Source organism: Schistocerca americana, chromosome X (assembly GCF_021461395.2).
Source record: "Schistocerca americana isolate TAMUIC-IGC-003095 chromosome X, iqSchAmer2.1, whole genome shotgun sequence".
In the NCBI taxonomy this organism is placed as follows: domain Eukaryota; kingdom Metazoa; phylum Arthropoda; class Insecta; order Orthoptera; family Acrididae; genus Schistocerca; species Schistocerca americana.
Genome location: NC_060130.1, coordinates 29,784,894 through 29,929,072, shown reverse-complemented (window position 1 = coordinate 29,929,072; position 144,179 = coordinate 29,784,894).

Here is a 144,179-nt window from a genome sequence, read left to right as displayed (position 1 = left end):
CTTGTACTTAAGTCGGCAAAGTGTCTTTTGTATTTAATTCCGATGCTATTTTTGTGTTTCATCGTCAATAAGAAGGTCCAAGGGATACAGTAAACCTGGAGTGAAGCATCAGAATCTATAACTAGTGTCACAGGAATGGTTCAAACATAGTCAGTAAGAAGAGTCAGTCTTCTTGTACTTAAGTCGGCATTGTGCCTTTTGTATTTATTTCCGATGCAATTTCTGTGTTTCATCTTCAATAAGAAGGTCCAGGGGATACAGTAAACCTGAAGTGAGGCGACGGAATCAATAACTAGTGTCACGTGAATGGTTCAAATCATAGTCAGTAAGAAGAGTCAGTCTTCTTGTACTTAAGTTGCCATTGTGCCTTTTGTATTTAATTCCGATGCAATTTCTGTGTTTCATCGTCAATAAGAATTTCCAAGGGATACACCAAACCTGAAGTGTAGCATCAGAATCCATAACTAGTGTCACAGGAATGGTTCAAACATAGTCAGTAAGAAGAGTCAGTCTTCTTGTACTTAAGTTGCCATTGTGCCTTTTGTATTTATTTCCGATGCAATTTCTGTGTTTCATCTTCAATAAGAAGGTCCAAGGGATACAGTAAACCTGAAATGAGGTGACGGAATCAATAACTAGTGTCACATGAATGGTTCAAATCATAGTCAGTAAGAAGAGTCAGTCTTCTTGTACTTAAGTCAGCATTGTGCCTTTTGTATTTAATTCCGATGCAATTTCTGTGTTTCATCGTCAATAAGAAGGTCCAAGGCATACAGTAAACCTGGAGTGAAGCATCGGAATCTATAACTATTGTCACAGGAATGAATGAAAACATAGACAGTAGGAAGTGTCAGTCTTCTTGTACTTAAGTCGGCAATGTGCCTTTTTTATTTAATTCCGATGCAATTTCTGTGTTTCATCGTCAATAAGAAGGTCCAAGGGACACAGTAAACCTGGAGTTAAACATCGGAATCTATAACTAGTGTCACAGGGATGGATGAAAACCTAGACAGTAAGAAGAGTCAGTATTCTTGTACTTAAGTCGGCATTGTGCCTTTTGTATTTTTTTCCGATGCAATTTCTGTGTTTCATCTTCATTAAGAAGGTCCAAGGGATACAGTAAACCTGAAGTGAAGCACCGGAATCTATTACTAGTGTCACATGAATGGTTCAAATCATAGTCAGCAAGAAGAGTCAGTCTTCTTGTACTTAAGTCGCCATTGTGCCTTTTGTATTTAATTCCGATGCAATTTCTGTGTTTCATCGTCAATAAGTAGGTCCATGGGATATAGTAAACCATGTGTGAAGCATCGGAATCTGTCGCTAGTGTCACAGGAATGGTTCAATACATAGACAGTAAGTAGGGTCAGTCTTCTTGTACTTAAGTCGGAATTGTGCCCTTTTTATTTAATTCCGATGCAATTTCTGTGTTTCATCTTCAATATGAGGGTCCAAGGGATACAGTAAACCTGAAGTGAAGCATCAGGGTCTATAACTAGTGTCACAGGTATGGTTCAAAATATAGTCGGTAAGTAGGGTCAGTCTTCTTGTACTTAAGTCGGCATTGTGCCTTTTGTATTTAATTCCGATGCAATTTCTGTGTTTCATTGTCAATAAGAATGTCCAAGGGATACAGTAAACCTGAAGTGAAGCATCGGAATCTATAACTAGTGTAACAGGAATGGTTCAAAGCATAGACAGTGGGAGGAGTCAGTATTCTTGTACTTAAGTCAGCATTGTGCCTTTTGTATTTAATTCCGATGCAATTTCTGTGTTTTATCGTCAATAGGAAGGTCCAAGGGATACAGTAAACCTGAAGTGAAGCACCGGAATCTATAACTAGTGTTACAGGAATGGTTCAAAAGATAGACAGTAAGAAGAGTCAGTCTTCTTGTACTGTCGTCGGCATTGTGCCTTTTGCATTTAATTCCGATGCAATTTCTGTGATTCATCTTTAATAAGAAGGTCCAAAGGATACAGAAAACTTGAAGTGAAGCATCAGAGTCTATAACTAGTGTCACAGGAATGGATCAAAACATAGTCAGTAAGAAGAGTCAGTCTTCTTGTACATAAGTCGGCATTGTGCCTTTTGTATTTATTTCCGATGCAATTTTTGTGTTTCATCGTCAATAAGAAGGTCCAAGGGATACAGTAAACCTGAAGTGATGCATCGGAATCTATAACTAGTGTAACAGGAATGGTTCAAAGCATAGACAGTGGGAAGAGTCAGTCTTCTTGTACTTAAGTCGGCATTGTGCCTTTTGTATTTAATTCCGATGCAATTTCTGTGTTTCATCGTCAATAAGAAGATCCAAGGTATACAGTAAACCTGAAGTGAAGCACCGTAATCTATAACTCGTGTCACAGGAATAGTTCAAAGCATAGTCAGTAAGAAGAGTCAGTCTTCTTGTACTTAAGTCGACATTGTGCCCTTTGCATTTAATTCCGATGCAATTTCTGTGTTTCTTCGACAATAAGGAGGTCCAAGGGATACAGTAAACCTGGAGTGAAGCATCGGAATCTATAACTAGTGTCACAGGAATGGTTCAAATCATAGTCGGTAAGAAGAGTCAGTCTTCTTGTACTTAGGTCGGCATTGTGCCTTTTGTATTTAATTCCGATGCAATTTCTGTGTCTCATCGCCAATAAGAAGGTCCAAGGGATACAGTAATCCTGGAGTGAAGCATCGGAATCTATAACTAGTGTCACAGGAATGAATCAAAACATAGTCAGTAAGAAGAGTCAGTCTTCTTGTACTTAAGTCGGCATTGTTCCTTTTGTATTTAATTCCGATGCAATTTCTGTGTTTCATCGTCAATAAGAAGGTCCAAGGAATACAGTAAACATGGAGTTAAGCATTGGAATCTATAACTAGTGTCACAGGGATGGTTCAAAACATAGACAGTAAGAAGTGTCAGTATTCTTGTACTTAAGTCGGCATTGTGACTATTGTATTTAATTCTGATGCAATTTCTGTGTTTCATCTTCAATATGAAGGTCCAAGGGATACACTAAACCTGAAGTGTAGCATCAGAATCTATAACTAGTGTCACAGGAATGGTTCAAACATAGTCAGTAAGAAGAGTCAGTCTTCTTGTACTTAAGTCGGCATTGTGCCTTTTGTATTTATTTCCGATGCTATTTCTGTTATTCATCGTCAATAAGAAGGTCCAAGGGATACAGTAAACCTGAAGTGAGGCGACGGAATCAATAACTAGTGTCACATGAATGGTTCAAATCATGGTCAGTAAGAAGAGTCAGTCTTCTTGTACTTAAGTCGCCATTGTGCCTTTTGTATTTAATTCCGATGAAATTTCTGTGTTTCGTCGTCAACAAGAATTTCCAAGGGATACACCAAACGTGAAGTGTAGCATCAGAATCCATAACTAGTGTCACATGAATGGTTCAAATCATAGTCAGTAAGAAGAGTCAGTCTTCTTGTACTTAAGTCGGCATTGTGCCTTTTGTATTTAATTCCGATGCAATTTCTATGTTGCATCGTCAATAAGAATGTCAGAGGGATACAGTAAACCTGAAGTGAAGCATCGGAATCTGTAACTAGTGTTACAGGAATGGTTCAAAAGATAGACAGTAAGAAGAGTCAGTCTGCTTGAACTTAATTCGGCATTGTGCCTTTTGTATTCAATTCCGATGCAATTTCTGTGTTTCATCGTCAATAAGAAGGTCCAAGGGATACAGTATACCTGAAGTGAAGCACCGGAAACTATAACTAGTGTTACAGGAATGGATCAAAAGATAGACAGTAAGAAGAGTCAGTCTTCTTGTACTTTCGTCGGCATTGTGCCTTTTGCATTTAATTCCGATGCAATTTCTGTGTTTCATCTTCAATAAGGATGTCCAAAGGATACAGTAAACTTGAAGTGAAGCATCAGACTCTATAACTAGTGTCACAGGAATGGTTCAAAACATTGTCAGAAAGAAGTGTCAGTCTTCTTGTACATAAGTCGGCATTGTGCCTTTTGTATTTAATTCCGATGCAATTTTTGTGTTTCATCGTCAATAAGAAGTTCCAAGGGATACAGTAAACCTGAAGTGAGGCATCGGAATCTATAACTAGTGTAACAGGAATGGTTCAAAGCATAGTCATTCAGAAGAGTCAGTCTTCTTGTACTTAAGTCCGCATTGTGCCTTTTGCATTTAATGCCGATGCAATTTCTGTGTTTCATCGTCAATAAGAAGGTCCAAGGGATATAGTAAACCTGGAGTGAGGCATCGGAATCAATAACTAGTGTCACAGGAATGGATCAAAACATAGACAGTAAGTAGAGTCAGTCTTCTTGTACTTAAGTCGGCATTGTGCCTTTTGTATTTAGTTCCGATGCAATTTCTGTGTTTCATCGTCAATAAGAATGTCCGAGGGATACAGTAAACCTGGAGTGAAGCATCGGAATCTATAACTAGTGTCACAGGGATGGTTCAAATCATTGACAGTAAGAAGAGTCAGTATTCTTGTACCTAAGTCGGCATTGTGCCTTTTGTATTTAATTCCGACGCAATTTCTGTGTTTCATCTTCAATAAGAAGGTCCAAAGGATACAGTAAACTTGAAGTGAAGCATCAGACTCTATAACTAGTGTCACAGGAATGGTTCAAATCATTGTCAGAAAGAAGTGTCAGTCTTCTTGTACATAAGTCGGCATTGTGCCTTTTGTATTTAATTCCGATGCAATTTTTGTGTTTCATCGTCAATATGAAGTTCCAAGGGATACAGTAAACCTGAAGTGAGGCATCGGGATCTATAACTAGTGTAACAGGAATGGTTCAAAGCATTGACAGTGGGAAGAGTCAGTCTTCTTGTACTTATGTCGGCATTGTGCCTTTTGTATTTAATTCCGATGCAATTTCTGTGTTTCATCGTCAATAAGAAGGTCAGAGGGATACAGTAAACCTAAAGTGAAGCATCGGAATCAATAACTAGTGTCACAGGAACGGTTCAAAACATAGACAGTAGGAAGAGACAGTCTTCTTGTACTTAAGTCAGCATTGTGCCTTTTCTATTTAATTCCTATGCAATTTCTGTGTTTCATCGTCAATAAGAAGGTCATTGGAATATAGAAAAACCTGGAGTGAAGCATCAGAATCTATAGCTAGTGTCACAGGAATGGTTCAGAACATAGAGATTAAGTAGGGTCAGTCTTCTTGTACTTAAGTCGTCATTGTGCCTTTTTTATTTAATTCCGATGCAATTTCTGTGTTTCATCTTCTATATGAAGGTCCAAGGGATACAGTAAACCTGAAGTGAAGCATCAGAGTCTATACCTAGTGTCACAGGAATGGTTCAAAGCATAGTCAGTAAGAAGAGTCAGCCTTCGTGCACTTAAGTCGGCAATGTGCCTTTTGTATTTAATTCCGATGCAATTTCTATGTTTCATCGTCAATAAGAAGGTCCAAGGGATATAGTAACCCTGGAGTGAAGGATCGGAATCAATAACTACAGTCACATGAATGGTTCAAAACATAAACAGTGAGTTTGGTCAGTCTTCTTGTACTTAAGTCGGCATTGTGCCTTTTGTATTTAATTCCGATGTAATTTCTGTGTTTCATCGTCAATAAGAAGGTCCAAGGGATATAGTAAACCTGGAGTGAAGCATCGGAATCTATAACTAGTGGCACAGGAATGGTTCAAAACATAGACAGTAAGTAGGGTCAGTCTTCTTGTACCTAAGTCGGCATTGTGCCTTTTCTATTTAATTCCTATGCAATTTCTGTGTTTCATCGTCAATAAGAAGGTCCAAGGGATATAGTAAACCTGGAGTGAAGCATCGGAATCTATAACTAGTGGCACACGAATGGTTCAAACCATAGACAGTAAGTAGGGTCAGTCTTCTTGTACTTAAGTCGGCATTGTGCCTTTTTTATTTAATTGCGATGCAATTTCTGTGTTTCATCGTCAATAAGAAGGTCCAAGGGATACAGTAAACCTGAAGTGAAGCACCGGAATCTATAACTAGTGTCACAGGAATGGTTCAAAGCATAGTCAGTAAGATGAGTCAGTCTTCTTGTACTTAAGTCGGCATTGTGCCTTTTGTATTTAATTCCGATTCAATTTCTGTGTTTCTTCGTCAATAAGGAGGTCCAAGGGAGACAGTAAACCTGGAGTGAAGCATCGGAATCTATAACTAGTGTCACAGGAATGGTTCAAAACATAGTCAGTCAGAAGAGTCAGTCTTCTTGTACTTAAGTCCGCATTGTGCCTTTTGCATTTAATTCCGATGCAATTTCTGTGTTTCATCTTCAATAAGAAGGTCCAAAGGATACAGTAAACTTGAAGTGAAGCATCAGAGTCTGTAACTAGTGTCACAGAAATGGATCAAAACATAGTCAGTAAGAAGAGTCAGTCTTCTTGTACATAAGTCGGCATTGTGCCTTTTGTATTTAATTCCGATGCAATTTTTTTGTTTCATCGTCAATAAGAAGGTCCAAGGGATACAGTAAACCTGAAGTGATGCATCGGAATCTATAACTAGTGTAACAGGAATGGTTCAAAGCATAGACAGTGGGAAGAGTCAGTCTTCTTGTACTTAAGTCGGCATTGTGCCTTTTGAATTTAATTCCGATGCAATTTCTGTGTTTCATCGTCAATAAGAAGGTCAGAGGGATACAGTAAACCTGAAGTGAAGCATCGGAAACTATAACTAGTGTCACTGGAATGGTTCAAAACATAGACAGTAGGAAGAGAGAGTCTTCTTGTACTTAAATGGGCATTGTGCCTTTTCTATTTAATTCCTATGCAATTTCTGTGTTTCATCGTCAATAAGAAGGTCCATGGGATATAGTAAACCTGGAGTGAAGCATCGGAATCTGTCGCTAGTGTCACAGGAATGGTTCAATACATAGACAGTAAGTAGGGTCAGTCTTCTTGTACTTAAGTCGGCAATGAGCCCTTTTTATTTAATTCCGATGCAATTTCTGTGTTTCATCTTCAATATGAAGGTAAAAGGGATACAGTAAACCTGAAGTGAAGCATCAGAGTCTATAACTAATGTCACAGGTATGGTTCAAAACATAGTCAGTAAGTAGGGTCAGTCTTCTTGTACTTAAGTCGGCATTGTGCCTTTTGTATTTAATTCCGATGCAATTTCTGTGTTTCATCGTCAATAAGAATGTCCAAGGGATACAGCAAACCTGAATAGAAGCATCGGAATCTATAACTAGTGTAACAGGAATGGTTCAAAGCATAGGCAGTGGGAGGTGTCAGTATTCTTGTACTTAAGTCAGCATTGTGCCTTTTGTATTTAATTCCGATGCAATTTCTGTGTTTCATCGTCAATAAGAAGGTCCAAGGGAAACAGTAAACCTGAAGTGAAGCACCGGAATCTATAACTAGTGTTACAGGAATGGTTCAAAAGATAGACAGTAAGAAGAGTCAGTCTTCTTGTACTTTCGTCGGCATTGTGCCTTTTGCATTTAATTCCAATGCAATCTCTGTGTTTCATCTTCAATAAGAAGGTCCAAAGGATACAGTAAACTTGAAGTGAAGCATCAGAGTCTATAGCTAGTGTAACAGGAATGGTTCAAAGCATAGACTGTGGGAAGAGTCAGTTTTCTTGTACTTAAGTCGGCATTGTGCCTTTTGTATTTAATTTCGATGCAATTTCTATGTTTCATCGTCAATAACAAGGTAAGAGGGTTACAGTAAACCTGAAGTGAAGCATCGGAATCTATAACTAGTGTAACAGGAATGGTTCAAAGCATAGACAGTGGGAAGAGTCAGTCTTCTTGTACTTAAGTCGGCATTGTGCATTTTGTATTTAATTCCAATGCAATTTCTGTGTTTCATCGTCAATAAGAAGGAAGAGGGATACAGTAAACCTGAAGTGAAGCATCGGAATCTATAACTAGTGTCACAGGAATGGTTCAAAACATAGACAGTAGGAAGAGACTGTCTTCTTGTACTTAAGTCGGCCTTCTACCTTTTCTATATAATTCCTATGCAATTTCTGTGTTTCTTCGTCAATAAGAAGGTCCAATGGATATAGTAAACCTGGAGTGAAGCATCGGAATCTATAACTAGTGTCACAGGAATGGTTCAAAACATAGACAGTAAGTAGGGTCAGTCTTCGTGTACTTAAGTCGGCATTGTGCTTTTTTTATTTAATTATGATGCAATTTCTGTGTTTCATCGTCAATGAGAAGGTCCAAGGGATACAGTAAACCTGGAGTGAAGCATCGGAATCTATAACTACTGTCACAGGAATGGTTCAAAACATCGACAGTAAGAAGAGTCAGTCTTCCTGTACTTAATTCGGTATTGTGCCTTTTTAATTTAATTCCGACGCAATTTATGTGTTTCATCGTTAAAAAGAAGGTCAGAGGGATACAGTAAATCTGAAGTCAAGCATCGGAATCTATAACTAGTGTGACAGGAATGGTTCAAAACATAGTCAGTTAGAGGAGTCAGTCTTCTTGTACTTAAGTCGGCATTGTGCCTTTTGTATTTAATTCCGAAGCACGTTCTGTGTTTCATCGTCAACAAGAAGGTCCAAGGGATACAGTAAACCTGGAGTGAAGGATCGGAATTTATAACTAGTGACACAGGGATGGTTTATAACATAGACAGTAAGAAGAGTCAGTATTCTTGTACTTAAGTCGGCATTGTGCCTTTTGTATTTATTTCCGATGCAATTTCTGTATTTCATCTTCAATAAGAAGGTCCAGGGGATACAGTAAATCTGAAGTGAGGCGACGGAATCAATAACTAGTGTCACGTGAATGGTTCAAATCATAGTCAGTAAGAAGAGTCAGTCATCTTGTACTTAAGTTGCCATTGTGCCTTTTGTATTTAATTCCGATGCAATTTTTGTGTTTCATCGTCAATAAGAAGGTCCAAGGGGTACAGTAAACCTGGAGTGAAGCATCGGAATCTATAACTAGTGTCACAGGAATGAATCAAAATATAGTCAGTAAGAAGAGTCAGTCTTCTTGTACTTAAGTCGGCATTGTGCCTTTTGTATTTAATTCTGATGCAATTTCTGTGTTTCATCTTCAATATGAAGGTCCAAGGGATACACCAAACCTGAAGTGTAGCATCAGAATCCATAACTAGCGTCACAGGAATGGTTCAAACATAGTCAGTAAGAAGAGTCAGTCTTCTTGTACTTAAGTCGGCATTGTGCCTTTTGTATTTATTTCCGATGCAATTTCTGAGTTTCATCTTCAATAAGAAGGTCCAAGGGATACAGTAAACCTGAAGTGAGGCGACGGAATCAATAACTAGTGTCACATGAATGGTTCAAATCATAGTCAGTAAGAAGAGTCAGTCTTCTTGTACTTAAGTCCGCATTGTGCCTTTTGTATTTAATTCCGATGCAATTTTTTGTGTTTCATCGTCAATAAGAAGGTCCAAGGCATACAGTAAACCTGGAGTGAAGCATCGGAATCTATAACTATTGTCACAGGAATGAATGAAAACATAGACAGTAGGAAGTGTCAGTCTTCTTGTACTTAAGTCGGCAATGTGCCTTTTTTATTTAATTCCGATGCAATTTCTGTGTTTCATCGTCAATAAGAAGGTCCAAGGGACACAGTAAACCTGGAGTTGAACATCGGAATCTATAACTAGTGTCACTGGGATGGATGAAAGCCTAGACAGTAAGAAGAGTCAGTATTCTTGTACTTAAGTCGGCATTGTGCCTTTTGTATTTAATTCCGATGCAATTTCTATGTTTCATCTTCAATATGAAGGTCCAAGGGATACAGTAAACCTGAAGTGAAGCATCAGAGTCTATAACTACTGTCACAGGAACGGTTCAAAACATCGACAGCAAGAACAGTCATCTTCGTGTACTTAAGTCGGCATAGTGCCTTTTTTATTGAATTCCGATGCAATTTCTGTGTTTCATCGTCAATAAGAAGGTCCAAGGGATACAGTAAACCTGGAGTGAAGCATCGGAATCTATAACTACTGTCACAGGAATGGTGCAAAACATCGACAGCAAGAAGAGTCAGTCTTCTTGTACTTAAGTCGGCATTGTGCCTTTTGTATTTTTTTCCGATGCAATTTCTGTGTTTCATCTTCATTAAGAAGGTCCAAGGGATACAGTAAACCTGAAGTGAAGCACCGGAATCAATTACTAGTGTCACATGAATGGTTCAAATCATAGTCAGCAATAAAAGTCAGTCTTCTTGTACTTAAGTCGCCATTGTGCCTTTTGAATTTAATTCCGATGCAATTTCTGTGTTTCATCGTCAATAAGAAGGTCCATGGGATATAGTAAACCTGGAGTGAAGCATCGGAATCTGTCGCTAGTGACACAGGAATGGTTCAATACATAGACAGTAAGTAGGGTCAGTCTTCTTGTACTTAAGTCGGCATTGTGCCCTTTTTATTTAATTCCGATGCAATTTCTGTGTTTCATCTTCAATATGAGGGTCCAAGGGATACAGTAAACCTGAAGTGAAGCATCAGAGTCTATAACTAGTGTCACAGGTATGGTTCAAAATATAGTCGGTAAGTAGGGTCAGTCTTCTTGTACTTAGGTCGGCATTGTGCCTTTTGTATTTAATTCCGATGCAATTTCTGTGTTTCATCGTCAATAAGAATGTCCAAGGGATACAGTAAACCTGAAGTGAAGCATCGGAATCTATAACTAGTGTAACAGGAATGGTTCAAGGCATAGACAGTGGGAGGAGTCAGTATTCTTGTACTTAAGTCAGCATTGTGCCTTTTGTATTTAATTCCGATGCAATTTCTGTGTTTCATCGTCAATAGGAAGGTCCAAGGGATACAGTAAACCTGAAGTGAAGCACCGGAATCTATAACTAGTGTTACAGGAATGGTTCAAAAGATAGACAGTAAGAAGAGTGGGTCTTCTTGTACTGTCGTCGGCATTGTGCCTTTTGCATTTAATTCCGATGCCATTTCTGTGATTCATCTTTAATAAGAAGGTCCAAAGGATACAGTAAACTTGAAGTGAAGCATCAGAGTCTATAACTAGTGTCACAGGAATGGATCAAAACATAGTCAGTAAGAAGAGTCAGTCTTCTTGTACATAAGTCGGCATTGTGCCTTTTGTATTTATTTCCGATGCAATTTTTGTGTTTCATCGTCAATAAGAAGGTCCAAGGGATACAGTAAACCTGAAGTGATGCATCGGAATCTATAACTAGTGTAACAGGAATGGTTCAAAGGATAGACAGTAAGAAGAGTCAGTCTTCTTGTACTGTCGTCGGCATTGTGCCTTTTGCATTTAATTCCGATGCAATTTCTGTGATTCATCTTTAATAAGAAGGTCCAAATGATACAGAAAACTTGAAGGGAAGCATCAGAGTCTATAACTAGTGTCACAGGAATGGATCAAAACATAGTCAGTAAGAAGAGTCAGTCTTCTTGTACATAAGTCGGCATTGTGCCTTTTGTATTTATTTCCGATGCAATTTTTGTGTTTCATCGTCAATAAGAAGGTCCAAGGGATACAGTAAACCTGAAGTGATGCATCGGAATCTATAACTAGTGTAACAGGAATGGTTCAAAGGATAGACAGTGGGAAGAGTCAGTCTTCATGTACTTAAGTCGGCATTGTGCCTTTTGTATTTAATTCCGATGCAATTTCTGTGTTTCATCGTCAATAAGAAGGTCAGAGGGATACAGTAAACCTGAAGTGAAGCATCGGAATCTACAACTAGTGTCACAGGAATGGTTCAAAACATAGACAGTAGGAGGAGACATTGTTCTTTTACTTAAGTCGGCATTGTGCCTTTTCTATTTAATTCCTATGCAATTTCTATGTTTCATCGTCAATAAGAAGGTCCAAGGGATATAGTAAACCTGGAGTGAAGCATCGGAGTCAATAACTGGTGTCACAGGAATGGTTCAAAACATAGACAGTAAGTAGGGTCAGTCTTCTTGTACTTAAGTCGGCATTGTGCCTTTTGTATTTAATTCCGATGCAATTTCTGTGTTTCATCGTCAATAAGAAGGTTCAAGGGATACAGTAAACCTGAAGTGAAGCATCGGAATCTATAATTAGTGTAACAGGAATGGTTCAAAGCATAGACTGTGGGAAGAGTCAGTCTTCTTGTACATAAGTCGGCATTGTGCCTTTTGTATTTAATTCCGATGAAATTTCTATGTTTCATCGTCAATAAGATGGTAAAAGGGATACAGTAAACCTGAAGTGAAGCATCGGAATCTATAACTAGTGTAACAGGAATGGTTCAAAGCATAGACAGTGGGAAGAGTCAGTCTTCTTGTACTTAAGTCGGCATTGTGCATTTTGTATTTAATTCCAATGCAATTTCTGTGTTTCATCGTCAATAAGAAGGTCAGAGGGATACAGTAAACCAGAAGTGAAGCATCGGAATCTATAACTAGTGTCACAGGAATGGTTCAAAACATAGACAGTAGGAAGAGACTGTCTTCTTGTACTTAAGTCGGCCTTCTACCTTTTCTATATAATTCCTATGCAATTTCTGTGTTTCTTCGCCAATAAGAAGGTCCAATGGATATAGTAAATCTGGAGTGATGCATCGGAATCTATAACTAGTGTCACAGGAATGGTTCAAACATAGACAGTAAGTAGGGTCAGTCTTCGTGTACTGAAGTCGGCACTGTGCCTTTTTTATTTAATTCCGATGCAATTTCTGTGTTTTATCGTCAATGAGAAGGTCCAAGGGATACAGTAAACCTGGAGTGAAGCATCGGAATCTATAACTACTGTCACAGGAATGGTTCAAAACATCGACAGTAAGAAGAGTCAGTCTTCCTGTACTTAATTCGGTATTGTGCCTTTAGTATTTAATTCCGATGCAATTTATGTGTTTCATCGTTAAAAAGAAGGTCAGAGGGATACAGTAAATCTGAAGTCAAGCATCGGAATCTATAACTAGTGTGACAGGAATGGTTCAAAACATAGTCAGTAAGAGGAGTCAGTCTTCTTGTACTTAAGTCGGCATTGTGCCTTTTGTATTTAATTGCGATGCACGTTCTGTGTTTCATCGTCAACAAGAAGGTCCAAGGGATACAGTAAACCTGGAGTGAAGCATCGGAATCTATAACTAGTGACACAGGGATGGTTTAAAACATAGACAGTAAGAAGAGTCAGTATTCTTGTACATAAGTCGGCATTGTGCCTTTTGTATTTAATTCCGATGCAATTTCTGTGTTTCATCGTCAATAAGAAGGTCCAAGGTATACAGTAAACCTGAAGTGAAGCACCTTAATCTATAACTCGTGTCACAGGAATAGTTCAAAGCATAGTCAGTAAGGAGAGTCAGTCTTCTTGTACTTAAGTCGACATTGTGCCCTTTGCATTTAATTCCGATGCAATTTCTGTGTTTCTTCGACAATAAGGAGGTCCAAGGGATACAGTAAACCTGGAGTGAAGCATCGGAATCTATAACTAGTGTCACAGGAATGGTTCAAATCATAGTCGGTAAGAAGAGTCAGTCTTCTTGTACTTAGGTCGGCATTGTGCCTTTTGTATTTAATTCCGATGCAATTTCTGTGTCTCATCGCCAATAAGAAGGTCCAAGGGATACAGTAAACCTGGAGTGAAGCATCGGAATCTATAACTGGTGTCACAGGAATGAATCAAAACATAGTCAGTAAGAAGAGTCAGTCTTCTTGTACTTAAGTCGGCATTGTTCCTTTTGTATTTAATTCCGATGCAATTTCTGTGTTTCATCGTCAATAAGAAGGTCCAAGGAATACAGTAAACCTGGAGTTAAGCATTGGAATCTATAACTAGTGTCACAGGGATGGTTCAAAACATAGACAGTAAGAAGTGTCAGTATTCTTGTACTTAATTCGGCATTGTGACTTTTGTATTTAATTCTGATGCAATTTCTGTGTTTCATCTTCAATATGAGGGTCCAAGGGATACAGTAAACCTGAAGTGAAGCATCAGAGTCTATAACTAGTGTCACAGGTATGGTTCAAAATATAGTCGGTAAGTAGGGTCAGTCTTCTTGTACTTAGGTCGGCATTGTGCCTTTTGTATTTAATTCCGATGCAATTTCAGTGTTTCATCGTCAATAAGAATGTCCAAGGGATACAGTAAACCTGAAGTGAAGCATCGGAATCTATAACTAGTGTAACAGGAATGGTTCAAGGCATAGACAGTGGGAGGAGTCAGTATTCTTGTACTTAAGTCAGCATTGTGCCTTTTGTATTTAATTCCGATGCAATTTCTGTGTTTCATCGTCAATAGGAAGGTCCAAGGGATACAGTAAACCTGAAGTGAAGCACCGGAATCTATAACTAGTGTTACAGGAATGGTTCAAAAGATAGACAGTAAGAAGAGTGAGTCTTCTTGTACTGTCGTCGGCATTGTGCCTTTTGCATTTAATTCCGATGCAATTTCTGTGATTCATCTTTAATAAGAAGGTCCAAAGGATACAGTAAACTTGAAGTGAAGCATCAGAGTCTATAACTAGTGTCACAGGAATGGATCAAAACATAGTCAGTAAGAAGAGTCAGTCTTCTTGTACATAAGTCGGCATTGTGCCTTTTGTATTTATTTCCGATGCAATTTTTGTGTTTCATCGTCAATAAGAAGGTCCAAGGGATACAGTAAACCTGAAGTGATGCATCGGAATCTATAACTAGTGTAACAGGAATGGTTCAAAGGATAGACAGTAAGAAGAGTCAGTCTTCTTGTACTGTCGTCGGCATTGTGCCTTTTGTATTTAATTCCGATGCAATTTCTGTGATTCATCTTTAATAAGAAGGTCCAAATGATACAGAAAACTTGAAGTGAAGCATCAGAGTCTATAACTAGTGTCACAGGAATGGATCAAAACATAGTCAGTAAGAAGAGTCAGTCTTCTTGTACATAAGTCGGCATTGTGCCTTTTGTATTTATTTCCGATGCAATTTTTGTGTTTCATCGTCAATAAGAAGGTCCAAGGGATACAGTAAACCTGAAGTGATGCATCGGAATCTATAACTAGTGTAACAGGAATGGTTCAAAGGATAGACAGTGGGAAGAGTCAGTCTTCTTGTACTTAAGTCGGCATTGTGCCTTTTGTATTTAATTCCGATGCAATTTCTGTGTTTCATCGTCAATAAGAAGGTCAGAGGGATACAGTAAACCTGAAGTGAAGCATCGGAATCTACAACTAGTGTCACAGGAATGGTTCAAAACATAGACAGTAGGAGGAGACATTGTTCTTTTACTTAAGTCGGCATTGTGCCTTTTCTATTTAATTCCTATGCAATTTCTATGTTTCATCGTCAATAAGAAGGTCCAAGGGATATAGTAAACCTGGAGTGAAGCATCGGAATCAATAACTGGTGTCACAGGAATGGTTCAAAACATAGACAGTAAGTAGGGTCAGTCTTCTTGTACTTAAGTCGGCATTGTGCCTTTTGTATTTAATTCCGATGCAATTTCTGTGTTTCATCGTCAATAAGAAGGTTCAAGGGATACAGTAAACCTGAAGTGAAGCATCGGAATCTATAATTAGTGTAACAGGAATGGTTCAAAGCATAGACTGTGGGAAGAGTCAGTCTTCTTGTACATAAGTCGGCATTGTGCCTTTTGTATTTAATTCCGATGAAATTTCTATGTTTCATCGTCAATAAGATGGTAAAAGGGATACAGTAAACCTGAAGTGAAGCATCGGAATATATAACTAGTGTAACAGGAATGGTTCAAAGCATAGACAGTGGGAAGAGTCAGTCTTCTTGTACTTAAGTCGGCATTGTGCATTTTGTATTTAATTCCAATGCAATTTCTGTGTTTCATCGTCAATAAGAAGGTCAGAGGGATACAGTAAACCAGAAGTGAAGCATCGGAATCTATAACTAGTGTCACAGGAATGGTTCAAAACATAGACAGTAGGAAGAGACTGTCTTCTTGTACTTAAGTCGGCCTTCTACCTTTTCTATATAATTCCTATGCAATTTCTGTGTTTCTTCGCCAATAAGAAGGTCCAATGGATATAGTAAATCTGGAGTGATGCATCGGAATCTATAACTAGTGTCACAGGAATGGTTCAAACATAGACAGTAAGTAGGGTCAGTCTTCGTGTACTGTAGTCGGCACTGTGCCTTTTTTATTTAATTCCGATGCAATTTCTGTGTTTCATCGTCAATGAGAAGGTCCAAGGGATACAGTAAACCTGGAGTGAAGCATCGGAATCTATAACTACTGTCACAGGAATGGTTCAAAACATCGACAGTAAGAAGAGTCAGTCTTCCTGTACTTAATTCGGTATTGTGCCTTTAGTATTTAATTCCGATGCAATTTATGTGTTTCATCGTTAAAAAGAAGGTCAGAGGGATACAGTAAATCTGAAGTCAAGCATCGGAATCTATAACTAGTGTGACAGGAATGGTTCAAAACATAGTCAGTAAGAGGAGTCAGTCTTCTTGTACTTAAGTCGGCATTGTGCCTTTTGTATTTAATTGCGATGCACGTTCTGTGTTTCATCGTCAACAAGAAGGTCCAAGGGATACAGTAAACCTGGAGTGAAGCATCGGAATCTATAACTAGTGACACAGGGATGGTTTAAAACATAGACAGTAAGAAGAGTCAGTATTCTTGTACACAAGTCGGCATTGTGCCTTTTGTATTTAATTCCGAGGCAATTTCTGTGTTTCATCGTCAATAAGAAGGTCCAAGGTATACAGTAAACCTGAAGTGAAGCACCGTAATCTATAACTCGTGTCACAGGAATAGTTCAAAGCATAGTCAGTAAGAAGAGTCAGTCTTCTTGTACTTAAGTCGACATTGTGCCCTTTGCATTTAATTCCGATGCAATTTCTGTGTTTCTTCGACAATAAGGAGGTCCAAGGGATACAGTAAACCTGGAGTGAAGCATCGGAATCTATAACTAGTGTCACAGGAATGGTTCAAATCATAGTCGGTAAGAAGAATCAGTCTTCTTGTACTTAGGTCGGCATTGTGCCTTTTGTATTTAATTCCGATGCAATTTCTGTGTCTCATCGCCAATAAGAAGGTCCAAGGGATACAGTAAACCTGGAGTGAAGCATCGGAATCTATAACTAGTGTCACAGGAATGAATCAAAACATAGTCAGTAAGAGGAGTCAGTCTTCTTGTACTTAAGTCGGCATTGTTCCTTTTGTATTTAATTCCGATGCAATTTCTGTGTTTCATCGTCAATAAGAAGGTCCAAGGAATACAGTAAACCTGGAGTTAAGCATTGGAATCTATAACTAGTGTCACAGGGATGGTTCAAAACATAGACAGTAAGAAGTGTCAGTATTCTTGTACTTAAGTCGGCATTGTGACTTTTGTATTTAATTCTGATGCAATTTCTGTGTTTCATCTTCAATATGAAGGTCCAAGGGATACACTAAACCTTAAGTGTAGCATCAGAATCTATAACTAGTGTCACAGGAATGGTTCAAACATAGTCAGTAAGAAGAGTCAGTCTTCTTGTACTTAAGTCGGCATTGTGCCTTTTGTATTTATTTCCGATGCAATTTCTGTTATTCATCTTCAATAAGAAGGTCCAAGGGATACAGTAAACCTGAAGTGAGGCGACGGAATCAATAACTAGTGTCACATGAATGGTTCAAATCATGGTCAGTAAGAAGAGTCAGTCTTCTTGTACTTAAGTCGCCATTGTGCCTTTTGTATTTAATTCCGATGCAATTTCTGTGTTTCTTCATCAACAAGAATTTCCAAGGGATACACCAAACCTGAAGTGTAGCATCAGAATCCATAACTAGTGTCACATGAATGGTTCAAATCATAGTCAGTAAGAAGAGTCAGTCTTCTTGTACTTAAGTCGCCTATGTGCCTTTTGTATTTAATTCCGATTCAATTTCTGTGTTTCATCGTCAATAAGAAGGTCCAAGGGATACAGTAAACCTGGAGTGAAGCATCGGAATCTATAACTAGTGTCACATGAATGGTTCAAAACATAGACAGTAAGAAGAGTCAGTCTGCTTGTACTTAATTCGGCATTGTGCCTTTTGTATTTAATTCCGATGCAATTTCTATGTTGCATCGTCAATAAGAAGGTCAGAGGGATACAGTAAACCTGAAGTGAAGCATCGGAATCTATAACTAGTGTTACAGGAATGGTTCAAAAGATAGACAGTAAGAAGAGTCAGTCTGCTTGAACTTAATTCGGCATTGTGCCTTTTGTATTTAATTCCGATGCAATTTCTGTGTTTCATCGTCAATAAGAAGGTCCAAGGGATACAGTATACCTGAAGTGAAGCACCGGAAACTATAACTAGTGTTACAGGAATGGTTCAAAAGATAGACAGTAAGAAGAGTCAGTCTTCTTGTACTTTCGTCGGCATTGTGCCTTTTGCATTTAATTCCGATGCAATTTCTGTGTTTCATCTTCAATAAGGATGTCCAAAGGATACAGTAAACTTGAAGTGAAGCATCAGACTCTATAACTAGTGTCACAGGAATGGTTCAAAACATTGTCAGAAAGAAGTGTCAGTCTTCTTGTACATAAGTCGGCTTGTGCCTTTTGTATTTAATTCCGATGCAATTTTTGTGTTTCATCGTCAATAAGAAGTTCCAAGGGATACAGTTAACCTGAAGTGAGGCATCGGAATCTATAACTAGTGTAACAGGAATGGTTCAAAGCATAGTCAGTCAGAAGAGTCAGTCTTCTTGTACTTAAGTCCGCATTGTGCCTTTTGCATTTAATTCCGATGCAATTTCTGTGTTTCATCGTCAATAAGAAGGTCCAAGGGATATAGTAAACCTGGAGTGAAGCATCGGAATCAATAACTAGTGTCACAGGAATGGATCAAAACATAGACAGTAAGTAGAGTCAGTCTTCTTGTACTTAAGTCGGCATTGTGCCTTTTGTATTTAGTTCCGATGCAATTTCTGTGTTTCATCGTCAATATGAATGTCCGAGGGATACAGTAAACCTGGAGTGAAGCATCGGAATCTATAACTAGTGTCACAGGGATGGTTCAAATCATTGACAGTAAGAAGAGTCAGTATTCTTGTACCTAAGTCGGCATTGTGCCTTTTGTATTTAATTCCGACGCAATTTCTGTGTTTCATCTTCAATAAGAAGGTCCAAAGGATACAGTAAACTTGAAGTGAAGCATCAGACTCTATAACTAGTGTCACAGGAATGGTTCAAAACATTGTCAGGAAGAAGTGTCAGTCTTCTTGTACATAAGTCGGCATTGTGCCTTTTGTATTTAATTCCGATGCAATTTTTGTGTTTCATCGTCAATAAGAAGTTCCAAGGGATACAGGAAACCTGAAGTGAGGCATCGGGATCTATAACTAGTGTAACAGGAATGGTTCAAAGCATTGACAGTGGGAAGAGTCAGTCTTCTTGTACTTATGTCGGCATTGTGCCTTTTGTATTTAATTCCGATGCAATTTCTGTGTTTCATCGTCAATAAGAAGGTCAGAGGGATACAGTAAACCTAAGTGAAGCATCGGAATCTATAACTAGTGTCACAGGAACGGTTCAAAACATAGACAGTAGGAAGAGACAGTCTTCTTGTACTTAAGTCAGCATTGTGCCTTTTCTATTTAATTCCTATGCAATTTCTGTGTTTCATCGTCAATAAGAAGGTCATTGGAATATAGAAAAACCTGGAGTGAAGCATCAGAATCTATAGCTAGTGTCACAGGAATGGTTCAAAACATAGAGATTAAGTAGGGTCAGTCTTCTTGTACTTAAGTCGTCATTGTGCCTTTTTTATTTAATTCCGATGCACTTTCTGTGTTTCATCTTCTATATGAAGGTCCAAGGGATACAGTAAACCTGAAGTGAAGCATCAGAGTCTATACCTAGTGTCACAGGAATGGTTCAAAGCATAGTCAGTAAGAAGAGTCAGCCTTCGTGCACTTAAGTCGGCAATGTGCCTTTTGTATTTAATTCCGATGCAATTTCTATGTTTCATCGTCAATAAGAAGGTCCAAGGGATATAGTAACCCTGGAGTGAAGTATCGGAATCAATAACTAGAGTCACATGAATGGTTTAAAACATAAACAGTGAGTATGGTCAGTCTTCTTGTACTTAAGTCGGCATTGTGCCTTTTGTATTTAATTCCGATGTAATTTCTGTGTTTCATCGTCAATAAGAAGGTCCAAGGGATATAGTAAACCTGGAGTGAAGCATCGGAATCTATAACTAGTGTCACAGGAATGGATCAAAACATAGACAGTAAGTAGAGTCAGTCTTCTTGTACTTAAGTCGGCATTGTGCCTTTTGTATTTAGTTCCGATGCAATTTCTGTGTTTCATCGTCAATAAGAATGTCCGAGGGATACAGTAAACCTGGAGTGAAGCATCGGAATCTATAACTAGTGTCACAGGGATGGTTCAAATCATTGACAGTAAGAAGAGTCAGTATTCTTGTACCTAAGTCGGCATTGTGCCTTTTGTATTTAATTCCGACGCAATTTCTGTGTTTCATCTTCAATAAGAAGGTCCAAAGGATACAGTAAACTTGAAGTGAAGCATCAGACTCTATAACTAGTGTCACAGGAATGGTTCAAAACATTGTCAGGAAGAAGTGTCAGTCTTCTTGTACATAAGTCGGCATTGTGCCTTTTGTATTTAATTCCGATGCAATTTTTGTGTTTCATCGTCAATAAGAAGTTCCAAGGGATACAGTAAACCTGAAGTGAGGCATCGGGATCTATAACTAGTGTAACAGGATTGGTTCAAAGCACTGACAGTGGGAAGAGTCAGTCTTCTTGTACTTATGTCGGCATTGTGCCTTTTGTATTTAATTCCGATGCAATTTCTGTGTTTCATCGTCAATAAGAAGGTCAGAGGGATACAGTAAACCTAAAGTGAAGCATCGGAATCTATAACTAGTGTCACAGGAACGGTTCAAAACATAGCCAGTAGGAAGAGACAGTCTTCTTGTACTTAAGTCAGCATTGTGCCTTTTCTATTTAATTCCTAAGCAATTTCTGTGTTTCATCGTCAATAAGAAGGTCATTGGAATATAGAAAAACCTGGAGTGAAGCATCAGAATCTATAGCTAGTGTCACAGGAATGGTTCAAAACATAGAGATTAAGTAGGGTCAGTCTTCTTGTACTTAAGTCGTCATTGTGCCTTTTTTATTTAATTCCGATGCACTTTCTGTGTTTCATCTTCTATATGAAGGTCCAAGGGATACAGTAAACCTGAAGTGAAGCATCAGAGTCTATACCTAGTGTCACAGGAATGGTTCAAAGCATAGTCAGTAAGAAGAGTCAGCCTTCGTGCACTTAAGTCGGCAATGTGCCTTTTGTATTTAATTCCGATTCAATTTCTGTGTTTCATCGTCAATAAGAAGGTCCAACGGATACAGTAAACCTGGAGTGAAGCATCGGAATCTATAACTAGTGTCACATGAATGGTTCAAAACATAGACAGTAAGAAGAGTCAGTCTGCTTGTACTTAATTCGGCATTCTGCCTTTTGTATTTAATTCCGATGCAATTTCTATGTTGCATCGTCAATAAGAAGGTCAGAGGGATACAGTAAACCTGAAGTGAAGCATCGGAATCTATAACTAGTGTTACAGGAATGGTTCAAAAGATAGACAGTAAGAAGAGTCAGTCTGCTTGAACTTAATTCGGCATTGTGCCTTTTGTATTTAATTCCGATGCAATTTCTGTGTTTCATCGTCAATAAGAAGGTCCAAGGGATACAGTATACCTGAAGTGAAGCACCGGAAACTATAACTAGTGTTACAGGAATGGTTCAAAAGATAGACAGTAAGAAGAGTCAGTCTTCTTGTACTTTCGTCGGCATTGTGCCTTTTGCATTTAATTCCGATGCAATTTCTGTGTTTCATCTTCAATAAGGATGTCCAAAGGATACAGTAAACTTGAAGTGAAGAATCAGACTCTATAACTAATGTCACAGGAATGGTTCAAAACATTGTCAGAAAGAAGTGTCAGTCTTCTTGTACATAAGTCGGCTTGTGCCTTTTGTATTTAATTCCGATGCAATTTTTGTGTTTCATCGTCAATAAGAAGTTCCAAGGGATACAGTAAACCTGAAGTGAGGCATCGGAATCTATAACTAGTGTAACAGGAATGGTTCAAAGCATAGTCAGTCAGAAGAGTCAGTCTTCTTGTACTTAAGTCCGCATTGTGCCTTTTGCATTTAATTCCGATGCAATTTCTGTGTTTCATCGTCAATAAGAAGGTCCAAGGGATATAGTAAACCTGGAGTGAAGCATCGGAATCAATAACTAGTGTCACAGGAATGGATCAAAACATAGACAGTAAGTAGAGTCAGTCTTCTTGTACTTAAGTCGGCATTGTGCCTTTTGTATTTAGTTCCGATGCAATTTCTGTGTTTCATCGTCAATAAGAATGTCCGAGGGATACAGTAAACCTGGAGTGAAGCATCGGAATCTATAACTAGTGTCACAGGGATGGTTCAAATCATTGACAGTAAGAAGAGTCAGTATTCTTGTACCTAAGTCGGCATTGTGCCTTTTGTATTTAATTCCGACGCAATTTCTGTGTTTCATCTTCAATAAGAAGGTCCAAAGGATACAGTAAACTTGAAGTGAAGCATCAGACTCTATAACTAGTGTCACAGGAATGGTTCAAAACATTGTCAGGAAGAAGTGTCAGTCTTCTTGTACATAAGTCGGCATTGTGCCTTTTGTATTTAATTCCGATGCAATTTTTGTGTTTCATCGTCAATAAGAAGTTCCAAGGGATACAGTAAACCTGAAGTGAGACATCGGGATTTATAACTAGTGTAACAGGAATGGTTCAAAGCATTGACAGTGGGAAGAGTCAGTCTTCTTGTACTTATGTTGGCATTGTGCCTTTTGTATTTAATTCCGATGCAATTTCTGTGTTTCATCGTCAATAAGAAGGTCAGAGGGATACAGTAAACCTAAAGTGGAGCATCGGAATCTATAACTAGTGTCACAGGAACGGTTCAAAACATAGACAGTAGGAAGAGACAGTCTTCTTGTACTTAAGTCAGCATTGTGCCTTTTCTATTTAATTCCTATGCAATTTCTGTGTTTCATCGTCAATAAGAAGGTCATTTGAATATAGAAAAACCTGGAGTGAAGCATCAGAATCTATAACTAGTGGCACAGGAATGGTTCAAACCATAGACAGTAAGTAGGGTCAGTCTTCTTGTACTTAAGTCGGCATTGTGCCTTTTTTATTTAATTGCGATGCAATTTCTGTGTTTCATCATTTCAATAAGAAGGTCCAAGGGGTACAGTAAACCAGGACTGAAGCATCGGAATCTATAACTAGTGTCACAGCAATGGTTCAAAACATAGTCAGTAAGAAGACAAAGCCTTCTTGTACTTAAGTCGGCATTGTGGGTTTTTTATTTGATTCCGATGCAATTTCTGTGTTTCATCTTTAATAAGAAGGTCCAAGGGATACAGTAAACCTGAAGTGAAGCACCGGAATCTATAACTAGTGTCACAGGAATGGTTCAAAGCATAGTCAGTAAGATGAGTCAGTCTTCTTGTACTTAAGTCGGCATTGTGCCTTTTGTATTTAATTCCGATTCAATTTCTGTGTTTCTTCGTCAATAAGGAGGTCCAAGGGAGACAGTAAACCTGGAGTGAAGCATCGGAATCTATAACTAGTGTCACAGGAATGGTTCAAAACATAGTCAGTCAGAAGAGTCAGTCTACTTGTACTTAAGTCCGCATTGTGCCTTTTGCATTTAATTCCGATGCAATTTCTGTGTTTCATCTTCAATAAGAAGGTCCAAAGGATACAGTAAACTTGAAGTGAAGCATCAGAGTCTGTAACTAGTGTCACAGATATGGATCAAAACATAGTCAGTAAGAAGAGTCAGTCTTCTTGTACATAAGTCGGCATGGTGCCTTTTGTATTTACTTCCGATGCAATTTTTTTGTTTCATCGTCAATAAGAAGGTCCAAGGGATACAGTAAACCTGAAGTGATGCATCGGAATCTATAACTAGTGTAACAGGAATGGTTCAAAGCATAGACAGTGGGAAGAGTCAGTCTTCTTGTACTTAAGTCGGCATTGTGCCTTTTGAAGTTAATTCCGATGCAATTTCTGTGTTTCATCGTCAATAAGAAGGTCTGAGGGATACAGTAAACCTGAAGTGAAGCATCGGAAACTATAACTAGTGTCACAGGAATGGTTCAAAACATAGACAGTAGGAAGAGAGAGTCTTCTTGTACTTAAGTCGGCATTGTGCCTTTTCTATTTAATTCCTATGCAATTTCTGTGTTTCATCGTCAATAAGAAGGTCAATGGGATATAGTAAACGTGGAGTGAAGCATCGGAATCTGTCGCTAGTGTCACAGGAATGGTTCAAAACATAGACAGTAAGTAGGGTCAGTCTCCTTGTACTTAAGTCGGCAATGTGCCCTTTTTATTTAATTCCGAGGCAATTTCTGTGTTTCATCTTCAATATGAAGGTAAAAGGGATACAGTAAACCTGAAGTGAAGCATCAGAGTCTGTAACTAATGTCACAGGTGTGGTTCAAAACATAGTCAGTAAGTAGGGTCAGTCTTCTTGTACTTAAGTCGGCATTGTGCCTTTTGTATTTAATTCCGATGCAAAATCTGTGTTTCATCGTCAATAAGAATGTCCAAGGGATACAGCAAACCTGAAGTGAAGCATCGGAATCTATAACTAGTGTAACAGGAATGGTTCAAAGCATAGGCAGTGGGAGGAGTCAGTATTCTTGTACTTAAGTCAGCATTGTGCCTTTTGTATTTAATTCCGATGCAATTTCTGTGTTTCATCGTCAATAAGAAGGTCCAAGGGAGACAGTAAACCTGAAGTGAAGCACCGGAATCTATAACTAGTGTTACAGGAATGGTTCAAAAGATAGACAGTAAGAAGAGTCAGTCTTCTTGTACTTTCGTCGGCATTGTGCCTTTTGCATTTAATTCCAATGCAATTTCTGTGTTTCATCTTCAATAAGAAGGTCCAAAGGATACAATAAACTTGAAGTGAAGCATCAGAGTCTATAACTAGTGTAACAGGAATGGTTCAAAGCATAGACTGTGGGAAGAGTCAGTTTTCTTGTACTTAAGTCGGCATTGTGCCTTTTGTATTTAATTTCGATGCAATTTCTATGTTTCATCGTCAATAACAAGGTAAGAGGGTTACAGTAAACCTGAAGTGAAGCATCGGAATCTATAACTAGTGTAACAGGAATGGTTCAAAGCATAGACAGTGGGAAGAGTCAGTCTTCTTGTACTTAAGTCGGCATTGTGCATTTTGTATTTAATTCCAATGCAATTTCTGTGTTTCATCGTCAATAAGAAGGTCAGAGGGATACAGTAAACCTGAAGTGAAGCATCGGAATCTATAACTAGTGTCACAGGAATGGTTCAAAACATAGACAGTAGGAAGAGAATGTCTTCTTGTACTTAAGTCGGCCTTCTACCTTTTCTATATAATTCCTATGCAATTTCTGTGTTTCTTCGTCAATAAGAAGGTCCAATGGATATAGTAAACCTGGAGTGAAGCATCGGAATCTATAACTAGTGTCACAGGAATGGTTCAAAACATAGACAGTAAGTAGGGTCAGTCTTCGTGTACTTAAGTCGGCATTGTGCTTTTTTTATTTAATTATGATGCAATTTCTGTGTTTCATCGTCAATGAGAAGGTCCAAGGGATACAGTAAACCTGGAGTGAAGCATCGGAATCTATAACTACTGTCACAGGAATGGTTCAAAACATCGACAGTAAGAAGAGTCAGTCTTCCTGTACTTAATTCGGTATTGTGCCTTTTTAATTTAATTCCGACGCAATTTATGTGTTTCATCGTTAAAAAGAAGGTCAGAGGGATACAGTAAACCTGAAGTCAAGCATCGGAATCTATAACTAGTGTGACAGGAATGGTTCAAAACATAGTCAGTTAGAGGAGTCAGTCTTCTTGTACTTAAGTCGGCATTGTGCCTTTTGTATTTAATTCCGAAGCACGTTCTGTGTTTCATCGTCAACAAGAAGGTCCAAGGGATACAGTAAACCTGTAGTGAAGCATCGGAATTTATAACTAGTGACACAGGGATGGTTTAAAACATAGACAGTAAGAAGAGTCAGTATTCTTGTACTTAAGTCGGCATTGTGCCTTTTGTATTTATTTCCGATGCAATTTCTGTGTTTCATCTTCAATAAGAAGGTCCAGGGGATACAGTAAACCTGAAGTGAGGCGACGGAATCAATAACTAGTGTCACGTGAATGGTTCAAATCATCGTCAGTAAGAAGATTCAGTCTTCTTGTACTTAAGTTGCCATTGTGCCTTTTGTATTTAATTCCGATGCAATTTTTGTGTTTCATCGTCAATAAGAAGGTCCAAGGGATACAGTAAACCTGGAGTGAAGCATCGGAATCTGTAACTAGTGTCACAGGAATGAATCAAAACATAGTCAGTTAGAAGAGTCAGTCTTCTTGTACTTAAGTCGGCATTGTGCCTTTTGTATTTAATTCCGATGCTATTTCTGTGTTTCATCGTCAATAAGAAGGTCCAAGGGATACAGTAAACCTCGACTTAAGCATCGGAATCTATAACTAGTGTCACAGGGATGGTTCAAAAACATAGACAGTAAGAAGAGTCAGTATTCTTGTACTTAAGTCGGCATTGTGCCTTTTGTATTTAATTCTGATGCAATTTCTGTGTTTCATCTTCAATATGAAGGTCCAAGGGATACACCAAACCTGAAGTGTAGCATCAGAATCCATAACTAGTGTCACAGGAATGGTTCAAACATAGTCAGTAAGAAGAGTCAGTCTTCTTGTACTTAAGTCGGCATTGTGCCTTTTGTATTTATTTCCGATGCAATTTCTGTGTTTCATCTTCAATAAGAAGGTCCAAGGGATACAGTAAACCTGAAGTGAGGCGACGGAATCAATAACTAGTGTCACATGAATGGTTCAAATCATAGTCAGTAAGAAGAGTCAGTCTTCTTGTACTTAAGTCCGCATTGTGCCTTTTGTATTTAATTCCGATGCAATTTCTGTGTTTCATCGTCAATAAGAAGGTCCAAGGGATACAGTAAATCTGGAGTGAAGCATCGGAATCTATAACTATTGTCACAGGAATGAATGAAAACATAGACAGTAGGAAGTGTCAGTCTTCTTGTACTTAAGTCGGCAATGTGCCTTTTTTATTTAATTCCGATGCAATTTCTGTGTTTCATCGTCAATAAGAAGGTCCAAGGGACACAGTAAACCTGGAGTTAAACATCGGAATCTATAACTAGTGTCACAGGGGTGGATGAAAACCTAGACAGTAAGAAGAGTCAGTATTCTTGTACTTAAGTCGGCATTGTGCCTTTTGTATTTAATTCCGATGCAATTTCTATGTTTCATCTTCAATATGAAGGTCCAAGGGATACAGTAAACCTGAAGTGAAGCATCAGAGTCTATAACTACTGTCACAGGAACGGTTCAAAACATCGACAGCAAGAACAGTCATCTTCGAGTACTTAAGTCGGCATTGTGCCTTTTTTATTGAATTCCGATGCAATTTCTGTGTTTCATCGTCAATAAAAAGGTCCAAGGGATACAGTAAACCTGGAGTGAAGCATCGGAATCTATAACTACTGTCACAGGAATGGTGCAAAACATCGACAGCAAGAAGAGTCAGTCTTCTTGTACTTAAGTCGGCATTGTGCCTTTTGTATTTTTTTCCGATGCAATTTCTGTGTTTCATCTTCATTAAGAAGGTCCAAGGGATACAGTAAACCTGAAGTGAAGCACCGGAATCTATTACTAGTGTCACATGAATGGTTCAAATCATAGTCAGCAATAAGAGTCAGTCTTCTTGTACTTAAGTCGCCATTGTGCCTTTTGTATTTAATTCCGATGCAATTTCTGTGTTTCATCGTCAATAAGAAGGTCCATGGGATATAGTAAACCTGGAGTGAAGCATCGGAATCTGTCGCTAGTGACACAGGAATGGTTCAATACATAGACAGTAAGTAGGGTCAGTCTTCATGTACTTAAGCCGGCATTGTGCCCTTTTTATTTAATTCCGATGCAATTTCTGTGTTTCATCTTCAATATGAGGGTCCAAGGGATACAGTAAACCTGAAGTGAAGCATCAGAGTCTATAACTAGTGTCACAGGTATGGTTCAAAATATAGTCGGTAAGTAGGGTCAGTCTTCTTGTACTTAAGTCGGCATTGTGCCTTTTGTATTTAATTCCGATGCAATTTCTGTGTTTCATCGTCAATAGGAAGGTCCAAGGGATACAGTAAACCTGAAGTGAAGCACCGGAATCTATAACTAGTGTTACAGGAATGGTTCAAAAGATAGACAGTAAGAAGAGTCAGTCTTCTTGTACTGTCGTCGGCATTGTGCCTTTTGCATTTAATTCCGATGCAATTTCTGTGATTCATCTTTAATAAGAAGGTCCAAAGGATACAGTAAACTTGAAGTGAAGCATCAGAGTCTATAACTAGTGTCACAGGAATGGATCAAAACATAGTCAGTAAGAAGAGTCAGTCTTCTTGTACATAAGTCGGCTTTGTGCCTTTTGTATTTATTTCCGATGCAATTTTTGTGTTTCATCGTCAATAAGAAGGTCCAAGGGATACAGTAAACCTGAAGTGATGCATCGGAATCTATAACTAGTGTAACAGGAATGGTTCAAAGGATAGACAGTGGGAAGAGTCAGTCTTCTTGTACTTAAGTCGGCATTGTGCCTCTTGTATTTAATTCCGATACAATTTCTGTGCTTCATCGTCAATAACAAGGTCAGAGGGATACAGTAAACCTGAAGTGAAGCATCGGAATCTATAACTAGTGTCACAGGAATGGTTCAAAACATAGACAGTAGGAGGAGACATTGTTCTTTTACTTAAGTCGGCATTGTGCCTTTTCTATTTAATTCCTATGCAATTTCTATGTTTCATCGTCAATAAGAAGGTCCAAGGGATATAGTAAACCTGGAGTGAAGCATCGGAATCAATAACTGGTGTCACAGGAATGGTTCAAAACATAGACAGTAAGTAGGGTCAGTCTTCTTGTACTTAAGTCGGCATTGTGCCTTTTGTATTTAATTCCGATGCAATTTCTGTGTTTCATCGTCAATAAGAAGGTTCAAGGCATACAGTAAACCTGAAGTGAAGCATCGGAATCTATAACTAATGTAACAGGAATGGTTCAAAGCATAGACAGTGGGAAGAGTCAGTCTTCTTGTACTTAAGTCGGCATTGTGCATTTTGTATTTAATTCCACTGCAATTTCTGTGTTTCATCGTCAATAAGAAAGTCAGAGGGATACAGTAAACCTGAAGTGAAGCATCGGAATCTATAACTAGTGTCACAGGAATGGTTCAAAACATAGACAGTAGGAAGAGACTGTCTTCTTGTACTTAAGTCGGCCTTCTACCTTTTCTATATAATTCCTATGCAATTTCTGTGTTTCTTCGCCAATAAGAAGGTCCAATGGATATAGTAAATCTGGAGTGAAGCATCGGAATCTATAACTAGTGTCACAGGAATGGTTCAAACATAGACAGTAAGTAGGGTCAGTCTTCGTGTGCTGAAGTCGGCATTGTGCCTTTTTTATTTAATTCCGATGCAATTTCTGTGTTTCATCGTCAATGAGAAGGTCCAAGGGATACAGTAAACCTGGAGTGAAGCATCGGAATCTATAACTACTGTCACAGGAATGGTTCAAAACATCGACAGTAAGAAGAGTCAGTCTTCCTGTACTTAATTCGGTATTGTGCCTTTAGTATTTAATTCCGATGCAATTTATGTGTTTCATCGTTAAAAAGAAGGTCAGAGGGATACAGTAAATCTGAAGTCAAGCATCGGAATCTATAACTAGTGTGACAGGAATGGTTCAATACATAGTCAGTAAGAGGAGTCAGTCTTCTTGTACTTAAGTCGGCATTGTGCATTTTGTATTTAATGGCGATGCACGTTCTGTGTTTCATCGTCAACAAGAAGGTCCAAGGGATACAGTAAACCTGGAGTGAAGCATCGGAATCTATAACTAGTGACACAGGGATGGTTTAAAACATAGACAGCAAGAAGAGTCAGTATTCTTGTACATAAGTCGGCATTGTGCCTTTTGTATTTAATTCCGATGCAATTTCTGTGTTTCATCGTCAATAAGAAGGTCCAAGGTATACAGTAAACCTGAAGTGAAGCACCGTAATCTATAACTCGTGTCACAGGAATGGTTCAAAGCATAGTCAGTAAGAAGAGTCAGTCTTCTTGTACTTAAGTCGACATTGTGCCCTTTGCATTTAATTCCGATGCAATTTCTGTGTTTCTTCGACAATAAGGAGGTCCAAGGGATACAGTAAACCTGGAGTGAAGCATCGGAATCTATAACTAGTGTCACAGGAATGGTTCAAATCATAGTCGGTAAGAAGAGTCAGTCTTCTTGTACTTAGGTCGGCATTGTGCCTTATGTATTTAATTCCGATGCAATTTCTGTGTCTCATCGCCAATAAGAAGGTCCAAGGGATACAGTAAACCTGGAGTGAAGCATCGGAATCTATAACTAGTGTTACAGGAATGAATCAAAACATAGTCAGTAAGAAGAGTCAGTCTTCTTGTACTGAAGTCGGCATTGTTCCTTTTGTATTTAATTCCGATGCAATTTCTGTGTTTCATCGTCAATAAGAAGGTCCAAGGAATACAGTAAACCTGGAGTTAAGCATTGGAATCTATAACTAGTGTCACAGGGATGGTTCAAAACATAGACAGTAAGAAGTGTCAGTATTCTTGTACTTAAGTCGGCATTGTGACTTTTGTATTTAATTCTGATGCAACTTCTGTGTTTCATCTACAATATGAAGGTCCAAGGGATACACTAAACCTGAAGTGTAGCATCAGAATCTATAACTAGTGTCACAGGAATGGTTCAAACATAGTCAGTAAGAAGAGTCAGTCTTCTTGTACTTAAGTCGGCATTGTGCCTTTTGTATTTATTTCCGATGCAATTTCTGCTATTCATCTTCAATAAGAAGGTCCAAGGGATACAGTAAACCTGAAGTGAGGCGACGGAATCAATAACTAGTGTCACATGAATGGTTCAAATCATGGTCAGTAAGAAGAGTCAGTCTTCTTGTACTTAAGTCGCCTATGTGCCTTTTGTATTTAATTCCGATTCAATTTCTGTGTTTCATCGTCAATAAGACGGTCCAAGGGATACAGTAGACCTGGAGTGAAGCTTCGGAATCTGTCGCTAGTGACACAGGAATGGTTCAATACATAGACAGTAAGTAGGGTCAGTCTTCATGTACTTAAGCCGGCATTGTGCCCTTTTTATTTAATTCCGATGCAATTTCTGTGTTTCATCTTCAATATGAGGGTCCAAGGGATACAGTAAACCTGAAGTGAAGCATCAGAGTCTATAACTAGTGTCACAGGTATGGTTCAAAATATAGTCGGTAAGTAGGGTCAGTCTTCTTGTACTTAAGTCGGCATTGTGCCTTTTGTATTTAATTCCGATGCAATTTCTGTGTTTCATCGTCAATAGGAAGGTCCAAGGGATACAGTAAACCTGAAGTGAAGCACCGGAATCTATAACTAGTGTTACAGGAATGGTTCAAAAGATAGACAGTAAGAAGAGTCAGTCTTCTTGTACTGTCGTCGGCATTGTGCCTTTTGCATTTAATTCCGATGCAATTTCTGTGATTCATCTTTAATAAGAAGGTCCAAAGGATACAGTAAACTTGAAGTGAAGCATCAGAGTCTATAACTAGTGTCACAGGAATGGATCAAAACATAGTCAGTAAGAAGAGTCAGTCTTCTTGTACATAAGTCGGCTTTGTGCCTTTTGTATTTATTTCCGATGCAATTTTTGTGTTTCATCGTCAATAAGAAGGTCCAAGGGATACAGTAAACCTGAAGTGATGCATCGGAATCTATAACTAGTGTAACAGGAATGGTTCAAAGGATAGACAGTGGGAAGAGTCAGTCTTCTTGTACTTAAGTCGGCATTGTGCCTCTTGTATTTAATTCCGATACAATTTCTGTGCTTCATCGTCAATAACAAGGTCAGAGGGATACAGTAAACCTGAAGTGAAGCATCGGAATCTATAACTAGTGTCACAGGAATGGTTCAAAACATAGACAGTAGGAGGAGACATTGTTCTTTTACTTAAGTCGGCATTGTGAATTTTCTATTTAATTCCTATGCAATTTCTATGTTTCATCGTCAATAAGAAGGTCCAAGGGATATAGTAAACCTGGAGTGAAGCATCGGAATCAATAACTGGTGTCACAGGAATGGTTCAAAACATAGACAGTAAGTAGGGTCAGTCTTCTTGTACTTAAGTCGGCATTGTGCCTTTTGTATTTAATTCCGATGCAATTTCTGTGTTTCATCGTCAATAAGAAGGTTCAAGGCATACAGTAAACCTGAAGTGAAGCATCGGAATCTATAACTAATGTAACAGGAATGGTTCAAAGCATAGACAGTGGGAAGAGTCAGTCTTCTTGTACTTAAGTCGGCATTGTGCATTTTGTATTTAATTCCACTGCAATTTCTGTGTTTCATCGTCAATAAGAAAGTCAGAGGGATACAGTAAACCTGAAGTGAAGCATCGGAATCTATAACTAGTGTCACAGGAATGGTTCAAAACATAGACAGTAGGAAGAGACTGTCTTCTTGTACTTAAGTCGGCCTTCTACCTTTTCTATATAATTCCTATGCAATTTCTGTGTTTCTTCGCCAATAAGAAGGTCCAATGGATATAGTAAATCTGGAGTGAAGCATCGGAATCTATAACTAGTGTCACAGGAATGGTTCAAACATAGACAGTAAGTAGGGTCAGTCTTCGTGTGCTGAAGTCGGCATTGTGCCTTTTTTATTTAATTCCGATGCAATTTCTGTGTTTCATCGTCAATGAGAAGGTCCAAGGGATACAGTAAACCTGGAGTGAAGCATCGGAATCTATAACTACTGTCACAGGAATGGTTCAAAACATCGACAGTAAGAAGAGTCAGTCTTCCTGTACTTAATTCGGTATTGTGCCTTTAGTATTTAATTCCGATGCAATTTATGTGTTTCATCGTTAAAAAGAAGGTCAGAGGGATACAGTAAATCTGAAGTCAAGCATCGGAATCTATAACTAGTGTGACAGGAATGGTTCAATACATAGTCAGTAAGAGGAGTCAGTCTTCTTGTACTTAAGTCGGCATTGTGCATTTTGTATTTAATGGCGATGCACGTTCTGTGTTTCATCGTCAACAAGAAGGTCCAAGGGATACAGTAAACCTGGAGTGAAGCATCGGAATCTATAACTAGTGACACAGGGATGGTTTAAAACATAGACAGTAAGAAGAGTCAGTATTCTTGTACATAAGTCGGCATTGTGCCTTTTGTATTTAATTCCGATGCAATTTCTGTGTTTCATCGTCAATAAGAAGGTCCAAGGTATACAGTAAACCTGAAGTGAAGCACCGTAATCTATAACTCGTGTCACAGGAATGGTTCAAAGCATAGTCAGTAAGAAGAATCAGTCTTCTTGTACTTAAGTCGACATTGTGCCCTTTGCATTTAATTCCGATGCAATTTCTGTGTTTCTTCGACAATAAGGAGGTCCAAGGGATACAGTAAACCTGGAGTGAAGCATCGGAATCTATAACTAGTGTCACAGGAATGGTTCAAATCATAGTCGGTAAGAAGAGTCAGTCTTCTTGTACTTAGGTCGGCATTGTGCCTTATGTATTTAATTCCGATGCAATTTCTGTGTCTCATCGCCAATAAGAAGGTCCAAGGGATACAGTAAACCTGGAGTGAAGCATCGGAATCTATAACTAGTGTTACAGGAATGAATCAAAACATAGTCAGTAAGAAGAGTCAGTCTTCTTGTACTGAAGTCGGCATTGTTCCTTTTGTATTTAATTCCGATGCAATTTCTGTGTTTCATCGTCAATAAGAAGGTCCAAGGAATACAGTAAACCTGGAGTTAAGCATTGGAATCTATAACTAGTGTCACAGGGATGGTTCAAAACATAGACAGTAAGAAGTGTCAGTATTCTTGTACTTAAGTCGGCATTGTGACTTTTGTATTTAATTCTGATGCAACTTCTGTGTTTCATCTACAATATGAAGGTCCAAGGGATACACTAAACCTGAAGTGTAGCATCAGAATCTATAACTAGTGTCACAGGAATGGTTCAAACATAGTCAGTAAGAAGAGTCAGTCTTCTTGTACTTAAGTCGGCATTGTGCCTTTTGTATTTATTTCCGATGCAATTTCTGCTATTCATCTTCAATAAGAAGGTCCAAGGGATACAGTAAACCTGAAGTGAGGCGACGGAATCAATAACTAGTGTCACATGAATGGTTCAAATCATGGTCAGTAAGAAGAGTCAGTCTTCTTGTACTTAAGTCGCCTATGTGCCTTTTGTATTTAATTCCGATTCAATTTCTGTGTTTCATCGTCAATAAGACGGTCCAAGGGATACAGTAGACCTGGAGTGAAGCTTCGGAATCTATAACTAGTATCACATGAATGGTTCAAAACATAGACAGTAAGAAGAGTCAGTCTGCTTGTACTTAATTCGGCATTGTGCCTTTTGTATTTAATTCCGATGCAATTTCTATGTTGCATCGTCAATAAGAAGGTCGGAGGGATTCAGTAAACCTGAAGTGAAGCATCGGAATCTATAACTAGTGTTACATTAATGGTTCAAAAGATAGACCCTAAGAAGAGTCAGTCTGCTTGTACTTAATTCGGCATTGTGCCTTTTGTATTTAATTCCGATGCAATTTCTGTGTTTCATCGTCAATAAGAAGGTCCATGGGATACAGTATACCTGAAGTGAAGCACCGGAATCTATAACTAGTGTTACAGGAATGGTTCAAAAGATAGACAGTAAGAAGAGTCAGTCTTCTTGTACTTTCGTCGGCATTGTGCCTTTTGCATTTAATTCCGATGCAATTTCTGTGTTTCATCTTCAATAAGGATGTCCAAAGGATACAGTAAACTTGAAGTGAAGCATCAGAGTCTATAACTAGTGTCACAGGAATGGATTAAAACATAGTCAGTAAGAAGAGTCAGTCTTCTTGTACATAAGTCGGCATTGCGCCTTTTGTATTTAATTCCAATGCAATTTCTGTGTTTCATCGTCAATAAGAAGGTCAGAGGGATACAGTAAACCTGAAGTGAAGCATCGGAATCTATAACTAGTGTCACAGGAATGGTTCAAATCATAGTCGGTAAGAAGAGTCAGTCTTCTTGTACTTAAGTCGGCATTGTGCCTTTTGTATTTAATTCCGATGCAATTTCTGTGTTTCATCGTCAATAAGAAGGTCCAAGGGATACAGTATACCTGAAGTGAAGCACCGGAATCTATAACTAGTGTCACAGGAATGGTTCAAAGCATAGACAGTAAGTAGGGTCAGTCTTCGTGTACTTAAGTCGGCATTGTGCCTTTTTTATTTAATTCCGATGCAATTTCTGTGTTTCTTCGTCAATGAGAATGTCCAAGGGATACAGTAAACCTGGAGTGAAGCATCGGAATCTAATACTACTGTCACAGGAATTGTTCAAAACATCGACAGTAAGAAGAGTCAGTCTTCCTGTACTTAATTCGGTATTGTGCCTTTAGTATTTAATTCCGATGCAATTTATGTGTTTCATCGTTAAAAAGAAGGTCAGAGGGATACAGTAAATCTGAAGTCAAGCATCGGAAACTATAACTAGTGTGACAGAAATGGTTCAAAGCATAGTCAGTAAGAAGAGTCAGTCTTCTTGTACTTAAGTCGGCATTGTGTCCTTTGTATTTAATTCCGATGCCATTTCTGTGTTTCTTCGTCAATAAGGAGGTCCAAGGGATACAGTAAACCTGGAGTGAAGCATCGGAATCTATAACTAGTGTCACAGGAATGGTTCAAATCATAGTCGGTAAGAAGAGTCAGTCTTCTTGTACTTAAGTCGGCATTGTGCCTTTTGTATTCAATTCCGATGCAATTTCTGTGGTTCATCGTCAATAAGAAGGTCAGAGGGATACAGTAAACCTGGAGTGAAGCATCGGAATCTGTCGCTAGTGACACAGGAATGGTTCAATACATAGACAGTAAGTAGGGTCAGTCTTCTTGTACCTAAGTCGGCATTGTGCCCTTTTTATTTAATTCCGATGCAATTTCTGTGTTTCATCTTCAATATGAGGGTCCAAGGGATACAGTAAACCTGAAGTGAAGCATCAGAGTCTATAACTAGTGTCACAGGTATGGTTCAAAATATAGTCGGTAAGTAGGGTCAGTCTTCTTGTACTTAAGTCGGCATTGTGGCTTTTGTATTTAATTCCGATGCAATTTCTGTGTTTCATCGTCAATAGGAAGGGCCAAGGGATACAGTAAACCTGAAGTGAAGCACCGGAATCTATAACTAGTGTTACAGGAATGGTTCAAAAGATAGACAGTAAGAAGAGTCAGTCTTCTTGTACTGTCGTCGGCATTGTGCCTTTTGCATTTAATTCCGATGCAATTTCTGTGATTCATCTTTAATAAGAAGGTCCAAAGGATACAGTAAACTTGAAGTGAAGCATCAGAGTCTATAACTAGTGTCACAGGAATGGATCAAAACATAGTCAGTAAGAAGAGTCAGTCTTCTTGTACATAAGTCGGCATTGTGCCTTTTGTATTTATTTCCGATGCAATTTTTGTGTTTCATCGTCAATAAGAAGGTCCAAGGGATACAGTAAACCTGAAGTGATGCATCGGAATCTATAACTAGTGTAACAGGAATGCTTCAAAGGATAGACAGTGGGAAGAGTCAGTCTTCTTGTACTTAAGACGGCATTGTGCCTCTTGTATTTAATTCCGATGCAATTTCTGTGTTTCATCGTCAATAAGAAGGTCAGAGGGATACAGTAAACCTGAAGTGAAGCATCGGAATCTATAACTAGTGTCACAGGAATGGTTCAAAACATAGACAGTAGGAGGAGACATTGTTCTTTTACTTAAGTCGGCATTGTGCCTTTTCTATTTAATTCCTATGCAATTTCTATGTTTCATCGTCAATAAGAAGGTCCAAGGGATATAGTAAACCTGGAGTGAAGCATCGGAATCAATAACTGGTGTCACAGGAATGGTTCAAAACATAGACAGTAAGTAGGGTCAGTCTTCTTGTACTTAAGTCGGCATTGTGCCTTTTGTATTTAATTCCGATGCAATTTCTGTGTTTCATCGTCAATAAGAAGGTTCAAGGCATACAGTAAACCTGAAGTGAAGCATCGGAATCTATAACTAGTGTAACAGGAATGGTTCAAAGCATAGACAGTGGGAGGAGTCAGTCTTCTTGTACTTAAGTCGGCATTGTGCATTTTGTATTTAATTCCAATGCAATTTCTGTGTTTCATCGTCAATAAGAAAGTCAGAGGGATACAGTAAACCTGAAGTGAAGCATCGGAATCTATAACTAGTGTCACAGGAATGGTTCAAAACATAGACAGTAGGAAGAGACTGTCTTCTTGTACTTAAGTCGGCCTTCTACCTTTTCTATATAATTCCTATGCAATTTCTGTGTTTCTTCGCCAATAAGAAGGTCCAATGGATATAGTAAATCTGGAGTGAAGCATCGGAATCTATAACTAGTGTCACAGGAATGGTTCAAACATAGACAGTAAGTAGGGTCAGTCTTCGTGTACTGAAGTCGGCATTGTGCCTTTTTTATTTAATTCCGATGCAATTTCTGTGTTTCATCGTCAATGAGAAGGTCCAAGGGATACAGTAAACCTGGAGTGAAGCATCGGAATCTATAACTACTGTCACAGGAATGGTTCAAAACATCGACAGTAAGAAGAGTCAGTCTTCCTGTACTTAATTCGGTATTGTGCCTTTAGTATTTAATTCCGATGCAATTTATGTGTTTCATCGTTAAAAAGAAGGTCAGAGGGATACAGTAAATCTGAAGTCAAGCATCGGAATCTATAACTAGTGTGACAGGAATGGTTCAAAACATAGTCAGTAAGAGGAGTCAGTCTTCTTGTACTTAAGTCGGCATTGTGCCTTTTGTATTTAATGGCGATGCACGTTCTGTGTTTTATCGTCAACAAGAAGGTCCAAGGGATACAGTAAACCTGGAGTGAAGCATCGGAATCTATAACTAGTGACACAGGGATGGTTTAAAACATAGACAGTAAGAAGAGTCAGTATTCTTGTACGTAAGTCGGCATTGTGCCTTTTGTATTTAATTCTGATGCAATTTCTGTGTTTCATCGTCAATAAGAAGGTCCAAGGCATACAGTAAACCTGAAGTGAAGCACCGTAATCTATAACTCGTGTCACAGGAATGGTTCAAAGCATAGTCAGTAAGAAGAGTCAGTCTTCTTGTACTTAAGTCGACATTGTGCCTTTTGCATTTAATTCCGATGCAATTTCTGTGTCTCATCGCCAATAAGAAGGTCCAAGGGATACAGTAAACCTGGAGTGAAGCATCGGAATCTATAACTAGTGTTACATCAATGAATCAAAACATAGTCAGTAAGAAGAGTCAGTCTTCTTGTACTTAAGTCGGCATTGTTCCTTTTGTATTTAATTCCGATGCAATTTCTGTGTTTCATCGTCAATAAGAAGGTCCAAGGAATACAGTAAACCTGGAGTTAAGCATTGGAATCTATAACTAGTGTCACAGGGATGGTTCAAATCATAGACAGTAAGAAGTGTCAGTATTCTTGTACTTAAGTCGGCATTGTGACTTTTGTATTTAATTCTGATACAATTTCTGTGTTTCATCTTCAATATGAAGGTCCAAGGGATACACTAAACCTGAAGTGTAGCATCAGAATCTATAACTAGTGTCACAGGAATGGTTCAAACATAGTCAGTAAGAAGAGTCAGTCTTCTTGTACTTAAGTCGGCATTGTGCCTTTTGTATTTATTTCCGATGCAATTTCTGCTATTCATCTTCAATAAGAGGGTCCAAGGGATACAGTAAACCTGAAGTGAGGCGACGGAATCAATAACTAGTGTCACATGAATGGTTCAAATCATGGTCAGTAAGAAGAGTCAGTCTTCTTGTACTTAAGTCGCCTATGTGCCTTTTGTATTTAATTCCGATTCAATTTCTGTGTTTCATCGTCAATAAGACGGTCCAAGGGATACAGTAAACCTGGAGTGAAGCATCGGAATCTATAACTAGTGTCACATGAATGGTTCAAAACATAGACAGTAAGAAGAGTCAGTCTGCTTGTACTTAATTCGGCATTGTGCCTTTTGTATTTAATTCCGATGCAATTTCTATGTTGCATCGTCAATAAGAAGGTCAGAGGGATACAGTAAACCTGGAGTGAAGCATCGGAATTTAATACTACTGTCACAGGAATTGTTCAAAACATCGACAGTAAGAAGAGTCAGTCTTCCTGTACTTAATTCGGTATTGTGCTTTTAGTATTTAATTCCGATGCAATTTATGTGTTTCATCGTTAAAAAGAAGGTCAGAGGGATACAGTAAATCTGAAGTCAAGCATCGGAAACTATAACTAGTGTGACAGGAATGGTTCAAAGCATAGTCAGTAAGAAGAGTCAGTCTTCTTGTACTTAAGTCGGCATTGTGCCCTTTGTATTTAATTCCGATGCCATTTCTGTGTTTCTTCGTCAATAAGGAGGTCCAAGGGATACAGTAAACCTCGAGTGAAGCATCGGAATCTATAACTAGTGTCACAGGAATGGTTCAAATCATAGTCGGTAAGAAGAGTCAGTCTTCTTGTACTTAAGTCGGCATTGTGCCTTTTGTATTCAATTCCGATGCAATTTCTGTGTTTCACCGTCAATAAGAAGGTCAGAGGGATACAGTAAACCTGAAGTGAAGCATCGGAATCTATAAGTAGTGTCACAGGAATGGTTCAAAACATAGACAGTAGGAAGAGACTGTCTTCTTGTACTTAAGTCGGCCTTCTACCTTTTCTATATAATTCCTATGCAATTTCTGTGTTTCTTCGCCAATAAGAAGGTCCAATGGAAATAGTAAATCTGGAGTGAAGCATCGGAATCTATAACTAGTGTCACAGGAATGGTTCAAACATAGACAGTAAGTAGGGTCAGTCTTCGTGTACTGAAGTCGGCATTGTGCCTTTTTTATTTAATTCCGATGCAATTTCTGTGTTTCATCGTCAATGAGAAGGTCCAAGGGATACAGTAAACCTGGAGTGAAGCATCTGAATCTATAACTAGTGACACAGGGATGGTTTAAAACATAGACAGTAAGAAGAGTCAGTATTCTTGTACATAAGTCGGCATTGTGCCTTTTGTATTTAATTCCGATGCAATTTCTATGTTGCATCGTCAATAAGAAGGTCAGAGGGATACAGTAAACCTGAAGTGAAGCATCGGAATCTATAACTAGTGTTACAGGAATGGTTCAAAAGATAGACAGTAAGAAGAGTCAGTCTGCTTGTACTTAATTCGGCATTGTGCCTTTTGTATTTAATTCCGATGCAATTTCTGTGTTTCATCGTCAATAAGAAGGTCCAAGGGATACAGTATACCTGAAGTGAAGCACCGGAATCTATAACTCGTGTCACAGGAATGGTTCAAAGCATAGTCGGTAAGAAGAGTCAGTCTTCTTGTACTTAAGTCGGCATTGTGCCTTTTGTATTCAATTCCGATGCAATTTCTGTGTTTCATCGTCAACAAGAATTTCCAAGGGATACACCAAACCTGAAGTGTAGCATCAGAATCCATAACTAGTGTCACATGAATGGTTCAAATCATAGTCAGTAAGAAGAGTCAGTCTTCTTGTACTTAAGTCGCCTATGTGCCTTTTGTATTTAATTCCGATTCAAATTCTGTGTTTCATCGTCAATAAGACGGTCCAAGGGATACAGTAAACCTGGAGTGAAGCATCGGAATCTATAACTAGTGTCACATGAATGGTTCAAAACATAGACAGTAAGAAGAGTCAGTCTGCTTGTACTTAATTCGGCATTGTGCCTTTTGTATTTAATTCCGATGCAATTTCTATGTTGCATCGTCAATAAGAAGGTCAGAGGGATACAGTAAACCTGAAGTGAAGCATCGGAATCTATAACTAGTGTTACAGGAATGGTTCAAAAGATAGACAGTAAGAAGAGTCAGTCTGCTTGTACTTAATTCGGCATTGTGCCTTTTGTATTTAATTCCGATGCAATTTCTGTGTTTCATCGTCAATAAGAAGGTCCAAGGGATACAGTATACCTGAAGTGAAGCACCGGAATCTATAACTAGTGTTACAGGAATGGTTCAAAAGATAGACAGTAAGAAGAGTCAGTCTTCTAGTACTTTCGTCGGCATTGTGCCTTTTGCATTTAATTCCGATGCAATTTCTGTGTTTCATCTTCAATAAGGATGTCCAAAGGATACAGTAAACTTGAAGTGAAGCATCAGAGTCTATAACTAGTGTCACAGGAATGGATCAAAACATAGTCAGTAAGAAGAGTCAGTCTTCTTGTACATAAGTCGGCATTGCGCCTTTTGTATTTAATTCCAATGCAATTTCTGTGTTTCATCGTCAATAAGAATGTCCAAGGGATACAGCAAACCTGAAGTGAAGCATCGGAATCTATAACTAGTGTAACAGGAATGGTTCAAAGCATAGGCAGTGGGAGGAGTCAGTATTCTTGTACTTAAGTCAGCATTGTGCCTTTTGCATTTAATTCCGATGCAATTTCTGTGTTTCATCTTCAATAAGAAGGTCCAAAGGATACAGTAAACTTGAAGTGAAGCATCAGAGTCTATAAGTAGTGTAACAGGAATGGTTCAAAGCATAGACTCTGGGAAGAGTCAGTTTTCTTGTACTTAAGTCGGCATTGTGCCTTTTGTATTTAATTTCGATGCAATTTCTATGTTTCATCGTCAATAACAAGGTAAGAGGGTTACAGTAAACCTGAAGTGAAGCATCGGAATCTATAACTAGTGTAACAGGAATGGTTCAAAGCATAGACAGTGGGAAGAGTCAGTCTTCTTGTACTTAAGTTGGCATTGTGGATTTTGTATTTAATTCCAATGCAATTTCTGTGTTTCATCATCAATAAGAAGGTCAGAGGGATACAGTAAACCTGAAGTGAAGCATCGGAATCTATAACTAGTGTCACAGGAATGGTTCAAAACATAGACAGTAGGAAGAGACTGTCTTCTTGTACTTAAGTCGGCCTTCTACCTTTTCTATATAATTCCTATGCAATTTCTGTGTTTCTTCGTCAATACGAAGGTCCAATGGATATAGTAAACCTGGAGTGAAGCATCGGAATCTATAACTAGTGTCACAGGAATGGTTCAAAACATAGACAGTAAGTAGGGTCAGTCTTCGTGTACTTAAGTCCGCATTGTGCCTATTGTATTTAATTCCGATGCAATTTCTGTGTTTCATCGTCAATAGGAAGGTCCAAGGGATACAGTAAACCTGAAGTGAAGCACCGGAATCTATAACTAGTGTTACAGGAATGGTTCAAAAGATAGACAGTAAGAAGAGTCAGTCTTCTTGTACTGTCGTCGGCATTGTGCCTTTTGCATTTAATTCCGATGCAATTTCTGTGATTCATCTTTAATAAGAAGGTCCAAAGGATACAGTAAACTTGAAGTGAAGCATCAGAGTCTATAACTAGTGTCACAGGAATGGATCAAAACATAGTCAGTAAGAAGAGTCAGTCTTCTTGTACATAAGTCGGCATTGTGCCTTTTGTATTTATTTCCGATGCAATTTTTGTGTTTCATCGTCAATAAGAAGGTCCAAGGGATACAGTAAACCTGAAGTGATGCATCGGAATCTATAACTAGTGTAACAGGAATGGTTCAAAGGATAGACAGTGGGAAGAGTCAGTCTTCTTGTACTTAAGTCGGCATTGTGCCTCTTGTATTTAATTCCGATGCAATTTATGTGTTTCATCGTTAAAAAGAAGGTCAGAGGGATACAGTAAATCTGAAGTCAAGCATCGGAATCTATAACTAGTGTGACAGGAATGGTTCAATACATAGTCAGTAAGAGGAGTCAGTCTTCTTGTACTTAAGTCGGCATTGTGCATTTTGTATTTAATGGCGATGCACGTTCTGTGTTTCATCGTCAACAAGAAGGTCCAAGGGATACAGTAAACCTGGAGTGAAGCATCGGAATCTATAACTAGTGACACAGGGATGGTTTAAAACATAGACAGTAAGAAGAGTCAGTATTCTTGTACATAAGTCGGCATTGTGCCTTTTGTATTTAATTCCGATGCAATTTCTGTGTTTCATCGTCAATAAGAAGGTCCAAGGTATACAGTAAACCTGAAGTGAAGCACCGTAATCTATAACTCGTGTCACAGGAATGGTTCAAAGCATAGTCAGTAAGAAGAGTCAGTCTTCTTGTACTTAAGTCGACATTGTGCCCTTTGCATTTAATTCCGATGCAATTTCTGTGTTTCTTCGACAATAAGGAGGTCCAAGGGATACAGTAAACCTGGAGTGAAGCATCGGAATCTATAACTAGTGTCACAGGAATGGTTCAAATCATAGTCGGTAAGAAGAGTCAGTCTTCTTGTACTTAGGTCGGCATTGTGCCTTATGTATTTAATTCCGATGCAATTTCTGTGTCTCATCGCCAATAAGAAGGTCCAAGGGATACAGTAAACCTGGAGTGAAGCATCGGAATCTATAACTAGTGTTACAGGAATGAATCAAAACATAGTCAGTAAGAAGAGTCAGTCTTCTTGTACTGAAGTCGGCATTGTTCCTTTTGTATTTAATTCCGATGCAATTTCTGTGTTTCATCGTCAATAAGAAGGTCCAAGGAATACAGTAAACCTGGAGTTAAGCATTGGAATCTATAACTAGTGTCACAGGGATGGTTCAAAACATAGACAGTAAGAAGTGTCAGTATTCTTGTACTTAAGTCGGCATTGTGACTTTTGTATTTAATTCTGATGCAACTTCTGTGTTTCATCTACAATATGAAGGTCCAAGGGATACACTAAACCTGAAGTGTAGCATCAGAATCTATAACTAGTGTCACAGGAATGGTTCAAACATAGTCAGTAAGAAGAGTCAGTCTTCTTGTACTTAAGTCGGCATTGTGCCTTTTGTATTTATTTCCGATGCAATTTCTGCTATTCATCTTCAATAAGAAGGTCCAAGGGATACAGTAAACCTGAAGTGAGGCGACGGAATCAATAACTAGTGTCACATGAATGGTTCAAATCATGGTCAGTAAGAAGAGTCAGTCTTCTTGTACTTAAGTCGCCTATGTGCCTTTTGTATTTAATTCCGATTCAATTTCTGTGTTTCATCGTCAATAAGACGGTCCAAGGGATACAGTAGACCTGGAGTGAAGCTTCGGAATCTATAACTAGTATCACATGAATGGTTCAAAACATAGACAGTAAGAAGAGTCAGTCTGCTTGTACTTAATTCGGCATTGTGCCTTTTGTATTTAATTCCGATGCAATTTCTATGTTGCATCGTCAATAAGAAGGTCGGAGGGATTCAGTAAACCTGAAGTGAAGCATCGGAATCTATAACTAGTGTTACATTAATGGTTCAAAAGATAGACCCTAAGAAGAGTCAGTCTGCTTGTACTTAATTCGGCATTGTGCCTTTTGTATTTAATTCCGATGCAATTTCTGTGTTTCATCGTCAATAAGAAGGTCCATGGGATACAGTATACCTGAAGTGAAGCACCGGAATCTATAACTAGTGTTACAGGAATGGTTCAAAAGATAGACAGTAAGAAGAGTCAGTCTTCTTGTACTTTCGTCGGCATTGTGCCTTTTGCATTTAATTCCGATGCAATTTCTGTGTTTCATCTTCAATAAGGATGTCCAAAGGATACAGTAAACTTGAAGTGAAGCATCAGAGTCTATAACTAGTGTCACAGGAATGGATTAAAACATAGTCAGTAAGAAGAGTCAGTCTTCTTGTACATAAGTCGGCATTGCGCCTTTTGTATTTAATTCCAATGCAATTTCTGTGTTTCATCGTCAATAAGAAGGTCAGAGGGATACAGTAAACCTGAAGTGAAGCATCGGAATCTATAACTAGTGTCACAGGAATGGTTCAAATCATAGTCGGTAAGAAGAGTCAGTCTTCTTGTACTTAAGTCGGCATTGTGCCTTTTGTATTTAATTCCGATGCAATTTCTGTGTTTCATCGTCAATAAGAAGGTCCAAGGGATACAGTATACCTGAAGTGAAGCACCGGAATCTATAACTAGTGTCACAGGAATGGTTCAAAGCATAGACAGTAAGTAGGGTCAGTCTTCGTGTACTTAAGTCGGCATTGTGCCTTTTTTATTTAATTCCGATGCAATTTCTGTGTTTCTTCGTCAATGAGAATGTCCAAGGGATACAGTAAACCTGGAGTGAAGCATCGGAATCTAATACTACTGTCACAGGAATTGTTCAAAACATCGACAGTAAGAAGAGTCAGTCTTCCTGTACTTAATTCGGTATTGTGCCTTTAGTATTTAATTCCGATGCAATTTATGTGTTTCATCGTTAAAAAGAAGGTCAGAGGGATACAGTAAATCTGAAGTCAAGCATCGGAAACTATAACTAGTGTGACAGAAATGGTTCAAAGCATAGTCAGTAAGAAGAGTCAGTCTTCTTGTACTTAAGTCGGCATTGTGTCCTTTGTATTTAATTCCGATGCCATTTCTGTGTTTCTTCGTCAATAAGGAGGTCCAAGGGATACAGTAAACCTGGAGTGAAGCATCGGAATCTATAACTAGTGTCACAGGAATGGTTCAAATCATAGTCGGTAAGAAGAGTCAGTCTTCTTGTACTTAAGTCGGCATTGTGCCTTTTGTATTCAATTCCGATGCAATTTCTGTGGTTCATCGTCAATAAGAAGGTCAGAGGGATACAGTAAACCTGGAGTGAAGCATCGGAATCTGTCGCTAGTGACACAGGAATGGTTCAATACATAGACAGTAAGTAGGGTCAGTCTTCTTGTACCTAAGTCGGCATTGTGCCCTTTTTATTTAATTCCGATGCAATTTCTGTGTTTCATCTTCAATATGAGGGTCCAAGGGATACAGTAAACCTGAAGTGAAGCATCAGAGTCTATAACTAGTGTCACAGGTATGGTTCAAAATATAGTCGGTAAGTAGGGTCAGTCTTCTTGTACTTAAGTCGGCATTGTGGCTTTTGTATTTAATTCCGATGCAATTTCTGTGTTTCATCGTCAATAGGAAGGGCCAAGGGATACAGTAAACCTGAAGTGAAGCACCGGAATCTATAACTAGTGTTACAGGAATGGTTCAAAAGATAGACAGTAAGAAGAGTCAGTCTTCTTGTACTGTCGTCGGCATTGTGCCTTTTGCATTTAATTCCGATGCAATTTCTGTGATTCATCTTTAATAAGAAGGTCCAAAGGATACAGTAAACTTGAAGTGAAGCATCAGAGTCTATAACTAGTGTCACAGGAATGGATCAAAACATAGTCAGTAAGAAGAGTCAGTCTTCTTGTACATAAGTCGGCATTGTGCCTTTTGTATTTATTTCCGATGCAATTTTTGTGTTTCATCGTCAATAAGAAGGTCCAAGGGATACAGTAAACCTGAAGTGATGCATCGGAATCTATAACTAGTGTAACAGGAATGCTTCAAAGGATAGACAGTGGGAAGAGTCAGTCTTCTTGTACTTAAGACGGCATTGTGCCTCTTGTATTTAATTCCGATGCAATTTCTGTGTTTCATCGTCAATAAGAAGGTCAGAGGGATACAGTAAACCTGAAGTGAAGCATCGGAATCTATAACTAGTGTCACAGGAATGGTTCAAAACATAGACAGTAGGAGGAGACATTGTTCTTTTACTTAAGTCGGCATTGTGCCTTTTCTATATAATTCCTATGCAATTTCTATGTTTCATCGTCAATAAGAAGGTCCAAGGGATATAGTAAACCTGGAGTGAAGCATCGGAATCAATAACTGGTGTCACAGGAATGGTTCAAAACATAGACAGTAAGTAGGGTCAGTCTTCTTGTACTTAAGTCGGCATTGTGCCTTTTGTATTTAATTCCGATGCAATTTCTGTGTTTCATCGTCAATAAGAAGGTTCAAGGCATACAGTAAACCTGAAGTGAAGCATCGGAATCTATAACTAGTGTAACAGGAATGGTTCAAAGCATAGACAGTGGGAGGAGTCAGTCTTCTTGTACTTAAGTCGGCATTGTGCATTTTGTATTTAATTCCAATGCAATTTCTGTGTTTCATCGTCAATAAGAAAGTCAGAGGGATACTGTAAACCTGAAGTGAAGCATCGGAATCTATAACTAGTGTCACAGGAATGGTTCAAAACATAGACAGTAGGAAGAGACTGTCTTCTTGTACTTAAGTCGGCCTTCTACCTTTTCTATATAATTCCTATGCAATTTCTGTGTTTCTTCGCCAATAAGAAGGTCCAATGGATATAGTAAATCTGGAGTGAAGCATCGGAATCTATAACTAGTGTCACAGGAATGGTTCAAACATAGACAGTAAGTAGGGTCAGTCTTCGTGTACTGAAGTCGGCATTGTGCCTTTTTTATTTAATTCCGATGCAATTTCTGTGTTTCATCGTCAATGAGAAGGTCCAAGGGATACAGTAAACCTGGAGTGAAGCATCGGAATCTATAACTACTGTCACAGGAATGGTTCAAAACATCGACAGTAAGAAGAGTCAGTCTTCCTGTACTTAATTCGGTATTGTGCCTTTAGTATTTAATTCCGATGCAATTTATGTGTTTCATCGTTAAAAAGAAGGTCAGAGGGATACAGTAAATCTGAAGTCAAGCATCGGAATCTATAACTAGTGTGACAGGAATGGTTCAAAACATAGTCAGTAAGAGGAGTCAGTCTTCTTGTACTTAAGTCGGCATTGTGCCTTTTGTATTTAATGGCGATGCACGTTCTGTGTTTTATCGTCAACAAGAAGGTCCAAGGGATACAGTAAACCTGGAGTGAAGCATCGGAATCTATAACTAGTGACACAGGGATGGTTTAAAACATAGACAGTAAGAAGAGTCAGTATTCTTGTACGTAAGTCGGCATTGTGCCTTTTGTATTTAATTCTGATGCAATTTCTGTGTTTCATCGTCAATAAGAAGGTCCAAGGCATACAGTAAACCTGAAGTGAAGCACCGTAGTCTATAACTCGTGTCACAGGAATGGTTCAAAGCATAGTCAGTAAGAAGAGTCAGTCTTCTTGTACTTAAGTCGACATTGTGCCTTTTGCATTTAATTCCGATGCAATTTCTGTGTCTCATCGCCAATAAGAAGGTCCAAGGGATACAGTAAACCTGGAGTGAAGCATCGGAATCTATAACTAGTGTTACATCAATGAATCAAAACATAGTCAGTAAGAAGAGTCAGTCTTCTTGTACTTAAGTCGGCATTGTTCCTTTTGTATTTAATTCCGATGCAATTTCTGTGTTTCATCGTCAATAAGAAGGTCCAAGGAATACAGTAAACCTGGAGTTAAGCATTGGAATCTATAACTAGTGTCACAGGGATGGTTCAAATCATAGACAGTAAGAAGTGTCAGTATTCTTGTACTTAAGTCGGCATTGTGACTTTTGTATTTAATTCTGATACAATTTCTGTGTTTCATCTTCAATATGAAGGTCCAAGGGATACACTAAACCTGAAGTGTAGCATCAGAATCTATAACTAGTGTCACAGGAATGGTTCAAACATAGTCAGTAAGAAGAGTCAGTCTTCTTGTACTTAAGTCGGCATTGTGCCTTTTGTATTTATTTCCGATGCAATTTCTGCTATTCATCTTCAATAAGAGGGTCCAAGGGATACAGTAAACCTGAAGTGAGGCGACGGAATCAATAACTAGTGTCACATGAATGGTTCAAATCATGGTCAGTAAGAAGAGTCAGTCTTCTTGTACTTAAGTCGCCTATGTGCCTTTTGTATTTAATTCCGATTCAATTTCTGTGTTTCATCGTCAATAAGACGGTCCAAGGGATACAGTAAACCTGGAGTGAAGCATCGGAATCTATAACTAGTGTCACATGAATGGTTCAAAACATAGACAGTAAGAAGAGTCAGTCTGCTTGTACTTAATTCGGCATTGTGCCTTTTGTATTTAATTCCGATGCAATTTCTATGTTGCATCGTCAATAAGAAGGTCAGAGGGATACAGTAAACCTGGAGTGAAGCATCGGAATCTAATACTACTGTCACAGGAATTGTTCAAAACATCGACAGTAAGAAGAGTCAGTCTTCCTGTACTTAATTCGGTATTGTGCTTTTAGTATTTAATTCCGATGCAATTTATGTGTTTCATCGTTAAAAAGAAGGTCAGAGGGATACAGTAAATCTGAAGTCAAGCATCGGAAACTATAACTAGTGTGACAGGAATGGTTCAAAGCATAGTCAGTAAGAAGAGTCAGTCTTCTTGTACTTAAGTCGGCATTGTGCCCTTTGTATTTAATTCCGATGCCATTTCTGTGTTTCTTCGTCAATAAGGAGGTCCAAGGGATACAGTAAACCTCGAGTGAAGCATCGGAATCTATAACTAGTGTCACAGGAATGGTTCAAATCATAGTCGGTAAGAAGAGTCAGTCTTCTTGTACTTAAGTCGGCATTGTGCCTTTTGTATTCAATTCCGATGCAATTTCTGTGTTTCACCGTCAATAAGAAGGTCAGAGGGATACAGTAAACCTGAAGTGAAGCATCGGAATCTATAAGTAGTGTCACAGGAATGGTTCAAAACATAGACAGTAGGAAGAGACTGTCTTCTTGTACTTAAGTCGGCCTTCTACCTTTTCTATATAATTCCTATGCAATTTCTGTGTTTCTTCGCCAATAAGAAGGTCCAATGGAAATAGTAAATCTGGAGTGAAGCATCGGAATCTATAACTAGTGTCACAGGAATGGTTCAAACATAGACAGTAAGTAGGGTCAGTCTTCGTGTACTGAAGTCGGCATTGTGCCTTTTTTATTTAATTCCGATGCAATTTCTGTGTTTCATCGTCAATGAGAAGGTCCAAGGGATACAGTAAACCTGGAGTGAAGCATCTGAATCTATAACTAGTGACACAGGGATGGTTTAAAACATAGACAGTAAGAAGAGTCAGTATTCTTGTACATAAGTCGGCATTGTGCCTTTTGTATTTAATTCCGATGCAATTTCTATGTTGCATCGTCAATAAGAAGGTCAGAGGGATACAGTAAACCTGAAGTGAAGCATCGGAATCTATAACTAGTGTTACAGGAATGGTTCAAAAGATAGACAGTAAGAAGAGTCAGTCTGCTTGTACTTAATTCGGCATTGTGCCTTTTGTATTTAATTCCGATGCAATTTCTGTGTTTCATCGTCAATAAGAAGGTCCAAGGGATACAGTATACCTGAAGTGAAGCACCGGAATCTATAACTCGTGTCACAGGAATGGTTCAAAGCATAGTCGGTAAGAAGAGTCAGTCTTCTTGTACTTAAGTCGGCATTGTGCCTTTTGTATTCAATTCCGATGCAATTTCTGTGTTTCATCGTCAACAAGAATTTCCAAGGGATACACCAAACCTGAAGTGTAGCATCAGAATCCATAACTAGTGTCACATGAGTGGTTCAAATCATAGTCAGTAAGAAGAGTCAGTCTTCTTGTACTTAAGTCGCCTATGTGCCTTTTGTATTTAATTCCGATTCAAATTCTGTGTTTCATCGTCAATAAGACGGTCCAAGGGATACAGTAAACCTGGAGTGAAGCATCGGAATCTATAACTAGTGTCACATGAATGGTTCAAAACATAGACAGTAAGAAGAGTCAGTCTGCTTGTACTTAATTCGGCATTGTGCCTTTTGTATTTAATTCCGATGCAATTTCTATGTTGCATCGTCAATAAGAAGGTCAGAGGGATACAGTAAACCTGAAGTGAAGCATCGGAATCTATAACTAGTGTTACAGGAATGGTTCAAAAGATAGACAGTAAGAAGAGTCAGTCTGCTTGTACTTAATTCGGCATTGTGCCTTTTGTATTTAATTCCGATGCAATTTCTGTGTTTCATCGTCAATAAGAAGGTCCAAGGGATACAGTATACCTGAAGTGAAGCACCGGAATCTATAACTAGTGTTACAGGAATGGTTCAAAAGATAGACAGTAAGAAGAGTCAGTCTTCTAGTACTTTCGTCGGCATTGTGCCTTTTGCATTTAATTCCGATGCAATTTCTGTGTTTCATCTTCAATAAGGATGTCCAAAGGATACAGTAAACTTGAAGTGAAGCATCAGAGTCTATAACTAGTGTCACAGGAATGGATCAAAACATAGTCAGTAAGAAGAGTCAGTCTTCTTGTACATAAGTCTGCATTGCGCCTTTTGTATTTAATTCCAATGCAATTTCTGTGTTTCATCGTCAATAAGAATGTCCAAGGGATACAGCAAACCTGAAGTGAAGCATCGGAATCTATAACTAGTGTAACAGGAATGGTTCAAAGCATAGGCAGTGGGAGGAGTCAGTATTCTTGTACTTAAGTCAGCATTGTGCCTTTTGTATTTAATTCCGATGCAATTTCTGTGTTTCATCTTCAATAAGAAGGTCCAAAGGATACAGTAAACTTGAAGTGAAGCATCAGAGTCTATAAGTAGTGTAACAGGAATGGTTCAAAGCATAGACTCTGGGAAGAGTCAGTTTTCTTGTACTTAAGTCGGCATTGTGCCTTTTGTATTTAATTTCGATGCAATTTCTATGTTTCATCGTCAATAACAAGGTAAGAGGGTTACAGTAAACCTGAAGTGAAGCATCGGAATCTATAACTAGTGTAACAGGAATGGTTCAAAGCATAGACAGTGGGAAGAGTCAGTCTTCTTGTACTTAAGTTGGCATTGTGGATTTTGTATTTAATTCCAATGCAATTTCTGTGTTTCATCATCAATAAGAAGGTCAGAGGGATACAGTAAACCTGAAGTGAAGCATCGGAATCTATAACTAGTGTCACAGGAATGGTTCAAAACATAGACAGTAGGAAGAGACTGTCTTCTTGTACTTAAGTCGGCCTTCTACCTTTTCTATATAATTCCTATGCAATTTCTGTGTTTCTTCGTCAATACGAAGGTCCAATGGATATAGTAAACCTGGAGTGAAGCATCGGAATCTATAACTAGTGTCACAGGAATGGTTCAAAACATAGACAGTAAGTAGGGTCAGTCTTCGTGTACTTAAGTCCGCATTGTGCCTATTGTATTTAATTCCGATGCAATTTCTGTGTTTCATCGTCAATAGGAAGGTCCAAGGGATACAGTAAACCTGAAGTGAAGCACCGGAATCTATAACTAGTGTTACAGGAATGGTTCAAAAGATAGACAGTAAGAAGAGTCAGTCTTCTTGTACTGTCGTCGGCATTGTGCCTTTTGCATTTAATTCCGATGCAATTTCTGTGATTCATCTTTAATAAGAAGGTCCAAAGGATACAGTAAACTTGAAGTGAAGCATCAGAGTCTATAACTAGTGTCACAGGAATGGATCAAAACATAGTCAGTAAGAAGAGTCAGTCTTCTTGTACATAAGTCGGCATTGTGCCTTTTGTATTTATTTCCGATGCAATTTTTGTGTTTCATCGTCAATAAGAAGGTCCAAGGGATACAGTAAACCTGAAGTGATGCATCGGAATCTATAACTAGTGTAACAGGAATGGTTCAAAGGATAGACAGTGGGAAGAGTCAGTCTTCTTGTACTTAAGTCGGCATTGTGCCTCTTGTATTTAATTCCGATGCAATTTCTGTGTTTCATCGTCAATAAGAAGGTCAGAGGGATACAGTAAACCTGAAGTGAAGCATCGGAATCTATAACTAGTGTCACAGGAATGGTTCAAAACATAGGCAGTAGGAGGAGACATTGTTCTTTTACTTAAGTCGGCATTGTGCCTTTTCTATTTAATTCCTATGCAATTTCTATGTTTCATCGTCAATAAGAAGGTCCAAGGGATATAGTAAACCTGGAGTGAAGTATCGGAATCAATAACTGGTGTCACAGGAATGGTTCAAAACATAGACAGTAAGTAGGGTCAGTCTTCTTGTACTTAAGTCGGCATTGTGCCTTTTGTATTTAATTCCGATGCAATTTCTGTGTTTCATCGTCAATAAGAAGGTTCAAGGCATACAGTAAACCTGAAGTGAAGCATCGGAATCTATAACTAGTGTAACAGGAATGGTTCAAAGCATAGACAGTGGGAAGAGTCAGTCTTCTTGTACTTAAGTCGGCATTGTGCATTTTGTATTTAATTCCAATGCAATTTCTGTGTTTCATCGTCAATAAGAAAGTCAGAGGGATACAGTAAACCTGAAGTGAAGCATCGGAATCTATAACTAGTGTCACAGGAATGGTTCAAAACATAGACAGTAGGAAGAGACTGTCTTCTTGTACTTAAGTCGGCCTTCTACCTTTTCTATATAATTCCTATGCAATTTCTGTGTTTCTTCGCCAATAAGAAGGTCCAATGGATATAGTAAATCTGGAGTGAAGCATCGGAATCTATAACTAGTGTCACAGGAATGGTTCAAACATAGACTGTAAGTAGGGTCAGTCTTCGTGTACTGAAGTCGGCATTGTGCCTTTTTTATTTAATTCCGATGCAATTTCTGTGTTTCATCGTCAATGAGAAGGTCCAAGGGATACAGTAAACCTGGAGTGAAGCATCGGAATCTATAACTACTGTCACAGGAATGGTTCAAAACATCGACAGTAAGAAGAGTCAGTCTTCCTGTACTTAATTCGGTATTGTGCCTTTAGTATTTAATTCCAATGCAATTTATGTGTTTCATCGTTAAAAAGAAGGTCAGAGGGATACAGTAAATCTGAAGTCAAGCATCGGAATCTATAACTAGTGTGACAGGAATGGTTCAAAACATAGTCAGTAAGAGGAGTCAGTCTTCTTGTACTTAAGTCGGCATTGTGCCTTTTGTATTTAATGGCGATGCACGTTCTGTGTTTAATCGTCAACAAGAAGGTCCAAGGGATACAGTAAACCTGGAGTGAAGCATCGGAATCTATAACTAGTGACACAGGGATGGTTTAAAACATAGACAGTAAGAAGAGTCAGTATTCTTGTACATAAGTCGGCATTGTGCCTTTTGTATTTAATTCCGATGCAATTTCTGTGTTTCATCGTCAATAAGATGGTCCAAGGTATACAGTAAACCTGAAGTGAAGCACCGTAATCTATAACTCGTGTCACAGGAATGGTTCAAAGCATAGTCAGTAAGAAGAGTCAGTCTTCTTGTACTTAAGTCGACATTGTGCCCTTTGCATTTAATTCCGATGCAATTTCTGTGTTTCTTCGACAATAAAGAGGTCCAAGGGATACAGTAAACCTGGAGTGAAGCATCGGAATCTATAACTAGTGTCACAGGAATGGTTCAATTCATAGTCGGTAAGAAGAGTCAGTCTTCTTGTACTTAGGTCGGCATTGTGCCTTTTGTATTTAATTCCGATGCAATTTCTGTGTGTCATCGCCAATAAGAAGGTCCAAGGGATACAGTAAACCTGGAGTGAAGCATCGGAATCTATAACTAGTGTCACAGGAATGAATCAAAACATAGTCAGTAAGAAGAGTCAGTCTTCTTGTACTTAAGTCGGCATTGTTCCTTTTGTATTTAATTCCGATGCAATTTCTGTGTTTCATCGTCAATAAGAAGGTCCAAGGAATACAGTAAACCTGGAGTTAAGCATTGGAATCTATAACTAGTGTCACAGGGATGGTTCAAAACATAGACAGTAAGAAGTGTCAGTATTCTTGTACTTAAGTCGGCATTGTGACTTTTGTATTTAATTCTGATGCAATTTCTGTGTTTCATCTTCAATATGAAGGTCCAAGGGATACACTAAACCTGAAGTGTAGCATCAGAATCTATAACTAGTGTCACAGGAATGGTTCAAACATAGTCAGTAAGAAGAGTCAGTCTTCTTGTACTTACGTCGGCATTGTGCCTTTTGTATTTATTTCCGATGCAATTTCTGCTATTCATCTTCAATAAGAAGGTCCAAGGGATACAGTAAACCTGAAGTGAGGCGACGGAATCAATAACTAGTGTCACACGAATGGTTCAAATTATGGTCAGTAAGAAGAGTCAGTCTTCTTGTACTTAAGTCGCCTATGTGCCTTTTGTATTTAATTCCGATTCAATTTCTGTGTTTCATCGTCAATAAAACGGTCCAAGGGATACAGTAAACCTGGAGTGAAGCATCGGAATCTATAACTAGTGTCACATGAATGGTTCAAAACATAGACAGTAAGAAGAGTCAGTCTGCTTGTACTTAATTCGTCATTGTGCCTTTTGTATTTAATTCCGATGCAATTCCTATGTTGCATCGTCATTAAGAAGGTCAGAGGGATACAGTAAACCTGAAGTGAAGCATCGGAATCTATAACTAGTGTTACAGGAATGGTTCAAATGATAGACAGTAAGAAGAGTCAGTCTGCTTGTACTTAATTCGGCATTGTGCCTTTTGTATATAATTCCGATGCAATTTATGTGTTTCATCGTCAATAAGAAGGTCCATGGGATACAGTATACCTGAAGTGAAGCACCGGAATCTATAACTAGTGTTACAGGAATGGTTCAAAAGATAGACAGTAAGAAGAGTCAGTCTTCTTGTACTTTCGTCGGCATTGTGCCTTTTGCATTTAATTCCGATGCAATTTCTGTGTTTCATCTTCAATAAGGATGTCCAAAGGATACAGTAAACTTGAAGTGAAGCATCAGAGTCTATAACTAGTGTCACAGGAGTGGATCAAAACATAGTCAGTAAGAAGAGTCAGTCTTCTTGTACATAAGTCGGCATTGCGCCTTTCGTATTTAATTCCAATGCAATTTCTGTGTTTCATCGTCAATAAGAAGGTCAGAGGGATACAGTAAACCTGAAGTGAAGCATCGGAATCTATAACTAGTGACACAGGAATGGTTCAAATCATAGTCGGTAAGAAGAGTCAGTCTTCTTGTACTTAAGTCGGCATTGTGCCTTTTGTATTTAATTCCGATGCAATTTCTGTGTTTCATCGCCAATAAGAAGGTCCAAGGGATACAGTATACCTGAAGTGAAGCACCGGAATCTATAACTAGTGTCACAGGAATGGTTCAAAGCATAGACAGTAAGTAGGGTCAGTCTTCGTGTACTTAAGTCGGCATTGTGCCTTTTTTATTTAATTCCGATGCAATTTCTGTGTTTCTTCGTGAATGAGAATGTCCAAGGGATACAGTAAACCTGGAGTGAAGCATCGGAATCTAATACTACTGTCACAGGAATTGTTCAAAACATCGACAGTAAGAAGAGTCAGTCTTCCTGTACTTAATTCGGTATTGTGCCTTTAGTATTTAATTCCGATGCAATTTATGCGGTTCATCGTTAAAAAGAAGGTCAGAGGAATACAGTAAATCTGAAGTCAAGCATCGGAAACTATAACTAGTGTGACAGGAATGGTTCAAAGCATAGTCAGTAAGAAGAGTCAGTCTTCTTGTACTTAAGTCGGCATTGTGCCCTTTGTATTTAATTCCGATGCCATTTCTGTGTTTCTTCGTCAATAAGGAGGTCCAAGGGATGCAGTAAACCTGGAGTGAAGCATCGGAATCTATAACTAGTGTCACAGGAATGGTTCAAATCATAGTCGGTAAGAAGAGTCAGTCTTCTTGTACTTAAGTCGGCATTGTGCCTTTTGTATTCAATTCCGATGCAATTTCTGTGTTTCATCGTCAATAAGAAGGTCAGAGGGATACAGTAAACCTGAAGTGAAGCATCGGAATCTATAACTAGTGTCACAGGAATGGTTCAAAACATAGACAGTAGGAAGAGACTGTCTTCTTGTACTTAAGTCGGCCTTCTACCTTTTCTATATAATTCCTATGCAATTTCTGTGTTTCTTCGCCAATAAGAAGGTCCAATGGATATAGTAAATCTGGAGTGAAGCATCGGAATCTATAACTAGTGTCACAGGAATGGTTCAAACATAGACAGTAAGTAGGGTCAGTCTTCGTGTACTGAAGTCGGCATTGTGCCTTTTTTATTTAATTCCGATGCAATTTCTGTGTTTCATCGTCAATGAGAAGGTCCAAGGGATACAGTAAAGCTGGAGTGAAGCATCGGAATCTATAACTACTGTCACAGGAATGGTTCAAAACATCGACAGTAAGAAGAGTCAGTCTTCCTGTACTTAATTCGGTATTGTGCCTTTAGTATTTAATTCCGATGCAATTTATGTGTTTCATCGTTAAAAAGAAGGTCAGAGGGATACAGTAAATCTGAAGTCAAGCATCGGAATCTATAGCTAGTGTGACAGGAATGGTTCAAAACATAGTCAGTAAGAGGAGTCAGTCTTCTTGTACTTAAGTCGGCATTGTGCCTTTTGTATTTAATGGCGATGCACGTTCTGTGTTTCATCGTCAACAAGAAGGTCCAAGGGATACAGTAAACCTGGAGTGAAGCATCGGAATCTATAACTAGTGACACAGGGATGGTTTAAAACATAGACAGTAAGAAGAGTCAGTATTCTTGTACATAAGTGGGCATTGTGCCTTTTGTATTTAATTCCGATGCAATTTCTGTCTTTCATCGTCAATAAGAAGGTCCAAGGTATACAGTAAACCTGAAGTGAAGCACCGTAATCTATAACTCGTGTCACAGGAATGGTTCAAAGCATAGTCAGTAAGAAGAGTCAGTCTTCTTGTACTTAAGTCGGCATTGTGCCTTTTGTATTTATTTCCGATGCAATTTCTGCTGTTCATCTACAATAAGAAGGTCCAAGGGATACAGTAAACCTGAAGTGAGGCGACGGAATCAATAACTAGTGTCACATGAATGGTTCAAATCATGGTCAGTAAGAAGAGTCAGTCTTCTTGTACTTAAGTCGCCATTGTGCCTTTTGTATTTAATTCCGGTGCAATTTCTGTGTTTCATCGTCAACAAGAATTTCCAAGGGATATACCAAACCTGAAGTGTAGCATCAGAATCCATAACTAGTGTCACATGAATGGTTCAAATCATAGTCAGTAAGAAGAGTCAGTCTTCTTGTACTTAAGTCGCCTATGTGCCTTTTGTATTTAATTCCGATTCAATATCTGTGTTTCATCGTCAATAAGACGGTCCAAGGGATACAGTAAACCTGGAGTGAAGCATCGGAATCTATAACTAGTGTCACATGAATGGTTCAAAACATAGACAGTAAGAAGAGTCAGTCTGCTTGTACTTAATTCGGCATTGTGCCTTTTGTATTTAATTCCGATGCAATTTCTATGTTGCATCGTCAATAAGAAGGTCAGAGGGATACAGTAAACCTGAAGTGAAGCATCGGAATCTATAACTAGTGTTACAGGAATGGTTCAAAAGATAGACAGTAAGAAGAGTCAGTCTGCTTGTACTTAATTCGGCATTGTGCCTTTTGTATTTAATTCCGATGCAATTTCTGTGTTTCATCGTCAATAAGAAGGTCCAAGGGATACAGTATACCTGAAGTGAAGCACCGGAATCTATAACTAGTGTTACAGGAATGGTTCAAAAGATAGACAGTAAGAAGAGTCAGTCTTCTTGTACTTTCGTCGGCATTGTGCCTTTTGCATTTAATTCCGATGCAATTTCTGTGCTTCATCTTCAATAAGGATGTCCAAAGGATACAGTAAACTTGAAGTGAAGCATCAGAGTCTATAACTAGTGTCACAGGAATGGATCAAAACACAGTCAGTAAGAAGAGTCAGTCTTCTTGTACATAAGTCGGCATTGCGCCTTTGTATTTAATTCCAATGCAATTTCTGTGTTTCATCGTCAATAAGAAGGTCAGAGGGATACAGTAAACCTGAAGTGAAGCATCGGAATCTATAACTAGTGTCACAGGAATGGTTCAAATCATAGTCGGTAAGAAGAGTCAGTTTTCTTGTACTTAAGTCGGCATTGTGCCTTTTGTATTTAATTCCGATGCAATTTCTGTGTTTCATCGTCAATAAGAAGGTCCAAGGGATACAGTATACCTGAAGTGAAGCACCGGAATCTATAACTAGTGTGACAGGAATGGTTCAAAACATAGTCAGTAAGAGGAGTCAGTCTTCTTGTACTTAAGTCGGCATTGTGCCTATTGTAATTAATTCCTATGCACGTTCTGTGTTTCATCGTCAACAAGAAGGTCCAAGGGATACAGTAAACCTGGAGTGAAGCATCGGAATCTATAACTAGTGACACAGGGATGGTTTAAAACACAGACAGTAAGAAGAGTCAGTATTCTTGTACTTAAGTCGGCATTGTGCCTTTTGTATTTAATTCCGATGCAATTTCTGTGTTTCATCGTCAATAAGCAGGTCCAAGGAATACAGTAAACCTGAAGTGAAGCACCGTAATCTATAACTAGTGTCACAGGAATGGTTCAAAGCATAGTCAGTAAGAAGAGTCAGTCTTTTTGTACTTAAGTCGGCATTGTGCCCTTTGTATTTAATTCCGATGCCATTTCTGTGTTTCTTCGTCAATAAGGAGGTCCAAGGGATACAGTAAACCTGGAGTGAAGCATCGGAATCTATAACTAGTGTCACAGGAATGGTTCAAATCATAGTCGGTAAGAAGAGTCAGTCTTCTTGTACTTAAGTCGGCATTGTGCCTTTTGTATTCAATTCCGATGCAATTTCTGTGTTTCATCGTCAATAAGAAGGTCCAAGGGATACAGTTAACCTGGAGTGAAGCATCGGAATCTATAACTAGTGTCACAGGAAAGATTCAAAACATAGTCAGTAAGAAGAGTCAGTCTTCTTGTACTTAAGTCGTCATTGTGCCTTTTGTATTTAATTCCGATGCAATTTCTGTGTTTCATCGTCAATAAGAAGGTCGTAGGGATACAGTAAACCTGGAGTTAATCATCGGAATCTATAACTAGTGTCACAGGGATGGTTCAAAACATAGACAGTAAGAAGAGTAAGTATTCTTGTACTTAAGTCGGCATTGTGCCTTTTGTATTTAATTCCGATGCAATTTCTGTGTTTCATCGTCAATACGAAGGTCCAAGGGATGCAGTAAACCTGAAGTGAAGCATCGGAATCTCTAACTAGTGTCACAGGATTGGTTCAAAACATAGACAGTAAGAAGAGTAAGTATTCTTGTACTTAAGTCGGCGTTGTGCCTTTTGTATTTAATTGCGATGCAATTTCTGTGTTTCATCTTCAATATGAAGGTCCAAGGGATACACTAAACCTGAAGTGCAGCATCAGAAACTATAACTAGTGTCACAGGAATGGTTCAAACATAGTCAGTAAGAAGAGTCAGTCTTCTTGTACTTAAGTCGGCATTGTGCCTTTTGTATTTATTTCCGATGCAATTTCTGTGTTTCATCTTCAATAAGAAGGTCCAAGGGATACCGTGAACCTGAAGTGAGGCGACGGAATCAATAACTAGTGTCACATGAATGGTTCAAATCATAGTCAGTAAGAAGAGTCAGTCTTCTTGTACTTAAGTGCCATTGTGCCTTTTGTATTTAATTCCGATGCTATTTCTGTGTTTCATCGCCAATAAGAATTTCCAAGGGATACACCAAACCTGAAGCGTAGCATCAGAATCCATAACTAGTGTCACAGGAATGGTTCAAACATAGTCAGTAAGAAGAGTCAGTCTTCTTGTACTTAAGTCGGCATTGTGCCTTTTGTATTTATTTCCGATGCAATTTCTATGTTTCATCTACAATTAGATGTTCCAAGGGATACAGTAAACCTGAAGTGACCCGACGGATTCAATAACTAGTGTCACATGAATGGTTCAAATCATAGTCAGTAAGAAGAGTCAGTCTTTTTGCACTTAAGTCGCCATTGTGCCTTTTGTATTTAATTCCGATTCAATTTCTGTGTTTCATCGTCAATAAGAAGGTCCAAGGGATACAGTAAACCTGGAGTGAAGCATCGGAATCTATAACTAGTGTCACATGAATGGTTCAAAACATAGACAGTAAAAAGAGTCAGTCTGCTTGTACTTAATTCGGCATTGTGCCTTTTGTCTTTAATTCCGATGCAATTTCTATGTTTCATTGTCAATAAGGAGGTCCAAGGGATACAGTAAACCTGGAGTGAAGCATCGGAATCTATAACTGGTGTCACAGGAATGGTTCAAAGCATAGTCAGTAAGAAGAGTCAGTATTCTTGTAATTGAGTCGGCATTGTGCTTTTTGTATTTAATTCCGATGCAATTTTTGTGTTTCATTCTCAATAAGAAGGTCCAAGGGATACAGTAAACCGGGAGTGAAGCACCGGAATCTATAACTAGTGTCACAGGAATGGTTCAAAACATAGTCAGTAAGAAGAGTCAGTCTTCTTGCACATAAGTCGGCATTGTGCCTTTTGTATTTAATTCCGATGCAAGTCCTGTGTTTCATCGTCAATAAGAAGGTCCAAGGGATACAGTAAACCAGAAGTGAAGCACCGTAATCTATAACTAGTGTCACAGGAATGGTTCAAAGCATAGTCAGTAAGAAGAGTCAGCCTTCTTGTACTTAAGTCGGCATTGTGCCTTTTGTATTTAATTCCGATGCAATTTCTGTGTTTCTTCGTCAATAAGGAGGTCCAAGGTATACAGTAAACCTGGAGTGATGCATCGGAATCTATAACTAGTGTCACAGGAATGGTTCAAAACATAGTCAGTAAGAAGAGTCAGTCTTGTTGTACTTATGTCGGCAATGTGCCTTTTGTATTTAATTCCGATGCAATTTTTGTGTTTCATCGTCAATAAGAAGGTCCAAGGGATACAGTAAACCAGGTGTGAAGCATCGGAATCTATAACTAGTGTGACAGGAATGAATCAAAACATGGTCCGTAAGAAGAGTCAGTCTTCTTGTACTTAAGTCGGCATTGTGCCTTTTGTATTGATTTCCGATGCAATTTCTGTGTTTCATCTTCAATATGAAGGTCCAAAGGATACAGTAAGCCTGAAGTGAAGCATCAGAGTCTATAACTAGTGTAACAAGAATGGTTCAAAACATAGTCAGGAAAAAGAGTCAGTCTTCTTGTACATAAGTCGGCATTGTGCCTTTTGTATTTCATTCCGATGCAATTTCTGTGTTTCATCGTCAATAAGAAGGTCCAAGGTATACAGTAAACCTGAAGTGAAGCATCGGAATCTATAACTAGTGTCACAGGAATGGTTCAAAACATAGTCAGTAAGAAGTGACAGTCTTCTTGTACTTAAGTCGGCATTGTGCCTTTTCTATTTAATTCCTATGCAATTTCTGTGTTTCATCGTCAATAAGAAGGTCCAAGGGATACAGTAAACCGGGAGTGAAGCATCGGAATCTGTAACTGTGTCACAGAAATGGTTCAAAACATAGTCAGTAAGAAGAGTCAGTCTTCTTGTACTTCAGTCGGCATTGTGCCTTTTGTATTTATTTTCGATGCAATTTCTGTATTTCATCGTCAATAAGAAGGTCCAAGGGATACAGTAAACCAGGTGTGAAGCATCGCAATCTATAACTAGTGTGACAGGAATGAATCAAAACATGGTCCGTAAGAAGAGTCAGTCTTCTTGTACTTAAGTCGGCATTGTGCCTTTTGTATTTAATTCCTATGCAATTTCTGTGTTTCATCGTCAATAAGAAGGTCCAAGGGATACAGTAAACTTGGAGTTAAGCATCGGAATCTATAACTAGTGTCACAGGGATAGTTCAAAACATAGACAGTAATTAGAGTCAGTATTCTTGCACTTAAGTCGGCATTGTGCCTTTTGTATTTAATTCCGATGCAATTTCTGTGTTTCATCTTCAATATGAAGGTCCAAAGGATACAGTAAACCTGAAGTGAAGCATCAGAGTCTATAACTGGTGTAACAAGAATGGTTCAAAACATAGTCAGGAAAAAGAGTCAGTCTTCTTGTACATAAGTCGGCATTGTGCCTTTTGTATTTCATTCCGATGCAATTTCTGTGTTTCATCGTCAATAAGAAGGTCCAAGGTATACAGTAAACCTGAAGTGAAGCATCGGAATCTATAACTAGTGTCACAGGAATGGTTCAAAACATAGTCAGTAAGAAGAGACAGTCTTCTTGTACTTAAGTCGGCATTGTGCCTTTTCTATTTAATTCCTATGCAATTTCTGTGTTTCATCGTCAATAAGAAGGTCGAAGGGATATAGTAAACCTGGAGTGAAGCATCGGAATCAATAACTACTGTCACAGGAATGGTTCAAAACATAGACAGTAAGAAGAGTCAGTCTTCTTGTACTTAGGTCGGCATTATGCTTTTTGTATTTAATTTCGATGCAATTTCTGTCTTTCATCGTCAATAAGAAGGTCCAAGGGATACAGTAAACCTGGAGTGAAGCATCTAAATGTATAACTAGTGTCACAGGAATGAATCAAAACATAGTCAGTAAGAAGAGTCAGTCTTCTTGTACTTAAGTCGGCATTGTGCATTTTGTATTTAATTCCGATGCAATTTCTGTGTTTCATCGTCAATAAGAAGGTCCAAGGGATATAGTAAATCTGGAGTGAAGCATCGGAATCTATAACTAGTGTCACAGGAATGGTTCAAAACATAGACAGTAAGTAGGGTTAGTCTTCTTGTACTTAAGTCGGCATTGGGCCTTTTTTATTTAATTCCGATGCAGTTTGTGTGTTTCATCGTCAATAAGAAGGTCCAATGGATACAGTAAACCAGAAGTGAAGCATCAGAATCTATAACTAGTGTCACAGGAATGGTTCAAAACATAGACAGTAGGAAGAGACAGTCTTCTTGTAATTAAGTCTGCATTGTGCCTTTTCTATTTACTTCCGATGCAATTTCTGTGTTTCATCGTCAATAAGAAGGTCCCAGGGGTACAGTAAACCGGGACTGAAGCATCGGAATCTATAACTAGTGTGACAGGAATGAATCAAAACATGGTCCATAAGAAGAGTCAGTCTTCTTGTACTTAAGTCGGCATTGTGCCTTTTGTATTTAATTCCTATGCAATTTCTGTGTTTCATCGTCAATAAGAAGGTCCAAGGTATACAGTAAACCTGAAGTGAAGCATCGGAATCTATAACTAGTATCACAGGAATGGTTCAAAACATAGTCAGTAAGAAGAGACAGTCTTCTTGTACTTAAGTCGGCATTGTGCCTTTTCTATTTAATTCCTATGCAATTTCTGTGTTTCATCGTCAATAAGAAGGTCCAAGGGATACAGTAAACCGGGAGTGAAGCATCGGAATCTGTAACTGTGTCACAGAAATGGTTCAAAACATAGTCAGTAAGAAGAGTCAGTCTTCTTGTACTTCAGTCGGCATTGTGCCTTTTGTATTTATTTTCGATGCAATTTCTGTATTTCATCGTCAATAAGAAGGTCCAAGGGATACAGTAAACCAGGTGTGAAGCATCGCAATCTAAAACTAGTGTGACAGGAATGAATCAAAACATGGTCCGTAAGAAGAGTCAGTCTTCTTGTACTTAAGTCGGCATTGTGCCTTTTGTATTTAATTCCTATGCAATTTCTGTGTTTCATCGTCAATAAGAAGGTCCAAGGGATACAGTAAACTTGGAGTTAAGCATCGGAATCTATAACTAGTGTCACAGGGATAGTTCAAAACATAGACAGTAATTAGAGTCAGTATTCTTGCACTTAAGTCGGCATTGTGCCTTTTGTATTTAATTCCGATGCAATTTCTGTGTTTCATCTTCAATATGAAGGTCCAAAGGATACAGTAAACCTGAAGTGAAGCATCAGAGTCTATAACTGGTGTAACAAGAATGGTTCAAAACATAGTCAGGAAAAAGAGTCAGTCTTCTTGTACATAAGTCGGCATTGTGCCTTTTGTATTTCATTCCGATGCAATTTCTGTGTTTCATCGTCAATAAGAAGGTCCAAGGTATACAGTAAACCTGAAGTGAAGCATCGGAATCTATAACTAGTGTCACAGGAATGGTTCAAAACATAGTCAGTAAGAAGAGACAGTCTTCTTGTACTTAAGTCGGCATTGTGCCTTTTCTATTTAATTCCTATGCAATTTCTGTGTTTCATCGTCAATAAGAAGGTCCAATGGATACAGTAAACCAGAAGTGAAGCATCGGAATCTATAACTAGTGTCACAGGAATGGTTCAAAACATAGACAGTAGGAAGAGACAGTCTTCTTGTAATTAAGTCTGCATTGTGCCTTTTCTATTTACTTCCGATGCAATTTCTGTGTTTCATCGTCAATAAGAAGGTCCCAGGGGTACAGTAAACCGGGACTGAAGCATCGGAATCTATAACTAGTGTCACAGGAAAGGTTCAAAACATAGACTGTAGGAAGAGACAGTCTTCTTGTATTTAAGTCGGCATTGTGCCTTTTGTATTTAATTCCGATGCAATTTCTGTGTTTCATCGTCAATAAGAAGGTCCAAGGGATATAGTAAATCTGGAGTGAAGCATCGGAATCTATAACTAGTGTCACAGGAATGGTTCAAAACATAGACAGTAAGTAGGGTTAGTCTTCTTGTACTTAAGTCGGCATTGGGCCTTTTTTATTTAATTCCGATGCAGTTTGTGTGCTTCATCGTCAATAAGAAGGTCCAAGGGATACAGTAAACCTAAAGTGAAGCATCGGAATCTATAACTACTGTCACAGGAATGGTTCATAACATCGACGGTAAGAAGAGTCAGTCTTCTTGTACTTAATTCGGCATTGTTCCTTTGGTATTAAATTTCGATGCAATTTATGTGTTTCATCGTTAAAAAGAAGGTCAGAGGGATGCAGTAAATCTGAAGTCAAGCATCGGAATCTATAACTAGTGTCACAGGAATGGTTCAAAACATAGTCAGTAAGAAGAGAGAGTCTTCTTGTACTTAAGTCGGCATTGTGCCTTTTGTATTTAATTCCGATGCAAGTCCTGTGCCTCATCGTCAACAAGAAGGTCTTAGGGATACAGTAAACCTGGAGTGAAGCATCGGAATCTATAACTAGTGACACAGGGATGGTTCAAACATAGACAGTAAGAAGAGTCAGTATTCTTGTACTTAAGTCGGCATTGTGCCTTTTGTATTTAATTCCGATGCAATTTCTGTGTTTCATCGTCAATAAGAAGGTCCAAGGGATACAGTAAATCAGAAGTGAAGCACCGTAATCTATAACTAGTGTCACAGGAATGGATCAAAGCATAGTCAGTAAGAAGAGTCAGCCTTCTTGTACTTAAGTCGGCATTGTGCCTTTTGTATTTAATTCCGATGCAATTTCTGTGTTTCTTCGTCAATAAGGAGGTCCAAGGGATACAGTAAACCTGGAGTGAAGCATCGGAATCTATAACTAGTGTCACAGGAATGGTTCAAAACATAGACAGTAGGAAGAGTCAGTCTTCTTGTAATTAAGTCTGCATTGTGCCTTTTCTATTTACTTCCGATGCAATTTCTGTGTTTCATCGTCAATAAGAAGGTCCCAGGGGTACAGTAAACCGGGAGTGAAGCATCGGAATCTATATCTAGTGTCACAGGAAAGGTTCAAAACATAGACAGTAGGAAGAGTCAGTCTTCTTGTACTTAAGTCGGCATTGGGCCTTTAGTATTTTATTCCGATGCAATTTCTGTGTTTCATCGTCAATAAGAAGGTCCAAGGGATATAGTAAATCTGGAGTGAAGCATCGGAATCTATAACTAGTGTCACAGGAATGGTTCAAAACATAGTCAGTAAGAAGAGTCAGTATTCTTGTAATTAAGTCGGCATTGTGCTTTTTGTATTTAATTCCGATGCAATTTTTGTGTTTCATCCTCAATAAGAAGGTCCAAGGGATACAGTAAACCGGGAGTGAAGCATCGGAATCTATAACTAGTGTCACAGGAATAGTTCAAAGCATAGTCAGTAAGAAGAGTCAGTCTTCTTGTACTTAAGTCGGCATTGTGCCTTTTGTATTTAATTCCGATGCAAGTCCTGTGTTTCATCGTCAACAAGAAGGTCCAAGGGATACAGTAAACCTGGAGTGAATCATCGGAATCTATAACTACTGACACAGGGATGGTTCAAAACATAGACAGTAAGAAGAGTCAGTATTCTTGTACTTAATTCGGCATTGTGCCTTTTGTATTTAATTTCGATGCAATTTCTGTGTTTCTTCGCCAATAAGGAGGTCCAAGGGATACAGTAAACCTGGAGTGAAGCATCGGAATCTATAACTAGTGTCACAGGAATGGTTCAAAACATAGACAGTAGGAAGAGTCAGTCTTCTTGTAATTAAGTCTGCATTGTGCCTTTTCTATTTACTTCCGATGCAATTTCTGTGTTTCATTGTCAATAAGAAGGTCCCAGGGGTACAGTAAACCGGGAGTGAAGCATCGGAATCTAAAACTATTGTCACAGGAAAGGTTCAAAACATAGTCAGTAAGAAGAGTCAGTCTTCTTGTACTTAAGTCGTCATTGTGCCTTTTGTATTCAATTCCGATGCAATTTCTGTGTTTCATCGTCAATAAGAAGGTCCAAGGGATACAGTAAACCTGGAGTTAATCATCGGAATCTATAACTAGTGTCACAGGGATGGTTCAAAACATAGACAGTAAGAAGAGTAAGTATTCTTGTACTTAAGTCGGCATTGTGCCTTTTGTATTTAATTGCGATGCAATTTCTGTGCTTCATCTTCAATAAGATGGTCCAAGGGATACAGTAAGCCTGAAGTGACCCGACGGATTCAATAACTTGTGTCACATGAATGGTTCAAATCATAGTCAGTAAGAATAGTCAGTCTTCTTGCACTTAAGTCGCCATTGTGCCTTTTGTATTTAATTCCGATTCAATTTCTGTGTTTCATCGTCAATAAGAAGGTCCAAGGGATACAGTAAACCTGGAGTGAAGCATCGGAATCTATAACTAGTGTCACATGAATGGTTCAAAACATAGACAGTAAGAAGAGTCAGTCTGCTTGTACTTAATTCGGCATTGTGCCTTTTGTATTTAATTCCGATGCAATTTCTATGTTTCATTGTCAATAAGGGGGTTCAAGGGATACAGTAAACCTGTAGTGAAGCATCGGAATCTATAACTAGTGTCACAGGAATGGTTCAAAACATAGTCAGTAAGAAGAGTCAGTATTCTTGTAATTAAGTCGGCATTGTGCTTTTTGTATTTAATTCCGATGCAATTTTTGTGTTTCATTCTCAATAAGAAGGTCCAAGGCATACAGTAAACCGGGAGTGAAGCATCGGAATCTATAACTAGTGTCACAGGAAAGGTTCAAAACATAGTCAGTAAGAAGAGTCAGTCTTCTTGTACTTAAGTCGGCATTGTGCCTTTTGTATTTAATTCCGATGCAATTTCTGTGTTTCATCGTCAATAAGAAGGTCCAAGGGATACAGTAAACCAGAAGTGAAGCACCGTAATCTATAACTAGTGTCACAGGAATGGTTCAAAGCATAGTCAGTAAGAAGAGTCAGCCTTCTTGTACTTAAGTCGGCATTGTGCCTTTTGTATTTAATTCCGATGCAATTTCTGTGTTTCTTCGTCAATAAGGGGGTCCAAGGTATACAGTAAACCTGGAGTGAAGCATCGGAATCTATAACTAGTGTCACAGGAATGGTTCAAAACATAATCAGTAAGAAGAGTCAGTCTTCTTGTACTTATGTAGGCAATGTGCCTTTTGTATTTAATTCCGATGCAATTTTTGTGTTTCATCGTCAATAAGAAGGTCCAAGGGATACAGTAAACCGGGAGTGAAGCATCGGAATCTATAACTGTGTCACAGAAATGGTTCAAAACATAGTCAGTAAGAAGAGTCAGTCTTCTTGTACTTAAGTCGGCATTGTGCCCTTTGTATTTAATTTCGATGCAATTTCTGTGTTTCATCGTCAATAAGAAGGTCCAAGGGATACAGTAAACCAGGTGTGAAGCATCGGAATCTATAACTAGTGTGACAGGAATGAATCAAAACATGGTCCGTAAGAAGAGTCAGTCTTCTTGTTCTTAAGTCGGCATTGTGCCTTTTGTATTTAATTCCGATGCAATTTCTGTGTTTCAGCGTCAATAAGAAGGTCCAAGGGATACCGTGAACCTGAAGTGAGGCGACGGAATCAATAACTAGTGTCACATGAATGGTTCAAATCATAGTCAGTAAGAAGAGTCAGTCTTCTTGTACTTAAGTCGGCATTGTGCCTTTTGTATTTAATTCCGATGCAATTTCTGTGTTTCATCGCCAATAAGAATTTCCAAGGGATACACCAAACCTGAAGCGTAGCATCAGAATCCATAACTAGTGTCACAGGAATGGTTCAAACATAGTCAGTAAGAAGAGTCAGTCTTCTTGTACTTAAGTCGGCATTGTGCCTTTTGTATTTATTTCCGATGCAATTTCTGTGTTTCTTCGTCAATAAGGAGGTCCAAGGTATACAGTAAACGTGGAGTGGAGCATCGGAATCTATAACTAGTGTCACAGGGATGGTTCAAAACATAGACAGTAAGAAGAGTAAGTATTCTTGTACTTAAGTCGGCATTGTGCCTTTTGTATTTAATTGCGATGCAATTTCTGTGTTTCATCTTCAATATGAAGGTCCAAGGGATACACTAAACCTGAAGTGCAGCATCAGAAACTATAACTAGTGTCACAGGAATGGTTCAAACATAGTCAGTAAGAAGAGTCAGTCTTCTTGTACTTAAGTCGGCATTGTGCCTTTTGTATTTATTTCCGATGCAATTTCTGTGTTTCATCTTCAATAAGAAGGTCCAAGGGGTACCGTGAACCTGAAGTGAGGCGACGGAATCAATAACTAGTGTCACATGAATGGTTCAAATCATAGTCAGTAAGAAGAGTCAGTCTTCTTGTACTTAAGTCGCCATTGTGCCTTTTGTATTTAATTCCGATGCAATTTCTGTGTTTCATCGCCAATAAGAATTTCCAAGGGATACACCAAACCTGAAGCGTAGCATCAGAATCCATAACTAGTGTCACAGGAATGGTTCAAACATAGTCAGTAAGAAGAGTCAGTCTTCTTGTACTTAAGTCGGCATTGTGCCTTTTGTATTTATTTCCGATGCAATTTCTGTGTTTCATCTTCAATAAGATGGTCCAAGGGATACAATAAACCTGAAGTGACCCGACGGATTCAATAACTAGTGTCACATGAATGGTTCAAATCATAGTCAGTAAGAAGAGTCAGTCTTCTTGCACTTAAGTCGCCATTGTGCCTTTTGTATTTAATTCCGAATCAATTTCTGTGTTTCATCGTCAATAAGAAGGTCCAAGGGATACAGTAAACCTGGAGTGAAGCATCGGAATCTATAACTAGTGTCACATGAATGGTTCAAAGCATAGACAGTAAGAAGAGTCAGTCTGCTTGTACTTAATTCGGCATTGTGCCTTTTGTATTTAATTCCGATGCAAGTCCTGTGTTTCATCGTCAACAAGAAGGTCCAAGGGATACAGTAAACCTGGAGCGAAGCATCGGAATCTATAACTAGTGACACAGGGATGGTTCAAACATAGACAGTAAGAAGAGTCAGTATTCTTGTACTTAAGTCGGCAATGTGCCTTTTGTATTTAATTCCGATGCAATTTCTGTGTTTCATCGTCAATAAGAAGGTCCAAGGGATACAGTAAACCAGAAGTGAAGCACCGTAATCTATAACTAGTGTCACAGGAATGGTTCAAAACATAGTCACTAAGAAGAGTCAGTCTTCTTGTACTTATGTCGGCAATGTGCCTTTTGTATTTAATTCCGATGCAATTTTTGTGTTTCATCGTCAATAAGAAGGTCCAAGGGATACAGTAAACCGGGAGTGAAGCATCGGAATCTATAACTGTGTCACAGAAATGGTTCAAAACATAGTCAGTAAGAAGAGTCAGTCTTCTTGTACTTAAGTCGGCATTGTGCCTTTTGTATTTAATTTCGATGCAATTTCTGTGTTTCATCGTCAATAAGAAGGTCCAAGGGATACAGTAAACCAGAAGTGAAGCACCGTAATCTATAACTAGTGTCACAGGAATGGTTCAAAACATAGTCACTAAGAAGAGTCAGTCTTCTTGTACTTATGTCGGCAATGTGCCTTTTGTATTTAATTCCGATGCAATTTTTGTGTTTCATCGTCAATAAGAAGGTCCAAGGGATACAGTAAACCGGGAGTGAAGCATCGGAATCTATAACTGTGTCACAGAAATGGTTCAAAACATAGTCAGTAAAAAGAGTCAGTCTTCTTGTACTTAAGTCGGCATTGTGCCTTTTGTATTAAATTCCGATGCAATTTCTGTGTTTCATCGTCAATAAGAAGGTCCAAGGGATACAGTAAACCTGGAGTTAATCATCGGAATCTATAACTAGTGTCACAGGGATGGTTCAAAACATAGACAGTAAGAAGAGTAAGTATTCTTGTACTTAAGTCGGCATTGTGCCTTTTGTATTTAATTCCGATGCAATTTCTATGTTTCATTGTCAATAAGGAGGTCCAAGGGATACAGTAAACCTGGAGTGAAGCATCGGAATCTACACCTAGTGTAACAGGAATGGTTCAAAACATAGTCAGTAAGAAGAGTCAGTATTCTTGTAATTCAGTCGGCATTGTGCTTTTTGTATTTAATTCCGATGCAATTTTTGTGTATCATTCTCAATAAGAAGGTCCAAGGGATACAGTAAACCGGGAGTGAAGCATCGGAATCTATAACTAGTGTCACAGGAATGGTTCAAAACATAGTCAGTAAGAAGAGTCAGTCTTCTTGTACATAAGTCGGCATTGTGCCTTTTGTATTTAATTCCGATGCAAGTCCTGTGTTTCATCGTCAACAAGAAGGTCCAAGGGATGCAGTAAACCTGGAGCGAAGCATCGGAATCTATAACTAGTGACACAGGGATGGTTCAAACTTAGACAGTATGAAGAGTCAGTATTCTTGTACTTAAGTCGGCATTGTGCCTTTTGTATTTAATTCCGATGCAATTTCTGTGTTTCATCGTCAATAAGAAGGTCCAAGGGATACAGTAAACCAGAAGTGAAGCACCGTAATCTATAACTAGTGTCACAGGAATGGTTCAAATCATAGTCAGTAAGAAGAGTCAGTCTTCTAGTACTTAAGTCGGCATTGTGCCTTTTGTATTTAATTTCGATGCAATTTCTGTGTTTCATCGTCAATAAGAAGGTCCAAGGGATACAGTAAACCAGGTGTGAAGCATCGGAATCTATAACTAGTGTGACAGGAATGAATCAAAACATGGTCCGTAAGAAGAGTCAGTCTTCTTGTACTTAAGTCGGCATTGTGCCTTTTGTATTTAATTCCGATGCAATTTCTGTGTTTCATCGTCAATAAGAAGGTCCAAGGGATACCGTGAACCTGAAGTGAGGCGACGGAATCAATAACTAGTGTCACATGAATGGTTCAAATCATAGTCAGTAAAAAGAGTCAGTCTTCTTGTACTTAAGTCGCCATTGTGCCTTTTGTATTTAATTCCGATGCAATTTCTGTGTTTCATCGCCAATAAGAATTTCCAAGGGATACACCAAACCTGAAGCGTAGCATCAGAATCCATAACTAGTGTCACAGGAATGGTTCAAACATAGTCAGTAAGAAGAGTCAGTCTTCTTGTACTTAAGTCGGCATTGTGCCTTTTGTATTTATTTCCGATGCAATTTCTGTGTTTCTTCGTCAATAAGGAGGTCCAAGGTATACAGTAAACGTGGAGTGAAGCATCGGAATCTATAACTAGTGTCACAGGGATGGTTCAAAACATAGACAGTAAGAAGAGTAAGTATTCTTGTACTTAAGTCGGCATTGTGCCTTTTGTATTTAATTGCGATGCAATTTCTGCGTTTCATCTTCAATATGAAGGTCCAAGGGATACACTAAACCTGAAGTGCAGCATCAGAAACTATAACTAGTGTCACAGGAATGGTTCAAACATAGTCAGTAAGAAGAGTCAGTCTTCTTGTACTTAAGTCGGCATTGTGCCTTTTGTATTAATTTCCGATGCAATTTCTGTGTTTCATCTTCAATAAGAAGGTCCAAGGGATACCGTGAACCTGAAGTGAGGCGACGGAATCAATAACTAGTGTCACATGAATGGTTCAAATCATAGTCAGTAAGAAGAGTCAGTCTTCTTGTACTTAAGTCGCCATTGTGCCTTTTGTATTTAATTCCGATGCAATTTCTGTGTTTCATCGCCAATAAGAATTTCCAAGGGATACACCAAACCTGAAGCGTAGCATCAGAATCCATAACTAGTGTCACAGGAATGGTTCTAACATAGTCAGTAAGAAGAGTCAGTCTTCTTGTACTTAAGTCGGCATTGTGCCTTTTGTATTTATTTCCGATGCAATTTCTGTGTTTCATCTTCAATAAGAAGGTCCAAGGGATACAGTAAACCTGGAGTGAAGCATCGGAATCTATAACTAGTGTCACATGAATGGTTCAAAGCATAGACAGTAAGAAGAGTCAGTCTGCTTGTACTTAATTCGGCATTGTGCCTTTTGTATTTAATTCCGATGCAATTTCTGTGTTTCATTGTCAATAAGGAGGTCCAAGGGATACAGTAAACTTGGAGTGAAGCATCGGAATCTATAACTAGTGTAACAGGAATGGTTCAAAACATAGTCAGTAAGAAGAGTCAGTATTCTTGTAATTGAGTCGGAATTTTGCTTTTTGTATTTAATTCCGATGCAATTTTTGTGTTTCATTCTCAATAAGAAGGTCCAAGGGATACAGTAAACCGGGAGTGAAGCATCGGAATCTATAACTAGTGTCACAGGAATGGTTCAAAACATAGTCAGTAAGAAGAGTCAGTCTTCTTGTACATAAGTCGGCATTGTGCCTTTTGTATTTAATTCCGATGCAAGTCCTGTGTTTCATCGTCAACAAGAAGGTCCAAGGGATACAGTAAACCTGGAGCGAAGCATCGGAATCTGTAACTAGTGACACAGGGATGGTTCAAACATAGACAGTAAGAAGAGTCAGTATTCTTGTACTTAAGTCGGCATTGTGCCTTTTGTATTTAATTCCGATGCAATTTCTGTGTTTCATCGTCAATAAGAAGGTCCAAGGGATACAGTAAACCAGAAGTGAAGCACCGTAATCTATAACTAGTGACACAGGAATGGTTCAAAACATAGTCACTAAGAAGAGTCAGTCTTCTTGTACTTATGTCGGCAATGTGCCTTTTGTATTTAATTCCGATGCAATTTTTGTGTTTCATCGTCAATAAGAAGGTCCAAGGGATACAGTAAACCGGGAGTGAAGCATCGGAATCTATAACTGTGTCACAGAAATGGTTCAAAACATAGTCAGTAAGAAGAGTCAGTCTTCTTGTACTTAAGTCGGCATTGTGCCTTTTGTATTTAATTACGATGCAATTTCTGTGTTTCATCGTCAATAAGAAGGTCCAAGGGATACAGTAAACCAGGTGTGAAGCATCGGAATCTATAACTAGTGTGACAGGAATGAATCAAAACATGGTCCGTAAGAAGAGTCAGTCTTCTTGTACTGAAGTCGGCATTGTGCCTTTTGAATTTAATTCCGATGCAATTTCTGTGTTTCATCGTCAATAAGAAGGTCCAAGGGATACAGTAAACTTGGAGTTAAGCATCGGAATGTATAACTAGTGTCACAGGGATGGTTCAAAACATAGACAGTAATTAGAGTCAGTATTCTTGCACTTAAGTCGGCATTGTGCCTTTTGTATTTAATTCCGATGCAATTTCTGTGTTTCATCTTCAATATGAAGGTCCAAAGGATACAGGAAACCTGAAGTGAAGCATCAGAGTCTATAACTAGTGTAACAAGAATGGTTCAAAACATAGTCAGGAAAAAGAGTCAGTCTTCTTGTACATAAGACGGCATTGTGCCTTTTGTATTTCATTCCGATGCAATTTCTGTGTTTCAACGTCAATAAGAAGGTCCAAGGTATACAGTAAACCTGAAGTGAAGCATCGGAATCAATAACTAGTGTGACAGGAATGAATCAAAACATGGTCCGTAAGAAGAGTCAGTCTTCTTGTACTTAAGTCGGCACTGTGCCTTTTGTATTTAATTCCGATGCAATTTCTGTGTTTCATCGTCAATAAGAGGGTCGAAGGGATATAGTAAACCTGGAGTGAAGCATCGGAATCAATAACTACTGTCACAGGAATGGTTCAAAACATAGACAGTAAGAAGAGTCAGTCTTCTTGTACTTAGGTCGGCATTGTGCTTTTTGTATTTAATTCCGATGCAATTTCTGTAGTTTCAGCGTCAACAAGAAGGTCCAAGGGATACAGTAAACCAGAAGTGAAGCATCGGAATCCATAACTAGTGTCACAGGAATGGTTCAAAACATAGACAGTAGGAAGAGACAGTCTTCTTGTAATTAAGTCTGCATTGTGCCTTTTCTATTTACTTCCGATGCAATTTCTGTGTTTCATCGTCAATAAGAAGGTCCCAGGGGAACAGTAAACCGGGAGTGAAGCATCGGAATCTATAACTAGTGTCACAGGAAAGGTTCAAAACATAGACAGTAGGAGGAGACAGTCTTCTTGTATTTAAGTCGGCATTGTGCCTTTTGTATTTAATTCCGATGCAATTTCTGTGTTTCATCGTCAATAAGAAAGTAAGAGGGATACAGTATACCTGAAGTGAAGCATCGGAAACTATAACTAGTGTCTCAGGAATGGTTCAAAAAATAGACAGAAGGAAGAGTCAGTCTTATTGTACTTAAGTCGGCATTGTGCCTTTAGTATTTTATTCCGATGCAATTTCTGTGTTTCATCGTCAATAAGAAGGTCCAAGGGATATAGTAAATCTGGAGTGAAGCATCGGAATCTACAACTAGTGTCACAGGAATGGTTCAAAACATAGACAGTAAGTAGGGTCAGTCTTCTTGTACTTAAGTCGGCATTGGGCCTTTTTTATTTAATTCCGATGCAGTTTGTGTGCTTCATCGTCAATAAAAAGGTCCAAGGGATACAGTAAACCTGGAGTGAAGCATCGGAATCTATAACTACTGTCACAGGAATGGTTCATAACATCGACGGTAAGAAGAGTCAGTCTTCTTGTACTTAATTCGGCATTGTTCCTTTGGTATTCAATTCCGATGCAATTTATGTGTTTCATCGTTAAAAAGAAGGTCAGAGGGATGCAGTAAATCTGAAGTCAAGCATCGGAATCTATAACTAATGTCACAGGAATGGTTCAAAACATAGTCAGTAAGAAGAGTCAGTCTTCTTGTACTTAAGTCGGCATTGTGCCTTTTGTATTTAATTCCGATGCAAGTCCTGTGCTTCATCGTCAACAAGAAAGTCCAAGGGATACAGTAAACCTGGAGTGAAGCATCGGAATCTATAACTAGTGTCACAGGAAAGGTTCAAAACATAGACAGTAGGAAGAGTCAGTCTTCTTGTACTTAAGTCGGCATTGGGCCTTTAGTATTTTATTCCGATGCAATTTCTGTGTTTCATCGTCAATAAGAAGGTCCAAGAGATATAGTAAATCTGGAGTGAAGCATCGGAATCTATAACTAGTGTCACAGGAATGGTTCAAAACATAGTCAGTAAGAAGAGTCAGTATTCTTGTAATTAAGTCGGCATTGTGCTTTTTGTATTTAATTCCGATGCAATTTTTGTGTTTCATCCTCAATAAGAAGGTCCAAGGGATACAGTAAACCGGGAGTGAAGCATCGGAATCTATAACTAGTGTCACAGGAATAGTTCAAAGCATAGTCAGTAAGAAGAGTCAGTCTTCTTGTACTTAAGTCGGCATTGTGCCTTTTGTATTTAATTCCGATGCAAGTCCTGTGTTTCATCGTCAACAAGAAGGTCCAAGGGATACAGTAAACCTGGAGTGAAGCATCGGAATCTATAACTACTGACACAGGGATGGTTCAAAACATAGACAGTAAGAAGAGTCAGTATTCTTGTACTTAAGTCGGCATTGTGCCTTTTGTATTTAATTTCGATGCAATTTCTGTGTTTATTCGTCAATAAGGAGGTCCAAGGGATACAGTAAACCTGGAGTGAAGCATCGGAATCTATAACTAGTGTCACAGGAATGGTTCAAAACATAGTCAGTAAGAAGAGACAGTCTTCTTGTACTTATGTCGGCAGTGTGCCTTTTGTATTTAATTCCGATGCAATTTTTGTGTTTCATCGTCAATAAGAAGGTCCAAGGGATACAGTAAACCGGGAGTGAAGCATCGGAATCTATAACTGTGTCACAGAAATGGTTCAAAACATAGTCAGTAAGAAGAGTCAGTCTTCTTGTACTTAAGTCGGCATTGTGCCTTTTGTATTTAATTTCGATGCAATTTCTGTGTTTCATTGTCAATAAGAAGGTCCAAGGGATACAGTAAACCTGGTGTGAAGCATCGGAATCTATAACTAGTGTCACAGGAATGAATCAAAACATGGTCAGTAAGAAGAGTCAGTCTTCTTGTACTTAAGTCGGCATTGTGCCTTTTGTATTTAATTCCGATGCAATTTCTATGTTTCATTGTCAATAAGGAGGTCCAACGGATACAGTAAACCTGGAGTGAAGCATCGGAATCTATAACTAGTGTCACAGGAATGGTTCAAAACATAGTCAGTAAGAAGAGTCAGTATTCATGTAATTAAGTCGGCATTGTGCCTTTTGTATTTAATTCCGATGCAAGTCCTGTGTTTCATCGTCAACAAGAAGGTCCAAGGGATACAGTAAACCTGGAGTGAAGCATCGGATCTATAACTAGTGACACAGGGATGGTTCAAAACATAGACAGTAAGAAGAGTCAGTATTCTTGTACTTAAGTCGGCATTGTGCCTTTTGTATTTCATTCCGATGCAATTTCTGTGTTTCATCGTCAGTAAGAAGGTCCAAGGTATACAGTAAACCTGAAGTGAAGCATCGGAATCTATAACTAGTGTCACAGGAATGGTTCAAAACATAGTCAGTAAGAAGAGACAGTCTTCTTGTACTTAAGTCGGCATTGTGCCTTTTCTATTTAATTCCTATGCAATTTCTGTGTTTCATCGTCAATAAGAAGGTCGAAGGGATATAGTAAACCTGGAGTGAAGCATCGGAATCAATAACTACTGTCACAGGAATGGTTCAAAACATAGACAGTAAGAAGAGTCAGTCTTCTTGTACTTAGGTCGGCATTGTGCTTTTTGTATTTAATTCCGATGCAATTTCTGTCTTTCATCGTCAATAAGAAGGTCCAAGGGATACAGTAAACCTGGAGTGAAACATCTAAATGTATAACTAGTGTCACAGGAATGAATCAAAACATAGTCAGTAAGAAGAGTCAGTCTTCTTGTACTTAAGTCGGCATTGTGCATTTTGTATTTAATTCCGATGCAATTTCTGTAGTTTCAGCGTCAACAAGAAGGTCCAAGGGATACAGTAAACCAGAAGTGAAGCATCGGAATCTATAACTAGTGTCACAGGAATGGTTCAAAACATAGACAGTAGGAAGAGACAGTCTTTTTGTAATTAAGTCTGCATTGTGCCTTTTCTATTTACTTCCGATGCAATTTCTGTGTTTCATCGTCAATACGAAGGTCCCAGGGGTACAGTAAACCGGGAGTGAAGCATCGGAATCTATAACTAGTGTCACAGGAAAGGTTCAAAACATAGACAGTAGGAAGAGACAGTCTTCTTGTATTTAAGTCGGCATTGTGTCTTTTGTATTTAATTCCGATGCAATTTCTGTGTTTCATCGTCAATAAGAAAGTAAGAGGGATACAGTATACCTGAAGTGAAGCATCGGAAACTATAACTAGTGTCTCAGGAATGGTTCAAAACATAGACAGTAGGAAGAGTCAGTCTTATTGTACTTAAGTCGGCATTGTGCCTTTAGTATTTTATTCCGATGCAATTTCTGTGTTTCATCGTCAATAAGAAGGTCCAAGGGATATAGTAAATCTGGAGTGAAGCATCGGAATCTATAACTAGTGTCACAGGATTGGTTCAAAACATAGTCAGTAAGAAGAGTTAGTCTTCTTGTACTTAAGTCGGCATTGTGCCTTTTGTATTTAATTCCGATGCAAGTCCTGTGCTTCATCGTCAACAAGAAGGTCCAAGGGATACAGTAAACCTGGAGTGAAGCATCGGAATCTATAACTAGTGACACAGGGATGGTTCAAAACATAGACAGTAAGAAGAGTCAGTATTCTTGTACTTAAGTCGGCATTGTGCCTTTTGTACTTAATTCCGATGCAATTTCTGTGTTTCATCGTCAATAAGAAGGTCCAAGGGATACAGTAAATCAGAAGTGAAGCACCGTAATCTATAACTAGTGTCACAGGAATGGTTCAAAGCATAGTCAGTAAGAAGAGTCAGCCTTCTTGTACTTAAGTCGGCATTGTGCCTTTTGTATTTAATTCCGATGCAATTTCTGTGTTTCTTCGTCAATATGGAGGTCCAAGGGATACAGTAAACCTGGAGTGAAGCATCGGAATCTATAACTAGTGTCACAGGAATGGTTCAAAACATAGACAGTAGGAAGAGTCAGTCTTCTTGTACTTAAGTCGGCATTGGGCGTTTAGTATTTTATTCCGATGCAATTTCTGTGTTTCATCGTCAATAAGAAGGTCCAAGGGATATAGTAAATCTGGAGTGAAGCATCGGAATCTATAACTAGTGTCACAGGAATGGTTCAAAACATAGTCAGTAAGAAGAGTCAGTATTCTTGTAATTAAGTCGGCATTGTGCCTTTTGTATTTAATTCCGATGCAATTTTTGTGTTTCATCCTCAATAAGAAGGTCCAAGGGATACAGTAAACCGGGAGTGAAGCATCGGAATCTATAACTAGTGTCACAGGAATAGTTCAAAGCATAGTCAGTAAGAAGAGTCAGTCTTCTTGTACTTAAGTCGGCATTGAGCCTTTTGTATTTAATTCCGATGCAAGTCCTGTGTTTCATCGTCAACAAGAAGGTCCAAGGGATACAGTAAACCTGGAGTGAAGCATCGGAATCTATAACTAGTGTCACAGGAATGAATCAAAACACGGTCAGTAAGAAGTGTCAGTCTTCTTGTACTTAAGTCGGCATTGTGCCTTTTGTATTTAATTCCGATGCAATTTCTATGTTTCATTGTCAATAAGGAGGTCCAAGGGATACAGTAAACCTGGAGTGAAGCATCAGAATCTATAACTAGTGTCACAGGAATCGTTCAAAACATAGACAGTAAGAAGAGTCAGTATTCTTGTACTTAAGTCGGCATTGTGCCTTTTGTATTTAATTTCGATGCAATTTCTGTGTTTCTTCGTCAATAAGGAGGTCTAAGGGATACAGTAAACCTGGAGTGAAGCATCGGAATCTATAACTAGTGTCACAGGAATGGTTCAAAACATAGTCAGTAAGAAGAGACAGTCTTCTTGTACTTATGTCAGCAGTGTGCCTTTTGTATTTAATTCCGATGCAATTTTTGTGTTTCATCGTCAATAAGAAGGTCCAAGGGATACAGTAAACCGGGAGTGAAGCATCGGAATCTATAACTTTTTCACAGAAATGGTTCAAAACATAGTCAGTAAGAAGAGTCAGTCTTCTTGTACCTAAGTCGGCATTGTGCCTTTTGTATTTAATTTCGAAGCAATTTCTGTGTTTCATTGTCAATAAGAAGGTCCAAGGGATACAGTAAACCTGGTGTGAAGCATCGGAATCTATAACTAGTGCCACAGGAATGAATAAAACATGGTCAGTAGGAAGAGTCAGTCTTCTTGTACTTAAGTCGGCATTGTGCCTTTTGTATTTAATTCCGATGCAATTTCTATGTTTCATTGTCAATAAGGAGGTCCAAGGGATACAGTAAACCTGGAGTGAAGCATCGGAATCTATATCTAGTGTCATAGGAATGGTTCAAAACATAGACAGTAAGGAGAGTCAGTCTTCTTGTACTTAAGTCGGCATTGTGCCATTTGTATTTAATTCCGATGCAATTTCTGTGTTTCATCGTCCATACGAAGGTCAGAGGGATACATTAACCCTGAAGTGAGGCATCGGAATCAACAACTAGTGTCACAGGAATGGTTCAAAACAGTCAGTAAGAAGAGTGAGTCTTCTTGTACTTAAGTCGGCATTGTGCCTTATGTATTTAATTCCGATGCTATTTCTGTGATTCATCGTCAATAAGAAGGTCCAAGGGATACAATAAACCTGAAGTGAAGCATCGGAATCTATATCTAGTGTCATACGAATGGTTCAAAACATAGACAGTAAGGAGAGTCAGTCTTCTTGTACTTAAGTCGGCATTGTGCCTTTTCTATTTAATTCCGATGCAATTTTTGTGTTTCATCGTCAATAGGAAGGTCCAAGGGATACAATAAACTGGAAGTGAATCATCGGAATCAATAACTAGTGTCACAGGAATGGTTCAAAACATAGTCAGTAAGAAGAGTCAGTCCACTTGTACTTGAGTCGGCATTGTGCCTTTTGTATTTAATTCCGATGCAATTTCTGTGTTTCATCGTCAATAAGAAGGTCCAAGGGATACAGTAAACCTGAAGTGAACCATCGGAATATATTACTAGTGTCACAGGAATGGTTCAAAACATAGACAAATAGAAGAGTCAGCCTTCTTGTACTGAAGTCGGCATTGTGCCTTTTGTATGTAATTCCGATGCAATTTCTGTGTTTCATCGTCAATTAGAAGGTCAAAGGGATACAGTAAACCAGAAGTGAAGCTTCGGAATCTACAACTAGTGTCACAGGTATGGTTCAAAACAGTCAGTAAGAAGAGTCAGTCTTCTTGTACTTAAGTCGGCATTGTGCCTTTTGTATTTAATTCCGACGCAATTTCTGTGTTTCATCGCCAATAAGAAGGTCCAAGGGATACAGTAAATCTGAATTGAAGCATCGGAATCTCTAACTAGTGTCACAGGAATGGTTGAAATCATACATAGTAAGAAGAGTCAGTCTTCTAGTACTTAAGTCGACATTGTGCCTTTTGAATTTAATTCCGATCCAATTTCTGTGTTTCATCGTCAATAAGAAGGTCAGAGGGATACAGTAAACCTGAAGTGAAGCATCGGAATCTATAACTAGTGTCACAGGAATGGTTCAAAACATAGTCAGTAAGAAGAGTCAGTCTTCTTGTACTTAAGTCGGCATTGTGCCCTTTGTATTTAATTCCGATGCAATATCTGTGTTTCATCGTCAATAAGAAGGTCCAAGGGATACAATAAACCTGAAATGAAGCATCGGAATCTATATCTAGCGTCATAGGAATGGTTCAAAACATAGACAGTAAGGAGTGTCAGTCTTCTTGTACTTAAGTCGGCATTGTGCCATTTGTATTTAATTCCGATGAAATTTCTGTGTTTCATCGTCAACAAGAACGTCAGAGGGATACAGTAAACCTGAAGTGAAGCATCGGAAATAATAACTAGTGTCACAGGATTGGTTCAAAACAGTCAGTAAGAAGAGTAAGTCTTCTTGTACTTAAGACGGCATTGTGCCTGTTGTATTTAATTCCAATCCAATTTCTGTGTTTCATCGTCAATAAGAAGGTCCAAGGGATACAGTAAACCTGAAGTGAAGCATCGGAATCAATAACTAGTGTCACAGGAATGGTTCAAAACATAGTCAGTAAGAAGAGTCAATCTTCTTGTACTTAAGTCGGCATTGTGCCTTATCTATTTAATTCCGATGCAATTTCTGTGTTTCATCGTCAATAAGAAGGTCAGAGGGATACAGTAAACCCGAAGTGGAGCATCGTAATCTATAACGAGTGTCACAGGAATGGTTCAAAATATAGACAGTAAGAAGAGTCAGACTTCTTGTATTTAAGTCGGCATTATGCCCTTTTCAATTTATTTCCGATGCAATTACTGTGTTTCATCCACAATTAGAAGGTCAGAGGGATACAGTAAACCTGAAGTGTAGCATCGGAATCTATAACTAGTGTCACAGGAATGGTTCAAAACACAGACAGTAGGAAGAGTGAGTCTTCTTGTACTTAAGTCGGCATTGTGCCTTTTCTATTTAATTCTTATGCAATTTCTGTGTTTCATCGACAATAAGAAGGTCAGAGGGACACAGTAAACCTGAAGTGAAGCATCGGAATCTGTAACTAGCGTCACAGGAATGGTTCAAAGCATAGACAGTAAGAAGAGTCAGTGTTCTTGTTCTCAAGTCGGCATTGTGCCTTTTCTATTTAATTCCGATGCAATTTCTGTGTTTCATCGTCAATAAGAAAGTCCAAGGGATACAGTAAACCTGAAGTGAAGCATCGGAATCTATAACTAGTGTCACAGGAATGGTTCAAATCATAGACAGTAAGAAGAGTCAGTCCTCTTGCACTTAAGTCGGCATTGTGCCTTTTCTATTTAATTCCGATGCAATTTCTGTGTTTCATCGTCAATAAGAGGGTCTGAGGAATACAGTAAATCTGAAGTGAAGCATCGGAATCTATAACTAGTGTCACAGGAATGGTTCAAATCATAGTCAGTAAGAAGAGTCAGTCTTCTTGTACTTAAGTCGGCATTGTGCCTTTTCTATTTAATTCCGATGCAATATCTGTGTTTCATCGTCAATAAGAAGGTCCAAGAGATACAGTAAACCTGAAGTGAAGCATCGGAATCAATAACTAGTGTCACAAGAATGGTTCCAAACATAGTCAGTCAGAGGAGTCAGTCTTCTCGTACTTAAGTCGGCATTGTGCCTTTTCTATTTAATTCCGATGCAATTTTTGTGTTTCATCGTCAATAGGAAGGTCCAAGGGATACAGTAAACCTGAAGTGAATCATCGGAATCTATAACTAGTGTCACAGGAATGTTTCAAAACATAGACAAAAAGAAGAGTCAGTCTTCTTGTACTGAAGTCGGCCTTGTGCTTTTGTATGTAATTCCGATGCAGTTTCTGTGTTTCATCGTCAATAAGAAGGTCAAAGGGTTACAGTAAACCTGAAGTGAAGCTTCAGAATCCATAACTAGTGTCACAGGAATGGTTCAAAACAGAAAGTACGAAGAGTCAGTCTTCATGTACTTAAGTCGGCATTGTGCCTTTTGTATTTAATTCCGATGCAATTTCTGTGCTTCATCGCCAATATGAAGGTCCAAGGGATACAGTAAATCTGAAGTGAAGCATCGGAATCTATAACTAGTGTCACAGGAATGGTTCAAAACTTAGATAGTAAGAAGAGTCAGTCTTATAGTACTTAAGTCGGCATTGTGCCTTTTGTATTTAATTCCGATCCAATTTCTGTGTTTCATCGTCAATAAGAAGGTCAGAGGGATACAGTAAACCGGAAGTGAAGCATCGGAATCTATAACTAGTGTCACAGGAATGGTTCAATACATAGTCAGTAAGAAGAGTCAGTCTTCTTCTACTTAAGTCGTCATTGTGCCCTTTGTATTTAATTCCGATGCAATATCTGTGTTTCATTGTCAATAAGAAGGTCCAAGGGATACAATAAACCTGAAGTGAAGCATCGGAATCTATATGTAGTGTCATAGGAATGGTTCAAAACATAGACAGTAAGGAGTGTCAGTCTTCTTGTACTTAAGTCGGCATTGTGCCATTTGTATTTATTACCGATGCAATTTCTGTGTTTCATCGTAAATAAGAAGGTCAGAGGGATACAGTAAACTTGAAGTGAAGCATCGGAATCAATAACTAGTGTCACAGGAATGGTTCAAAACAGTCAGTAAGAAGAGTTAGTCTTCTTGTACTTAAGTCGGCACTGTGCCTTTTGTATTTAATTCCGATATAATTTCTGTGTTTCATCGTCAATAAGAAGGTCCAAGGAATACAGTAAACCTGAAGTGAAGCATCGGAATCTATAACTAGTGTCACAGGAATGGTTCAAAACATAGTCAGTAAGAAGAGTCAGTCTTCTTGTACTTAGGTCGGCATTGTGCCTTTTGTATTTAATTCCGATGCAATTTCTGTGTTTCATCGTCAATAAGAAGGTCCAAGGGATACAGTAAACCTGAAGTGTAGCATCGGAATCTATAACTGGTGTCACAGGAATTTTTCTAATCATAGTCAGTAAGAAGAGTCAGTCTTCTTGTACTTAAGTCGGCATTGTGCCTTTTAAATTTAATTCCGATGCAATTTCTGTGTTTCATCGTCAATAAGAAGGTCAGAGGGATACAGTAAACCTGAAGTGAAGCATCGGAATCTATAACTAGTGTCACAGGAATGGTTAAAATCATAGTCAGTAAGAAGAGAAAGTCTTCTTGTACGTAAGTCGGCATTGTGCCTTTTCTATTTAATTCCGATGGAATATCTGTGTTTCATCGACAATAAGAAGGTCCAAGGGATACAGTAAACCTGAAGTGAAGCATCGGAATCTATAACTAGTGTCACAGGAATGGTTCAAAACATAGACAAAAAGAAGAGTCAGTCTTCATGTACTGAAGTCGGCATTGTGCCTTTTGTATCTAATTCCGATGAAATTTCTGTGTTTCATCGTCAATAAGAAGGTCCAAGGGATACAGTAAACCTGAATTGAAGCTTCGGAATCTATAACTAGTGTCACAGGAATGGTTCAAAACAGTCAGTAAGAAGAGTCAGTCTTCTTGTACTTAAGTCGGCACTGTGCCTTTTGTATTTAATTCCGGTGCAATTTCTGTGTTTCATCGTCAATAAGAAGGTCCAAGGGATACAGTTAATCTGAAGTGAAGCATCGGAATCTGTAACTAGTGTCACAGGAATGGTTCAAAACATAGATAGTAAGAACAGTCAGTCTTCTAGTACTTAAGTCGGCATTGTGCCTTTTGTATTTAATTCCGATCCAATTTCTGTGTTTCATCGTCAATAAGAAGGTCCAAGGGATACATTAAACCTGAAGTGAAGCATCGGAATCTACAACTAGTGTCACAGGAATGGTTCAAAACAGTCAGTAAGAAGAGTCAGTCTTCTTGTGCTTAAGTCGTCATTGTGCCTTTTGTATTTAATTCCGATCCAATTTCTGTGTTTCATCGTCAATAAGAAGGTCGAAGGGATACAATAAACCTGAAGTGAAGCATCGGAATCTATATCTAGTGTCATAGGAATGGTTCAAAATATAGACAGTAAGGAGAGTCAGTCTTCTTGTACTTAAGTCGGCATTGTGCCATTTGTATTTAATTCCGATGCAATTTCTGTGTTTCATCGTCAATAAGAAGGTCAGAGGGATACAGTAATCCTGTAGTGAAGCATCGGAATCTACAACTAGTTTCACAGGAATGGTTCAAAACAGTCAGTAAGAAGAGTCAGTCTTCTTGTACTTAAGTTGGCATTGTGCCCTTTGTATTTAATTCCGATGCAATATCTGTGTTTCATCGTCAATAAGAAGGTCCAAGGGATACAATAAACCTGAAGTGAAGCTTCGGAATCTATATCTAGTGTCATAGGAATGGTTCAAAACATAGACAGTAGGGAGAGTCAGTCTTCTTGTACATAAGTCGGCATTGTGCCATTTGTATTTAATTCCGATGCAATTTCTGTGTTTTATCGTCAATAAGAAGGTCAGAGGGATACAGTAAACCTAAAGTGAAGCATCGGAATCTATAACTAGTGTCACAGGAATGGTTCAAAGCAGTCAGTAAGAAGAGTCAGTCTTCTTGTACTTAAGTCGGCATTGTGCCTTTTGTATTTAATTCCGATCCAATTTCTGTGTTTCATCGTCAATATGAAGGTCCAAGGGATACAGTAAACCTGAAGTGAAGCATCGGAATCTATAACTAGTGCCACAACAATGGTTCCAAACATAGTCAGTAAGAAGAGTCAGTCTTCTTGTACTTAAGTCGGCATTGTGCCTTTTCTATTTAATTCCGATGCAATTTTTGTGTTTCATCGTCAATAAGAAGTTCCAAGGGATACAGTAAACCTGAAGTGAATCATCGGAATCAATAACTAGTGTCACAGGAATGGTTCAAAACATAGTCAGTACGAAGAGTCAGTCTTGTTGTACTTAAGTCGGCCTTGTGCCTTTTGTATTTAATTCCGATGCAATTTCTGTGTTTCATCATCAATACGAAGGTCCAAGGGATACATTAAACCTGAAGTGAAGCATCGGAATCTATAACTAGTGTCACAGGATTGGTTCAAAACAGTCAGTAAGAAGAGTAAGTCTTCTTGTACTTAAGACGGCATTGTGCCTTTTGTATTCAATTCCAATCCAATTTCTGTGTTTCATCGTCAATAAGAAGGTCCGAGGGATACAGTAAACCTGAAGTGAAGCATCGGAATCAATAACTAGTGTCAAAGGAATGGTTCAAAACACAGTCAGTAAGAAGAGTCAGTCTTCTTGTACTTAAGTCGGCATTGTGCCTTATCTATTTAATTCCGATGCAATTTCTGTGTTTCATCGTCAATAAGAAGGTCAGAGGGATACAGTAAACCTGAAGTGAAGCATCGTAATCTATAACGAGTGTCACAGGAATGGTTCAAAATATAGGCAGTAAGAAGAGTCAGACTTCTTGTACTTATGTCGGCATTATGCCCTTTTCAATTTATTTCCGATGCAATTACTGTGTTTCATCCACAATTAGAAGGTCAGAGGGATACAGTAAACCTGAAGTGAAGCATCGGAATTAATAACTAGTGTCACAGGAATGGTTCAAATCATAGACAGTAAGAAGAGTCAGTCCTCTTGTACTTAAGTCGGCATTCTGCCTTTTCTATTTAATTCCGATGCAATTTCTGTGTTTCATCGTCAATAAGAGGGTCTGAGGAATACAGTAAATCTGAAGTGAAGCATCGGAATCTATAACTAGTGTCACAGGAATGGTTCAAATCATAGTCAGTAAGAAGAGTCAGTCTTCTTGTACTTAAGTCGGCATTGTGCCTTTTCTATTTAATTCCGATGCAATATCTGTGTTTCATCGTCAATAAGAAGGTCCAAGGGATACAGTAAACCTGAAGTGAAGCATCGGAATCAATAACTAGTGTCACAAGAATGGTTCCAAACATAGTCAGTAAGAGGAGTCAGTCTTCTCGTACTTAAGTCGGCATTGTGCCTTTTCTATTTAATTCCGATGCAATTTTTGTGTTTCATCGTCAATAGGAAGGTCCAAGGGATACAGTAAACCTGAAGTGAATCATCGGAATCTGTAACTAGTGTCACAGGAATGTTTCAAAACATAGACAAAAAGAAGAGTCAGTCTTCTTGTACTGAAGTCGGCCTTGTGCTTTTGTATGTAATTCCGATGCAATTTCTGTGTTTCATCGTCAATAAGAAGGTCAAAGGGTTACAGTAAACCTGAAGTGAAGCTTCGGAATCCATAACTAGTGTCACAGGAATGGTTCAAAACAGAAAGTACGAAGAGTCAGTCTTCATGTACTTAAGTCGGCATTGTGCCTTTTGTATTTAGTTCCGATGCAATTTCTGTGTTTCATCGCCAATATGAAGGTCCAAGGGATACAGTAAATCTGAAGTGAAGCATCGGAATCTATAACTAGTGTCACAGGAATGGTTCAAAACTTAGATAGTAAGAAGAGTCAGTCTTATAGTACTTAAGTCGGCATTGTGCCTTTTGTATTTAATTCCGATCCAATTTCTGTGTTTCATCGTCAATAAGAAGGTCAGAGGGATACAGTAAACCTGAAGTGAAGCATCGGAATCTATAACTAGTGTCACAGGAATGGTTCAATACATAGTCAGTAAGAAGAGTCAGTCTTCTTCTACTTAAGTCGACATTGTGCCCTTTGTATTTCATTCCGATGCAATATCTGTGTTTCATCGTCAATAAGAAGGTCCAAGGGATACAATAAACCTGAAGTGAAGCATCGGAATCTATATGTAGTGTCATAGGAATGGTTCAAAACATAGACAGTAAGGAGAGTCAGTCTTCTTGTACTTAAGTCGGCATTGTGCCATTTGTATTTATTACCGATGCAATTTCTGTGTTTCATCGTAAGTAAGAAGGTCAGAGGGATACAGTAAACCTGAAGTGAAGCATCGGAATCAATAACTAGTGTCACAGGAATGGTTCAAAACAGTCAGTAAGAAGAGTTAGTCTTCTTGTACTTAAGTCGGCACTGTGCCTTTTGTATTTAATTCCGATACAATTTCTGTGTTTCATCGTCAATAAGAAGGTCCAAGGAATACAGTAAACCTGAAGTGAAGCATCGGAATCTATAACTAGTGTCACAGGAATGGTTCAAAACATAGTCAGTAAGAAGTGTCAGTCTTCTTGTACTTAGGTCGGCATTGTGCCTTTTGTATTTAATTCCGAGGCAATTTCTGTGTTTCATCGTCAATAAGAAGGTCCAAGGGATACAGTAAACCTGAAGTGAAGCATCGGAATCTATAACTAGTGTCACAGGAATTTTTCAAATCATAGTCATTAAGAAGAGTCAGTCTTCTTGTACTTAAGTCGGCATTGTGCCTTTTCAATTTAATTCCGATGCAATTTCTGTGTTTCATCGTCAATAAGAAGGTCAGAGGGATACAGTAAACCTGAAGTGAAGCATCGGAATCTATAACTAGTGTCACAGGAATGGTTCAAATCATAGTCAGTAAGAAGAGAAAGTCTTCTTGTACTTAAGTCGGCATTGTGCCTTTTCTGTTTAATTCCGATGGAATATCTGTGTTTCATCGTCAATAAGAAGGTCCAAGGGATACAGTAAACCTGAAGTGAAGCATCGGAATCTATAACTAGTGTCACTAGAATGGTTCCAAACACAGTCAGTAAGAAGAGTCAGTCTTCTTGTACTTATGTCGGCATTGTGCCTTATCTATTTAATTCCGATGCAATTTTTGTGTTTCATCGTCAATAAGAAAGTCCAAGGGATACAGTAAACCTGAAGTGAATCATCGGAATAAATAACTAGTGTCACAGGAATGGTTCAAAACATAGTCAGTACGAGGAGTCAGTCTTCTTGTACTTAAGTCGGCTTTGTGCCTTTTGTATTTAATTCCGATGCAATTTCTGTGTTTCATCGTCAATAAGAAGGTCCAAGGGATACAGTAAACCTGAAGTGAAGCATCGGAATCTATAACTAGTGTCACAGGAATGGTTCAAAACATAGACAAAAAGAAGAGTCAGTCTTCATGTACTGAGGTCGGCATTGTGCCTTTTGTATGTAATTCCGATGCAATTTCTGTGTTTCATCGTCAATAAGAAGGTCCAAGGGATACAGTAAACCTGAATTGAAGCTTCGGAATCTATAACTAGTGTCACAGGAATGGTTCAAAACAGTCAGTAAGAAGAGTCAGTCTTCTTGTACTTAAGTCGGCACTGTGCCTTTTGTATTTAATTCCGATGCAATTTCTGTGTTTCATCGTCAATAAGAGGGTCTGAGGAATACAGTAAATCTGAAGTGAAGCATCGGAATATATAACGAGTGTCACAGGAATGGTTCAAAATATAGGCAGTAAGAAGAGTCAGACTTCTTGTACTTATGTCGGCATTATGCCCTTTTCAATTTATTTCCGATGCAATTACTGTGTTTCATCCACAATTAGAAGGTCAGAGGGATACAGTAAACCTGAAGTGAAGCATCGGAATTAATAACTAGTGTCACAGGAATGGTTCAAATTATAGACAGTAAGAAGAGTCAGTCCTCTTGTACTTAAGTCGGCATTCTGCCTTTTCTATTTAATTCCGATGCAATTTCTGTGTTTCATCGTCAATAAGAGGGTCTGAGGAATACAGTAAATCTGAAGTGAAGCATCGGAATCTATAACTAGTGTCACAGGAATGGTTCAAATCATAGTCAGTAAGAAGAGTCAGTCTTCTTGTACTTAAGTCGGCATTGTGCCTTTTCTATTTAATTCCGATGCAATATCTGTGTTTCATCGTCAATAAGAAGGTCCAAGGGATACAGTAAACCTGAAGTGAAGCATCGGAATCAATAACTAGTGTCACAAGAATGGTTCCAAACATAGTCAGTAAGAGGAGTCAGTCTTCTCGTACTTAAGTCGGCATTGTGCCTTTTCTATTTAATTCCGATGCAATTTTTGTGTTTCATCGTCAATAGGAAGGTCCAAGGGATACAGTAAACCTGAAGTGAATCATCGGAATCTGTAACTAGTGTCACAGGAATGTTTCAAAACATAGACAAAAAGAAGAGTCAGTCTTCTTGTACTGAAGTCGGCCTTGTGCTTTTGTATGTAATTCCGATGCAATTTCTGTGTTTCATCGTCAATAAGAAGGTCAAAGGGTTACAGTAAACCTGAAGTGAAGCTTCGGAATCCATAACTAGTGTCACAGGAATGGTTCAAAACAGAAAGTACGAAGAGTCAGTCTTCATGTACTTAAGTCGGCATTGTGCCTTTTGTATTTAGTTCCGATGCAATTTCTGTGTTTCATCGCCAATATGAAGGTCCAAGGGATACAGTAAATCTGAAGTGAAGCATCGGAATCTATAACTAGTGTCACAGGAATGGTTCAAAACTTAGATAGTAAGAAGAGTCAGTCTTATAGTACTTAAGTCGGCATTGTGCCTTTTGTATTTAATTCCGATCCAATTTCTGTGTTTCATCGTCAATAAGAAGGTCAGAGGGATACAGTAAACCTGAAGTGAAGCATCGGAATCTATAACTAGTGTCACAGGAATGGTTCAATACATAGTCAGTAAGAAGAGTCAGTCTTCTTCTACTTAAGTCGACATTGTGCCCTTTGTATTTCATTCCGATGCAATATCTGTGTTTCATCGTCAATAAGAAGGTCCAAGGGATACAATAAACCTGAAGTGAAGCATCGGAATCTATATGTAGTGTCATAGGAATGGTTCAAAACATAGACAGTAAGGAGAGTCAGTCTTCTTGTACTTAAGTCGGCATTGTGCCATTTGTATTTATTACCGATGCAATTTCTGTGTTTCATCGTAAGTAAGAAGGTCAGAGGGATACAGTAAACCTGAAGTGAAGCATCGGAATCAATAACTAGTGTCACAGGAATGGTTCAAAACAGTCAGTAAGAAGAGTTAGTCTTCTTGTACTTAAGTCGGCACTGTGCCTTTTGTATTTAATTCCGATACAATTTCTGTGTTTCATCGTCAATAAGAAGGTCCAAGGAATACAGTAAACCTGAAGTGAAGCATCGGAATCTATAACTAGTGTCACAGGAATGGTTCAAAACATAGTCAGTAAGAAGTGTCAGTCTTCTTGTACTTAGGTCGGCATTGTGCCTTTTGTATTTAATTCCGAGGCAATTTCTGTGTTTCATCGTCAATAAGAAGGTCCAAGGGATACAGTAAACCTGAAGTGAAGCATCGGAATCTATAACTAGTGTCACAGGAATTTTTCAAATCATAGTCATTAAGAAGAGTCAGTCTCCTTGTACTTAAGTCGGCATTGTGCCTTTTCAATTTAATTCCGATGCAATTTCTGTGTTTCATCGTCAATAAGAAGGTCAGAGGGATACAGTAAACCTGAAGTGAAGCATCGGAATCTATAACTAGTGTCACAGGAATGGTTCAAATCATAGTCAGTAAGAAGAGAAAGTCTTCTTGTACTTAAGTCGGCATTGTGCCTTTTCTGTTTAATTCCGATGGAATATCTGTGTTTCATCGTCAATAAGAAGGTCCAAGGGATACAGTAAACCTGAAGTGAAGCATCGGAATCTATAACTAGTGTCACTAGAATGGTTCCAAACACAGTCAGTAAGAAGAGTCAGTCTTCTTGTACTTATGTCGGCATTGTGCCTTATCTATTTAATTCCGATGCAATTTTTGTGTTTCATCGTCAATAAGAAAGTCCAAGGGATACAGTAAACCTGAAGTGAATCATCGGAATAAATAACTAGTGTCACAGGAATGGTTCAAAACATAGTCAGTACGAGGAGTCAGTCTTCTTGTACTTAAGTCGGCTTTGTGCCTTTTGTATTTAATTCCGATGCAATTTCTGTGTTTCATCGTCAATAAGAAGGTCCAAGGGATACAGTAAACCTGAAGTGAAGCATCGGAATCTATAACTAGTGTCACAGGAATGGTTCAAAACATAGACAAAAAGAAGAGTCAGTCTTCATGTACTGAGGTCGGCATTGTGCCTTTTGTATGTAATTCCGATGCAATTTCTGTGTTTCATCGTCAATAAGAAGGTCCAAGGGATACAGTAAACCTGAATTGAAGCTTCGGAATCTATAACTAGTGTCACAGGAATGGTTCAAAACAGTCAGTAAGAAGAGTCAGTCTTCTTGTACTTAAGTCGGCACTGTGCCTTTTGTATTTAATTCCGATGCAATTTCTGTGTTTCATCGTCAATAAGAAGGTCCAAGGGATACAGTAAATCTGAAGTGAAGCATCGGAATCTGTAACTAGTGTCACAGGAATGGTTCAAAACATAGATAGTAAGAAGAGTCAGTCTTCTAGTACTTAAGTCGGCATTGTGCCTTTTGTATTTAATTCCGATCCAATTTCTGTGTTTCATCGTCAATAAGAAGGTCCAAGGGATACAGTAAACCTGAAGTGAAGCATCGGAATCTACAACTAGTGTCACAGGAATGGTTCAAAACAGTCAGTAAGAAGAGTCAGTCTTCTTGTGCTTAAGTCGTCATTGTGCCTTTTGTATTTAATTCCGATGCAATTTCTGTGTTTCATCGACAATATGAAGGTCCAAGGGATACAATAAACCTGAAGTGAAGCATCGGAATCTATATCTAGTGTCATAGGAATGGATCAAAATATAGACAGTAAGGAGAGTCAGTCTTCTTGTACTTAAGTCGGCATTGTGCCATTTGTATTTAATTCCGATGCAATTTCTGTGTTTCATCGTCAATAAGAAGGTCAGAGGGATACAGTAATCCTGTAGTGAAGCATCGGAATCTACAACTAGTGTCACAGGAATGGTTCAAAACAGTCAGTAAGAAGAGTCAGTCTTCTTGTACTTAAGTTGGCATTGTGCCCTTTGTATTTAATTCCGATGCAATATCTGTGTTTCATCGTCAATAAGAAGGTCCAAGGGATACAATAAACCTGAAGTGAAGCTTCGGAATCTATATCTAGTGTCATAGGAATGGTTCAAAACATAGACAGTAGTTAGAGTCAGACTTCTTGTACTTAAGTCGGCATTGTGCCATTTGTATTTAATTCCGATGCAATTTCTGTGTTATATCGTCAATAAGAAGGTCAGAGGGATACAGTAAACCTAAAGTGAAGCATCGGAATCTATAAGTAGTGTCACAGGATAGGTTCAAAACAGTCAGTAAGAAGAGTAAGTCTTCTTGTACTTAAGACGGCATTGTGCCTTTTGTATTTAATTCCAATCCAATTTCTGTGTTTCATCGTCAATAAGAAGGTCCAAGGGATACAGTAGACCTGAAGTGAAGCATCGGAATCAATAACTAGTGTCACAGGAATGGTTCAAAACATAGTCAGTAAGAAGAGTCAGTCTTCTTGTACTTAAGTCGGCATTGTGCCTTATCTATTTAATTCCGATGCAATTTCTGTGTTTGATCGTCAATAAGAAGGTCAGAGGGACACAGTAAACCTGAAGTGAAGCATCGGAATCTGTAACTAGCGTCACAGGAATGGTTCAAAGCATAGACAGTAAGAAGAGTCAGTGTTCTTGTACTCAAGTCGGCATTGTGCCTTTTCTATTTAATTCCGATGCAATTTCTGTGTTTCATCGTCAATAAGAGGGTCTGAGGAATACAGTAAATCTGAAGTGAAGCATCGGAATCTATAACTAGTGTCACAGGAATGGTTCAAATCATAGTCAGTAAGAAGAGTCAGTCTTCTTGTACTTAAGTCGGCATTGTGCCTTTTGTATTTAATTCCGATCCAATTTCTGTGTTTCATCGTCAATAAGAAGGTCCAAGGTATACAGTAAACCTGAAGTGAAGCATCGGAATCTACAACTAGTGTCACAGGAATGGTTCAAAACAGTCAGTAAGAAGAGTCAGTCTTCTTGTGCTTAAGTCGTCATTGTGCCTTTTGTATTTAATTCCGATCCAATTTCTGTGTTTCATCGTCAATATGAAGGTCCAAGGGATACAATAAACCTGAAGTGAAGCATCGGAATCTATATCTAGTGTCATAGGACTGGATCAAAATATAGACAGTAAGGAGAGTCAGTCATCTTGTACTTAAGTCGGCATTGTGCCATTTGTATTTAATTCCGATGCAATTTCTGTGTTTTATCGTCAATAAGAAGGTCAGAGGGATACAGTAATCCTGTAGTGAAGCATCGGAATCTACAACTAGTGTCACAGGAATGGTTCAAAACAGTCAGTAAGAAGAGTCAGTCTTCTTGTACTTAAGTTGGCATTGTGCCCTTTGTATTTAATTCCGATGCAATATCTGTGTTTCATCGTCAATAAGAAGGTCCAAGGGATACAATAAACCTGAAGTGAAGCTTCGGAATCTATATCTAGTGTCATAGGAATGGTTCAAAACATAGACAGTAGTTAGAGTCAGACTTCTTGTACTTAAGTCGGCATTGTGCCATTTGTATTTAATTCCGATGCAATTTCTGTGTTATATCGTCAATAAGAAGGTCAGAGGGATACAGTAAACCTAAAGTGAAGCATCGGAATCTATAACTAGTGTCACAGGATTGGTTCAAAACAGTCAGTAAGAAGAGTAAGTCTTCTTGTACTTAAGACGGCATTGTGCCTTTTGTATTTAATTCCAATCCAATTTCTGCGTTTCACCGTCAATAAGAAGGTCCAAGGGATACAGTAAACCTGAAGTGAAGCATCGGAATCAATAACTAGTGTCACAGGAATGGTTCAAAACATAGTCAGTAAGAAGAGTCAGTCTTCTTGTACTTAAGTCGGCATTGTGCCTTATCTATTTAATTCCGATGCAATTTCTGTGTTTCATCGTCAATAAGAAGGTCAGAGGGACACAGTAAACCTGAAGTGAAGCATCGGAATCTGTAACTAGCGTCACAGAAATGGTTCAAAGCATAGACAGTAAGAAGAGTCAGTGTTCTTGTACTCAAGTCGGCATTGTGCCTTTTCTATTTAATTCCGATGCAATTTCTGTGTTTCATCGTCAATAAGAGGGTCTGAGGAATACAGTAAATCTGAAGTGAAGCATCGGAATCTATAACTAGTGTCACAGGAATGGTTCAAATCATAGTCAGTAAGAAGAGTCAGTCTTCTTGTACTTAAGTCGGCATTGTGCCTTTTCTATTTAATTCCGATGCAATATCTGTGTTTCATCGTCAATAAGAAGGTCCATGGGATACAGTAAACCTGAAGTGAAGCATCGGAATCAATAACTAGTGTCACAAGAATGGTTCCAAACATAGTCAGTAAGAGGAGTCAGTCTTCTCGTACTTAAGTCGGCATTGTGCCTTTTCTATTTAATTCCGATGCAATTTTTGTGCTTCATCGTCAATAGGAAGGTCCAAGGGATACAGTAAACCTGAAGTGAATCATCGGAATCTATAACTAGTGTCACAGGAATGTTTCAAAACATAGACAAAAAGAAGAGACAGTCTTCTTGTACTGAAGTCGGCCTTGTGCTTTTGTATGTAGTTCCGATGCAATTTCTGTGTTTCATCGTCAATAAGAAGGTCCAAGGGATACAATAAACCTGAAGTGAAGCATCGGAATCTATATGTAGTGTCATAGGAATGGTTCAAAACATAGACAGTAAGGAGAGTCAGTCTTCTTGTACTTAAGTCGGCATTGTGCCTTTTCTATTTAATTCCGATGGAATATCTGTGTTTCATCGTCAATAAGAAGGTCCAAGGGATACAGTAAACCTGAAGTGAATCATCGGAATAAATAACTAGTGTCACAGGAATGGTTCAAAACATAGTCAGTACGAAGAGTCAGTCTTCTTGTACTTAAGTCGGCTTTGTGCCTTTTGTATTTAATTCCGATGAAATTTCTGTGTTTCATCGTCAATAAGAAGGTCCAAGGGATACAGTAAACCTGAAGTGAAGCATCGGAATCTATAACTAGTGTCACAGGAATGGTTCAAAACATAGACAAAAAGAAGAGTCAGTCTTCATGTACTGAAGTCGGCATTGTGCCTTTTGTATGTAATTCCGATGCAATTTCTGTGTTTCATCGTCAATAAGAAGGTCCAAGGGATACAGTAAACCTGAATTGAAGCTTCGGAATCTATAACTAGTGTCACAGGAATGGTTCAAAACAGTCAGTAAGAAGAGTCAGTCTTCTTGTACTTAAGTCGGCACTGTGCCTTTTGTATTTAATTCCGATGCAATTTCTGTGTTTCATCGTCAATAAGAAGGTCCAAGGCATACAGTAAATCTGAAGTGAAGCATCGGAATCTGTAACTAGTGTCACAGGAATGGTTCAAAACATAGATAGTAAGAAGAGTCAGTCTTCTAGTACTTAAGTCGGCATTGTGCCTTTTGTATTTAATTCCGATCCAATTTCTGTGTTTCATCGTCAATAAGAAGGTCCAAGGGATACAGTAAACCTGAAGTGAAGCATCGGAATCTACAACTAGTGTCACAGGAATGGTTCAAAACAGTCAGTAAGAAGAGTCAGTCTTCATGTGCTTAAGTCGTCATTGTGCCTTTTGTATTTAATTCCGATCCAATTTCTGTGTTTCATCGTCAATAAGAAGGTCCAAGGGATACAATAAACCTGAAGTTAAGCATCGGAATCTATATCTAGTGTCATAGGAATGGTTCAAAATATAGACAGTAAGAAGAGTCAGTCTGCTTGTACTTAAGTCGGCATTGTGCCGTTTGTATTTAATTCCGATGCAATTTCTGTGTTTCATCGTCAATAAGAAGGTCAGAGGGATACAGTAATCCTGTAGTGAAGCATCGGAATCTACAACTAGTGTCACAGGAATGGTTCAAAACAGTCAGTAAGAAGAGTCAGTCTTCTTGTACTTAAGTTGGCATTGTGCCCTTTGTATTTAATTCCGATGCAATATCTGTGTTTCATCGTCAATAAGAAGGTCCAAGGGATACAATAAACCTGAAGTGAAGCTTCGGAATCTATATCTAGTGTCATAGGAATGGTTCAAAACATAGACAGTAGGGAGAGTCAGTCTTCTAGTACTTAAGTCGGCATTGTGCCATTTGTATTTAATTCCGATCCAATTTCTGTGTTTCATCGTCAATAAGAAGGTCCAAGGGATACAGTAAACCTTAAGTGAAGCATCGGAATCTATAACTAGTGTCACAGGATTGGTTCAAAACAGTCAGTAAGAAGAGTAAGTCTTCTTGTACTTAAGACGGCATTATGCCTTTTGTATTTAATTCCAATCCAATTTCTGTGTTTCATCGTCAATAAGAAGGTCCAAGGGATACAGTAAACCTGAAGTGAAGCATCGGAATCTATAACTAGTGTCACAGGAATGGTTCAAAACAAGGTCAGTAAGAAGAGTCAGTCTTCTTGTACTTAAGTCGGCATTGTGCCTTTTGTATTTAATTCCGATGCAATTTCTGTGTTTCATCGTCAATACGAAGGTCCAAGGGATACAGTAAACCTGAAGTGAAGCATCGGAATCTATAACTAGTGTCACAGGAATGGTTCAAATCATAGACAGTATGAAGAGTCAGTCTTCTTGTACTTAAGTCGGCATTGTGACTTTTCTATTTAATTCCGATGGAATATCTGTGTTTCATCGTCATCAAGAAGGTCCAAGGGATACAGTAAACCTGAAGTGAAGCATCGGAATCTATAACTAGTGCCACAACAATGGTTCCAAACATAGTCAGTAAGAAGAGTCCGTCTTCTTGTACTTATGTCGGCACTGTGCCTTTTGTATTTAATTCCGATGCAATTTCTGTGTTTCATCGTCAATAAGAAGGTCCAAGGGATACAGTAAATCTGAAGTGAAGCATCGGAATCTGTAACAAGTGTCACAGGAATGGTTCAAAACATAGATAGTAAGAAGAGTCAGTCTTCTAGTACTTAAGTCGGCATTGTGCCTTTTGTATTTAATTCCGATCCAATTTCTGTGTTTCATCGTCAATAAGAAGGTCCAAGGGATACAGTAAACCTTAAGTGAAGCATCGGAATCTATAACTAGTGTCACAGGAATGGTTCATAACATAGTCAGTAAGAAGAGTCAGTCTTCTTGTACTTAAGTCGGCATTGTGCCTTTTGTATTTAATTCCGATGGAATATCTGTGTTTCATCGTCAATAAGAAGGTCCAAGGGATACAGTAAACCTGAAGTGAAGCATCGGAATCTATAACTAGTGTCACTAGAATGGTTCCATACACAGTCAGTGAGAAGAGTCAGTCTTCTTGTACGTATGTCGGCATTGTGCCTTATCTATTTAATTCCGATGCAATTTTTGTGTTTCATCGTCAATAAGAAGGTCCAAGGGATACAGTAAACCTGAAGTGAATCATCGGAATAAATAACTAGTGTCACAGGAATGGTTCAAAACATAGTCAGTACGAAGAGTCAGTCTTCTTGTACTTAAGTCGGCTTTGTGCCTTTTGTATTTAATTCCGATGCAATTTCTGTGTTTCATCGTCAATAAGAAGGTCCAAGGGATACAGTAAACCTGAAGTGAAGCATCGGAATCTATAACTAGTGTCACAGGAATGGTTCAAAACATAGACAAAAAGAAGAGTCGGTCTTCATGTACTGAAGTCGGCATTGTGCCTTTTGTATGTAATTCCGATGCAATTTCTTTGTTTCATCGTCAATAAGAAGGTCCAAGGGATACAGTAAACCTGAATTGAAGCTTCGGAATCTATAACTAGTGTCACAGGAATGGTTCAAAACAGTCAGTAAGAAGAGTCAGTCTTCTTGTACTTAAGTCGGCACTGTGCCTTTTGTATTTAATTCCGATGCAATTTCTGTGTTTCATCGTCAATAAGAAGGTCCAAGGGATACAGTACATCTGAAGTGAAGCATCGGAATCTGTAACTAGTGTCACAGGAATGGTTCAAAACATAGATAGTAAGAAGAGTCAGTCTTCTAGTACTTAAGTCGGCATTGTGCCTTTGGTATTTAATTCCGATCCAATTTCTGTGTTTCATCGTCAATAAGAAGGTCCAAGGGATACAGTAAACCTGAAGTGAAGTATCGGAATCTACAACTAGTGTCACAGGAATGGTTCAAAACAGTCAGTAAGAAGAGTCAGTCTTCTTGTGCTTAAGTCGTCATTGTGCCTTTTGTATTTAATTCCGATCCAATTTCTGTGTTTCATCGTCAATAAGAAGGTCCAAGGGATACAATAAACCTGAAGTGAAGCATCGGAATCTATATCTAGTGTCATAGGAATGGTTCAAAATATAGACAGTAAGGAGAGTCAGTCTTCTTGTACTTAAGTCGGCATTGTGCCATTTGTATTTAATTCCGATGCAATTTCTGTGTTTCATCGTCAATAAGAAGGTCAGAGGGATACAGTAATCCTGAAGTGAAGCATCGGAATCTATAACTAGTGTCACAGGAATGGTTCAAATCATAGACAGTATGAAGAGTCAGTCTTCTTGTACTTAAGTCGGCATTGTGCCATTTGTATTTAATTCCGGTCCAATTTCTGTGTTTCATCGTCAATAAGAAGGTCCAAGGGATACAGTAAACCTTAAGTGAAGCATCGGAATCTATAACTAGTGTCACAGGAATGGTTCAAATCATAGACAGTATGAAGAGTCAGTCTTCTTGTACTTAAGTCGGCATTGTGCAATTTGTATTTAATTCCGATCCAATTTCTGTGTTTCATCGTCAATAAGAAGGTCCAAGGGATGCAGTAAACCTTAAGTGAAGCATCGGAATCTATAACTAGTGTCACAGGATTGGTTCAAAACAGTCAGTAAGAAGAGTAAGTCTTCTTGTACTTAAGACGGCATTGTGCCTTTTGTTTTTAATTCCAATCCAATTTCTGTGTCTCATCGTCAATAAGAAGGTCCAAGGGATACAGTAAACCTGAAGTGAAGCATCGGAATCTATAACTAGTGTCACAGGAATGGTTCAAAACATAGTCAGTAAGAAGAGTCAGTCTTCTTGTACTTAAGTCGGCATTGTGCCTTTTGTATTTAATTCCGATGCAATTTCTGTGTTTCATCGTCAATACGAAGGTCCAAGGGATACAGTATACCTGAAGTGAAGCATCGGAATCTATAACTAGTGTCACAGGAATGGTTCAAATCATAGACAGTATGAAGAGTCAGTCTTCTTGTACTTAAGTCGGCATTGTGCCTTTTCTATTTAATTCCGATGGAATATCTGTGTTTCATCGTCATCAATAAGGTCCAAGGGATACAGTAAACCTGAAGTGAAGCATCGGAATCTATAACTAGTGCCACAACAATGGTTCCAAACATAGTCAGTAAGAAGAGTCCGTCTTCTTGTACTGAAGTCGGCACTGTGCCTTTTGTATTTAATTTCGATGCAATTTCTGTGTTTCATCGTCAATAAGAAGGTCCAAGGGATACAGAAAATCTGAAGTGAAGCATCGGAATCTGTAACAAGTGTCACAGGAATGGTTCAAAACATAGATAGTAAGAAGAGTCAGTCTTCTAGTACTTAAGTCGGCATTGTGCCTTTTGTATTTAATTCCGATCCAATTTCTGTGTTTCATCGTCAATAAGAAGGTCCAAGGGATACAGTAAACCTGAAGTGAAGCATCGCAATCTATAACTAGTGTCACAGGAATGGTTCATAACATAGTCAGTAAGAAGAGTCAGTCTTCTTGTACTTAAGTCGGCATTGTGCCTTTTGTATTTAATTCCGATGCAAAATGTGTGTTTCATCGTCAATAGGTAGGTCCAAGGGATACAATAAACCTGAAGTGAAGCATCGGAATCTATATCTAGTGTCATAGGAATGGTTCAAAACATAGACAGTAAGGAGAGTCAGTCTTCTTGTACATAAGTCGGCATTGTGCCGTTTGTATTTAATTCCGATGCAATTTCTGTGTTTCATCGTCAATAAGAAGGTCAGAGGGATACAGTAATCCTGAAGTGAAGCATCGGAATCTACTACTAGTGTCACAGGAATGGTTCAAAACAGTCAGTAAGAAGAGTCAGTCTTATTGTACTTAAGTCGGCATTGTGCCCTGTGTATTTAATTCCGATGCAATATCTGTGTTTCATCGGCAATAAGACGGTCCAAGGGATACAATAAACCTGAAGTGAAGCATCGGAATCTATATGTGGTGTCATAGGAATGGTTCAAAACATAGACAGTAAGGAGAGTCAGTCTTCTTGTACTTAAGTCGGCATTGTGCCATTTGTATTTAATTCCGATGCAATTTCTCTGTTTCATCGTCAATAAGAAGGTCAGAGGGATACACTAAACCTGAAGTGAAGCATCGGAATCTATAACTAGTGTCACAGGAATGGTTCAAAACAGTCAGTAAGAAGAGGCAGTCTTCTTGTACTTAAGTCGGCATTGTGCCTTTTGTATTTAATTCCGATCCAATTTCTGTGTTTCATCGTCAATAAGAAGGTCCAAGGGATACAGTAAACCTGAAGTGAAGCATCGGAATCTATAACTAGTGTCACAGGAATGGTTCCAAACATAGTCAGTACAAAGAGTCAGTCCTCTTGTACTTAAGTCGGCATTGTGCCTTTTGTATTTAATTCGGATGCAATTTCTGTGTTTCATCGTCAATAAGAAGGTCCAAGGGATACAGTAAACCTGAAGTGAAGCATCGGAATCTATAACTAGTGTCACAGGAATGGTTCAAAACATAGACAATAAGAAGAGTCAGTCTTCTTGTACAGAAGTCGGTATTGTGCCTTTTGTATGTAATTCCGATGCAATTTCTGTGTTTCATCGTCAATAAGAAGGTCAATGGGTTACAGTAAACCTGAAGTGAAGCTTCGGAATCTATAACTAGTGTCACAGGAATAGTTCAAAACAGTCAGTACGAAGAGTCAGTCTTCTTGTACTTAAGTCGGCATTGTGCCTTTTGTATTTAATTCCGATGCAATTTCTGTGTTTCATCGCCAACAAGATGGTCCAAGGGATACAGTAAATCTGAAGTGAAGCATCGGAATGTATAACTAGTGTCACAGGAATGGCTCAAACTTAGATAGTAAGAAGAGTCAGTCTTCTAGTATTTAAATCGGCATTGTGCCTTTTGTATTAATTTCCGATCCAATTTCTGTGTTTCATCTTTTATAAGAAGGTCAGAGGGATACAGTAAACCTGAAGTGAAGCATCGGAATCTATAACTAGTGTCACAGGAATGGTTCAAAACATACTCAGTAAGAAGAGTCAGTCTTCTTGTACTTAAGTCGGCATTGTGCCCTTTGTATTTAATTCCGATGCAATATCTGGGTTTCATCGTCAATAAGAAGGTCCAAGGGATACAATAAACCTGAAGTGAAGCATCGGAATCTATATGTAGTGTCATAGGAATGGTTCAAAACATAGACACTAAGGAGAGTAAGTCTTCTTGTACTTAAGTCGGCATTGTGCCATTTGTATTTATTACCGATGCAATTTCTGTGTTTCATCGCCAATAAGAAGGTCAGAGGGATACAGTAAACCTGAAGTGAAGCATCGGAATCTATAACTAGTGTCACAGGAATGGTTCAAAACAGTCAGTAAGAAGAGTTAGTCTTCTTGTACTTAAGTCGGCATCGTGCCTTTTGTATTTAATTCCGATCCAATTTCTGTGTTTCATCGTCAGTAAGAAGGTCCAAGGGATACAGTAAACCTGAAGTGAAGCATCGGAATCTATAACTAGTGTCACAGGAATGGTTCAAACCATAGTCAGTAAGAAGAGTCAGTCTTCTTGTACTTAAGTCGGCATTGTGCCTTTTCTATTTAATTCCGATGGAATATCTGTGTTTCATCGTCAATAAGAAGGTCCAAGGGATACAGTAAACCTGAAGTGAAACATCGGAATCTATAACTAGTGTCACAAGAATGGTTCTAAACATAGTCAGTAAGAAGAGTCAGTCTTCTTGTACTTAAGTCGGCATTGTGCCTTTTCTATTTAATTCCGATGCAATTTTTGTGTTTCTTCGTCAATAAGAAGGTTCAAGGGATACAGTAAACCTGAAGTGAAGCATCGGAATCTATATCTAGTGTCATAGGAATGGTTCAAAACAATGACAGTAAGGAGAGTCAGTCTTCTTGTACTTAAGTCGGCATTGTGCCTTTTCTATTTAATTCCGATGCAATATGTGTGTTTCATCGTCAATAAGTAGGTCCAAGGGATACAATAAACCTGAAGTGAAGCATCGGAATCTATATCTAGTGTCATAGGAATGGTTCAAAACATAGACAGTAAGGAGAGTCAGTCTTCTTGTACTTAAGTCGGCATTGTGCCGTTTGTATTTAATTCCGATGCAATTTCTGTGTTTCATCGTCAATAAGAAGGTCAGAGGGATACAGCAATCCTGAAGTGAAGCATCGGAATCTACAACTAGTGTCACAGGAATGGTTCAAAACAGTCAGTAAGAAGAGTCAGTCTTATTGTACTTAAGTCGGCATTGTGCCCTGTGTATTTAATTCCGATGCAATATCTGTGTTTCATCGGCAATAAGACGGTCCAAGCAATACAATAAACCTGAAGTGAAGCATCGGAATCTATATGTAGTGTCATAGGAATGGTTCAAAACATAGACAGTAAGGAGAGTCAGTCTTCTTGTACTTAAGTCGGCATTGTGCCATTTGTATTTAATTCCGATGCAATTTCTCTGTTTCATCGTCAATAAGATGGTCAGAGGGATACAGTAAACCTGAAGTGAAGTATCGGAATCTATAACTAGTGTCACAGGAATGGTTCAAAACAGTCAGTAAGAAGAGGCAGTCTTCTTGTACTTAAGTCGGCATTGTGCCTTTTGTATTTAATTCCGATCCAATTTCTGTGTTTCATCGTCAATAAGAAGGTCCAAGGGATACAGTAAACCTGAAGTGAAGCATCGGAATCTATAACTAGTGTCACAGGAATGGTTCCAAACATAGTCAGTACAAAGAGTCAGTCCTCTTGTACTTAAGTCGGCATTGTGCCTTTTGTATTTAATTCGGATGCAATTTCTGTGTTTCATCGTCAATAAGAAGGTCCAAGGGATACAGTAAACCTGAAGTGAAGCATCGGAATCTATAACTAGTGTCACAGGAATGGTTCAAAACATAGACAATAAGAAGAGTCAGTCTTCTTGTACTGAAGTCGGCATTGTGCCTTTTGTATGTAATTCCGATGCAATTTCTGTGTTTCATCGTCAATAAGAAGGTCAATGGGTTACAGTAAACATGAAGTGAAGCTTCGGAATCTATAACTAGTGTCACAGGAATAGTTCAAAACAGTCAGTACGAAGAGTCAGTCTTCTTGTACTTAAGTCGGCATTGTGCCTTTTGTATTTAATTCCGATGCAATTTCTGTGTTTCATCGCCAACAAGAAGGTCCAAGGGATACAGTAAATCTGAAGTGAAGCATCGGAATGTATAACTAGTGTCACAGGAATGGCTCAAAACTTAGATAGTAAGAAGAGTCAGTCTTCTAGTACTTAAATCGGCATTGTGCCTTTTGTATTAATTTCCGATCCAATTTCTGTGTTTCATCTTCAATAAGAAGGTCAGAGGGATACAGTAAACCTGAAGTGTAGCATCGGAATCTATAACTAGTGTCACAGGAATGGTTCAAAACATACTCAGTAAGAAGAGTCAGTCTTCTTGTACTTAAGTCGGCATTGTGCCCTTTGTATTTAATTCCGATGCAATATCTGGGTTTCATCGTCAATAAGAAGGTCCAAGGGATACGATAAACCTGAAGTGAAGCATCGGAATCTATATGTAGTGTCATAGGAATGGTTCAAAACATAGCCAGTAAGGAGAGTAAGTCTTCTAGTACTTAAGTCGGCATTGTGCCATTTGTATTTATTACCTATGGAATTTCTGTGTTTCATCGCCAATAAGAAGGTCAGAGGGATACAGTAAACCTGAAGTGAAGCATCGGAATCTATAACTAGTGTCACAGGAATGGTTCAAAACAGTCAGTAAGAAGAGTTAGTCTTCTTGTACTTAAGTCGGCATTGTGCCTTTTGTATTTAATTCCGATCCAATTTCTGTGTTTCATCGTCAGTAAGAAGGTCCAAGGGATACAGTAAACCTGAAGTGAAGCATCGGAATCTATAACTAGTGTCACAGGAATGGTTCAAACCATTGTCAGTAAGAAGAGTCAGTCTTCTTGTACTTAAGTCGGCATTGTGCCTTTTGTATTTAATTCCGATGCAATTTCTGTGTTTCATCGTCAATAAGAAGGTCAGAGGGATACAGTAAACCTGAAGTGAAGCATGGGAATCTATGACTAGTGTCACAGGAATGATTCAAATCATAGACAGTAAGAGGAGTCAGTCTTCTTGTACTTAAGTCGGCATTGTGCCTTTTCTATTTAATTCCGATGCAATTTCTGTGTTTCATCGTCAATATGAAGGTCAGAGGGATACAGTAAACCTGAAGTGAAGCATCGGAATCTATAACTAGTATCACAGGAATGGTTCAAATCATAGTCGGTAAGAAGAGTCAGTCTTCTTGTACTTAAGTCGGCATTGTGCCTTTTCTATTTAATTCCGATGGAATATCTGTGTTTCATCGTCAATAAGAAGGTCCAAGGGATACAGTAAACCTGTAGTGAAACATCGGAATCTATAACTAGTGTCACAAGAATGGTTCCAAACATAGTCAGTAAGAAGAGTCAGTCTTCTTGTACTTAAGTCGGCATTGTGCCTTTTCTATTTAATTCCGATGCAATTTTTGTGTTTCTTCGTCAATAAGAAGGTTCAAGGGATACAGTAAACCTGAAGTGAATCATCGGAATCAATAACTAGTGTCACAGGAATGGTTTAAAACATAGTCAGTACGAAGAGTCAGTCTTCTTGTACTTAAGTCGGCATTGTGCCTTTTGTATTTAATTCCGATGCAATTTCTGTGTTTCATCGTCAATAAGAAGGTCCAAGGGATACAGTAAACCTGAAGTGAAGCATCAGAATCTATAACTAGTGTCACAGGAATGGTTCAAAACATAGACAAAAAGAATAGTCAGTCTTCATGTACTGATGTCGGCATTGTGCCTTTTGTATGTAATTCCGATGCAATTTCTGCGTTTCATCGTCAATAAGAAGGTGCAAGGGATACAGTAAACCTGAAGTGAAGCTTCGGAATCCATAACTAGTGTCACAGGAATGGTTCAAAACAGTCAGTAACAAGAGTCAGTCTTCTTGTACTTAAGTCGACACAGTGCCTTTTGTATTTAATTCCGATGCAATTTCTGTGTTTCATCGTCAATAAGAAGGTCCAAGGGATACAGTAAATCTGAAGTGAAGCGTCGGAATCTGTAACTAGTTTCACTGGAATGGTTCAAATCATAGACAAAAAGAAGTGTCAGTCTTCATGTACTGAAGTCGGCATTGTACTTTTTGTATGTAATTCCGATGCAATTTCTGTGTTTCATCGTCAATAAGAAGGTCCAAGGGATACAGTAATCCTGAAGTGAAGCTTCGGAATCTATAACTAGTGTCACAGGAATGGTTCAAAACAGTCAGTAAGAAGAGTCAGTCTTCTTGTACTTAAGTCGGCACTGTGCCTTTTCTATTTAATTCCGATGCAATTTCTGTGTTTCATCGTCAATAAGAAGGTCCAAGGGATAGAGTAAATCTGAAGTGAAGCATCGGAATCTATAACTAGTGTCACAGGAATGGTTCCAAACATAGATAGTAAGAAGAGTCAGTCTTCTAATACTTAAGTCGGCATTGTGCCTTTTGTATTTATTTCCGATCCAATTTCTGTGTTTCATCGTCAATAAGAAGGTCCAAGGGATACAGTAAACCTGAAGTGAAGCATCGGAATCAATAATTAGTGTCACAGGAATGGTTCAAATCATAGACAATATGAAGAGTCAGTCTTCTTGTACTTAAGTCGGCATTGTGCCTTTTCTATTTAATTCCGATGGAATATCTGTGTTTCATCGTCAACAAGAAGGTCCAAGGAATACAGTAAACCTGAAGTGAAGCATCGGAATCTATAACTAATGTCACAGGAATGGTTCAAAACATAGTCAGTAAGAAGAGTCAGTCTTCTTGTACTTAAGTCGGCATTGTGAATTTTGTATTTAATTCCGATGCAATATCTGTGTTTCATCGTCAATAAGTAGGTCCAAGGGATACAATAAACCTGAAGTGAAGCATCCGAAACTATATCTAGTGTCATAGGAATGGTTCAGAACATAGACAGTAAGGAGAGTCAGTCTTCTTGTACTTAAGTCGGCATTGTGCCGTTTGTAATTAATTCCGATGCAATTACTGTGTTTCATCGTCAATAAGAAGGTCAGAGGGATACAGTAATCCTGAAGTGAAGCTTCGGAATCTACAACTAGTGTCACAGGAATGGTTCAAAACAGTCAGTAAGAAGAGTCAGTCTTCTTGTGCTTAAGTCAGCATTGTGCCTTTTGTATTTAATTCCGATCCAATTTCTGTGTTTCATCGTCAATAAGATGGTCCAAGGGATACAATAAACCTGAAGTGAAGCATCGGAATCTATATCTAGTGTCATAGGAATGGTTCAAAGCATAGACAGTAATGAGAGTCAGTCTTCTTGTACTTAAGTCGGCATTGTGCCATTTGTATTTAATTCCGATGCAATTTCTGTGTTTCATCGTCAATAAGAAGGTCAGAGGGATACAGTAATCCTGAAGTGAAGCATCGGAATCTACAACTAGTGTCACAGAAATGGTTCAAAACAGTCAGTAAGAAGAATCAGTCTTCTTGTACTTAAGTCGGCATTGTGCCCTTTGTATTTAATTCCGATGCAATATCTGTGTTTCATCGTCAATAAGAAGGTCCAAGGGATACAATTAACCTGAAGTGAAGCATCGGAATCCATATCTAGTGTCATAGGAATGGTTCTAATCATAGACAGTAAGGAGAGTCAATCTTCTTGTACTTAAGTCGGCATTGTGCCATTTGTATTTAATTCCGATGCAATTTCTGTGTTTCATCGTCAATACGAAGGTCAGAGGGATACAGTAAACCTGAAGGTAAGCATCGGAATCTATAACTAGTGTCACAGGAATGGTTCAAAACAGTCAGTAAGAAGAGTCAGTCTTCTTGTACTTAGGTCTGCATTGTGCCTCTTGTATTTAATTCCGATCCAATTTCTGTGTTTCATCGTCAATAAGATGGTCCAAGGGATACAGTAAACCTGAAGTGAAGCATCGGAATCTATAACGAGTGTCACAGGAATGGTTCAAAACATAGTCAGTAAGTAGAGTCAGTCTTCTTGCACTTAAGTCGGCATTGTGCCTTTTGTATTTAATTCCGATGCAATTTCTGTGTTCCATCGTCAATAAGAAGGTCAGAGGATTACAGTAATCCTGAAGTGAAGCATCTGAATCTACAACTAGTGTCACAGGAATGGTTCAAAACAGTCAGTAAGAAGAGTCAGTCTTCTTGTACTTAAGTCGGCATTGTGCCTTTTGTATTTAATTCCGATCCAATTTCAGTAATTCATCGTCAATAAGAGGGACCGAGGGATACAGTAAACCTGAAGTGAAGCATCGGAATCTATAACTAGTGTCACAGGAATGGTTCAAAACTTAGACAGTAAGAAGAGTCAGTCTTCTAGTACTTAAATCGGCATTGTGCCTTTTGTATTTAATTCCGATCCAATTTCTGTGTTTCATCGTCAATAAGAAGGTCCAAGGGATACAGTAAATCTGAAGTGAAGCGTCGGAATCTGTAACTAGTTTCACTGGAATGGTTCAAAACAGTCAGTAACAAGAGTCAGTCTTATTGTACTTAAGTCGACACTGTGCCTTTTGTATTTAATTCCGATGCAATTTCTGTGTTTCATCGTCAATAAGAAGGTCCAAGGGATACAGTAAATCTGAAGTGAAGCGTCGGAATCTGTAACTAGTTTCACTGGAATGGTTCAAATCATAGACAAAAAGAAGTGTCAGTCTTCATGTACTGAAGTCGGAATTGTACTTTTTGTATGTAATTCCGATGCAATTTCTGTGTTTCATCGTCAATAAGAAGGTCCAAGGGATACAGTAATCCTGAAGTGAAGCTTCGGAATCTATAACTAGTGTCACAGGAATGGTTCAAAACGGTCAGTAAGAAGAGTATGTCTTCTTGTACTTAAGTCGGCACTGTGCCTTTTCTATTTAATTCCGATGCAATTTCTGTGTTTCATCGTCAATAAGAAGGTCCAAGGGATACAGTAAATCTGAAGTGAAGCATCGGAATCTATAACTAGTGTCACAGGAATGGTTCCATACATAGATAGTAAGAGGAGTCAGTCTTCTAGTACTTAAGTCGGCATTGTGCCTTTTGTATTTAATTCCGATCCAATTTCTGTGTTTCATCGTCAATAAGAAGGTCCAAGGGATACAGTAAACCTGAAGTGAAGCATCGGAATCTATAATTAGTGTCACAGGAATGGTTCAAATCATAGACAGTATGAAGAGTCAGTCTTCTTGTACTTAAGTCGGCATTGTGCCTTTTCTATTTAATTCCGATGGAATATCTGTGTTTCATCGTCAACAAGAAGGTCCAAGGGATACAGTAAACCTGAAGTGAAGCATCGGAATCTATAACTAATGTCACAGGAATGGTTCAAAACATAGTCAGTAAGAAGAGTCAGTCTTCTTGTACTTAAGTCGGCATTGTGAATTTTGTATTTAATTCCGTTGCAATATCTGTGTTTCATCGTCAATAAGTAGGTCCAAGGGATACAATAAACCTGAAGTGAAGCATCCGAAACTATATCTAGTGTCATAGGAATGGTTCAAAACATAGACAGTAAGGAGAGTCAGTCTTCTTGTACTTAAGTCGGCATTGTGCCGTTTGTATTAAATTCCGATGCAATTACTGTGTTTCATCGTCAATAAGAAGGTCAGAGGGATACAGTAATCCTGAAGTGAAGCATCGGAATCTACAACTAGTGTCACAGGAATGGTTCAAAACAGTCAGTAAGAAGAGTCAGTCTTCTTGTTCTTAAGTCAGCATTGTGCCTTTTGTATTTATATCCGATCCAATTTCTGTGTTTCATCGTCAATAAGAAGGTCCAAGGGATACAATAAACCTGAAGTGAAGCATCGGAATCTATATCTAGTGTCATAGGAATGGTTCAAAGCATAGACAGTAATGAGAGTCAGTCTTCTTGTACTTAAGTCGGCATTGTGCCATTTGTATTTAATTCCGATGCAATTTCTGTGTTTCATCGTCAATAAGAAGGTCAGAGGGATACAGTAATCCTGAAGTGAAGCATCGGAATCTACAACTACTGTCACAGAAATGGTTCAAAACAGTCAGTAAGAAGAGTCAGTCTTCTTGTACTTAAGTCGGCATTGTGCCCTTTGTATTTAATTCCGATGCAATATCTGTGTTTCATCGTCAATAAGAAGGTCCAAGGGATACAATTAACCTGAAGTGAAGCATCGGAATCCATATCTAGTGTCATAGGAATGGTTCTAATCATAGACAGTAAGGAGAGTCAATCTTCTTGTACTTAAGACGGCATTGTGCCATTTGTATTTAATTCCGATGCAATTTCTGTGTTTCATCGTCAATACGAAGGTCAGAGGGATACAGTAAACCTGAAGTGAAGCATCGGAATCTATAACTAGTGTCACAGGAATGGTTCAAAACAGTCAGTAAGAAGAGTCAGTCTTCTTGTACTTAGGTCTGCATTGTGCCTCTTGTATTTAATTCCGATCCAATTTCTGTGTTTCATCGTCAATAAGATGGTCCAAGGGATACAGTAAACCTGAAGTGAAGCATCGGAATCAATAACGAGTGTCACAGGAATGGTTCAAAACATAGTCAGTAAGTAGAGTCAGTCTTCTTGTACTTAAGTCGGCATTGTGCCTTTTGTATTTAATTCCGATGCAATTTCTGTGTTCCATCGTCAATAAGAAGGTCCAAGGGATACAGTAAACCTGAAGTGAAGCAGCGGAATCTATAAATAGTGTCACAGGAATGGTTCAAATCATAGACAGTAAGAAGAGTCAGTCTTCTTGTACTTAAGTCGGCATTGTGCCTTGTCTATTTAATTCCGATGCAATTTCTGTGTTTCATCGTCAATAAGAAGGTCAGAGGGATACAGTAAACCTGAAGTGAAGCATCGGAATCTATAACTAGTGTCACAGGAATGGTTCAAATCATAGTCAGTATGAAGAGTCAGTCTTCTTGTACTTAAGTCGGCATGGTGCCTTTTCTATTTAATTCCGATGCAATATCTGTGTTTCATCGTCAATTAGAAGGTCCAAGGGATACAGTAAACCTGAAGTGAAGCATCGGAATCTATAACTAGTGTCACAGGAATGGTTCAAATCATAGTCAGTATGAAGAGTCAGTCTTCTTGTACTTAAGTCGGCATGGTGCCTTTTCTATTTAATTCCGATGCAATATCTGTGTTTCATCGTCAATTAGAAGGTCCAAGGGATACAGTAAACCTGAAGTGAAGCTTCGGAATCTATAACTAGTGTCACAGGAATGGTTCAAAACAGTCAGTAAGAAGAGTCAGTCTTCTTGTACTTAAGTCGGCACTGTGCCTTTTCTATTTAAATCCGATGCAATTTCTGTGTTTCATCGTCAATAAGAAGGTCCAAGGGATACAGTAAACCTGAAGTGAAGCATCGGAATCTACAACTAGTGTCACAGGAATGGTTCAAAACAGTCAGTAAGAAGAGTCAGTCTTCTTGTACTTCAGTCGGCATTGTGCCTTTTGTATTTAATTCCGATCCAATTTCTGTGTTTCATCGTCAATATGAAGGTCCAAGGGATACAATAAACCTGAAGTGAAGCATCGGAATATATATCTAGTGTCATAGGAATGGTTCAAAACATAGACAGTAAGGAGAGTCAGTCTTCTTGTACTTAAGTCGGCATTGTGCCATTTGTATTTAATTCCGATGCAAATTCTGTGCTTCATCGTCAATAAGAAGGTTAGAGGAATACAGTAATCCTGAAGTGAAGCATTGGAATCTACAACTAGTGTCACAGGAATGGTTCAAAGCAGTCAGTAAGAAGAGTCAGTCTTCTTGTACTTAAGTCGGCATTGTGCCTTTTGTATTTAATTCCGATCCAATTTCTGTAATTCATCGTCAGTAAGAGGGACCGAGGGATACAGTAAACCTGAAGTGAAGCATCGCAATCTATAACTAGTGTCACAGGAATGGTTCAAAACATAGACAGTAAGAAGAGTCAGTCTTCTAGTACTTAAATCGGCATTGTGCCTTTTGTATTTAATTCCGATCCAATTTCTGTGTTTCATCGTCAATAAGAAGGTCCAAGGGATACAGTAAACCTGAAGTGAAGCATCGGAATCTATAACTAGTGTCACAGGAATGGTTCAAAACATAGTCAGTAAGAAGAGTCAGTCTTCTTGTACTTAAGTCGGCATTGAGCCTTTTGTATTTAACTCCGATGCAATATCTGTGTTTCATCGTCAATAAGAAGGTCCAAGGGTTGCAATAAACCTGAAGTGAAGCATCGGAATCTATATCTAGTGTCACAGGAATGGTTCATAACATAGTCAGTAAGGAGAGTCAGGCTTCTTGTACTTAAGTCGGCATTGTGGCATTTGTATTTAATTCCGATGCAATTTCTGTGTTTCATCGTCAATAAGAAGGTCCAAGGGATACAGTAAACCAGTAGTGAAGCAGCGGAATCTATAACTAGTGTCACAGGAATGGTTCAAATCATAGACAGTAAGAAGAGTCAGTCTTCTTGTACTTAAGTCGGCATTGTGCCTTGTCTATTTAATTCCGCTGCAATTTCTGTGTTTTATCGTCAATACGAAGGTCAAAGGGATACAGTAAACCTGAAGTGAAGCATCGGAATCTATAACTAGTGTCACAGGAATGGTTCAAAACATAGTCAGTAAGAAGAGTCAGTCTTCTTGTACTTAAGTCGGCATGGTGCCTTTTCTATTTAATTCCGATGCAATATCTGTGTTTCATCGTCAATTAGAAGGTCCAAGGGATACAGTAAACCTGAAGTGAAGCATCGGAATCTACAACTAGTGTCACAGGAATGGTTCAAAACAGTCAGTAAGAAGAGTCAGTCTTCTTGTACTTCAGTCGGCATTGTGCCTTTTGTATTTAATTCCGATCCAATTTCTGTGTTTCATCGTCAATATGAAGGTCCAAGGGATACAATAAACCTGAAGTGAAGCATCGGAATATATATCTAGTGTCATAGGAATGGTTCAAAACATAGACAGTAAGGAGAGTCAGTCTTATTGTACTTAAGTCGGCATTGTGCCATTTGTATTTAATTCCGATGCAATTTCTGTGTTTCATCGTCAATAAGAAGGTCAGAGGAATACAGTAATCCTGAATTGAAGCATCGGAATCTACAACTAGTGTCACAGGAATGGTTCAAAACAGTCAGTAAGAAGAGTCAGTCTTCTTGTACTTAAGTCGGCATTGTGCCTTTTGTATTTAATTCCGATCCAATTTCTGTAATTCATCGTCAATAAGAGGGACCGAGGGATACAGTAAACCTGAAGTGAAGCATCGGAATCTATAACTAGTGTCACAGGAGTGGTTAAAAACATAGACAGTAAGAAGAGTCAGTCTTGCAGTACTTAAATCGGCATTGTGCCTTTTGTATTTAATTCCGCTGCAATTTCTGTGTTTTATCGTCAATAAGAAGGTCAGAGGGATACAGTTAACCTGAAGTGAAGCATCGGAATCTATAACTAGTGTCACAGGAATGGTTCAAAACAGTCAGTAAGAAGGGTCGGTCTTCTTGTACCTAAGTCTTCATTGTGCCTTTTGTATTTAATTCCCATCCAATTTCTGTGTTTCATCGTCAATAAGAAGGTCCTAGGGATACAATAAACCTGAAGTGAAGCATCGGAATCTATATCTAGTGTCACAGGGATGGTTCAAAGCATAGACAGTAAGGAGAGTCAGTCTTCTTGTACTTAAGTCGGCATTGTGCCATTTGTATTTAGTTCCGATGCAATTTCTGTGTTTCATCGTCAATAAGAAGGTCAGAGGGATACAGTAATCCTGAAGTGTAGCATCGGAATCTATAACTAGTGTCACAGGAATGGTTCAAAACATAGACAGTAAGAAGAATCAGTCTTCTAGTACTTAAGTCGGCATTGTGCCTTTTGTATTTAATTCCGATCCAATTTCTGTGTTTCATCGTCAATACGAAGGTCCAAGGGATACAGTAAACCTGAAGTGAAGCATCGGAATCAATAACTAGGGTCACAGAAATCGATCAAAACATAGTCAGTAAGAAGAGTCAGTCTTCTTATACTTAAGTCGGCATTGTGCCTTTTGTATTTATTTCCGATGCAATATCTGTGTTTCATCGTCAATAAGAAGGTCCAAGGGATACAGTAAACCTGAAGTGAAGCATCGGAATCTATAACTAGTGTCACGGGAATGGTTCAAAGCATAGTCAGTAAGAAGAGTCAGTCTTCTTGTACTTAAGTCGGCATTGTGCCTATTGAATTTAATTCCGATGCAACTTCTGTGTTTCATCGTCAATAAGAAGGTCCAAGGGGTACAATAAACCTGAAGTGAAGCATCGGAATCTATACCTAGTTTCTCAGAAATGGTTCAAAACACAGACAGTAAGGAGAGTCAGTCTTCTTGTACTTAAGTCGGCATTGTGCTATTTGTATTTAATTCCGATGCAATTTCTGTGTTTCATCGTCAATAAGAAGGACAGAGGGATTTAGTAAACCTGAAGTGAAGCATCGGAATCTATAAGTAGTGTCACAGGAATTGTTCAAATCATAGTCAATAAGAAGAGTCAGTCTTCTTGTACTTAAGTCGGCATTGTGCCTTTTCTATTTAATTCCGATGCAATATCTGTGTTTCATTGTCAATAAGAAGGTCCAAGGGATACAGTTAACCTGAAGTGAAGCATCGGAATCTATAACTAGTGTCACAGGAATGGTTCCATACATAGTCAGTAAGAAGAGTCAGTCTTCTTGTACTTATGTCGGCATTGTGCCTTTTCTATTTAATTCCGATGCAATTAATGTGTTATATCGTCAATAAGATGGTCCAAGGGATACAGTAATCCTGCAGTGAAGCATCGGAATCTATAACTAGTGTCACAGGTATGGTTCAAAGCATAGTCATTAAGAAGAGTCAGTCTTCTTGTACTTAAGTCGGCATTGTGCCTTTTGTATTTAATTCCGATGCAATTTCTGTGTTTCATTGTCAATAAGAAGGTCCAAGGGATACAATAAACCTGAAGTGAAGCATCGGAATCTATATCTAGTGTCACAGGAATGGTTCAAAGCATAGACAGTAAGGAGAGTCAGTCTTCTTGTACTTAAGTCGGCATTGTGCCATTTGTATTTAATTCCGCTGCAATTTCTGTGATTTATCGTCAATAAGAAGGTCAGAGGGATACAGTAAACCTGAAGTGAAGCATCGGAATCTATAACTAGTGTCACAGGAATGGTTCAAAACAGTCAGTAAGAAGAGTCAGTCTTCTTGTACTTAAGTCGGCATTGTGCCTTTTGTATTTAATTCCCATCCAATTTCAGTGTTTCATCGTCAATAAGAAGGTCCAAGGGATACAGTAAACCTGCAGTGAAGCATCGGAATCTATAACTAGTGTCACAGGAATGGTTCAGAACATAGTCAGTAAGAAGAGTCAGTCTTCTTGTACTTAAGTCGGCAATGTGCCTTTTGTATTTATTTCCGATGCAATTTCTGTGTTTCATCGTCAATAAGAAGGTCCTAGGGATACAATAAACCTGAAGTGAAGCATCGGAATCTATATCTAGTGTCACAGGAATGGTTCAAAGCATAGACAGTAAGGAGAGTCAGTCTTCTTGTAGTTAAGTCGGCATTGTGCCATTTGTATTTAGTTCCGATGCAATTTCTGTGTTTCATCGTCAATACGAAGGTCAGAGGGATACAGTAATCATGAAGTGTAGCATCGAAATCTATAACTAGTGTCACAGGAATGGTTCAAAACATAGACAGTAAGAAGAATCAGTCTTCTTGTACTTAAGTCGGCATTGTGCCTTTTCTATTTAATTTCGATGCAATTTCTGTGTTTCATCGTCAATAAGAAGGTCTAAGGGATACAGTAAACCTAAAGTGAAGCATCGGTATCTATAACTAGTGTCACAGGAATGGTTCCAAACATAGTCAGTAAGAAGAGTCAGTCTTCTTGTACTGAAGTCGGCATTGTCCCTTTTCTATTTAATTCCGATGCAATTTCTGTGTTTCATTGTCAATAAGAAGGTCCAAGGGATACAGTAAACCTGAAGTGAAGCATCGGAATCTATAACTAGTGTCACGGGAATGGTTCAAAGCATAGTCAGTAAGAAGAGTCTGTCTTCTTGTACTTAAGTCGGCATTGTGCCTATTGTATTTAATTCCGATGCAATATCTGTGTTTCATCGTCAATATGATGGTCCAAGGGGTACAATAAACCTGTAGTGAAGCATCGGAATCTATATCTAGTTTCACAGGAATGGTTCAAAACACAGACAGTAAGGAGAGTCGGTCTTCTTCTACTTAAGTCGGCATTGTGCTATTTGTATTTAATTCCGATGCAATTTCTGTGTTTCACCGTCGATAAGAAGGTCAGAGGGATACAGTAAACCTGAAGTGAAGCATCGGAATCTATAACTAGTGTCACAGGAATGGTTAAGAACAGTCAGTAAGAGGAGTCAGTCTTCTTGTACTTAAGGCGGCATTGTGCCTTTTCTATTTAATTCCGATGCAATTAATGTGTTTCATCGTCAATAAGATGGTCAGAGGGATACAGTAAACCTGAAGTGTAGCACCGGAATCAATAACTGGTGTCACATTAATGGATCAAAACATAGTCAGTAGGAAGAGTCAGTCTTCTTGTACTTAAGTCGGCATTGTGCCTTTTGTATTTAAATCCAATGCAATTTCTGTGTTTCATCGTCAATAAGAAGGTCAGAGGGATACAGTAAACCTGAAGTGAGCATCGGAATCTGTAACTAGCGTCACAGGAATGGTTCAAAACATAGACAGTAAGAAGAGTCAGTCTTCTTGTACTTAAGTCGGTATTGTGCCTTTTCTATTTAATTACGATGCAATTTCAGTGTTTCATCATCAATAAGAAGGTCCAAGGGATACCGTAAACCTTAAGTGAAGCATCGGAATCTATAACTAGTGTCACAGGAATGGTTCAAAACATAGTCAGTAAGAAGAGTCAGTCTTCTTGTACTTAAGTCGGCATTGTGCTCTTTGTATTTAATTCCGATGCAATTTCTGTGTTTCATCGTCAATAAGATGGTCCAAGGGATACAGTGAACCTGAAGTGAAGCATCGGAATCTATAACTAGTGTCATAGGCATGGTTCAAATAATAGACAGTAAGAACAGTCAGACTTCTTGTGCTTAAGTCGGCATTATGCCTTTTCAATTTAATTCCAATGCAATTACTGTGTTTCATCCACAATTAGAAGGTCAGAGGTATACAGTAAACCTGAAGTGTAGCATCGGATCTATAACTAGTGTCACAGGAATGGTTCAAATCATAGTCAGTATGAAGAGTCAGTCTTCTTGTACTTAAGTCGGCATGGTGCCTTTTCTATTTAATTCCGATGCAATATCTGTGTTTCATCGTCAATTAGAAGGTCCAAGGGATACAGTAAACCTGAAGTGAAGCATCGGAATCTATAACTAGTGTCACAGGAATGGTTCAAATCATAGTCAGTATGAAGAGTCAGTCTTCTTGTACTTAAGTCGGCATGGTGCCTTTTCTATTTAATTCCGATGCAATATCTGTGTTTCATCGTCAATTAGAAGGTCCAAGGGATACAGTAAACCTGAAGTGAAGCTTCGGAATCTATAACTAGTGTCACAGGAATGGTTCAAAACAGTCAGTAAGAAGAGTCAGTCTTCTTGTACTTAAGTCGGCACTGTGCCTTTTCTATTTAATTCCGATGCAATTTCTGTGTTTCATCGTCAATAAGAAGGTCCAAGGGATACAGTAAACCTGAAGTGAAGCATCGGAATCTACAACTAGTGTCACAGGAATGGTTCAAAACAGTCAGTAAGAAGAGTCAGTCTTCTTGTACTTCTGTCGGCATTGTGCCTTTTGTATTTAATTCCGATCCAATTTCTGTGTTTCATCGTCAATATGAAGGTCCAAGGGATACAATAAACCTGAAGTGAAGCATCGGAATATATATCTAGTGTCATAGGAATGGTTCAAAACATAGACAGTAAGGAGAGTCAGTCTTCTTGTACTTAAGTCGGCATTGTGCCATTTGTATTTAATTCCGATGCAAATTCTGTGCTTCATCGTCAATAAGAAGGTCAGAGGAATACAGTAATCCTGAAGTGAAGCATTGGAATCTACAACTAGTGTCACAGGAATGGTTCAAAGCAGTCAGTAAGAAGAGTCAGTCTTCTTGTACTTAAGTCGGCATTGTGCCTTTTGTATTTAATTCCGATCCAATTTCTGTAATTCATCGTCAGTAAGAGGGACCGAGGGATACAGTAAACCTGAAGTGAACCATCGGAATCTATAACTAGTGTCACAGGAATGGTTCAAAACATAGACAGTAAGAAGAGTCAGTCTTCTAGTACTTAAATCGGCATTGTGCCTTTTGTATTTAATTCCGATCCAATTTCTGTGTTTCATCGTCAATAAGAAGGTCCAAGGGATACAGTAAACCTGAAGTGAAGCATCGGAATCTATAACTAGTGTCACAGGAATGGTTCAAAACATAGTCAGTAAGAAGAGTCAGTCTTCTTGTACTTAAGTCGGCATGGTGCCTTTTCTATTTAATTCCGATGCAATATCTGTGTTTCATCGTCAATTAGAAGGTCCAAGGGATACAGTAAACCTGAAGTGAAGCATCGGAATCTACAACTAGTGTCACAGGAATGGTTCAAAACAGTCAGTAAGAAGAGTCAGTCTTCTTGTACTTCAGTCGGCATTGTGCCTTTTGTATTTAATTCCGATCCAATTTCTGTGTTTCATCGTCAATATGAAGGTCCAAGGGATACAATAAACCTGAAGTGAAGCATCGGAATATATATCTAGTGTCATAGGAATGGTTCAAAACATAGACAGTAAGGAGAGTCAGTCTTATTGTACTTAAGTCGGCATTGTGCCATTTGTATTTAATTCCGATGCAATTTCTGTGTTTCATCGTCAATAAGAAGGTCAGAGGAATACAGTAATCCTGAATTGAAGCATCGGAATCTACAACTAGTGTCACAGGAATGGTTCAAAACAGTCAGTAAGAAGAGTCAGTCTTCTTGTACTTAAGTCGGCATTGTGCCTTTTGTATTGAATTCCGATCCAATTTCTGTAATTCATCGTCAATAAGAGCGACCGAGGGATACAGTAAACCTGAAGTGAAGCATCGGAATCTATAACTAGTGTCACAGGAGTGGTTAAAAACATAGACAGTAAGAAGAGTCAGTCTTGCAGTACTTAAATCGGCATTGTGCCTTTTGTATTTAATTCCGCTGCAATTTCTGTGTTTTATCGTCAATAAGAAGGTCAGAGGGATACAGTTAACCTGAAGTGAAGCATCGGAATCTATAACTAGTGTCACAGGAATGGTTCAAAACAGTCAGTAAGAAGGGTCGGTCTTCTTGTACCTAAGTCTTCATTGTGCCTTTTGTATTTAATTCCCATCCAATTTCTGTGTTTCATCGTCAATAAGAAGGTCCTAGGGATACAATAAACCTGAAGTGAAGCATCGGAATCTATATCTAGTGTCACAGGGATGGTTCAAAGCATAGACAGTAAGGAGAGTCAGTCTTCTTGTACTTAAGTCGGCATTGTGCCATTTGTATTTAGTTCCGATGCAATTTCTGTGTTTCATCGTCAATAAGAAGGTCAGAGGGATACAGTAATCCTGAAGTGTAGCATCGGAATCTATAACTAGTGTCACAGGAATGGTTCAAAACATAGACAGTAAGAAGAATCAGTCTTCTAGTACTTAAGTCGGCATTGTGCCTTTTGTATTTAATTCCGATCCAATTTCTGTGTTTCATCGTCAATACGAAGGTCCAAGGGATACAGTAAACCTGAAGTGAAGCATCGGAATCAATAACTAGGGTCACAGAAATCGATCAAAACATAGTCAGTAAGAAGAGTCAGTCTTCTTATACTTAAGTCGGCATTGTGCCTTTTGTATTTATTTCCGATGCAATATCTGTGTTTCATCGTCAATAAGAAGGTCCAAGGGATACAGTAAACCTGAAGTGAAGCATCGGAATCTATAACTAGTGTCACGGGAATGGTTCAAAGCATAGTCAGTAAGAAGAGTCAGTCTTCTTGTACTTAAGTCGGCATTGTGCCTATTGAATTTAATTCCGATGCAACTTCTGTGTTTCATCGTCAATAAGAAGGTCCAAGGGGTACAATAAACCTGAAGTGAAGCATCGGAATCTATACCTAGTTTCTCAGAAATGGTTCAAAACACAGACAGTAAGGAGAGTCAGTCTTCTTGTACTTAAGTCGGCATTGTGCTATTTGTATTTAATTCCGATGCAATTTCTGTGTTTCATCGTCAATAAGAAGGACAGAGGGATTTAGTAAACCTGAAGTGAAGCATCGGAATCTATAAGTAGTGTCACAGGAATTGTTCAAATCATAGTCAATAAGAAGAGTCAGTCTTCTTGTACTTAAGTCGGCATTGTGCCTTTTCTATTTAATTCCGATGCAATATCTGTGTTTCATTGTCAATAAGAAGGTCCAAGGGATACAGTTAACCTGAAGTGAAGCATCGGAATCTATAACTAGTGTCACAGGAATGGTTCCATACATAGTCAGTAAGAAGAGTCAGTCTTCTTGTACTTATGTCGGCATTGTGCCTTTTCTATTTAATTCCGATGCAATTAATGTGTTATATCGTCAATAAGATGGTCCAAGGGATACAGTAATCCTGCAGTGAAGCATCGGAATCTATAACTAGTGTCACAGGTATGGTTCAAAGCATAGTCATTAAGAAGAGTCAGTCTTCTTGTACTTAAGTCGGCATTGTGCCTTTTGTATTTAATTCCGATGCAATTTCTGTGTTTCATTGTCAATAAGAAGGTCCAAGGGATACAATAAACCTGAAGTGAAGCATCGGAATCTATATCTAGTGTCACAGGAATGGTTCAAAGCATAGACAGTAAGGAGAGTCAGTCTTCTTGTACTTAAGTCGGCATTGTGCCATTTGTATTTAATTCCGCTGCAATTTCTGTGATTTATCGTCAATAAGAAGGTCAGAGGGATACAGTAAACCTGAAGTGAAGCATCGGAATCTATAACTAGTGTCACAGGAATGGTTCAAAACAGTCAGTAAGAAGAGTCAGTCTTCTTGTACTTAAGTCGGCATTGTGCCTTTTGTATTTAATTCCCATCCAATTTCAGTGTTTCATCGTCAATAAGAAGGTCCAAGGGATACAGTAAACCTGCAGTGAAGCATCGGAATCTATAACTAGTGTCACAGGAATGGTTCAGAACATAGTCAGTAAGAAGAGTCAGTCTTCTTGTACTTAAGTCGGCAATGTGCCTTTTGTATTTATTTCCGATGCAATTTCTGTGTTTCATCGTCAATAAGAAGGTCCTAGGGATACAATAAACCTGAAGTGAAGCATCGGAATCTATATCTAGTGTCACAGGAATGGTTCAAAGCATAGACAGTAAGGAGAGTCAGTCTTCTTGTAGTTAAGTCGGCATTGTGCCATTTGTATTTAGTTCCGATGCAATTTCTGTGTTTCATCGTCAATACGAAGGTCAGAGGGATACAGTAATCCTGAAGTGTAGCATCGAAATCTATAACTAGTGTCACAGGAATGGTTCAAAACATAGACAGTAAGAAGAATCAGTCTTCTTGTACTTAAGTCGGCATTGTGCCTTTTCTATTTAATTCCGATGCAATTTCTGTGTTTCATCGTCAATAAGAAGGTCTAAGGGATACAGTAAACCTAAAGTGAAGCATCGGTATCTATAACTAGTGTCACAGGAATGGTTCCAAACATAGTCAGTAAGAAGAGTCAGTCTTCTTGTACTGAAGTCGGCATTGTCCCTTTTCTATTTAATTCCGATGCAATTTCTGTGTTTCATTGTCAATAAGAAGGTCCAAGGGATACAGTAAACCTGAAGTGAAGCATCGGAATCTATAACTAGTGTCACGGGAATGGTTCAAAGCATAGTCAGTAAGAAGAGTCTGTCTTCTTGTACTTAAGTCGGCATTGTGCCTATTGTATTTAATTCCGATGCAATATCTGTGTTTCATCGTCAATAAGATGGTCCAAGGGGTACAATAAACCTGTAGTGAAGCATCGGAATCTATATCTAGTTTCACAGGAATGGTTCAAAACACAGACAGTAAGGAGAGTCGGTCTTCTTCTACTTAAGTCGGCATTGTGCTATTTGTATTTAATTCCGATGCAATTTCTGTGTTTCACCGTCGATAAGAAGGTCAGAGGGATACAGTAAACCTGAAGTGAAGCATCGGAATCTATAACTAGTGTCACAGGAATGGTTAAGAACAGTCAGTAAGAGGAGTCAGTCTTCTTGTACTTAAGGCGGCATTGTGCCTTTTCTATTTAATTCCGATGCAATTAATGTGTTTCATCGTCAATAAGATGGTCAGAGGGATACAGTAAACCTGAAGTGTAGCACCGGAATCAATAACTGGTGTCACATTAATGGATCAAAACATAGTCAGTAGGAAGAGTCAGTCTTCTTGTACTTAAGTCGGCATTGTGCCTTTTGTATTTAAATCCAATGCAATTTCTGTGTTTCATCGTCAATAAGAAGGTCAGAGGGATACAGTAAACCTGAAGTGAGCATCGGAATCTGTAACTAGCGTCACAGGAATGGTTCAAAACATAGACAGTAAGAAGAGTCAGTCTTCTTGTACTTAAGTCGGTATTGTGCCTTTTCTATTTAATTACGATGCAATTTCAGTGTTTCATCATCAATAAGAAGGTCCAAGGGATACCGTAAACCTTAAGTGAAGCATCGGAATCTATAACTAGTGTCACAGGAATGGTTCAAAACATAGTCAGTAAGAAGAGTCAGTCTTCTTGTACTTAAGTCGGCATTGTGCTCTTTGTATTTAATTCCGATGCAATTTCTGTGTTTCATCGTCAATAAGATGGTCCAAGGGATACAGTGAACCTGAAGTGAAGCATCGGAATCTATAACTAGTGTCATAGGCATGGTTCAAATAATAGACAGTAAGAACAGTCAGACTTCTTGTGCTTAAGTCGGCATTATGCCTTTTCAATTTAATTCCAATGCAATTACTGTGTTTCATCCACAATTAGAATTTCAGAGGTATACAGTAAACCTGAAGTGTAGCATCGGATCTATAACTAGTGTCACAGGAATGGTTCAAAACATAGACAGTAGGAAGAGTCAGTCTTCTTGTACTTAAGTCGGCATTGTGCCTTTTCTATTTAATTTCGATGCAATTTCTGTGTTTCATCGTCAATAAGAAGGTCAGAGGGATACAGTGAACCTGAAGTGAAGCATCGGTTTCTGTAACTAGCGTCACAGGAATATTTCAAAGCATAGACAGTAAGAAGAGTCAGTCTTCTTGTACTTAATTCGGCATTGTGCCTTTTCTATTTAATTCCGATGCAATTGCTGTGTTTCATCGTCAATAAGAGGGTCAGAGGGATTCAGTAAACCTGAAGTGAAGAATCGGAATCGATAAGTAGTGTCACAGGAATTGTTCAAATCATAGTCAATAAGAAGAGTCAGTCTTCTTGTACTTAAGTCGGCATTGTGCCTTTTCTATTTAATTCCGATGCAATATCTGTGTTTCATCGTCAATAAGATGGTCAAAGGGATACAGTAAACCTGAAGTGAAGCATCGGAATCTATAACTAGTGTCACAGGAATGGTTCAAATTATAGACAGTAAGAAGAGTCGGACTTCTTGTACTTAAGTCGGCATTATGCCTTTTCAATTTAATTTCGATGCAATTACTGTGTTTCATCCACAATTAGAAGTTCAGAGGGATACAGTAAACCTGAAGTGTAGCATCGGAATCTATAACTAGTGTCACAGGAATGGTTCAAAACATAGACAGTGGGAAGAGTCAGTCTTCTTGTACTTAAGTCGCCATTGTGCCTTTTCTATTTAATTCCGATGCAATTTCTGTGTTTCATCGTCAATAAGAAGGTCAGAAGGATACAGTAAACGTGAAGTGAAGCATCGGAATCTGTATCTAGCGTCACAGGTATGGTTCAAATTATAGACAGTAAGAAGAGTCAGTCTTCTTGTACTTAAGTCGGCATTGTGCCTTTTCTATTTAATTCCGATTCAATATCTGTGTTTCTTCGTCAATAAGAAGGTCCAAGGGATACATTAAACCTGAAGTGAAGCATCGGAATCTATAACTAGTGTCACAGGAATGGTGCCAAACATAGTCAGTAAGAAGAGTCAGTCTTCTTGTACTTAGGTCGGCATTGTGCCTTTTCTATTTAATTCCGATGCAATTTCTGTGTTTAATCGTCAATAAGAAGGTCCAAGGGATACAGAAAACCTGAAGTGAATCATCGGAATCAATAACTAGTGCCACAGGAATAGTTCAAAACATAGTCTGATAGAAGAGTCAGTCTTCTTGTACTTAAGTCGGCATTGTGCCTTTTGTATTTAATTCCGATGCTATTTCTGTGTTTCATCGTCAATAAGAAGGTCCAAGGGATACAGTAAACCTGAAGTGAAGCATCGGAATCTATAACTAGTGTCACAGGAATGGTTCAAAACATAGACAAAAAGAAGGGTCAGTCTTCTTGTACTGAAGTCGGCATTGTGCCTTTTGTATGTAATTCCGATGCAATTTCTGTGTTTCATCGTCAATAAGAAGGTCCAAGGGATAAAGTAAACCTGAAGTGAAGCTTCGGAATCTATAACTAGTGTCACAGGAATGGTTCAAAACAGTCAGTAAGAAGAGTCAGTCTTCTTGCAATTAAGTCGGCATTGTGCCTTTTGTATTTAATTCCGATGTAATTTCTGTGTTTCATCGTCAACAGGAGGGTCCAAGGGATACAGTAAATCTGAAATGAAGCGTCGTAATCTATAACTAGTGTCACAGGATTGGTTCAAACATAGACAGTAAGAAGAATCAGTCTTCCAGTACTTAAGTCGGCAATGTGCCTTTTGAATTTAATTCCGATCCAATTTCAGTGTTTCATCGTCAGTAAGAAGGTCCATAGAATACAGTAAACCTCAAGTGAAGCATTGGAATCTATAACTAGTGCCACAGGAATGGTTCAAATCATAGACAGTAAGAAGAGTCAGTCTTCTTGTACTTAAGTCGGCATTGCACCCTTTTCAATTTAAATCCGATGCAATTACTGTGTTTCATCGTCAATAAGAAGGTCAGAGGAATACAGTAAACCTGAAGTGAAGCATCGGAATCTCTAACTAGTGTCACAGGAATGTTTCCAAACATAGTCACTAAGAAGGGTCAGTCCTCTTGTACTTAAGTCGGCATTGTGCCTTTTCAATTTAACTCCGATGCAATTTCTGTGTTTCATCGTCAATAAGAAGGTCCAAGGGATACAGTTAACCTGAAGTGAAGCATCGGAATCTATAACTAGTGTCACAGGAATGGTTCAAAACATAGACAAAAAGAAGGGTCAGTCTTCTTGTACTGTAGTCGGCATTGTGCCTTTTGTATGTAATTCCGATGCAATTTCTGAGTTTCATCGTCAATAAGAAGGTCCAAGGGATACAGTAAACCTGAAGTGAAGCTTCGGAATGTATAACTAGAGTCACAGGAATGGTTCAAAACAGTCAGTAAGAAGAGTCAGTCTTCTTGTAATTAAGTTGGTATTGTGCCTTTTGTATTAAATTCCGATGCAATTTCTGTGTTTCATCGTCAACTAGAAGGTCCAAGCCATACAGTGAACCTGAAATGAAGCATCGGAATCTACAACTAGTGTCACAGTAATGTTTCAAAGCATAGACAGTAAGAAGAGGCAGTTTTCTTGTACTTAAATCAGCATTGTGCCTTTTCTATTTAATTCCGATGCAATTTCTGTGTTTCATCGTCAATAAGAAGGTCAGAGGGATACAGTAAACTTGAAGTGAAGCATCGGAATCTATTACTAGTGTCACCGGAATGGTTCCAACGATAGTCAGTAAGAAGAGTCAGTGTTCTTGTGCTTAAGTCCCCATTGTGCCTTTTCTATTTAATTCCGATGCAATTTCTGTGTTTCATCGTCAATAAGAAGGTCCAAGGGATACAGAAAACCTGAAGTGAATCATCGGAATCAATAACTAGTGTCACAGGAATGGTTCAAAAGCATAGTCAGTACGAATAGTCAGTCTTCTTGTACTTAAGTCGGCATTCTGCCTCTTGTATTTAATTCCGATGCAATTTCTGTGTTTCTTCGTCAATAAGAAGGTCCAAGGGATACAGTAAACCATAAGTGAAGCATCGGAATCTGTAACTAGTGTCACAGGAATGGTTCAAAACATAGGCAAAATGAAGAGTCAGTCTTCTTGTACTTAAGTCAGCATTGTGCCTTTTCTAATTAATTCCGACGCACTTTCTGTGTTTCATCGTCAATAAGAAGGTCCAAGGCATACAGTGAACCTGAAATGAAGCATCGGAATCTATAACTAGTGTCACAGGAATGTTTCAAAACATAGACAGTAGGAAGAGTCAGTCTACATGTACTTGAGTCAGCATTGTGCCTTTTGTATTCAATTCCGATGCAATTCCTGTGTTTCATCGTCAATAAGAAGGTCAGAGGGATACAGTAAACCTGAAGTGAAGCATCGGAATCTATTACTAGTGTCACCGGAATGGTTCCAACCATAGTCAGTAAGAAGAGTCAGTGTTCTTGTACTTAAGTCCCCATTGTGCCTTTTCTATTTAATTCCGATGCAATTTCTGTGTTTCATCGTCAATAAGAAGGTCCAAGGGATACAGAAAACCTGAAGTGAATCATCGGATTCAATAACTAGTGTCACAGGAATGGTTCAAAACATAGTCAGTACGAAGAGTCAGTCTTCTTGTACTTAAGTCGGCATTGTGCCTTTTGTATTTAATTCCGATGCAATTTCTGTGTTTCATCTTCAATAAGAAGGTCCAAGGGATACAGTAAACCTGAAGTGAAGCTTCGGAATCTATAATTAGTGTCACAGGGATATTTCAAAACCGTCAGTAAGGAGAGTCAGTCTTCTTGTACTAAGGCGGCATTGTGCCTTTTGTATTTAATTCCCATCCAATTTCTGTGTTTCATCGTCAATAAATAGGTCCAAGGGATACAGTAAACCTGAAGTGAAGCATCGGAATCTATTACTAGTGTCAAAGGATAGATTCAAAACATAGACAGTAAGAAGAGTCAGTCTTCTTGTACTTAAGTCGGCATTGTGCCTTTTGTATTTAATTCCGATCCAATTACTGTGTTTCATCGTCAGTAAGAAGGTCCAAAGGATACAGTAAACCTAAAGTGAAGCATCGGAATCTATAACTAGTGTCACAGGAATGGTTCAAATCATAGATTGTAAGAAGAGTCAGTCTTCTCTTACTTATGTCGGCATTGTGCCCTTTTCTATTTAAATCAGATGCAATTACTGTGTTTCATCGTCAATAAGAAGGTCAGAGGGGTACTGTAAACCTGAAGTGAAGCATCGGAATCTCTAACTAGTGTCACAGGAATGGTTGAAAACATAGTCAGTAAGAAGAGTCAGTCTTCTTGTACTTACGTCGGCATTGTGCCTTTTGTATTTAATTCCGATGCAATATCTGTGTTTCATCGTCAATAAGAAGGTCCGAGGGATACAATAAACCTGAGGTGATGCATCGGAATCTGTAACTAGCGTCGCAGGAATGGTTCATAACATAGTCAGTAAGAAGAGTCAGTCTTCTTGTACTTAAGTCGGCATTGTGCCTTTTGTATTTATTTCCGATGCAATTTCTATGTTTTATCGTCAATAAGAAGGTCAGAGGCATACAGTAAACCTGAAGGGAAGGATCGGAATCTGTAACTAGTGTCACAGGAATGGTCCAAAACATAGTCTGTAAGAAGAGTCAGTCTTCTTGTACATAAGTCGGCATTGTGCCTTTTGTATTTATTTCCGATGCAATTTCTGTGTTTCATCGTCAATAAGAAGGTCAGAGGCATACAGTAAACCTGAAGGGAAGGATCGGAATCTGTAACTAGTGTCACAGGAATGGTTCAAAACATAGTCTGTAAGAAGAGTCAGTCTTCTTGTACTTAAGTCGGCATTGTGCCTTTTGTATTTAATTACGATGCAATTTCTGTGTTTCATCGTCAGTAAGAAGGTCCAAGGGATACAGTAAACCTGAAGTGAAGCATCGACATCTGTAACTAGCGTCACAGGAATGGTTCAAAACATAGACACTAAGAAGAGTCAGTCTGCTTGTACTTAAGACGGCATTGTGCCTTTTCTAATTAATTCCGATGCAAATTTCTGTGTTTCATCGTCAATAAGAAGGTCGGACGGATACAGTGAACCTGAGGTGAAGCATCGGAGTCTATAACTAGTGTCACAGAAATGGTTCAAAACATAGACAATAGGAAGAGTCAGTCTTCTTGTACTTAAGTGGGCATTGTGCCTTTTCTATTTAATTCCGATGCAATATCTGTGTTTCATCGTCAATAAGAACGTCCAAGGGATAAAGTAAACCTCAAGTGAAGCATCGGAGTCTGTAACTAGTGTCACAGGAATGGTTCAAAACATAGACAGTAGGATGAGTCAGTCTTCTTATACTTAAGTCGGTATTGTGCCAATTGTATTTAACTCCGATGCACTATCTGTGTATCATCGTCAATAAGAAGATCCAAAGTATACAGTAAACCTGAAATGAAGCATCGGAATCTATAACTAGTGTCACAGGAATGGTTCAAAACATAGACAGTAGGAAAATTCAGACTTCTTGTACTTCAGTCGGCATTATGCCCTTTTCAATTTAATTCCGATGTAATTACTGTGTTTCATCGTCAATAAGAAGGTCCAAGGGATACAGTTAACCTGAAGTGAAGCATCGGAATCTATAACTAGTGTCACAGGAATGGTTCAAAACATAGACAAAAAGAAGGGTCAGTCTTCTTGTACTGTAGTCGGCATTGTGCCTTTTGTATGTAATTCCGATGCAATTTCTGAGTTTCATCGTCCATAAGAAGGTCCAAGGGATACAGTAAACCTGAAGTGAAGCTTTGGAATGTATAACTAGTGTCACAGGAATGGTTCAAAACAGTCAGTAAGAAGAGTCAGTCTTCTTGTAATTAAGTTGGTATTGTGCCTTTTGTATTAAATTCCGATGCAATTTCTGTGTTTCATCGTCAACTAGAAGGTCCAAGCCATACAGTGAACCTGAAATGAAGCATCGGAATCTACAACTAGTGTCACAGTAATGTTTCAAAGCATAGACAGTAAGAAGAGTCAGTTTTCTTGTACTTAAATCAGCATTGTGCCTTTTCTATTTAATTCCGATGTAATTTCTGTGTTTCATCGTCAATAAGAAGGTCAGAGGGATACAGTAAACCTGTAGTGAAGCATCGGAATCTATAACTAGTGTCACAGGAATGGTTCAAATCATAGTCAGTAAGAAGAGTCAGTCTTCTTGTACTTAAGTCGGCATTGTGCCTTTTCTATTTAATTCCGATGCAATATCTGTGTTTCATTGTCAATAAGAAGGTCAGAGGGATACAGTAAACCTGAAGTGAAGCATCGGAATCTATTACTAGTGTCACCGGAATGGTTCCAACCATAGTCAGTAAGAAGAGTCAGTGTTCTTGTGCTTAAGTCCCCATTGTGCCTTTTCTATTTAATTCCGATGCAATTTCTGTGTTTCATCGTCAATAAGAAGGTCCAAGGGATACAGAAAACCTGAAGTGAATCATCGGAATCAATAACTAGTGTCACAGGAATGGTTCAAAAACATAGTCAGTACGAAGAGTCAGTCTTCTTGTACTTAAGTCGGCATTCTGCCTCTTGTATTTAATTCCGATGCAATTTATGTGTTTCTTCGTCAATAAGAAGGTCCAACGGATACAGTAAACCTGAAGTGAAGCATCGGAATCTGTAACTAGTGTCACAGGAATGGTTCAAAACATAGGCAAAATGAAGAGTCAGTCTTCTTGTACTTAAGTCAGCATTGTGCCTTTTCTAATTAATTCCGACGCACTTTCTGTGTTTCATCGTCAATAAGAAGGTCCAAGGCATACAGTGAACCTGAAATAAAGCATCGGAATCTATAACTAGTGTCACAGGAATGTTTCAAAACATAGACAGTAGGAAGAGTCAGTCTACATGTACTTGAGTCGGCATTGTGCCTTTTGTATTCAATTCCGATGCAATTCCTGTGTTTCATCGTCAATAAGAAGGTCAGAGGGATACAGTAAACCTGAAGTGAAGTATCGGAATCAATAACTAGTATCACAGGAATGGTTCAAAGCATAGTCAGTAAGAAGAGTCAGTCTTCTTGTACTTAAGTCGGCATTGTGCCTTTTGTATTTAATTCCGATGCAATTTCTGTGTTTCATCGTCAATAAGAAGGTCCAAGGGATACAGTAAACCTGAAGTGAAGCATTGTAATCTATAACTAGTGTCACAGAAATGGTTCAAATCATAGACAATAAGGAGAGTCAGTCTTCTTGAACTTAAGTCGGCATTGTGCCTTTTCTATTTAATTCCGATGCAATTTCTGTGTTTCATCGTCAATAAGAAGGTCAGAGGGATACAGTAAACCTGTAGTGAAGCATCGGAATCTATAACAAGTGTCATAGGAATGGTTCAAATCATAGTCAGTAAGAAGAGTCAGTCTTCTTGTACTTAAGTCGGCATTGTGCCTTTTCTATTTAATTCCGATGCAATATCTGTGTTTCATCGTCAATAAGAAGGTCAGAGGGATACAGTAAACCTGAAGTGAAGCATCGGAATCTATTACTAGTGTCACCGGAATGGTTCCAACCATAGTCAGTAAGAAGAGTCCGTGTTCTTGTACTTAAGTCCCCATTGTGCCTTTTCTATTTAATTCCGATGCAATTTCTGTGTTTCATCGTCAATAAGAAGGTCCAAGGGATACAGAAAACCTGAAGTGAATCATCGGATTCAATAACTAGTGTCACAGGAATGGTTCAAAACATAGTCAGTACGAAGAGTCAGTCTTCTTGTACTTAAGTCGGCATTGTGCCTTTTGTATTTAATTCCGATGCAATTTCTGTGTTTCATCTTCAATAAGAAGGTCCAAGGGATACAGTAAACCTGAAGTGAAGCTTCGGAATCTATAACTAGTATCACAGGGATATTTCAAAACCGTCAGTAAGGAGAGTCAGTATTCTTGTACTAAGGCGGCATTGTGCCTTTTGTATTTAATTCCGATCCAATTTCTGTGTTTCATCGTCAATAAGTAGGTCCAAGGGATACAGTAAACCTGAAGTGAAGCATCGGAATCTATTACTAGTGTCAAAGGAATGATTCAAAACATAGGCAGTAAGAAGAGTCAGTCTTCTTGTACTTAAGTCGGCATTGTGCCTTTTGTATTTAATTCCGATCCAATTACTGTGTTTCATCGTCAGTAAAAAGGTCCAAGGGATACAGTAAACCTGAAGTGAAGCATCGGAATCTATAACTAGTGTCACAGGAATGGTTCAAATCATAGATTGTAAGAAGAGTCAGTCTTCTCTTACTTATGTCGGCATTGTGCCCTTTTCAATTTAAATCAGATGCAATTACTGTGTTTCATCGTCAATAAGAAGGTCAGAGGGGTACTGTCAACCTGAAGTAAAGCATCGGAATCTCTAACTAGTGTCACAGGAATGGTTGAAAACATAGTCAGTAAGAAGAGTCAGTCTTCTTGTACTTACGTCGGCATTGTGCCTTTTGTATTTAATTCCGATGCAATATCTGTGTTTCATCGTCAATAAGAAGGTCCGAGGGATACAATAAACCTGAGGTGATGCATCGGAATCTGTAACTAGCGTCGCAGGAATGGTTCATAACATAGTCAGTAAGAAGAGTCAGTCTTCTTATACTTAAGTCGGCATTGTGCCTTTTGTATTTATTTCCGATGCAATTTCTGTGTTTTATCGTCAATAAGAAGGTCAGAGGCATACAGTAAACCTGAAGGGAAGGATCGGAATCTGTAACTAGTGTCACAGGAATGGTCCAAAACATAGTCTGTAAGAAGAGTCAGCCTTCTTGTACTTAAGTCGGCATTGTGCCTTTTGTATTTATTTCCGATGCAATTTCTGTGTTTCATCGTCAATAAGAAGGTCAGAGGGATACAGTAAACCTGAAGGGAAGGATCGGAATCTGTAACTAGTGTCACAGGAATGGTTCAAAACATAGTCTGTAAGAAGAGTCAGTCTTCTTGTACTTAAGTCGGCATTGTGCCTTTTGTATTTAATTACGATGCAATTTCTGTGTTTCATCGTCAGTAAGAAGGTCCAAGGGATACAGTAAGCCTGAAGTGAAGCATCGGAGTCTGTAACTAGTGTCACAGGAATGGTTCAAAACATAGACAGTAGGATGAGTCAGTCTTCTTATACTTAAGTCGGTATTGTGCCAATTGTATTTAACTCCGATGCACTATCTGTGTATCATCGTCAATAAGAAGATCCAAAGTATACAGTAAACCTGAAATGAAGCATCGGAATCTATAACTAGTGTCACAGGAATGGTTCAAAACATAGACAGTAGGAAAATTCAGACTTCTTATACTTCAGTCGGCATTATGCCCTTTTCAATTTATTTCCGATGTAATTACTGTGTTTCATCGTCAATAAGAAGGTGAGAGGGATACAGTAAACCTGAAGTGAAGCATCGGAATCTATAACTAGTGTCACAGGAGTGTTTCAAAACAGTCAGTAAGAAGAGTCTGTCTTCTTGTATTTAAGTCGGCATTGTGCGTTTTGTATTTAATTCCGATGCAATTTCTGTGTTTCATCGTCAATAAGAAGGTCCAAGGGATACAGTAACCTGAAGTGAAGCATCGGAATCTATAACTATTGTCACAGGAATGGTTCAAAGCATAGACAGTAAGAAAGGTCAGTCATCTTGCTTATAAGTCGGCATTAAGATTTTGGTATTTAATTCCGATGCAATTTCTGTGTTTCATCGACAATAAGAAGGTCAGAGGGATACAGTAAACCTGAAGTGAAGCATCGGAATCTATAACTAGTGTCACAGGAATGGTTCAAAACATAGTCAGTAAAAAGAGTCAGTTTTCTTGTACTTAAGTCGGCATTGTGCCTTTTGTATTTAATTCCGATGCAATTTCTGTGTTTCATCGTCAATAAGAAGGTCCAAGGGATACGGTAAACCTAAAGTGAAGAATCGGAATCTCTAACTAGTGTCACAGGAATGGTTCAAAACATAGTCAGTATGAAGAGTCAGTCTTCCTGCACTTAAGTCGGCATTGTGCCTTTTGTATTTAATTCCGATGCAATTTCTGTGTTTCATCGTCAATAAGAAGGTCCAAGGGATACAGTAAACCTGAAGTGAAGCATCGGTATCTATAACTAGTGTCATAGGAATGGTTCAAAGCATAGTCAGTAAGAAGAGTCAGTCTTCTTGTACTTAAGTCGGCATTATGCCTTTTGTATTTAATTCCGATGCAATTTCTATGTTTCATTTTCAATAAGAAGGTCCAAGGGATACGGTAAACCTAAAGTGAAGAATCGGAATCTGTAACAAGCGTCACAGGAATGATTCAAAACATAGACACTAAGAAGAGTCAGTCTGCTTGTACTTAAGACGGCATTGTGCCTTTTCTATTTAATTCCGATGCAATTTCTGTGTTTCATCGTCAATAAGAAGGTCAGATCGATACAGCGAACCTGAGGCGAAGCATCAGAATCTATAACTGGTGTCACAGGAATGGTTCAAAACATAGACTGTAGGAAGAGTCAGTCTTCTTGTACTTAAGTCGGCATTGTGAATTTTCTATTTAATTCCGATGCAATTTCTGTGTTTCAAAGTCAATAAGAACGTCCAAGGGATACAGTAAACCTGATGTGAAGCATCGGAATCTGTAACTAGCGTCACAGGAGTGGTTCAAAACATAGTCAGTAAGAAGGGTCCGTCTTCTTGTACTTAAGTCGGCATTGTGCCTTTTCATTTTAATTCCGATGCAATTTCTGTGTTTCATAGTCAAAAAGAACGTCCTAGGGATACAGTAAACCTGAAGTGAAGCATCAGAATCTATAACTAGTGTCACAGGAATGGTTCAAAACATAGACAGTAGGAAGAGTCAGTCTTCTTGTACTTAAGTCGGCATTGTGCCTTTTCTATTTAATTCCGATGCAATTTCTGTGTTTCATCGTCAAGAAGAAGGTCCTAGGGATACAGTAACTCTGAAGTGAAGCATTGGAATCTATAACTAGTGTCACAGGAATGTTTCAAAACATAGTCAGTAAGAAGAGTCAGTCTTCTTGTACTTAAGTCGGCATTGTGCCCTTTGTATTTAATTCCGATGCCATTTCTGTGTTTCATCGTCAATAAGAAGGTCCAAGGGATACGGTAATCCTGAAGTGAAGCATCGGAATCTATAACTAGTGTCACAGGAATGGTTCAAAACATAGACAATAGGAAGAGTCAGTCTTATTGTACATAAGTCGGTATTGTTCCTACTGTATTTAACTCCGATGCACTATTTGTGTATCATCGTCAATAAGAAGATCCAAGGGATACAGTAAACCCGAAATGAAGCACCGGAATCTATAACTAGTGTCACAGGAATGGTTCAAAACAGTCAGTAAGAAGAGTCAGTCTTCTTGTAATTAAGTTGGTATTGTGCTTTTTGTATTAAATTCCGATGCAATTTCTGTGTTTCATCGTCAACTAGAAGGTCCAAGCCATACAGTGAACCTGAAATGAAGCATCGGAATCTACAACTAGTGTCACAGTAATGTTTCAAAGCATAGACAGTAAGAAGAGTCAGTTTTCTTGTACTTAAATCAGCATTGTGCCTTTTCTATTTAATTCCGATGTAATTTCTGTGTTTCATCGTCAATAAGAAGGTCAGAGGGATACAGTAAACCTGTAGTGAAGCATCGGAATCTATAACTAGTGTCACAGGAATGGTTCAAATCATAGTCAGTAAGAAGAGTCAGTCTTCTTGTACTTAAGTCGGCATTGTGCCTTTTCTATTTAATTCCGATGCAATATCTGTGTTTCATTGTCAATAAGAAGGTCAGAGGGATACAGTAAACAAGAAGTGAAGCATCGGAATCTATTACTAGTGTCACCGGAATGGTTCCAACCATAGTCAGTAAGAAGAGTCAGTGTTCTTGTGCTTAAGTCCCCATTGTGCCTTTTCTATTTAATTCCGATGCAATTTCTGTGTTTCATCGTCAATAAGAAGGTCCAAGGGATACAGAAAACCTGAAGTGAATCATCGGAATCAATAACTAGTGTCACAGGAATGGTTCAAAAACATAGTCAGTACGAAGAGTCAGTCTTCTTGTACTTAAGTCGGCATTCTGCCTCTTGTATTTAATTCCGATGCAATTTATGTGTTTCTTCGTCAATAAGAAGGTCCAACGGATACAGTAAACCTGAAGTGAAGCATCGGAATCTGTAACTAGTGTCACAGGAATGGTTCAAAACATAGGCAAAATGAAGAGTCAGTCTTCTTGTACTTAAGTCAGCATTGTGCCTTTTCTAATTAATTCCGACGCACTTTCTGTGTTTCATCGTCAATAAGAAGGTCCAAGGCATACAGTGAACCTGAAATAAAGCATCGGAATCTATAACTAGTGTCACAGGAATGTTTCAAAACATAGACAGTAGGAAGAGTCAGTCTACATGTACTTGAGTCGGCATTGTGCCTTTTGTATTCAATTCCGATGCAATTCCTGTGTTTCATCGTCAATAAGAAGGTCAGAGGGATACAGTAAACCTGAAGTGAAGTATCGAAATCTATAACTAGTATCACAGGAATGGTTCAAAGCATAGTCAGTAAGAAGAGTCAGTCTTCTTGTACTTAAGTCGGCATTGTGCCTTTTGTATTTAATTCCGATGCAATTTCTGTGTTTCATCGTCAATAAGAAGGTCCAAGGGATACAGTAAACCTGAAGTGAAGCATTGTAATCTATAACTAGTGTCACAGAAATGGTTCAAATCTTAGACAATAAGGAGAGTCAGTCTTCTTGAACTTAAGTCGGCATTGTGCCTTTTCTATTTAATTCCGATGCAATTTCTGTGTTTCATCGTCAATAAGAAGGTCAGAGGGATACAGTAAACCTGTAGTGAAGCATCGGAATCTATAACAAGTGTCATAGGAATGGTTCAAATCATAGTCAGTAAGAAGAGTCAGTCTTCTTGTACTTAAGTCGGCATTGTGCCTTTTCTATTTAATTCCGATGCAATATCTGTGTTTCATCGTCAATAAGAAGGTCAGAGGGATACAGTAAACCTGAAGTGAAGCATCGGAATCTATTACTAGTGTCACCGGAATGGTTCCAACCATAGTCAGTAAGAAGAGTCCGTGTTCTTGTACTTAAGTCCCCATTGTGCCTTTTCTATTTAATTCCGATGCAATTTCTGTGTTTCATCGTCAATAAGAAGGTCCAAGGGATACAGAAAACCTGAAGTGAATCATCGGATTCAATAACTAGTGTCACAGGAATGGTTCAAAACATAGTCAGTACGAAGAGTCAGTCTTCTTGTACTTAAGTCGGCATTGTGCCTTTTGTATTTAATTCCGATGCAATTTCTGTGTTTCATCTTCAATAAGAAGGTCCAAGGGATACAGTAAACCTGAAGTGAAGCTTCGGAATCTATAACTAGTATCACAGGGATATTTCAAAACCGTCAGTAAGGAGAGTCAGTATTCTTGTACTAAGGCGGCATTGTGCCTTTTGTATTTAATTCCGATCCAATTTCTGTGTTTCATCGTCAATAAGTAGGTCCAAGGGATACAGTAAACCTGAAGTGAAGCATCGGAATCTATTACTAGTGTCAAAGGAATGATTCAAAACATAGGCAGTAAGAAGAGTCAGTCTTCTTGTACTTAAGTCGGCATTGTGCCTTTTGTATTTAATTCCGATCCAATTACTGTGTTTCATCGTCAGTAAAAGGGTCCAAGGGATACAGTAAACCTGAAGTGAAGCATCGGAATCTATAACTAGTGTCACAGGAATGGTTCAAATCATAGATTGTAAGAAGAGTCAGTCTTCTCTTACTTATGTCGGCATTGTGCCCTTTTCAATTTAAATCAGATGCAATTACTGTGTTTCATCGTCAATAAGAAGGTCAGAGGGGTACTGTCAACCTGAAGTAAAGCATCGGAATCTCTAACTAGTGTCACAGGAATGGTTGAAAACATAGTCAGTAAGAAGAGTCAGTCTTCTTGTACTTACGTCGGCATTGTGCCTTTTGTATTTAATTCCGATGCAATATCTGTGTTTCATCGTCAATAAGAAGGTCCGAGGGATACAATAAACCTGAGGTGATGCATCGGAATCTGTAACTAGCGTCGCAGGAATGGTTCATAACATAGTCAGTAAGAAGAGTCAGTCTTCTTGTACTTAAGTCGGCATTGTGCCTTTTGTATTTATTTCCGATGCAATTTCTGTGTTTTATCGTCAATAAGAAGGTCAGAGGCATACAGTAAACCTGAAGGGAAGGATCGGAATCTGTAACTAGTGTCACAGGAATGGTCCAAAACATAGTCTGTAAGAAGAGTCAGCCTTCTTGTACTTAAGTCGGCATTGTGCCTTTTGTATTTATTTCCGATGCAATTTCTGTGTTTCATCGTCAATAAGAAGGTCAGAGGGATACAGTAAACCTGAAGGGAAGGATCGGAATCTGTAACTAGTGTCACAGGAATGGTTCAAAACATAGTCTGTAAGAAGAGTCAGTCTTCTTGTACTTAAGTCGGCATTGTGCCTTTTGTATTTAATTACGATGCAATTTCTGTGTTTCATCGTCAGTAAGAAGGTCCAAGGGATACAGTAAGCCTGAAGTGAAGCATCGGAGTCTGTAACTAGTGTCACAGGAATGGTTCAAAACATAGACAGTAGGATGAGTCAGTCTTCTTATACTTAAGTCGGTATTGTGCCAATTGTATTTAACTCCGATGCACTATCTGTGTATCATCGTCAATAAGAAGATCCAAAGTATACAGTAAACCTGAAATGAAGCATCGGAATCTATAACTAGTGTCACAGGAATGGTTCAAAACATAGACAGTAGGAAAATTCAGACTTCTTATACTTCAGTCGGCATTATGCCCTTTTCAATTTATTTCCGATGTAATTACTGTGTTTCATCGTCAATAAGAAGGTGAGAGGGATACAGTAAACCTGAAGTGAAGCATCGGAATCTATAACTAGTGTCACAGGAGTGTTTCAAAACAGTCAGTAAGAAGAGTCTGTCTTCTTGTATTTAAGTCGGCATTGTGCGTTTTGTATTTAATTCCGATGCAATTTCTCCGTTTCATCGTCAATAAGAAGGTCCAAGGGATACAGTAACCTGAAGTGAAGCATCGGAATCTATAACTATTGTCACAGGAATGATTCAAAGCATAGACAGTAAGAAAGGTCAGTCATCTTGCTTATAAGTCGGCATTAAGATTTTGGTATTTAATTCCGATGCAATTTCTGTGTTTCATCGACAATAAGAAGGTCAGAGGGATACAGTAAACCTGAAGTGAAGCATCGGAATCTATAACTAGTGTCACAGGAATGGTTCAAAACATAGTCAGTAAAAAGAGTCAGTTTTCTTGTACTTAAGTCGGCATTGTGCCTTTTGTATTTAATTCCGATGCAATTTCTGTGTTTCATCGTCAATAAGAAGGTCCAAGGGATACGGTAAACCTAAAGTGAAGAATCGGAATCTCTAACTAGTGTCACAGGAATGGTTCAAAACATAGTCAGTATGAAGAGTCAGTCTTCCTGCACTTAAGTCGGCATTGTGCCTTTTGTATTTAATTCCGATGCAATTTCTGTGTTTCATCGTCAATAAGAAGGTCCAAGGGATACAGTAAACCTGAAGTGAAGCATCGGTATCTATAACTAGTGTCACAGGAATGGTTCAAAGCATAGTCAGTAAGAAGAGTCAGTCTTCTTGTACTTAAGTCGGCATTATGCCTTTTGTATTTAATTCCGATGTAATTTCTGTGTTTCATCGTCAATAAGAAGGTCAGAGGGATAGAGTAAACCTGAAGGGAAGCATCGGAATCTCTAACTAGTGTCACAGGAATGGTTCAAAACATAGTCATTATGAAGAGTCAGTCTTCCTGTACTTAAGTCGGCATTTTGCCTTTTGTATTTAATTCCGATGCAATTTCTATGTTTCATTTTCAATAAGAAGGTCCAAGGGATACGGTAAACCTAAAGTGAAGAATCGGAATCTGTAACAAGCGTCACAGGAATGATTCAAAACATAGACACTAAGAAGAGTCAGTCTGCTTGTACTTAAGACGGCATTGTGCCTTTTCTATTTAATTCCGATGCAATTTCTGTGTTTCATCGTCAATAAGAAGGTCAGATCGATACAGCGAACCTGAGGCGAAGCATCAGAATCTATAACTGGTGTCACAGGAATGGTTCAAAACATAGACTGTAGGAAGAGCCAGTCATCTTGTACTTAAGTCGGCATTGTGAATTTTCTATTTAATTCCGATGCAATTTCTGTGTTTCAAAGTCAATAAGAACGTCCAAGGTATACAGTAAACCTGATGTGAAGCATCGGAATCTGTAACTAGCGTCACAGGAGTGGTTCAAAACATAGTCAGTAAGAAGGGTCCGTCTTCTTGTACTTAAGTCGGCATTGTGCCTTTTCATTTTAATTCCGATGCAATTTCTGTGTTTCATAGTCAAAAAGAACGTCCTAGGGATACAGTAAACCTGAAGTGAAGCATCAGAATCTATAACTAGTGTCACAGGAATGGTTCAAAACATAGACAGTAGGAAGAGTCAGTCTTCTTGTCCTTAAGTCGGCATTGTGCCTTTTCTATTTAATTCCGATGCAATTTCTGTGTTTCATCGTCAAGAAGAAGGTCCTAGGGATACAGTAACTCTGAAGTGAAGCATTGGAATCTATAACTAGTGTCACAGGAATGTTTCAAAACATAGTCAGTAAGAAGAGTCAGTCTTCTTGTACTTAAGTCGGCATTGTGCCCTTTGTATTTAATTCCGATGCCATTTCTATGTTTCATCGTCAATAAGAAGGTCCAAGGGATACGGTAATCCTGAAGTGAAGCATCGGAATCTATAACTAGTGTCACAGGAATGGTTCAAAATATAGACAGTAAGAAGAGTCAGACTTCTTGTACTTCAGTCTGCATTATGCCCTTTTCAATTTAATTCCGATGCAATTTATGTGTTTCATAGTCAATACGAAGGTCCAAGGGAAACAGTAAATCTGAAGTGAAGCATCGGAATCTATAACTAGTGTCACAGGAATGGTTCAAAAAAAAGACAGTAAGAAGAGTCAGTCTTCTAGTACTTAAGTCGGCATTGTGCCTTTTCTATTTAATTGCAATGCCATTTCTGTGTTTCATCGTCAAATAGAAGGTCAGAGGGATACAGTAAACCTGAAGTGAAGCATCGGAATCTATAACTAGTGTCACAGGAATGGTTCAAAACATAGACAATAGGAAGAGTCAGTCTTATTGTACGTAAGTCGGTATTGTTCCTACTGTATTTAACTCCGATGCACTATTTGTGTATCATCGTCAATAAGAAGATCCAAGGGATACAGTAAACCCGAAATGAAGCACCGGAATCTATAACTAGTGTCACAGGAATGGTTCAAAACATAGACAGTAAGAGATTCAGTCTACATGTACTTAAGTCGGCATCGTGCCTTTTGTATATATTTCCGATGCAATTTCTGTGTTTCATCGTCAATAAGAAGGTCAGAGGGATACAGTAAACCTGAAGTGAAGCATCGGAATCTATAACTAGTGTCACAGGAATGGTTCAAAGCATAGTCAGTAAGAAGAGTCAGTCTTCCTGTACTTAAGTCGGCATTGTGCCTTTTGTATTTAATTCCGAAGCAATTTCTGTGTTTCATCGTCAATAAGAAGGTCCAAGGGATACAGTAAACCTAAAGTGAAGAATCGGAATCTGTAAGAAGCGTCACAGGAATGATTCAAAACATAGACACTAAGAAGAGTCAGTCTGCTTGTACCTAAGACGGCATTGTGTCTTTTCTATTCAATTCCGATGCAATTTCTGTGTTTCATCGTCAATAAGAAAGTCAGATCGATACAGCGAACCTGAGGCGAAGCATCGGAATCTATAACTGGTGTCACAGGAATGGTTCAAAACATAGTCAGTATGAACAGTCAGTCTTCCTGTACTTAAGTCGGCATTGTGCCTTTTCAATTTTATTCCGATGCAATTTCTGTGTTTCATAGTCAATAAGAACGTCCAAGGGATACAGTAAACCTGAAGTGAGGCATCGGAATCTATAACTAGCGTCACAGGAGTGGTTCAAAACATAGTCAGTAAGAAGAGTCCGTCTTCTTGTACTTAAGTCGGCATTGTGCCTTTTCTATTTAATTCCGATGCAATTTCTGTGTTTCATAGTCAAAAAGAACGTCCAAGGGATACAGTTAACCTGAAGTGAAGCATCGGAATCTATAACTAGTGTCACAGAAATGGTTCGAAAAATAGACAGTAGGAAGAGTCAGTCTTCTTGTACTTAAGTCGGCATTGTGCCCTTTCTATTTAATTCCGATGCACTTTCTGTGTTTCATCGTCAAGAAGAAGGTCCAAGGGATACAGTAACTCTGAAGTGATGCATTGGAATCTATAACTAGTATCACAGGAATGGTTCAAAACAGAGACAAATTAAGAGTCAGTCTACTTGTACTTAAGTCGGCAATGTGCCTTTTGTATTTAGTTCCGATGCAATTTCTTTGATTCATCGTCAATAAGAATGTCAGAGGGTTACAGTAAACCTGAAGTAAAGCATCGGAATCTATAACTAATGTCCTAGGAATGGTTCAAAGCAGTCAGTAAGAAGAGTCAGTCTTCTTGTACTTAAGTCGGAATTGTGCCTTTTGTATTTAATTCCGATGCAATTTCTGTGTTTCATCGTCAATAAGAAGGTCCAAGGGATACAGTAAATCTGAGGTGAAGCATCGGAATCTATAACTAGTGTCACAGGAATGGTTGAAAACAGTCAGTAAGGAGAGTCAGTCTTCTTGTACTTAAGTCGGCGTTGTGCCTTTTGTATTTAATTCCGATGCATTTTCTGTGTTTCATCGTCAATAAAAAGGTCAGAGGGATACAGTAAACCTGAAGTGTAGCATCGGAATCTATAACTAGTGTCACAGGAATGGTTCAAAACATAGACAGTAGGAGGTGTCAGTCTTCTTGTACTTAAGTCGGCATTGTGCCTTTTGTATTTAATTCCGATGCAATTTCTGTGTTTCATCGTCAATAAGAAGGTCCAAGGGATACAGTAACCCTGAAGTGTTGCATTGGAATCTATAACTAGTATCACTGGAACGGTTCAAAACATAGACAGTAAGAAAAGTCAGTCTTCTTGTACTTAAGTCGGCATTGTGCCTTTTGTATTTCATTCCGATGCAATTTCTGTGTTTCATCGTCAATAAGAAGGTCAGAGGGATACAGTAAACCTGAAGTGAAGCATCGCAATCATTAACTAGTGTCACAGGAATGGTTCGAAACATAGACAGTAGGAAGAGTCAGTCTTCTTGTACTTAAGTCGGCATTGTGCCCTTTCTATTTAATTCCGATGCACTTTCTGTGTTTCATCGTCAAGAAGAAGGTCCAAGGGATACAGTAACTCTGAAGTGATGCATTGGAATCTATAACTAGTATCACAGGAATGGTTCAAAACAGAGACAAATTAAGAGTCAGTCTACTTGTACTTAAGTCGGCAATGTGCCTTTTGTATTTAGTTCCGATGCAATTTCTTTGATTCATCGTCAATAAGAATGTCAGAGGGTTACAGTAAACCTGAAGTAAAGCATCGGAATCTATAACTAATGTCCTAGGAATGGTTCAAAGCAGTCAGTAAGAAGAGTCAGTCTTCTTGTACTTAAGTCGGAATTGTGCCTTTTGTATTTAATTCCGATGCAATTTCTGTGTTTCATCGTCAATAAGAAGGTCCAAGGGATACAGTAAATCTGAGGTGAAGCATCGGAATCTATAACTAGTGTCACAGGAATGGTTGAAAACAGTCAGTAAGGAGAGTCAGTCTTCTTGTACTTAAGTCGGCGTTGTGCCTTTTGTATTTAATTCCGATGCATTTTCTGTGTTTCATCGTCAATAAAAAGGTCAGAGGGATACAGTAAACCTGAAGTGTAGCATCGGAATCTATAACTAGTGTCACAGGAATGGTTCAAAACATAGACAGTAGGAGGTGTCAGTCTTCTTGTACTTAAGTCGGCATTGTGCCTTTTGTATTTAATTCCGATGCAATTTCTGTGTTTCATCGTCAATAAGAAGGTCCAAGGGATACAGTAACCCTGAAGTGTTGCATTGGAATCTATAACTAGTATCACTGGAACGGTTCAAAACATAGACAGTAAGAAAAGTCAGTCTTCTTGTACTTAAGTCGGCATTGTGCCTTTTCTATTTAGTTCCGATGCACTTTCTGTGTTTCATCGTCAATAAGAAGGTCCAAGGGATACAGTAAACCTGAAATGAAGCATCGGAATCTATAACTAGCGTCACAGGAATGTTTCAAAACATAGACAGTAGGAAGAGTCAGTCTTCATGTACTTAAGTCGGTGTTGTGCCTTTTGAATTTATTTCCGAAGCAATTTCTGTTTTTCATCATCAATAAGAAGGTCAGACGGATACAGTAAACGTGAAGTGAAGCATCGTAATCTATACCTAATGTCACAGGAATGGTTCAAAACATAGTCAGTAAGAAGAGTCAGTCTTCCTGTACTTAAGTCGGCATTGTGCCTTTTGTATTTAATTCCGATGCAATTTCTGTATTTCATCGTCAATA